Source organism: Panthera leo, chromosome B1, assembly GCF_018350215.1.
Source record: "Panthera leo isolate Ple1 chromosome B1, P.leo_Ple1_pat1.1, whole genome shotgun sequence".
Lineage (NCBI taxonomy): Eukaryota > Metazoa > Chordata > Mammalia > Carnivora > Felidae > Panthera > Panthera leo.
The window spans coordinates 57,760,184-57,904,362 of NC_056682.1; positions in this window are offsets into that span (position 1 = coordinate 57,760,184).

A 144,179-nucleotide genomic window follows, 5' to 3' on the forward strand; every position below is an offset into this window, starting at 1 on the left:
TTAACCACGACCAAGTGGGATTTATACCTGGCATGCAGGGCTGGTTCAATATCTGCAAAACAATTAACGTGATTTATCACATCAATAAAAGAAAGGACAAGAACCATATGATCCTCTCAATAGATGCAGAGAAATGATTTGACAAAATACAGCAACTTTTCTTGATAAAAACCCTCAAGAAAGTAGGGATAGAAGGATCATACCTTGACATCATAAAAGCCATATATGAACAACCCAACGCTAACATCATCCTCAATGGGGAAAAACTGAGAACTTTCCCCCTAAGGTCAGGAAAAAGACAGGGATATCCACTCTCGCCACTGTTATTCAACATAGTATTGGAAGTCTTAGCTTCTGCAATCAGACAACACAATGGAATAAAAGGCATCCAAATCAGCCAGGAGGAGGTCAAACTTTCACTCTTCGCAGATGACATGATACTCTACATGGAAAACCCAAAAGATACCACCAAAAAACTGCTAGAACTGATTCATGAATTCAGCAAAGTTGCAGGATATAAAATCAATGCACAGAATTTGGTTGCATTCCTATACATCAACAATGAAGCAACAGAGAAATCAAGGAATTGATCCCAAAAACCATAAAATAGCTAGGAATAACTCTAACCAAAGAGGTGAAAAATCTATACACTGAAAATTATAGAAAGCTTATGAAAGAAATTGAAGAAGACACCAAAAATGGAAAAGATCCCATGCTCCTGGATAGGAAGAACAAATACTGTTAAAATGTCGCTACTACCCAAAGCAATCTACATATTCAATGCAATCCCTATCAAAGTAACACCAGCATTCTTCACAGAGCTAGAACAAATAATCCTAAAATTTGTATGGAACCAGAAAAGACCCTGAACAGCCAAAGAAATCTTGAGAGAAAAACAAAACAAAACAAAACAAAGCTGGAGGCATCACACTCCTGGACTTCAAGATGTATTACAAAGCTGTAATCATCAAGACAGTATGGTACTGGCACAAGAACAGACACTCAGATCAAAGGAATAGAATAGAGAACCCATAAATGTACCCACAAACTTATGGCCAACTAATCTTTGACAAAGCAGGAGAGAATACCCAATGGAATAAAGACAGTCTCTTCAGCAAGTGGTCCTGGGAAAACTGGACAGCGACATGCAGAAGAATGAACCTGGACCACATTCTTACACCAAACACAAAAGTAAACTCAAAATGGATGAAATACCTCAATGTAAGACAGGAAGTCATCAAAATCCTCAAGGGGAAAGCAGGCAAAAACCTCTTTGATCTTGGCCGCAGCAACTTCTTACTCAACACGTCTCTGGAGGCAAGGGAAACAAAAGCAAAAATGAACTACTGGGACCTCATCAAAATAAAAACTTCTGCACAGTGAAGGGAACAATCAGCAAAACTAAAAGGCAACCATCAGAATGGGGAAGATATTTGCAAACGACATATCAGATAAAGGGTTAGTATCTAAAATCTATAAAGAACTTATCAAACTCAACACCCAAAAAACAAGTAATTCAATGAAGAAATGGACAAAAGACATGAATAGACACTTCTCCAAAGAAAACATCCAGATGGCCAACCAACACATGAAAAAATGCTCAACTTCACTCGTCATCAGGGAAGTACAAATCAAAACCACAATGAGATACCACCTTACCCCTGTCAGATTGGCTAACATTAACACCTCAGGCAACAACAGATGTTGGCCAGGATGTGGAGAAAGAGGATCTCTTTTGCACTGTTGGTGGGAATGCAAGCTGGTGCAGCCACTCTGGAAAACAGTATGGAGGTTCCTCAAAAAATGAAGAATAGAACTACCCAATGACCCAGCAATTGCAGTACTAGGTATTTATCCATGGGATACAGGTGTGCTGTTTTGAAGGGACACATGCACCCCCATGTTTATAGCAGCACTATCAACAATAGCCAAAGTATGGAAAGAGCCCAAATGTCCATCAATGGATGAATGTATAAAGAAGATGTGGTGTATATAGATACAATGGAGTATTACTCAGCAATCAAAAAGAATGAAATCTTACCATTTGCAATGACGTGGATCGAACTGGAGGGTATTATGCTAAGTGAAATTAGTCAGAGAAAGACAAAAATCATATGACTTCACTCATATGAGGACTTTAAGAGAGAAAACAGATGAACATAAGGGAAGGGAAACAAAAATAATATAAAATCAGGGAGGGGGACAAAACGGAAGAGACTCGTAAATATGGAGAACAAACTGAGGGTTACTGGAGGGGTTGTGGGAGGGGGGATGGGCTAAATGGGTAAGGGGCATTAAGGAATCTACTCCAAAAATCATTGTTGCACTATATGCTAACTAATTTGGATGTAAATTTTAAAAAATAAAAAATAAAGTTAAAAAAAAATGTCCAATGAAGCAGCAAAAATATAAGTAAAATAAAAATATTTTAAAATATTTTTAAATAGTAAAAATATAATTTTTAAAATATATATATATAATTTTTTATAAAAATATTTTATATTTGTGATTACTATACCATAAGAATAGTGATTGTATTTAGGAAAGAGAATGGGGTTTAGATTATGAATGGCTATTCAGGTTTGGAGACACACTTCCACAGTAGCGAAAATGATCTACTTCTTGACATAGGTAGTAGATTCATTTATGGTTTCTTTTCTGTTAAACAGTAAGCTGCATTCCATATTTTATGTTTATTTCTACATGTATGTTATTTGCAAAATAAATCATTAGATGGCACAGAACTCTGCTTTCATCCGTGACAAAGTTACTGAGACTGGACTTGACTTACTGCTCTAAACAGTTATAACACTGGAGAAAATAGAAGAGACAACTGAAAAAATAAATATCAGACCCTGGATAGAGAGTTGTAAAGTACTGTGATCCTTAAGAGAAGGGAAACACATGAGGTGAGTTCAACATTGCCCCAGTTTCCCTTCATAAAGGTGGAGTTCCAAAACAGTATGGCAATCTTGCTGAAACTGAGAAGGCCAAATGAGATAAAAGCAGTGAACAGCAGAACCAACGAACATAAAGCCAAGTCTGGCAGGTTCAAAAAACTCTACATGTAATTCAACTGTCATCCAGAACAAAAATCAATAACCTATAAACAAAGAGAAGATAATTCAGATTCCCTACAACATATCATTCACATTATCTAGCATGGAGCTATAACAACTTGGCACGCAAAAAGTACAGAAAATTGAACCCATACTCAAGGAGAAAAAGTCATACAATTAGATTCTGAGATGTCTTAGATGTTGAAATCAGTAGTTAAAGACTTTAAAAGAACTGTTATAAATAAATCCAAATATCTGAGAGAAAATATGGACATCAAGGATAAATAGATGAGGAATCTGCACAGAGTAATAGAAAATCTACAAATGAACCAAATGAAAATTTGAGAATAGAAAAGTGAAATTTTTTAAAAGAGCTCAATGATAGTTTGAAGAATACAGAAAAAAAAGTGTAAGTGAACTAGAAGACCAAACAATAGAAATTACCGTCTCAAAAACAGTTCTATTTATCTCTTGATTAAGGGTCATAGGTGCAAAATTAGGCCAGGAAGCATTATGGAACATTCTTCAACCCTTTACAGCTTCTGGGAATAGACAACTATGAAGGTGGTTTGACTTAACCAAGTTTGTATTTTAATCAGGAGAATATCAAGAAATGAGGGAAGTGTAAGGGAGTTAAGGAGAAAAGCAACATAGGGATTATAAAATTTGATTGGATAAGAAATAAAATTTCAAGCTAATTAAACAGATTGGTAAGAACATAAAGAGATCAAGGAGTATGAAAAAAAATTTCTAGGGTTGATTAATCATATACCCAGGAGGTGTCAAAGATTGACTCAGGTAACTAAAGGCAGTAAACTAGAAAAATAGAAATTAAGGGTCAGACACTGGGAAGTATAAAACTGATTATGAAGGAATTTCACTTATAGATAAAGAAAGAGTCTAGGGGGCAGCACTATTCACTAGAACTTTCTACAATAATGGAAATGTTCTGAGCTGTCAAGTATGGTTTGCCAACCAGTCACATGTACATATTAAGCACTGAAAATGTCACTAATGCAATTAAGGGACTAAATTACTAATTTAAAAAGCTTTATTAGTCACATGTGATTAATGGCTATTATATTAGGCTGTGCAGTCTAGGGGTATGACCACAGAAGTGAGTAGAAGAGGTCAGAGAGGAAACAAGATTTTCAGGAAACTAAATCCAGGGCATTGGAAAGGTCATCCTTATGGTTATTGAAATCACTAATTTTAATATGTGTGATGGCAGGAGAAAAAGGGACAAGGAGCCAGCAGTAGCAATGTCAAGGAATGAAGGAAAGTAATTGGTAAAACTGCAATAAGCCAGGTAATGGTTGCTCTAGTCTTTTGACATGAAATTCAAACCTGGAGGGTTGTAGGAAGAAAGATGTGAGAATGATCTCATAGTGGTAAATGTGTGTGAAGGATGCTTTCCCACCTACAGTGTATGGGTTGTGCTCAAGGAAACGGACTCTGCTTGAGAGGGATCTGGGGAACCAGAAGTATGCTCAGGGAAAGTTAGGTTCCATATAGAATAAGAGATTAAAGAAGATTTTCACTTCCTAGATGAGGCTCAGGGAGGTGAAGCAAATTGTTCAACACCACAGAGCTTAAATAAATGTTAGAGGACTTGAAGCTTGGTATTTTTATTCCAACGCCCATGAACCCAACTATTAGACTTTACTGTATGTCTAGCACCCACTGCAGTGTTTAGAATAGCTGGAGCACCTGGCACCTAGTAAATATTTTTAATTTAATATCCACTGAATAGCAGTGAAGAATGGCCATCACTGTGGCCTAGTAGTCAACTCCACTAGCCACATATAACTGCACATAAATGGTGTTTATTTCATGGCAGAATACAGATGACTTGAGGTACAGAGAAGTTTGTTTATGCGTATTTGTTTTATGTTGGTATCTACAAAAGTCCTATGGACATCATTTTAATTTTCCTCAAATTACTCCCCTATTACAAAATGCTAATGTACAGTGTAACTGCATTTTTGTCACTGTGGAGTAAATGTTCTTTTCTTCTCTAAATTTCACGTCCTCTATCTAATTTACCTTCCGGTTTCCCTGAGTTACACTTTTTAGAGACACTAGTACAGACAGCAGTAACTTGACAATTTTAAAGTCATATAATTTATCCTGAGTTTTCATAGATTATTATAATGCTAGACTGTATTTAATCACATAGAAAAAATTAAAGTTGACCACAGGAATGCTAATTCACTTTTTTCCTAGAAATGAAAAACAGAATGTGAAATGATGAATCATTCCTTTCAAAAGTTACTGAAGCTTGGTTACTTTTAGGGTTTTTACCTTTTGTCCAGTTGACTTGTTCTATTTGCTAAGTTCTTGGAACTTAGGTTTAAAAATCTACTCGCTACACATTTTTCCTAAATAAATAAAAGAAACTTCAATCACTTATCTTTTATTATTTTCATTTGTCCTCGAAGTCTATGTATGTTAGTCATACTTTTTAAGCAGGGAAGTAAGCAAGTGAAGAGATGTGGAGTGGAGGCATGGCTAAGAGAAAGGCGAGGTCAAGAAAGAATACAACACGGAAGAAAACATCACAGCAAGTGGACTTGGAAAGACGTCTTAGAGCATGAGAAAAAGAATCTGAGAGCAAGCAGCTTGAGGGGATTGTACATTGACAGGACATCATCAAGAGACATAGCAAATGGTAGCATTGAGGATCTTGGGATGTGACCAAGGTAAAGCAGGGTAAAAGTGGTGGTAGCAAATAGCTAGAAACAAATGAACCCTAAAAGGCCAGGATTAATCACTTCCAAGGAATTGCTGCTATCAGCATCAATGACTAACGACTTGTTCTCTGATAGCAGATCTGACAGTGAGTATGAAAGCATAAACAAGAAACAAGTGGCCCGGTGCTGATGAGTAAGAAACATGCTAGGAAACAAAGTATAAGGCAGAACTGTCTCTCTGAACCAGAGATGTGGAAAAGCAAGGGTGTCGGGAGGTTGTATTTATTATGTGTCGAGCACCTGGAGCTAAATAGGACTGCTCCTCTAAAGATTTAAGATCCAGTCGTCAAGACATCAGCAAATACATATTTATGAACTGCAAGGTGTTCACAGAACTGGACTACATGCCATAGGGGATAGAGTAAATATGAGACATGGTCACTTTTCTAAAACTGACTGGAAAAACAGAAAGACTGAAAGAAAGGGAAAAAATAAGTACATATTTATTTCTGGATGGTTGCAGTTTATATGCAGAATACACACACACACACACACACACACACACACACACACACATACTTTCTCTGCATTGGAAAACTTCTGTTTTTACTTAAGTAATTTAATATATGATATATCAATATGCATAAAATAGATAACTGCTTTTATGCACATACTATGTGCCTACAGGTCATTGTGTAGATATATAGTTTGTTCTTGGTCTGTGAGAGACCACAGGATGGAGAACTTAAGAACCTACTCTTTGAAGCCACACTGCTTTGGTGCAAAGCCAAGGCTTCATACCCCCTTTAATGATCCACATTATGTTGCATAACTCCTTTTTCCCTAGGTTTCCTGAAGAGTAAATACTTTAGTAACTGCCAGGTCCCCATCACCTGTACCAGGAACTAGTACATGCTCATAAGTGCTGGCTCTTATTGTTATAATATCATTATATTATGTATTTTGTATATCATTATATTATCTAGGGACAGGAGAAGCCATATCTTTAACAGAGAAAAATACAAACATTTACCTGGGTTCTATGATGATAATAAACATAGATGATTTACTAGTGCTATCAGACATTTTTTGCACAGGAAGTAAAACACAAGATAAATGTCTATACTCAAAGTATAATGCAAATCATGGAAAAACTGGTCGATTTGAGTGATGAGATTTCATTATCTGGATGTGCCAGGCTCATTGAGGTTGCTAAGTTAGGAGTATTTCCAATTCTCCATGGACCGAATTTGAGGGTGACACTGAAATTCTTGACTTGGAGGAATTGACACCGGGATAAACCACTGGCCCAGCATTGACTGAATTGAGCCCCAATATACTGTGTTCTTCCATGACTCAATTTCCAAAGCTGGACATTGATGAAATCCCAATAAAAAATCCCAGATGTCCACTTAATTTTTTCATTTAAAAATTTTCTCACTTTTTTTTTTTTTTTTTTTACTTACACAAGAATCTTTGATGCCTCTTATTGCTAAGAACTGTTTTAGAGGTACAGGTTTTAATGCACCAAATATATTATCATCCACATGATTTTTGTTTCCTGCCTAAGAAAGAAAGAACACTGTTCCGCTGCCTTTTAAAAAAATTTATTTTATTTAAAGTTTGTGTAATTTACAATATATTTTTCAAAAAGCTGGCATTGGTTGATTGATTGATTGATTGATTGAATTATAGTTGACACACAATGTTACATGAATTTCAGGCACACAGCATAGTGTTTCTATAACTCTCTACCTTACGCTAAACTCACCACAAGTGAAACTACCACCTGTTCCCATACACCGCCATTGCAATACCACAGACTACATTCTCTCCACTATATCCTTCATCTCTAGGACTTATTCATTCCATAACTGGATGCCGGTATCTCCGACTCCCATTCATTCCTTTTTGCCCATCTCATCTGCCCCCTCCCCTCTGGAAATCATCAGTTTGTTCTTTGCATTCATGCATCTGTTTCTGTTTGTTTAGTTCTTGCTCACTGAATCTTGCCTGAGACATTTTTCAAGGTCTATTTAACATAATCTTAGCAAATCCCTATAGAAATGCCAATCATGTTTTCTGACATTGCTCTTTTCATTTTTGTTGAAGGCAATATTTTCTTTTATTCTTAATGTTTATTATTCACTGGATACTTTTCAGCACATTTCAGAAAATTCAACACAACACAAAATATTATATATGTATGCATACATGTGTGTAATGAAAGAATTAAAATTGAATGGGGCACCTGGGTGGCTCAGGCAGTTAAGTGTCCGACTTCAGCTCAGGTCATGATCTCATGGTTCATGAGTTGGAGCCCTGTATCAGGATTTGTGCTGACAGCACGGAGCCAGGATCGTGTTTCGGATTCTGTGTATCCCTCTCTCTCTGCCGCTCCCCTCACTCATGGTCTGTCTCTCTCTGTCTCAAAAATAAACATTAAAAATTTAAAAAAAAATTAAAGCTTGTTACATACAATGATAAAATAGAAATCTGAAACTGTGCTTCATCATTGCAATTTGCCATTTTTTAAAAACATTTTATTTTTTTAAGTAATCTCTACACCCATGTGGGGCTCCAAACCCACGACCCTGAGATCAAGAGCTGCACACTCCCCTGACTGAGCCATCCAGTCACCCCTATAATTTGTTATTTTTTAAATAAAAGAAACATATGTCTAACTAGCTCTGCTCCTATTAACTCATAATTTGACATTAATTAATAAAGAAATTTTGGAATAATTTAGGAGGTTTAGGAAAAAAGTATGATATTCACAATCAAGACTGGAAAATTGATGAACATAAGCAAGTCAACAAATAACTTTCACAACTGAAATTATCTTAAGCAAGTTTTGCAGACTTTCTTTAAGCCTTTAAATAGACTACCATAGGGGTGCCTGGGTGGCTAAGTCGGTTAAGCGTCAGACTTCAACTCAGGTCATGCTGTCACGGTTTGTGAGTTCAAGACCTGTGTTGGGCTCTGGGCTGACAGCTCAGAGCCTGGAGCCTGCTTCAGATCTATGTCTCCCCCTCTCTCTGCCCCTCCCCTGCTCTCACTCTGTATCTCTCTCTCTCAGTAATAAACAAATATTAAATAAATAAATAGGCTGCCATAACCCTTCCCCATCTTTCATATTCCAGTTGTCATACATTTTCCTAACTAAATTTTAAAGATTAAAATATTCCACAGATGGATCAGTTTGAAAAATATCATTTTATCTTTACCAACAACATTGTGCCAAAGTATCTAAGACTGAGACTTAATGAATTTATCAGAGTCTTAAGGTTTTAGGTTTGTTACTAAACAAAATCACTCTAGTTCGCTAGTATTTAGGCGTGAAATTAGATTGCCACAAACAAAATATCTTAATTATTCGCTCTGTGTCTCCCAACCGCTAAAGCAGGATACAAAGTTTCCAAACCTTCCTGGTAATTTCAGAAGGTGACTCACCTGCCCCCACCATGTCTCTGTCTTCTTTGTTCCAGCATCCACCCAGACCACTGATCTCCCTGAGGCTTGATTTTGACACCTGCCCAACCCCTAAGGCTTGCAAAATACTGAGTGACATGACAGCTCAGCCAAGTGAGGAGTAAATCTCTCTCCATGTTCTGCTCAGTTAAGGGAAGATGCCACAGTAGGGTAGCGTGACCCCTAAAATGTAACAGAGCTTAATGTTTGTATCTTGAAATTATGCCAAATTTTCTTGGACCACACATCCACACTATACCCTCCCCAAACCAATTCATATTTCCTAATGTACTATGTTGTATGCTTAAGTGGCAGGCCACTACGTCAAACACAGAGACACCACTGCCCTAAAATTATTCTGTCTTATTCTGAACCCAGTTTAATGAATGGAATTCCTTATTTTCTTTGCTGCAGTCAGCCCATGAATATTGGTGTTGTTTTTGGTTTTGTTTTTTTTTTTTTCTGCTTCCCTTTGTGGCCCCCTCCACTGACTGCAAACCTCTTTTATCTAAACTGCATTGTGGATAGAACACATGACTTTTTTTCTGATAGAAGCTTGTGGCCAATGGTAACAATCAGCTGATCCAGATAGATACTGTAAACATAGATGAAGAGAAATCTCAGCACTTATACAGCAGGAAAACCTGCTTCGACTATTTGAACAATTTTATTATAAAAGATTGTACCATATGCCATCCAGTCTTCTAAAACTATCTGCACAAGTTAATAAATAAATATGCCCACGGTAATTTGAAAATTAATGTTAAACTGGAATCTTGGCTGCATGTTGAAAATTTCATTACAGGCCATATAAGTAATTGATCAAAAGTTTCTAAAATGCTACAAAAATACAGAAAACTAAGGTTCATGTAGCAGGTGATCATATGAATTCATTAGAGTTGATTTGATGGGGTTTTTCGAACTCTCATAATAATCTATCTCTGTGAAACGGACCAATTATGTACTATTCATGCTCTAGCAAGTGAACTGTAAAATTAACAATCCAATCACCTGTATAGACAGGCTCTAAAATTTACTGCATCTTTATGTGGCATTCTATTTAGTTAATGGAACTCCTGACTTTTCTGACATAACTCTACCTAATTATCAGATGTTACTTGTGGGATTATCAATAATAAAATGTTAATCATATTTTGCTAGTATCAAAATTAAAAACCAAAAAATCACCAAACTAAGGAATGATAGAAACATTTAATCTGTATGATAATGGACCAGATTTTATGTCCACATAGTAGCTTGATGAGTAACAGTGTAATGCTGATACTTTTGAGAAGGATGATAATAATAATGATGTACCACACATTACATGGAAATGAGAAGAAATCTCCGTACACTTTAAGTCATTGAGACTTGAAGGTCCTTTTCTTGTGTTTCACAGCTTACAACTACCGGTATGCGTATATGCATTTAATTTTGTCTGATCTCATATAGCACTGCCAAAGTGAAAATGGAATCCAAAGATATTTGGTGATGCATATTTGTGTGTTTTCCCTCTCCTACTGTATATCATCAAATATTCAAAAGGCAAATGCACATTATATCCTTTCAAAAAAATCCTACATGCTTAAGTAGTAGAAAACAGGTTCCGTAGCATAGAACTCGCAGAAATTGTTATTTTTTTAAGTTAAAAATAACTTATGAAATGGAAGATTTTACCTGTCACAGAGCAAGCCCTGACTCATTTCTACGAAGACTGGATCTCACACACTTAGGAGGCTTTGTAGGAGTCTTGCCACTGTCAGAGCAGCTCAGCAGGTATTAACTTCCTGCTGGGGATTTGATCATTTCTCCTCCCATATGTCTCTTTTTATAGAAAGGGGAAAAAAGCTCCACTAGATATAAAGGCTTTTAAAGAAAGCATTTTTTTCACATACTGAATGTATTTCATGTGCACAGATATAAAACAATTCTGTATATGTAAAACGAGGGCATATCTAAAAATAATATGAAATAAATTCAGAGAGAATTAGAGATTGCAACACATGCCTGTGTCCTTGAAATACAAACATTCTCACACATACACATACTACTTGAGCTCCAATGTCAGAAAATAAAGATTATTTTGCAGCCTCCCAAATTATCAGGATTATTTAGTTTTGGCAATGAAAGTCTTTTTTTTTTTTTTTTTTTTTTTTTAATACCTATACTACTGCACTGGTTTCTAAAAGAAAATGGATTCAGTACCTTCAATCTAGTCAGGGTTTAGAAGGAGATGAATCTATAGTTCAATAAAAATAAAGCATTGAATTTCTCCTTCGTGCTTAGCAGATCCCAAGACGGTAGGTCTGTAATTTCGGAGAACCTGCCATCATACACAGAAGAAAAACCAAAGTCGAGCTTTAGCCTCCAGAGAACAGTCAAGTCCTTACCTCTCCACTGCCTCATTGGCCTCCACTTACACCACTTCCTTCTGTGCTCCAGCCAGACTAGCCTTCCTTTTGCTTCTGGAACACTCAAGCACACTCTGAACTCGAGGTATGTACATTTACTGTTCCCTCTACTGGAGTGCTCATCCCTCATAGATGTGTTTCATCCACTTCCTCACAAAAGTTTTCCCTAATAACTAGTGCAAAACAACACTCCCAACTATCACTTTTTATATCATAGAATTCTACTTTTTTTGTAGCACTTAACACTTCTTGACTTTCAACATATTTACTTCTTTATTTCCTTACTTTTTCTGTCTTTTCCTCTATGATATAGACTCCACAGAGACATAGATTTTGTTTTTGTTTTTTCTTCTTGACCATTGTATCTCTCCTAATAGAACATAAGTTAAATAAATAAGTGAGTAAAGAATGAATGAAATAACATCAGAGTTTTCAAAAAGGGCAGGAAGATATGGAGGTGATATCTAACCACTTAGTCGTCTTATTTTGGGCTAGCCTTTTCTTCCTTTCATCATGAAAACCAATAGAGCAGTGTTGTGTAATAGCTAAAAACACAGACTTTGTGTTAAGCCACATTTCTGTTCAAATCTCCGCCTACTCTCCAGCCACTGAAGTATTTTTGAAAGGTACTTAGGAAGTTTGAGTCTAAATGGTCACAATTGTAAAATGGGGATATCTATTATTCTGAGAATTAATTGAGAATTTTATATAAACTTCTACATATAATGCCTAGCAATTTGATCAAAACAAGTTAATATTTCTTCCAGAACTGTGAATATGATAGAAAGGCTACCTACATTCATCTATATTACCTTAATCAAATGTAGAGAAACACACATAATGAAAAATAGACAATTCCAAAGTTTAAAACATTCTATTAGATTCAAATAAGAAATTGGGGAGAGACAAGTATAATTATAGAATTCATGACTCAGCTCATTGGTATTAATATTAATCACTATATTGATATGGAGTTATTCATTTTATACACATTTTTTTGAATACCAAGTTTCCAGGTACACTCTAAGCACTGAATTTTTCCATTTTTCTGATGGGATACAAAAACCAGATCCTTTGCGATTTGATGATCATCTAGATTTCTCCAAGATAGTAAGATCCATTCTTCAAATCCTTTACATTTTCAGCATACAATTTTTCTAAAATCATAGTTAAAATAAAAAGTGAAACTACCTCCATTTACAAAGCTTATCCTTTTGATTTAAATGAAAAGCAAATTGATCTGGCATGGCTTGTTTTTCTTAAAGCCATTAAAATTGACTTCTGAGTTGTGTCTAAACTGATAGTTTCCAAGTTTAGACAAGATAGAATCAGTTCAAGTGATTCTAATGTCTAATTACCCACTTTGAGAAGTGTAAGTATGTGTTTAAAGCAAGTAACAAAAATTTGCAATATTAATTCTAAATGAAAACTTTTAGGGGTGTCTGGGTGGCTCAGGTGGTTAAGCTTTGGACTCTTGATTTCAGCTCAGGTCATGATCTCAGGGTTGTGAGATCAAGACCCATGTTGGGTTCCATGCTGGACATGGAACCTGCTTAAGATTCTCTCTCTCTCCTTCTCCCACTGCTCCCTCCCCATCTTGTGTGCATTCATGCACTCAAGCTCTCTCTCTTGGGGAAAAACAAAAGAAAAAAAAACTTCTAAAGACATGAAATTCTTAACATTTTAATTACATGATTAAAATCTCTGACTAATGTAATTAAGTGTCCCTGCCATGATTAACCAAGAATATCATAGAAATTAAGGCCACACTATAACAGTAAGATGATAGTCTCTACAATCTGTAGAGTTCCTCTCCAATGATCATTCAGTGAACCAAACTACAGTGTTAGGTCTTTTTGTTTTTTTATTTTATATTTTTTTAAGAGACTAAGATTAACAGTTTTATTAAGAACGTAACATATCACAGTTAAGTTTAAAGAGCCTGGAAAACTATAAAGTGTGTTTTTATTTTTGCTTGTTGTTTTTAAGTCTAATTTTAAAATATACCTTGATTGATAAAATAGCATATAAGGAAACCCTCAGTCTTGTCTGCCCTAGATTTCTATCCTTTTGAGATGGTCCATAAGAAGTACAAAAGAAAAAGAAACCTAGAAGTTTTACAGAGCTTGGGAAAGCCCTCTGATATGAAATGGTTGTCACACTTCACTTTCACTACTTGAGAAATAATTATTTCTGCTTATGGTTGATGGGCTGGAATCAAATTTTACAGTCTAGATGTCTGGGTGCAAGGGGCAGGGAAAGACAACAAACAGTGCCTGTCAGCAAAGGTTTACTGAAATCTTGGGTGGGGGGCATCTATTTGTCATGATAAAAACATACAAGACTTCACAAATTACTTGCCTTGAAAACAATTTCCTTGATCTGAAAAGATGTGGAGGGCTTACATTTATTCTTAAATTGGTTTCTGTTTTTAGAATTTACTTTAAGAATTTTTCTCATAAAAAAAAAAACAAGGTAAAAGGGAGCTACATGTCATCAAGTTTTTGTTGTTAGGGATTTTCCCCATTCCTTCCATGAAGTCAGTATAACTAGGCAATACCTAGGAAAATTGTTGTCCACTTTTTACTTAACAGGAGATGAAATATTTTTCCAGAGGGGGTTTGAAGTGTTTTTAGTAAAATAAGACAATTTTAAATAAAAAAATACATTAACATTTTATGAGTGAGATAGGACAGACTTCTTTGAGGACAGTGTTCTTTTTGCCACGGCATTTTCTACATGAACACTGTGACTAGTTGACAGACAATTGAAACTTATGATCCTTACTATAGAGAATACTGTTCTTCTGCATTCAATTTAGGTTTCTAAATATATATATAAATTTATATATTTATAAATATATACTTATAAACAAATATATATATTTATATATATTATATATATATATATATATAATTTTTCCAATACTTATTTTCCAGCAAAAAAAATTTAAATAGAAAAATGAATTCATAGATTAGAAATTTGGTTTCTTTATCAATGGTAGCATATGTAAAACATGGGATCCCCATGTTCTCTATATGAGGCCTATGCCAATCATTTAATGATATATAGCATCTAATATAAAAATTTATATGTATTTTATTAAGAACACTATCAGGTGGAGGAATAATTTCATACTATCAAAAGATTACTGTGATTTATAAGAATTTTTAAGAAACTAGATTGAGTTTTAGTGACTTAAGTAGAATCAGAATTTTTTTTGGACTTTTAATTTCTATGTTTTTAGTGAGAAAGAAAGAGAGAATGTGAGTGGGGATGGGGGGCAGAGAGAAAAAGAGAGAGAGACTCTCAAGCAGGCTCCACGCTCGGTGTAGAGAGGGGCTCGGCCACCCAGATGCCCCTAGAATCAGAATGTTCTTAAACATTGTTTTTTATATATTCAGTGAATCACAGTAACAAGTCTAACTTCATTCAGAATAGAAATTATCACATGCAAGATTATGTTGATTAAGATCATATTGAATGACCACTGGAATAATCATTCTAGCTATGATTGAGGATAAAATCACCAAACAAGAACACTTTTTTTTTTCATTCTAATCATTAACTTGGTAAAGAATGTGGGCTTTGGATTCAAATGAGTTATACCTTTGCTCTGTAAAACAGTGCTTGCCATATATTATGAAGTTATTTTTTCCTCCTTTTCCTTAACTAATTTATAACAAAATCTGCTGAATAAGTATATTACAATATTTTTATTATCCTACTCTTATATTCATAGTAGGAATACTGTTAATACTAAGTATATACATGTATTATAATATATATGTAAATGTACATGTATTATACATAATACTATATATCACATATAGTACATATATAAAAACAATAATAGCACATAATGTAATGTAGTATATATAAAACCTGGGGTGAAATACCATGAGTGTTTTGTAAACTTGTAATTTAAATAACCTAAGCATTCTGTAGTGATCTTCAATTAATGGGACATAATATTTATTGATTTTAATTATATCTAATAGTAGTATATAATATTGTATCTGTGGCTACTAATTAAGGAACAATGAATTGAGGCATAATTTTTTACAAATTAAACATAGTGAATTAACATAACATTGTTTTGACTATTCTATTTTTAATTAAAAATTAACAAAAACATAAAATTCTGAAAAGATTTTGATAATGTGATGTGTTTTCATCATGGTAAATGAGATAGGACTTTGAAAAATAAAGCAATTGAATTCTTTCTCTAGAATACTTTAAGGTAAAAGTAATAATTGTATTCTATAAAATGAGATAAACAAACACAAAACTCTATAATGTTTATTCTTCCTTTTCTAAAAGTGTTGGGATTGTCTGATATTTAATTTTAAAATTAAGATCAAAATGTACTATATGAAAACATTATTGCTAAACATTAAAGGAACAGGCCATTCTCACCTTATTTATGAAGCAAGGTCTAAACTCCTTAGATAAAAACCATTTTTCCTGATACTTTATACAGTAAAGATGAGGAGAGTATAAAACTCAAATTTAGTTAAGCATTTTTTCCAAAGAAAAGGAAACTGATCAATAAAAGCCCCACTGTGGTTTTACAAAGAAATAATAATATTAGATTAATAATATCTCACAAATTAGCTTGAGATATTAAGGGCAACTACAAATAGCTTATTACAAGCCTCCCTTATTCACATATCAGAGAGTTTGTATTGGATACTGAAAACAACAGAGACCACTTGTTATTTACAGCATGAAAAGGGAGGTGTCTCAAGGCCTTCTCCAGAATGGCTATGCCTGGTGACTGAAATAACATTAAGTGACTCTTCTTGGACCATAGCTTGACAATGATGGGACTCATTCATCAGTTACTGGTTCATTTGTATGCCCTGTGATAAATCTTCTCTCAAAGTATTATACAACTCCCACAGCACAGCACTCAAGTCTTACATGGATCAGGCCCCTTTCTGATTAGTTCACCTGTCTTCATTTTGATTTCAGAGCTAGGGCTTGCTTCTCATTGACCCCTTTACTCCTAAGACCTAATCATTAGAAAATTTAGCCTAATTTCTATTGGTTCAATCACTTGATCTTCTTCAGTAAGAGAAACCATAATAACAGTTTTATGCTTATTACTTTCTTCTTTGTTTTACCTTAAGGAAATAGCAATCTAGATAATGTCTAGATTAGTTAGTGATAAATCTTGCAAAAGGAAAATACATTAGGCCTTGAGGTGGACAGAAGGGGAATGTTCATGGGGTTTTTTGAAAATTCACATGTTAAGGGGTTGCCTCTAATAAATACATGCACTGATACTAAATTTCTCTGCTGTCCACTTACATTGTCATCAAATATGTGCCATGGGCAAATGACTAGATGTTTATGAATAGACTTACAACATCCTAGATCGAAAAAAAATGGAGAAAAAGTATTCTTTCCTTCTCTATTAAATATTTCAGCCTTGGCATAGGGTACTGGGCTTCTCTGGTACTTATAATACACTTTGTCTTACCCGCCGCTCCCACCCCCATAACACTGGCTGCAGGAAGAGAATGTTCTTCAAACTCCTGAGCAGTTTCACTTGCAGGGCAGTGGCATAATGAGGCAGCCATATCAATGGATAGTTTTGAGGGGAGAAAAAAAACCACAAGAGCAGCAGGAAAGGTCACAGAGGTCTGCCATTGGGAGAACAGGCTTTCAGGGTTACAGTGGATTTATAAGGCCCTCCAATAGGTGATGGAAATGACTGACATTAAGTAAGAATGAGTCATGAGACCTCTGGGTATTCTCTGTGTTTTCGCATATTACCAGAGTAAGAAAATTTACAGAACGAACAGATTTCTGGTTCTAAAAATAATCTATTGACTCAGAATCACTTAATTTAATATTTTAAAATATATTATCTTCTTTGGTCCTGCAAAAGTGAAGTGGGACACGTTGGTTACATTATCAAATGATTGCGTTTTGTAAATATATCTGGCACATGTCTTGCCATTCTCTCTAGGCAAGACAATCATAAAGAGACTGAAGAATTCAATAATTACAATATATTTAAATCATGTTACATTTTTAGTAGAACTGGTTGACTAAGATACATGTAGATTTTGTAAAATTCTATATATTATAATTATATACACATACATACATACACATAGAAAGAGAGAAAAAAGAGAAATTCATACTATATCCTTAGAAGAATAATGTTTTGATAGATTAGTCAAAGTGTTTTATTTTTTTCCATTTAGGCAGGCTGTAAGGCATTCTCTATTCTGTTCACTCATGAAAATGTTTAAACATCAGAAACAAGGTAAAACAAAAATACACATTGTGACTTTTGAAATTCAAAAGCTTAGAAATCATGAGAATTGGAATCGCTTACAGTACAAATGATAGATTTACATTATGACAAGAAACACAACTTTCTGCTCAAAACCCCCAAAATCCAGATACGAGACAGTTTCCTTGGACTGGGAGGACAAAGAAGAAAGGAGCTTCAGGAAAGGAAAAAGGAGTGAGTGCACAGTGTGGGTCCTGGAGAAAGCAGAGTCCTGCCCTTGCAGCATCATCAGAGGAAATGAAGATAACAGGAAACCCTGGATATGCCCCCAGAGAGCAAGAGAAAAGATCGGCGGGGAGTCCTAACACGGAGGAAAACTATGTCTTCTTTCCAGGTAAAGCCGAGGAGGCAGCCACAGACAGAGAAGAATATTACTCCTACTCCTAACAGTTGTACAAAAGTAGTGTTTAAACAGTCTCATAGAGTTTTTCACAGCCATATTATGTCACATACAAGGAAGCAGGACGCATGGGTCCACCAGCAGCAATGGAATTAGCTGAAAGACAGTCGGGCTACATGAGATTCTCCGACGTGAAGCATGCAAGGAATTAACTGCTGACAACAACCTTAGAAGCACATCCTTCCCAAATGAGCCTCAAATGAGACTAGTAAAACAAGAGACCACTCAGAACTAGTCTTCATGGATAAAACACCAGCAGAAAACAAAGATAGCTTAGTTCATTCTAGAGTAGCCTGATGGTTATCAAGACAATATGCCACCTACCCATGAATTCATTGGAATTACAAAAGTACCCCCAAAATTTAGGAGCAACTCCAGGGAAAATGCAGTAGGATTCCGGATTGATGAGAACAGTTTCACTACCCTGTGAAATAAGTCATAATGGTAATTTATTTTTAATTATAAAAAATATTATATTTTTATAAACTTGAATTTTTATATTAAATGTCAAGCCTCCTAGAGATGGAGATCTGCCCAGAACATAAAAATAAAAATAAAACCTTAGTGCAGCCTGTTATCTGCATCATAATTAAGAGCCCAACCTTAGAGTTAGGACTCTGTTATCTTGAGGACAATTTATAATCTTGCGAAATATTTGATGTGCTGAAGTAGGATTAACTTTTGTCCATAAATTCTGATTTCAAATATAATTCCAATCAATTATGCTGATTTTAAAATTAGAATGCCTTAAATGTCTTTTATTTTAATATTTTCATTTCTTTTATTTTTGTATTTGAGAGAGAGCATGAATGTGAGTGTGGGGGTGGGGAGAGAGAGAGAGCGCGTGTGTGAATGTGAGTGGGGGGAAGAGAGAGAAAGAGAGATTGAGAATCCCAGGCAGGGTGGAGCCTGATGTGGGGCTTGATCCCTTGATGCCGGGATCATGACCCTGAGCCAAAACCAGGAGTTAGATGCTCAATGAACTGTGCCACTCAGATGCCCCTAGCATGCCTTAAATGTCTTAAAAGACAATGAGCACATCCCTTTACTGTTCATTAACAAGAATACTCAGAGTGGGGCATGGAAAAGGATGGCTAAAGGCCTTATATTGGATTCTGAATTCCTAAGAACACAACCACATCTTAAATTAAAAAGTGAATCCTGAGGTATAAGGATCAGAAAGATGACATTTACCATTCAAGCCTGCTCATCCCTCATTCTGCTCAAAAGTTGAGGCCTGGGACTCTAGCAAAAGTGTGACAAATGGAGCCAGCTGGCTCTGATTCAAGATCAGTGAGGTCACTGCCCAGCTCCTCTAAGCCACCAAGAATAACACAACATCTCCCTTTCAGTTTGCACTTAGAAAAAGTAAACACGTCCTTAGAGTTTCAGCCCAGCTAGACAACCTACAGTAAGTAATGGCAAAGCTAAGGTGGGTTTGAGGGGTGTCCTTCAAACCAGAAACAGACCAAGGAGTGGAGCTAAGCTGCTCAGAGAAGTTAGTTTCTCCATTCTTTTTCTGGCCAGATAAAGCTCTAATGAGCAAGAGTAAAAAGCTAGTTTCATTGAGAGACTCAACTTCCATCATCTCCTGTCTTAGCAAAGTCTGCCTACCTCACCATTCCCCGCACCAATGTGTACATTTATTTGTTAAGTGTTTATTTATTCATTTGGAGAGAGAGAGACAGACAGACAGACAGACAGACAGTGAGGGAGGGGAAGAGAGAAAGAGGAAAGAGAAAATCTCAAGCAGGCTCTGCACTCTCAGTGCAGAACCCCACCTACGACTCAATGCCCTGAACTGTGAGATCATGACCTGAGCAGGAAATCAAGAGTCAGATGCTTAGTCGACTGAGCCACCAGGTGCCCCCAACTTGTACAACTAAATAATAAATAAAACAAAGGTATGAATTAAAACAAGTCTGGAGAGATCAAATGATGAACTTAAGTAACAAAATAAAAAAAAATTAATAATAATTTTAAATCTTACACTGCACCAAAAGAAAAATTATAGCATGAAAGAAATATACCTTAATGGTAGAACATATCAAAAAATACCTAAACATTTTGTTCCTTTTAAGATCAGTAAGTCAAATGTGTCTTGCAGGTATCTTAAAAGCTAATGTGATTTTTTTTTTCATTTAATTTAATCCCAGTATAGTTAACATTATATTAGTCTCATGCTAATGTGATTTTAGAATGCACTGACATAAATGCAATATCTAATACCAACAATTAAAAACAGATGGTTGGGCCTTTGATTCTTTGGTAGAATATTATGTTGTGGACACTGGGCCAAATTTTGAGAAAAATTCTTGACAACTTAGAATGCCTATATGAGAGAGCAGAACTGAGCCAAAAGAATTGAGACAACTTTCTGAATAATTGGTGAATTGCAATCTGTATATAAACACTGGAGCATCAGAACTGGGTGCAAAACCACAAAACTTATTGGTTTGTGAATACCTGTCATAAAAAAAAAAAATACACAAGGTATGTTTTACTGAAGGCAGAGAATATGAAGAAAAAGTTAGGCCGTGTTTTTGTGGAAACCTAAGCAATAAAGGACATGCTGACAAAACAAATGTTTAGTGTTGGATGTGTTGATTGTATCCGTAACAATCAGTGTCAAGCGGAATATGAGTGTGTAGGTAATATAGTCACAAATGCAGAAAAGTTCCTATTCTGATTACATTGAGAAGGCTAAGAAGGCTACAGTTTGCAGATAAAAATGCCTCATCAGTACTGACTACTGTAATTTTTTAGGATATTTTATTACATCCACATATTTCATGACCAGGTTCTAATCCCACACGTGGCATAAAATACACTCTTTAAAATAGTGCTGCAAGTTACACCAAAGGGCATGTTGGGAACCAGTTTATACTTTCCGGTATACAGACAAATTTCAGGACTAGGAATGCAATAGGAAGTTAATAACATGATATTCAAAATACTTATTACTATTAAATAATATTTCTAATAAACACAACAACATCAACCACTGTTGTATACATACTCCTGCTACTCCCATTACACCTATGTTCATCCAATGTCAACAACATATTTCGATAAGACACTGAAACATTAAATGAATATTTAAAATTTTTAATTTTTTTAATGTTTATTTATTTTTGAGACGGAGAGAGACAGAGGGCGAACAAGAAAGAGGGCGAGCAAGAGGGAGACACAGAATCTGAAACAGGCTCCAGGCTCTGAGCTGTCAGCACAGAACCGGATGCGGGGCTGGAACCCATGAAATGAGAGATTATGACCTAAGCCGAAGTCGGACGCTCAACCAACTGAGCCACTCAGGTGTCCCTGAATATTTATAATTTTTATATCGAATATCACATGATTAAAGATATTGTCTTAACCACTGACACCTATCGTTTCAAATCATCTAACGTTAGAGCCCACTGAACGATATGGCATTGAACGAGCCCAGCACTGAAGCCAGTTACTATAAGGTGGGTTTTAGAATTAGGTTAAGAGAATTCAAGAGATGGTTGCCAGCATATGGAACAGACAGTGAGGTACTAGAATGGAAGACACATTTCCCTTTACACAGGAACTTACATATACTGTTAAGGAAAAAAGTACATATAAATAATTTAAAGCATACCTTGCTATACGAAATAATAGAAACATGTGTAAACTAGAAAGATAGCAAAAAGATGGTGAATAATTCTGTCTTGATGGACAAAAATGGACCTATTCAGGAGGAAAGAAAACATCATAGAAGAGACAATTCTTACTGCCATTTTAGTTTATTTTTATAATTCAAGTTGGATTTTATTTTTTTTTTAATTTTTTTAACGTTTATTTATTTTTGAGACAGAGAGAGACAGAGCATGAACAGGGGAGGGGCAGAGAGAGAGGGAGACACAGAACCGGAAGCAGGCTCCAGGCTCTGAGCCATCAGCCCAGAACCTGACGCAGGGCTCGAACTCACAGACCGTGAGATCGTGACCTGAGCTGAAGTGGGACGCTTAACCAACTGAGCCACCCAGGCGCCCCTCAAGTTGGATTTTAAGTAGTTTAGATTAATTCAACAATTAGGGAGAAGCAGTATTTTAAAGAGAAGAAAGTAAGTGCATATTATTGGTGTAAAGAAGGGGAAATTAGCATCATGTACTGTTGCTAGGATACAAAACATGTGGCAGAGTAAAAGGAACGAAGCAGAGAAGGATGAAGCAGAGAACAACTGGAGGCCAAAGTTGGGGTCATGTCACGAGGGGACTCATGTGCTCTACTGAGGAGCTTGATTTGATCCTGCGGACATGAAGAGGTCATTGAGAGGCTAAGAGCAAAGTTCTAATAGGTCAAAGTTGCAGTTTAAAAAGTGAAATGTCATATATATATGGATAACAGGTTGAGGAAAACAAATCACAGACAAGGGAAACACTTGACAGATTAGTGAAATTGTCTGAGTGAAAGATGAGGGTACAGGGTGGAAGAAGGCAGTAGTGCTAAAGGAAAGGGATGAATTTAAAAGCTGTTTGGAAGGTGAATTCTGTGTCATTTGATGATTTATTAGATGTACATAAAAAGGAAGACGGACTAATTAAAGATGATACATTGTTATCTGGAATGATAGATACTGTGCCACTAATTAAGTCAGAGAAGCAGATGTAATTATAGGTTTTAGGGGGAGAGATGATGAAATTGGCCTGGAATATGGTCAGTTTCAAGTATCTGGGAGATGTTTAGTGAAGGCGTCTACTAAGAAAGTACATATACGCTGATCTCTAAAATTGGTAAAGAGCTTTCCCTTCAGTAATATATGTTCCAATTTATCTTTAGGGAAAGTATACCTGAAATTTTGGGAGATATTTCCATGTTCATTTCAGATACAATTAGTTTCACTATATACTAAGCCAATTTTTCTCTTTTTTTTTAATGTGTATTTTTGAGAGAGAGACAGAGTGTGAGTGGGGGAGAGGAAGCAGGATAAATTATATTTGTCTCTAATTCTTATTTGGGAAAAGAGGGATAAAGTAAATTTGTTATTTAAGAACCTTTATTAAATTTTATGGAAGACATTTTATCAAGTAAATAATGTTGTTGACTTACATGATAACTCTTTCTGAAGTTTAAAAACAATATTATTCCCTCAATTTAATTTAACCAGAAAAAGCATAATGATTCAATTTTACTGGAGCATTAACATTGTTCCCTTCACCAGTTTGTAATTCAACTAGTGCCAATTCAACAAGTTGTCCTATTCCCTGCAAAAAAAATATTATTATGTTGACATATATCAGATAAAGCATATGTATAAGATCACAAAAGGCAGTGTTGATATTAGAAAATAGAATTTAGCAACCCAAACAATGAGTCAACACTATTTTACTCAAATAACAAAATCTCAGGTGAATATAAGAAAGTAGCAGCAACAACCTCAATCTGGATGTAATAAATTACCAACTATATCTTTTGCTGTAAATAATAACCAGCACCATGAGGCCTGTGACTTTTTTGTCAGAATTCTGTTTAATTTTTGTTTTTCCAGGGAAGGATCCAAAGTTTTTGTTACATTCTCAGTGAGTGTGTGGCCCTTTAAGGATCAAGAACTATTCCTAAGTGTTCCTGAAGAAATATGAATTCAAAGCTTAATTTATGAAGTTTGAGACAGAGTTTCATCTAATTTTCAAAAACGATACACAAGCATAAAACAGAGGTTGTGCTTTGTTTTATTCGTTTTAGCAATATAGTTTTAATCACAGTGTACAGAGACTTTTCACACTCTTGCCACATTGACTAGTCCCCCATGCTTTTGTCTGTCTCCCCACAATCCCTAAGCATAGCCCTAAATTGTGTAGTCTTTTCCCTGTGTGAGCTCATCTTTACTTCAAACATCAATGATTAATGTTATATACTGATGACCCCCAAATCAGTATTTGGAGTTCTGATCTGTCTCCCAAGTTCTAGTATGCCATTATTAAATAGCATTTCCTTTCTCTTTCTCTTACTCAACTGTGGGCTCCCTGAAAGTCAGCTTTGATCTTGATCCTTCTGTAACTACTCAGAGAAGTACAAACTTATGCCCAAGTGATGACTCCCAATAGCTCAGGTCTCCCTACATGCCTGCTATAGAAGGTTCCTGCACAGGATATTGGAGGACAGTGCTTTGGAATTACCAGAGCACTAAGCATTTTTTTGAATCCCGCTAGGAATCACTTTGTCAACTGGTTTATCATCCAAGCTAGGGCCCCTTCCTATTGTCCTATGACAGCTCTAAACTGAACTGTGTTAAAAAAAAAAAAAAAGTGAGAGGCAAGCAGTGAGTTTAACCCTGTGTTGAGTATATTCAGTTAGGTAGGGCCATGATGTTACCTGTTCTGACTTAGTCTTCTCTGAGCTCTTCCAATAGCTTAGATCATAAGAAATATTCATTGAAACAAACCAACAACCACAGTATCAAAGCAAAACATGTTTGGTTTGTTAATAGTCTAAAAACAGTGAACAGTTTCAATATATTTTAAGATAACATGTAATAAAAAATGAACTGCCAATTCCTCCACACCAATACTAAGTAATCTGAAAGATCCAAAGAAAATTGCAAGGAAGACAAAGACCAAACAGTGAAGTGGAGAAAAACCAGGGGAGAAAAAAGAGTGAATAAATTGTTGTAAAGAGGAGCATGCTATAAGTGGGGTCCAATGCTGCCAACAGGTTAACAGAGAAGTGGACTGAGGACAAACTACTGGATTTAACAGAGCGTAAGTCATTGCTTGCCTTAGCAACACAAACTTGCATGGAGTGGTCTAAAGGGAGAATGGAGGATAGAAAATAATTAGGGACAATACAGTCAAGTCTTTGGAAGATTTTTATTATAAAAGCAAGAAGAGAAGTAACATTGTGAATACTTTTTTAATGGAAGAAATAAGAGCATATTTGACTAGTTCAGTGGAGAAGAAAAATTTGGTGCATCAAGAGAGGAATATTCCTGAGGCATAGGCCTGAGGAGGCTAGAGGAGACTTTTAAGAGATGTGGGGGAGGAGAGCTTAGATGACATCACAGACAGTTCATCTCTACTAAAACAAAGGAGCCAGAGTATATGAGAACAGATGAGGTCACGTCTGTAAATATGATAGCAATAGCTTCTGGAAATGTTCTACTGATTGCTTCTATTTTCTTAGTGAAATAAGATGCGAGATCATCAGCTGAGACTGGGGATGTGGCAGAGGAGGTAGGAGTTGGAGGACAAACCAAATATAAAATAGTTCTTTATTTATTGTTGCTGGGTAGGTAATCTGAGCAATCCATGTAGAGCTTTGAAGGACAAAGCAAGGCATTTGCATTTTATTTAAAGGTGTAGGCCAGTGTCCCTGCTTTAGGAAGACCAGGCTCTGCTGTTTCTTGGGTGCTGCCCCTACTCTACTGAACTCCAGTGTCTCCTTTGTTCCTGTAGATCTTCTGGGTACTGACAACAAAGCACAAGACTGTTCACAATGCCAGAGCATCTGGATATTTGTTTTAAGATATATTAATGTGTTTGATGATGGGATGCTGCTCCTGGTGTCCTTGAGGTGCAATTTACAGAAGATGGTGGTGTAGGAGGATGCTGGGCTCACCTTGTCCTGCTGATTGCTTAGATTCCACCCACATCTGCCTAACTAACCCAGAAAACCACCAGAAGACTAGCAGAATGGACTCTCCAGAGCCAAGCATAGACAAGAGACCCATGGAAGAGGGTAGAAAGGGTAAAGAGGCAGTGAGTGCTACACAGACTGGCGGGAGGGAGCTGGGGCGATGGAGGGGCAGCCCGCCTGGCAAGGCAGAGCTCCTGAAGTGAAGTCTGGCTTGCAAAAGCAGAGGGGCCAGACTGCATGAGTTCTGACAGTCAGCAGGACTTAACATCTGGAATGTTAAAAGTCAACAGCTCTGCTCTCGGAGGGCAGGGGGGGGCAAGAGGACAATGGGAGGCAAGGTTGTTGAACCCCGGAAGACAGAGCTCAGCTCAGTGGGGAACAAAGGCGCTGGCAAGTGCCATCTCCCTCTCCCATCCCCCAGCCCTAATCCCAAAGGGAACCAGTTCCTGTCACTGAACTTGCTTGCACCACGCAAACACCCAAGGCTGTGCTTCTGTGGATCCATCCCTCAGATGGGTCTGCCTCCACCCCCCCCCCCCCCCCCCGGTGCTACAGTGCCCCTCCTGCAGGGGACCACCTGCAGCAAAGCGAGCTAAGCCTGCCCCTCCCACCCCTGTGCACCTTGCAGATCCACCCCAGCTAATATGCCAGATCCCATCCAAGCAGCACCAAAAGCCTGGCAGTATGCAAGTAGTCCAGACAGGGGCCACACCACTCCACAGTGAGTCCTGCCCCTGGGAGAGGGGAAGATAAGGTACACACCAGTCTGACTGTGGCCCCAGCGGTGGGCTGGGGACAGACATCAGGTCTGACTGTGGCCCCGCCTACCAACACAAGTTACTCCAGACAGCACAGGGAAGTGCCCTGCAGTTCAGCGCCACCCCAGGGACTATCCAAAATGACTAAATGGAAGAATTCTCCTCAAAAGAAACTCCAGGAAGTAGCGACAGCTAACGAATTGATCAAAAACGATTTAAGCAATATAACGGAAAAAGAATTTAGAATAATAGTCATAAAATTAATCGCTGGGCTTGAAAAAAACATAGAGGACAGCGGATAATCTATTGCTACAGAGATCAAGGGGCTAAGAAATAGTCATGAGGAACTCAAAAGTGCTATAAATGAGATGCAAAATAAAATGGAGGCAGCCATAGCACAGATTGAAGAGGCAGAGGAGAGCCCCATATTGGGCTCCATACTGACAATGCAGAGACTTCTTGGGATTCTCTCTCTCTCCTGCTCTCTCTGCCCTGCCCCAGCTTGTGTGCTATACCTCTCTCTAAATAAATAAACTTTAAAATAATATCTTAAGGGACCTTTGGGACAATGTCAAGTAAAACAGCATGTACATCACTGGGGTCCCAAAAGAAGAAGACAAAGGGCCATAAAACTCATTTGAAGAAATAATGGCTGAAAACTTCCCTAATCTGGGGATTCAGGTCCAGGAAGTCAAGAAATTTCCAAATAAAATAAATCCACAGAGATTCATACCAAGACATATAATAAAATGGTAAAAGTTAAACATCAAGAGTCTTAAAATCAGAGAAAAAACAACTTGTTATGTAAAAAGAAACCCCTTAATGCTATCAGTAGATTTTTCAGCTGAAATCCTACAGGCCAATGGAATGGCATGCATATTCAAAGTTCTGAAAGGAAAAATTGCCAACCAGAAATTTTCTATCTTGCAAGGTTATAACTCAGAAATAAGAGGGAGACAGATTCCCAGATAAGGAAAAACTAAAGAAATTCATCACCACTAAGTAAATCATAGAAGAAACGCTAAAGGGACTTTTTAAGCTGAAAAGAAATTGCATTAATTAATAAAAAGAAAACATATGAAAGTAAGAATCTCATGGGAATATGTTAAGATAGTACAGATAGAATATCGATCACTTATATAGCAAGTATGAAGGTTACAAGACAGAAATAGTAAAATTAACTAAAACTACAATAATTATCTAAGGAATACAAAAAGTAAAAAGATGCAAAATGTGACATCACAAGTATAAAACATGTATACTTTTGGAATGTGTTCAAATTTAAGTTTCTATCAACCTAAAACCAACCAAAATACACATTGAATATTATATGTAAATCATGGCAACCACAAAACATAAAATTATAGTAAATAAACAAAAGAAAATTAAAAAGGAATATAAACATAACATTAAAGAAAGCACTCATAAGACAAGGGAAGAGAAAGAAATGACAGAAACAGAGAAGAGTAACAAAAACAGAAAACAATTTACAAAATGGCAATAAGTACTCACCTATTAATAATCACTTTAAATGGAAACAGACTACATTCTCCAATCAAAAAACAAAGAAAAGCTAAATGGATAATATATATATATATACATATATATATATGTATATACATATATATATATATGTATATATATATGTATATATGTATGTGTATACACACACACACACATATATATATATATATATATATATATATATATATATATATCTCCATGTATATGCAGCAATCAAGAAACTCAGTTCAAAAGTAAGGACACACATGGACTGAGAGTAAAGGGATGGAAAAAGATACGTTATGCAAATGGCAACAAAAAGAAAGCTGTTGTAGTTATACTCATATTAGACAAAATGGACTTTAAAACAAATACAGTAATAAAAGACAAAGAAAGGGCATCACGAAGTATTAAAGAGTCAATTCAACAAAAAGGTATAATATATGTTAATATATATACACCCAATTGGGGGAACCAAATTATATAAAGCAAATATTAATGAATCTAAGAGGAGAAACTGACAACAATAACATAATGCTAGGGGACTTGAACCCTACTTACATCATTGCATAGATCATTTGGATGGAAAGCCAACAAAGAAGCATTGACTTTAAATGACACATTAGACCAGATGGACCTAATAGAAATATACAGAACATTTCTTCCAAAAGCAGCAGAGCACACATTCTTTTCTTCCCTTCCCTTCCCTTCCCTTCCCTTCCCTTCCCTTCCCTTCCCTTCCTTTCCCTTAATGTTTATTTATTTTTGAGAGAGTGAGAGACATAGTATGAGCAGGGGAGGAGCAGAGAGAGGAGACACAGAATCTGAAGCAGGCTCCAGGCCCTGAGCTGTCAGCACAGAGCCCGACATGGGGCTCGAACTCACAAACCGGGAGATCATGACCTGAGCTGAAGTCGGACACTCAACAGACTGAGCCACCCAGGTGCCAAGAGTACACATTCTTTTCAAGCACACATGGAATAGACTCTAGGATAGATTACATGTTAGGCCACAAAACAAGTCTTAATAAATTCAAGAAGATTGAAATCATATCCAGCATCTTTTCTGATCACAATGGCATGAAACTAGAATTCAATTACAGTAAGAATACTGGAAAACCACATATATGTAGAGATTAAACAGTAGGCTACTGAACAACTAACGAGAAATGAGGAAATCAAAATATAAATAAAAAATACCTAGAGAAATAAAAACAGAAATATGACATGCCAAAATCTATGGGATGCAGCAAAAACCGTTCTAAGAAGAAAGTTTATAACAATACAGGACTACATCAAGAAACCAGAAAAATCTCAAATAAACCATCTAACTTTACACCTAAAATAATTAGAAAAAGACCAACTGAAGCCAGTTTTAGAGAAAAGGAAATAATAAAGATCAGAGCATAAATAAGTGAAATAAAGATTAAAAAGACAAAAAGGTTAATGAAACCAAAAGATGGTTCTTTGAAACAAAGTTTTCAATTGACAAAAACTAACCAAGAAAAAAAGAGGGGTCAAATAAATAAAATCAGAAAGAAGGAAAAGTTACAACTAAGACCACATAAATGTAAACAAGGATTATAAAAAACTACTATGAGTAATTACACTCCAAAAAGTTGGATAATCTAGGAGAAATGGATAAATTTCAAGAAACATACAATCTTCCAAGTATGAATCATAAAGAAATAGAAAATCTGAATGGACTAATTTCTAGCAAGGGGATTAAATCATTAATCAAAAGCCTCCCAACAAAGAAAATTCCAGGATTAGACAGTTTTAAATTTTCAAAGAAAATTTAATACCTTTCCTTTTCAAGCCCTTGCAAAAAATTGAAGAGGAGGGAATGCTTACCAAATAATTTTATGAAGCCTAGCATTACCCTGATACCAAAACCAGACAAGGACACTACAAAAAAATAAGATTACCAGCAATATCCCTGATGAACATACATGAAAAATTCCTGAAAAAAAATCTTAGCTAACCAAAATCAATAATACATTAAAAGAATCCTACACCATTATCAAGTGGAACTTATTTCAGGAATGCAAGTATAGCTCAAAGACCACAAATCAATATTATTTATATACATGAACAAAATGAAGGGCAAAAAATCTTATGATTATCTCAATAGATGTAGAAAAAGCATTTGACAAAATTCAACAATATTTATTGTAAAAACTTTCAACAAAGTGGGCATAGAGAAACATACCTCAACATAATAAAGGTCATATATGACAAACCCTCAACTAATATTATACTCAATGATAAAACACTGAAAGCTTTTCTTTTACGATCAGGAAAAAGACAAAGATGCCCACTCTTGCCACTTTCATTCAACATAGTATTAGAAGTCCTAGTCACAGCAATAAGGCAAGAAAAAGACATAAAAGGCATCCAAATTGGAAAGGAAGAAGCAAAACTGTCACTATTTGTTGATGACATCATACTGTGTATAGAAAACCCTAGTCTCCAAAAATTTTAGAGTAAACGAATACAATAAAGTTGCAAGACAGAAAATCAATGTACAGAAATCTATGGTATTTCTATACACTAACAACAAACTATCAGAAAGAGAAATTAAGAAAGCAATCTAGGGTATCTAGGTGCTTAGTCAGTTAAGTGTCTGATTTGGCTCAGGTCATGATCTCACAGTTCGTGAGTTCACTGATGAAAGAAATGAAAGACATGGAAAATGAATTGATATTCTGTGCTTATGGATTGGAAAAATTAATATTGTTAAAATGTCTATACTATCCAAAGCAATCTACATATCCAATGCAATCCCTATAAAATTCTAATGGCATTTTTCACAAACTAGAATAATCCTAAAATTGATATGGAACTACAAAGGATCTCAAATAGTCAAGCTATTTTAATAAAGGTGAAAGTATCATGCTCCCTAGTTTCAAATTACACTACAAAGCTATAGTTATTTTGTTTTGGCTTGGGTTTTTATTTATTTATTTGAGAGAGAGAAAGAGTGTGAGTGAGCACACAGGAGAGGGGCAGAGGGAGAGAGAGAATCTCAAGCAGGGTCCAAGCTCAGCAGGGCTGAGTCTGATGCAGGACTCAATCCCACAACACTGGGATCATGACCTGAGCTGAAATCAAGCGTTGACTGCTCAACTGACTGAGTCACCCAGGCAACCCTATACTATAAAGCTATAGTAATCAAAAAAGTACGGTATTGGCATAAAAAAAGACATACATCAATGAAACCTAACTGATAGCCCAGGAATAAATCTATGCATATGTGGACAACTAAATTATGGCAAAGGAGCCAAGAACATACAACAGGAGAAGGATAGTCTCTTCAAAATGTGGTACTGAGAAAACTGGATATCCAAATGCAATAGAATGAAACTAGACCACTATTTTACACCATAAACAAAAAGTTTCTAAAAATAGATTAAATATTTGAATTAGAGACTTGAAACCATATAATTCCTAGAAGAAATCATAGGCAATAACTGCCTTGACATCAGTTTTATTGAAGTGCTGTGGCTGTGACTCCAAAAGCTAGGAAAGGAAAAGAAAAGCATACATTAACAAACGGGGCAACATTAAATTAAAACGCTTCTATATAGTAAAGGAAACCATTATCAAAAGTAAAAGGTAATCTATTGAATGGGCAAAGATATTTGCAAATCTTATACCTGATAAGCGGTTAGTATCCAAAATACGTGAAGAATGCTTACAACTGAACAATTAAAAAAAAAAACAAACATAAAAAGTGGGCAGAGGACTTTAAGAGACATTTGTCCATAGAAGAGATAAAAATGGCCAACAGGCACATCCAAAGGTGTTCGACATCACTAATTATCAGAGATATGCAAATCAAAATGAGATATCACCTCACACCTGTTAGAATGGCTATTATAAAATAGACAAGAAATAATAAATGTTGATGAGGATGGTGGAAAAAAGGGAATCCTTAGACACTGTTGGTGGGGCTGTAAATTGATGCAGCAAATGGAAAATAGTATGGAGATTTCTTTAAATATTAAGAGTAGATCTAGCATATGATCCTGCTATTTCACTTGTGGATATTTATCTGAAAAAAACAAAAACAGTAATTTGAAAAAGATATATGCACCTCTTTATTCATTGTAGCATTATTTACAATTGCCAATAAATGGAAGCAACCTAAATGTCCACTGGCAGATGAAAGAATAAAGAGGGTGTGGTACATATGTATACAAAGGAATACTAGTCAGCCATAAATGGGAATGAAATCTTGCCGTTTGTGACAACACAGATGGACTTTGTGGATAGTATGCTAAGTTAATAAATTAGGCAGAGAAATACAAATACTATATGATGTCACTCACATGTGGAATCTAAAACTAAACAAAATAATTGAACAAAACAAAACAAAGAAACAAACTCATAGATAAGCAGATTGATTGTTACCAGAGGGAAGCAGGGCTGGGAGTGGGCGGAATGAGTTAAAAAGGGGGTCAATTGTACTGTGATAAATGGTAACTAGACTTTTGGTGATTAGCACTTTGTAATATATACAGATGGTGAACTATAATGTAGTATATCTGAAACTTATATAATGTTATATGCAAATTTACTTCAATAAAAATATATGTGCCAAATTAATGAAATATAAAAGTAGCATATTAGTAGCACAAAAACATGGATTTAATTTTAAACAACATGAATCGGACATTCCTAGGTAACATTCAGGTATAACACTCAAGTCATAAAAGTTTGTTTGTTTGTTTATTTATTTATTTAGAGCACAAGTGCGTGAAGGGCAGAGATAGAATACCAAGCAGGCTCCACACCATCAGCACAGAACCTGATGTGGGGCTCAAATTTGCAAACAGAGATATCATGTCCTGAGCTGAACCCAAGAGTCAGATGCTTAACTAACTAAGCCACCCAGGCACCCCAGAAAAATTAATTTCTATCCCTAGAGAATTTGAAATGCAACAGAAAGATTAAATCTGTTACTTATTGGGGAATATTTTGTATGTACTCACATTAGCATGCCTCTACTATAGGATTTGTGGGATCCAGGGCAAAAATACAAATGGAACTTCATATACTATGAATTTAAACAAAAACAGATTTAAATACAGAATTTTTAGAACTTTTAAAATTTCTTGCAAGAACGTAGAGACACAGGGGTCTCTGCGTGGCTCAGTGGGTTAAGCATCTGACTTCAGCTCAGGTCATGATCTCACAGTTCGTGGATTTGAGTCCTGTGTTGCTGTCTGTGCTGACAGTTCAGTGCCTGGAGCCTGCTTCAGATTCTGTGTTTCCCTCTCTCCCTGCCCCTCCTCACTTGTGCTCTCTCTCTCTCAAAAATAAACAAATACTCCCCCCCCCCAAAAAAAAAAAAGAACGTAGAGACACAGGAAGAACTGGCCACTGGCCCTGGATCATAGCCTACCTCTCTTCTCTTTCTAGGGTCAGCCTTGTCCATAAAGCAAGGGTGTCACATAGCCAAGAGCAATCCAATTCCTGTGATCCTTGGTCTCATAGCCAACACTAGGGCCCAAGGAGGCACACACCTACTACATGGGCTCACACCTACTGCATTCTCAGAAAGATGCTCCTGAGAAGACAGTTTCCAAAGGTGCTGGTAGGGTGTTTGAGGCTAGTATATCAGAGAATTCTAGACCCCCAAGAACCCATAACTAGGTCAAAAAAGGGAGTGAAAATTGAGCAGAACCTAGAAAGAATTTCCTGTTGCCTTTGCCTAAGAGCAATACTGTATGTTGAAGCAATCTTGGTAGGCTATAAACAAATAGCTGTAAAAATTTAGACTGCAGAAGGAGAGGGAAATGAAGTAGCAAAACAGGAAGCTCTTGAAAGATACAGAATTGAAACCTAGTGACATTGCAGTTCTGATTTCCATGAGCTTCTTCTTTGCGTTTATAATATTTTCTAGATAGTTTGAATTGGGTTTTCTTCCTTGTTATACTATTCATGACTAGGGGAATATAATCATTAAAGCTACGAGAATGCCCAGGGACAAAACACAGAATGAAAAATGGGCTAAGAATATAACCTATTTCATGAATTTGACTGAAATGTTCTATTTTACATCAAATGTGTAGAAATGGTTCAGAAAAAGGAATCAAAGACCCGAACAAAGGTTACTAACTTTACAAGCTTTCTTTAAATTCCTTCCATTCTCTCTTCTGTTCTTTCTAGGGATTATAATAGAACCTATACAAATCAAAAAGGCTATCTTTCAAGTAGCCCTTCCTTAAGTTACAGTGAAAGGTGATATATAGGCTGGTTAGTGCACAACTAACATCCATTTTCTCAGCTCCACCATTTTAAAACAGTCCTATGGTATTTCTGTGTACTTTTAGAGAATAGATAATCTGACTGTTAACTAACATTCTCAGAGCAAATTTGCATATGAACCGATTTTAACAAGGGTCTATGCTAATGAATGCAAAAAAAGGGGAGAATGTCAAGGAGCAAACAAATAACCCACTGTTTCTCCATTCTACCAAGACTTCTTTCTTGAGAATTCAGCAGAAGATAAAAAATGAGAAACAGAATTACTGTGGCAAAGGCAAGTTGCCTTGTGTGTTGGGAGGAGAAAAGCAAAAACACAAAAGAAAGGATCACATCACTTGGGTAAATAAGTTTTCACATTTCCAAGAAACAGACACAAGTAATTCCACAGGACTCAGTGAGTGATTTTAGAAGTCCATCAGGCATAATGGGCCAAACCTCCATGAAAATCAACAGAAAATGCAAAGAGTATCATTTCGGTCCTTGCAGTAAGGGAGTAAATTGTACAAATGGAACGGGGAAAAAAAGTAAATTGTAAAAATGGATTGTCTGTCCTGAGACCTAAATAAGCCACTGACAGATGAAGAAATTCACTTCAACCTAATCATGAGGGACCTAAGTGCTAAACAGAAAAGAAGCAAAGAGGATAGCCATTCTGGAATTAGTGCATCAGAGAACAAAAGAAAATATTGCTGCGGTAACATGCGCACAGCACAGAATCTTCAAGTTTATAAATATCTAATGTACAGGGACAAAGAATATATAAATATAAAACGATTCCATTCTGAGAGAGGAGAATATGCAATGAAGGAATTATGTATGCATTAGGAGTAGCATGAACTCAATGTACATAGAATGGAAAATAGTTTAGAAAATGTCTTAGCTGTCATGTCATCAAATGTTCTCATTTTACACCTGAGGAAACTAAGAAACAGAGAAGGTAAATGCTATTTTATAAAATGAATTACTCACTCCCAGTCAAGGCAATATAAAACAATGGGGCGATGTCCACAATTAGCCTGAGCCTAATACTAAATGTTGACTATAAACCCACATAAACAATAAAACAACAAAGTGAAATGTATGGCTATTTTCCCATTAAAATTAGCTCATTAAAATTGTATCCTCGCAAGGAAGTAATAAAGTCTCAATATTTAATAAAAACAAGTATTTATTAAGCACGTATTTTACTTAGCACAGGGGAAATATAAGATTTTAAAAAGACATGTAAATTTAAAAAATGCTTGTAGTATGTTTTGGTTCATAATAAACACTAAACTCAAGATTGACATTGACTATAATACAAACAAAAATGTACTGTATTTTATTTTTATTATCTAATTTTATGATTCCTGCTTTATCAATCTACATAAAAACAAGGGGCAATAACCCAAATCGTGTCAGATATATCAGGGGGCCATCATTACTCCCAAGTAAACATACGGTTTTCCTTCTATTATCTTTTAACCAGAAGACACAATTGTAAAGGTCTTTGAAAATACTTGAAGAATACTCCAGAAAAATTTCTCTTTGGGCACAGTAATGTGGCTCTAGGATGCCAACGTAAGGAGCCCTCTGTTTCACAGAGGCCATTTCTTATCTTACCTCATCTCTACATGTCAACTCCTCCTTGGCAGTTACCAGCTTGTTATGTAACCTCACCACCTAACCTTATATCTCTTCAATTCACATGAATTTTTCTATTTGACTCACCCACATCTCATCTCCAGTGAGAAGCTTATTTCTACCTGACCTTCCCTTACTCCTGGTCCCTGTGTAGCTATCTTCTCAGTGTTTGCTTTCATTGTTGACTTTGTTCCATCCCAATTATATATGCCTTACTCTCTTCATAATAATCACTTTGGTAAAGAACACATCACAGTTGCATCATTTCCTGTCAATATGTTTACTCACTTCTCAATATCAGGTATCCTGGAACAGCCCACAATTTTGCCAGCCCACAATTTGTTCTCTCCATTGGTCTTGAGGCAGCTACTGGCAATTGGATGCATAAAGTCTTTGCCCTTGCTGAATTCTACCCTAGTTTCAACTAAGGCATTAAGAGAACAGGCTGATTGCATGGTAGGATTCAGGTAAGATTAGGATGAACTCACCAACAATCAAGCTGCTGAACTCTGGAAAACATTAATTTTGTGGGCAACAACAGTAACTCCTTGATATCATTTTTCAATTCTTCTTTTGAACACTGTGAAAATATTGCATTCACCAATAATTCCATTCTCTCTTTCACTTAAAATATATCTTTATTGAGCTCCACAAAGGAAATATTCTTGCAGAATGGAATAATTTATATTATTAGAAATTGTACAATATACTATGTGGAATTATATATGGAATTTTGGTGTTACAGGTCCTAGAGAATCTATTTCTAAAATATACAAGTAAGCCACTCCTAAAACCTATTTAGCAGCAATTCTGCAGTCATGTTGCTGATTCTCTGTAACTCTAATTCTTTTTTTTTTTAAATGTTTATTTATTTTTGAGACAGAGAGAGACAGAGCATGAATGGAGGAGGGGCAAAGAGAGAGGGAGACACAGAATCGGAAGCAGGCTCCAGGCTCTGAGCTGTCAGCACAGAGCCTGACGCGGGGCTCGAACTCACGGACCGCAAGATCATGACCTGAGCCGAAGTCAGACGCTTAACCGACTGAGCCACCCAGGCGCCCCTGTAACTCTAATTCTTACAAGAATACCCGTGGGCTTTATTTCTTTAAAAAAATTTTTTTTTGGCGGGGGGGCATCTTGGTGACTCAGTCGGTTGAGTATCTGACTTTGGCTCAGGTCATGATCTCACTGTTTGTGGGTTCAAGCCCCACATGGGGCTCTGTGCTGACAGCTCACAGCCTGGAGCCTGCTTCAGATTCTGTGTCTCCCTGCCTTTCTGCCCCTCCACTGCTCATGCTCTGTCTCTGTCTCAAAAATAAATATTTAATTTTTTTTAACATTTATTTATTTTTGAGACAGAGCATGAGCCAGGGAGGGGCAGAGAGAGGGAAACAGAGAATCCGAAGCAGGCTCTAGGCTCTGAGCTGTCAGCACAGAGCCCCATGTGGGGCTTGAACCCCACGAACGCGAGATCATGACCTGAACCCAAGTCACTGTTTAATGCACTGTAGGCTTTATTTCTAAGGGAGATAATCCTTTCTCTAAAAGATGTATATCTCATATGCTTAAGTTGTATTTCCTTTGACCTCCAACCACTGCTCAGTGATCCCTTCAACCACTGTCCAAACTGCTACCTTGTGAACAAGGGCTTTTCTCTTGAAAATGCTTATATAAGTTCCCTTAACCCAGAGAGGCTTGGAGGTAGCAGGGTATGAAGGGATGAAAAAAAATAAGATATAAAAAGAAATAATAGCACAAAACCAAGAATGAATATCACAGAGGTAGACGTGCACTCTTCAAAAAAAAAAAAAAAAAAGCCAAGAAAGCTAAAGTTCAGATTGTACTGAAACATGAATAGTAAAGTGCAATTTAGTTGCTAACAACAACTAACTAAAAGAAAGTACAGATTTAATGAATGACATAGAGAGGTGATTCTCTGCCAAGATAATAAGGCAACTTGGGAATAATGCAACCCTTATAGTAGTTACAAATATTCTTTTAAAATCATAAGACCTCAGAACAAAGCATATGAGGTGTCTGTGAGTGCAGAGCATATAAAAGAGAGCCAGAACTGTATAGTTAAAAGAATACAGGACTCAATTCACAGGATGTCAATTCTGCACTTTGGTCTGATGCTTAAATAGCTGTGGTATGCTTGGCAATTCACTCAAGTTACTCTACCTGTTACATATGAATAAAACCACCTGCTACCTGTTCTTGTAACTATAGTAAGAATAAAATTAGCGACTTGGGGTGCCTGGGTGGCTCAGTCCATTGACCATCCGACTTCAGCTCAGGTCATGATGTTGCGGCTTGTGAGTTTGAGCCCGTGTCGGGCTCTGTGCTGACAGCTCAGAGCCTGGAGCCTGCTTCATAGTCTGGGTCTCCCTCTCTCTGCCCCTCCCCTGCTAATGCTGTCTCTCTCTGTCTCTCAAAAATAAATAAACATTAAAAAAAAATTAAACAAAAGAATAAAATTAGCAACTGATGGGATAATATTGAGACACGTAAATTACCCTACAAAGCAATATTTTTTTTTTTTGCTTTATTGTTTTTTTTTATTTTTTTTTATTTTTTTTTATTTTTTAATATATGAAATTTACTGTCAAATTGGTTTCCATACAACACCCAGTGCTCATCCCAAAAGGTGCCCTCCTCAATACCCATCACCCACCCTGCCCTCCCTCCCACCCCCTATCAACCCTCAGTTTGTTCTCAGTTTTTAACAGTCTCTTATGCTACAAAGCAATATTTTAATTACTTGAGCAAATTAGCAACAAATTTCATTCATATCAGAATTTAATAATAATAATAATAATAATAATAATAATAATAATATTGATAATAATAATACAGGATCATTGTGATATGCCCTTGTCAGTACTCTGGCAGGAATTCTGTTTTTAGCGTCCAACCCAATCAAGATTTCTTTCAAGGGGAAGTATGCTTTCTCATAAAAATGGAACTTCTTTGGCTGTTATTCTCCAGAGAGGCAGAGTTTTCTTTTTGTTATAGGCATTGTTTACAGTGAAGATGCACTCCAGAAAATTTTATTCTGGGGAAAAAAAAAACCCTACAATCTTACTTATACAGGGACAAAAGAAAGTGAGAAGTACAAGCTCTACTTGTATATTACAGAATCTCATATGCTGGGAATTTGAGAATCCAAAGTCTCATCCCAGATCCACACAAAGAATGTTACTTCTGAGACTCAATAATAACCAGGATTTCATACAGATCAATGTACCTTCTTTATACAAACACAATCTAATACTGCAGGTTATAGCTATTTTCCCCATCAATTCAAATATTATTCTTGTTCATGAACTGTCTTTGCTAAAGAAAGGTAGGTTATCATGTTTATTTTACTGTATTATTGTTTTTTCCTTTTCTTGATAATCTGCAGATTTTCATAACACAATTAAAATATAACTACCAATTTATCTTTACAGTTTGTGTCAATATAGGTCAAATCAGCACATTAAAATTTATTTTATTAAAAACAGTATATTTTAACATTTTGATTGAATTTATGAGTGTATGTCCTAAAATCAACCATAATGAGAGTAATGGGGGGGGGGGATGTGGAATAAACCACAAAAGACAAAGAAAATTGTAAAAAAATGGCAGCAGATATGATCTCAAGGGAATTTTTATATCTGGAAAGCAGGACACATTACAACTTCTTACGAAGCAGACCAGGGAAAGTGAAACATTAAGCCAGCTGTCAGGAGGAAGGGGGAAAGGGGGGAAGACAAAATATTTTGTGTCATAGGACGTGGGAATGGTTCAGGTGTGGGGGAAACCAGTCACTCCTTAAGGCAGAGGTATAGATGAGGGACTAAAACCAGAGGCATATATTGAAAATCTATCTAAGAACAATTCGACTCCCAGAATTTCCACCCCTTTATTGCCTCTTTGTCTCCCTGAGAGAGGACTGGGCTTAAGATCACACACAGTGGCAGAAGACTGGAACAAGCATAAGACATACATGAAAGCCTATGTGCTACAAAATATGATGAAGCAGGCCATTGCCCCTTCTTGGCTCCAAGAATGCTGAAAATAAGTTATGCATGCATGCCTCAGACCAGAGGCTACTTTACTGTCTAGAGAACCAGGCCCTTTCAAGAGAAAAACCTATATATCCTTATATCTGGACACCCAGGAAAAATGTCCCCAAGGCAGGCGTGCGCACACACACACACACACACACACACACACACAGATTGAGAGAGAGAGAGAGAGAGAGAGAGAGAGAGAGAGAGAGAGAGAGAGAAGCAAAGGGAAAAAGCTCCAGGTTCCTTATACTGGATCTACTGTACCCTGCCTCAATCCACTTTATTGGGCCAGTGCACTCATTCTCCAGCTGATGGATGTTAAGCCCACCATCTATCCCTCCTCTGGGGAATTGTCCTTGGCAAAAAGGAAGTCACCATGCCATGAAAGTTATAAACTCTGCAGCTCCCTGCTTCTCAGTGCCAGAAACTGCTCAAAGGTAACTCTGCCTTAGCTTTCCCCTTAGGATCAGATGAAAGCTAGACCCCAATCGAAAGACTATTATCCTTGTTTATTTACTATTCCAGACATGTGTTTCTCCTGCTTCTCTTCTCCAGAGTGTGCTTAGTTAATAAACTAAATGTATCCAGATCCCTTTCTCAAGCTCTATTTCTAGGGGACTTGAACTAAGGCCTTAGCTGATCTCTTTAAATACATTGGGAGAAGTTTACACCTGACAGTTTGGGAGTAGGTTCTTATGAAAATGACAAAAGAAGGAATTATTAAACCACAAGGAAAGTGACTTGTACAAGGAAGAAATAAAAGTCCTATTACACTATATGTCCTCACTATGGATAAACACAAAATATTTATTTAACCTAAATATCTGAGATAAATGTAGTGGGAAGATAAAGGGAGAAAATATTTACATGGATGTTGGTGGCAGAGACAGGAGAAAAGTGAATCTGTTTCCCACATGAATAAGTCAATAAATAACCCCTTAAAAATAAATGGCAGTAATTTAGAAATAGGAGGTAAATTTTAGAAGAAACAGTTAAAAGGTTTGCAAGTGGCTGTCTTGGGAAAGCAAAAGAGGTGGAGAAAGGGGATGTTGTTTTTAATTATAACCCTTATAAAATGAGTTGATTTTAAAACTTTATATAAGTATTTATTTATAAAATATAGATTTAGAAGGAACATCTACCTGTATGTGAAAAGAACATAATTTTAGAAAATTCAGAAAAATGAAAAGAATATAGAAATAATAAATAGCCTCAATACCCAGAGATAATAATTTTTAACATTTTCCTATGGATCTCCTCAATCTTTTTTTTTAAATTTTAGCTCCTCCAATTTAACTCTATATATTCAATTCCCTTTTATTTAATATATCACATGTATTAATGACTTTTATAAGCATTATTGTATGAGCAAAATATTTCATCACATACATTTTATAAAGTATTTACCCCTTCTACTCTTCTTGTATTTTTACAGACTGTATACTTCTCTATCATAAATAATGTGTGAGGCAAATCTACGTGCAAAATGCATTATTTTCTGTAGTTTTTAATGTGCAGATGTCATTATTCCAAATCTCTCCATTTGTAGAGGATTCCACACCTGAAATCATTTCAACAAAATTTGGCCCCAATAAAACAATTAAAAGGTACTAGAGGTTTTATTATGAAACATTACCTATGTAAATGATTTTCCAGTTCTTTGGTTTTAGGACTTAGCCATCTCCCTATGGGAACCTTCACTTTCTCCTACAGCCTCAAACTCTTCCCAATTGTTTGCAACCTCCTTGGGAACTTCCTAAAGTGTAATCTAAAACAAGCCCCTACAGGGGTGCCTGGGTGGTTCAGTGGGTTAAGCGGCTGATTTCGACTCATGGTTTGTGAGTTCGAGCCCTGCATCCAGCTCTGTGCTGGCAACTCAGAACCTGGAGCCTGCTTTGGATTCTGTTTGTCTGTCTGTCTGTCTTTCTCTCTCTCAAGTAAATAAACATTTTAAAAAATCTAAAACAAGCCACTGTACATGGAATGCAGGGAGAAACTGAAGGAAGAAGCAGACTATTCCAGATTGGAAGGTGGTAAGTTTAATAAGCAAAGGAACTTACATTCAAGGCTTGTCTTGGGTGGCTGCCAAACAAGTGGATATCCACACCTCTCACCAAAACTTAAAAGTTTATATAAAGGGTTTTACTGGGTTCAGTCACATACACCACCCAGATGGTCTCAAAACCACATGCACTATCTCAAGGCTATGTTGTTGGGACAGCTTCTGGGAGCTGAGTTCAATGCAGAATGCATACTCCAAGGATAGGGGAGTGGAGGAAGGAGCCTCCCATAGCTCAGGTCTCGCTCATGGGTCAACGAGTGGTCACATCCTTTCAATGACCTCCTCCAACACCAATGAGCACTTAAACAGATAAGTCAGTCATTTTTCTTGCTGCATTTGCCCCTTTTGTTATTGAATTTATTTCAATCTCTCTCAAGGGGCTTATAATCTTCCTTTCCTGTCTTTTCAATTCACATATATTTATGAAACCACATTTTTCTTCACAAAACATGCATTCTTCTTGAAGGTTTTCTTTTGATTTATCTGATTCTATGTTCCTTTCTCTTACATTAGTAATTAGATTTCTTATGTTCTATGATTTTTCATTAGATAAAACCTTTATGTCTTTCCCTAGATATCCACCTTCACTTTCTTTAACTAATGTTTATTAATGATACCCAATTTTTGAACTCCCAATGAGTTAATAGTGACTAAGTTGAGAACCCAAGATGCTAGTCATCTATTAGATGTGTTGAATATGACTCACTTTTTTCTTCACTATGACCTTGTAAGTTAGGAATTAGTAATATTTCATTTTTACACTATAGGAAACAATCACCAATTATGTGAAACAACTAGATACACTTGTTATTTGAAATAAAAGAAGATCTTCTTATTCCAATCCTTGGAAAATGGAGATGGGAGAGTGGGTAATTGGTTTCTGTTTGTTGGTTAGTTTTAAATAACTAAGTCAAAACAATTAAAATCAAGTTGATATTTTTCTATTTTATGCTTAAGTGACTACTTTTTCATCTAATTTTCCCTTTGCTTGGGCTAAATCTTTGTAGAGGGGCACCAGGGTGAATAAGTTGGTTAAACGTCAGACTTCAGCTCAGGTTGTGATCTCATGGTTCAGGAATTCAAGCCCCACATCGGGCTCTGTGCTGTCAGTGCGGAGCCTGCTTCCGATCCTCTGTCCCCCTCTCTCTCTCTACCCGTCTGACACTCATGCTCTCACTACCCCTCCCCCACTCATGCTCTCTCTACCCCTCCCCTGCTCATGTTCTCTTCTCTCTCCCTCTTTCTCTCTCTCAATAAATAAATTAATTAAAAACAATCTTTGTAGAGGTCAACTAGAAACACTTTGAAAATCAAAAACTGACTACTTAATTCTGACTCTCTGGTATTTGAATAGGGCTCCCAAAGTGAACCCTAGGAAAATTTGTTAATAGATTGTATAAATCCATATCTACTACAGCGTGGGGGGTGGGGGGGCGACAATTAAAGCAAGATCCAGTTAAACATTATTACTTTAGTACTGGGTAATTAATCCACTTATACCTAAAAATATATGTTTGCTATTTCTAAGGGTATATGCCTAATTATTTTATTTTTCATATTGTTTGATACCAGCAAATATTTAATGATTTGAATGATTAAACTTCATGATGTGTCCATCTAATGTACTAATACCAATGGTAATTCCTTAACACTTTTCTTTCACTAATAGGAAGAACCGTAGTTCAGAGAAAGATGAATTAGGGATCACATGTAACAACAGCACTTCATTATTTCTATTTTCTTCATTATTTCATATTTTCTTCATATTGGATTCAATCCTGGCTTTTGTCTTGATTGACCCACATTCTTGGATTTCCTTAGACATCCTGCCTGAAGTGATTTATCATAAAATCCTTCAGTTTCATTGCCTATATTCATAAATGAACAAGCTGAAGATAGCTTTTAGACTTATACCGTATATACCCTACCAAGAATTTTTCCTTTATTTCAGCATTTTTTCTGGAATCTATATTTTTGCACATATGCACTGGATTTTTTTCTTCTTCATTTTCTTGCTATGCTACATCACATCTTGAACCTATTTTTCTGCACCTCTTTATTTTCTAACTCTCTGTATCTAACTCCTCTCTTAATGCCATCCCTTCTTGCCAGGCTTTTGGCAACTATATTTTTTCTCCCATCCCACTCCTTGTTTTTACCATAGGGTCGCCTCTCTTGTTCTACCAACACTTATGATTTCATTAACAACCAATAATTCTGATTTGAATTTCATTATGTGTGGGTTGGTTTTTTTCCCCATACCACCAGCTGGGTATCCTCAATTCTGATACTATTGATCGACCTAAAGATAGCGTCAGATCCCACATGTCTCAAGTTCTCTAAGACTGCCAACCCTTCCCCCCCTCAACTTCAGGAGACAATTGCAAAGCCAGGTTGTTACCTGTACTTCTGACTATGGATCAGAGATTCCAATGATCCTCTTCTTGGGTTTGATTAATTTACTAGAGTGCCTCACATAACTCAGGGAAACATTTTAGTTACTAGATTGCCAGTTTATTATAAAACAATATAACTCAAGAACAGCTAGATGGAAGAGATACATATGTATGGAGAATGGACATGGAGCTCCCAAGCCCTCCCTGAGCACTATACTCTCCTTGAATCTCCATGTGTTCACTAACCCAAAAGCTCAAAGAACCCAATCCTTTTGGGTTTTATGGAGGCTTTATTACCTAGGCATAACTGATTAAATCATTGCTCATTGTCCACCGATTTGACCTGCAACCCCTCCTTCCTCCTAGTAGATGGGGAAGTGGTGACTGGAATCTCCAACCCTTTAATCACATGGTTCATTCTCCTGGCAACCAGCCCCATCTTTAAGTGCCATCCAAAGTCATCTCATTAACATAATAAAAGACACCCTTATCATTCTTAGCACTTAAAAAATTGCAAAGGTTTTAGGAGCTCAGTGCCAGAAATGGGGATGAAAACCAAATATTCACCTTCCTATAAATCACAATAGCACACAACACCTTCCCAGATTCTTCCAGCTTGAAGTAGCTCAAGTTCTTTTTTAGGTGACTTTTCAATTTGATGTGCTTACCACACACTTGCATATATAACTAAAATGTCCAAGCTCAATTACATCACATTTATATGTACACCCAAATTACGATTGTTCTCAGCTTATATCTGCCATTTATGCTAAATTTCACAGTGTCTGTGTTAGTTCTGGTCCCATGAGAAGACCTTAGCAAGGAAATAGCACTCGTGAAGGTGAAAAGGAAGGGAGAAGTAGATAGGTAGAGCCTTCAGACCATGATGCTATTCTGACCTCTGTAAAAAGAGAGGGTGAAGGAAGGATTAGATGAGGAGTCTCAAGACTGCTGCTTCATTTTAGAAAACGTTTGACCAGACCGATGAGAAGTCGTGAAGCTATAGTAATCTATTAGAGGAGCTGTACATCACCGAAATAGTCTGGCAGACTAGTGTGCCAGAATAGTGCCAGATCAGTCTCTCTGTTGTGCTCAGACAATAGCTGACAACATCTTGGGAGAACCACAGCTTTGGCATGAACTCAACGGTGGACTTAGATGGGAGCAGCTGGGCTGACAGTCAACTGTACTTTGTAGCAGGCTATTTGAATAGGATACTTTTGTGGCAGCATTTTCATGGCCACCACAGACCCCTAGTGTTTCCTAATGAGTCATCAGACAAGGCAGCACAACTCATGGGTTTTTAGGCACCAGTCTGTGTTTTGATTCTGGCATTTTGGATCCTTACTGCTATTCTCTGTGTTCTTACCTCTCACAATAATCTCTGACAGTTCTTAAGCTACCTACCTAAGGCAATCTATTACTGGCACATGATCCTAGGACGAAGTAAAGGAGTGTTATCAGGGAAAGTGTTATTGTCTGTACTTTATCATTATTCCCAAGCAAGGCACTGACCCTTCACTTAGTTTTCCTAACACAGAAGAAAACAGTTTGTAGTTTTTGATGAGATGTTTTCTAAGCTTGAATTAATTTACATGAGAGAATTGCAACACAGCAATTTACAACTTACAGTGTACATGGCTACTCTCAGCGCTCAAAGGCTCTAGCTAATCCTCCTTGAGAAGGTGCCTTCATACTTGGATATTTAGAACACTATCTCCTATTTCAATATCAATCTTGCCTCTTTGTGAGAGGGACTAGCTAACCCAACCAATGAGAGTGCCTTTAAAGGAAAGCTATTGCTCAGAATCAGGTCTCCATAATTGAACCAAAGAGTGGTCCCAGACTTAGGTCCTGTATTTGCTGCAATAGGATAATAGACAGTGGGAATTTAGAGTCCACTCAAGGAAATTACGATGCATACATACACTCTTATTCAGTGACTTTAAAAGCACAGTCACATCAGAATGTAATATTCCACCGTCAGTACATCCCACATCTTGGTTATCGACCTATGTAGAATGAAATGTGCAGGTCATTCCTGGCACAGTACAGGTTGAACTTTAACTACCTCAATCTAGTACAATTTATTCCTGCAGTCTTCTAGAACACTATTTCGACTCCTTTGCCCATGAATCTTCAAACAAGAACAAACGCAGCAAGCAACTTTTTAGAGAAAAATAAAATCTAAATCTACATGGAGAAAAGAAACATTTTTCTCCCTTGTAAGCAGAAAGTCTGTGAAGATAGAGTTCTGTCTCAACAACACACAACTACGCACAATCCTAAAACGTAACACATCCCTTCTCAGTCCAAAACCTCTTTTTCAAAGCTAATAGTTTTTTCAAAATGTCCCCAAAGAAAAATAGGAGGCATGCTTTGCATTGATATAATATCCTTTTAAATAGTTACTATAAAGTAGTGAAACAAGAATGGCCAATGCAGATATTTAAATCCTTACCTCAGAGATTAAAATGTTTATGGATTTAAAATGTCATCTTTACCAAGATACTACCAGATCTATAAAAAATTTACAAAAAAATGTCTGAAGTTTCAGCCAAGGGACTCTTTACTATAAAATCATTAAATCTAACATCTTTAAAATACCAGACATCTAGTTTTCTTGTTTTTTTGTTTATCTGTAATCTGTACACTGTAATCTGTTCGGTCAAGCTACGTACTGAATCCTCTACTCTGTTGCCTCTTAAATCTTCAAAGAATTAGAAAAGTGCTCTTTGTAGAAAAGTCTCAAATCAATTCTATTCCAAATTCAATTATGCCAATTCTGAATAAATTATTTACACTCAAACCTTAGGTGTTAGGCAATCCCCACTTTTATCTAGCAATATACATTTTTCATTTGTCTTAATTCTGCTCCCTGGAAACACAAAAATTCTGATCCTCCAAATACCTGACATTTATAATTTTTTCTCCTCATGATAAATAACCTCTTTTCCTTCAACTATGTTTCATATTATATATGGTCTTTTAAACAGCTCTGGCTTATTTAGCAAGAGAACTTAGATGTTTTCCACAATTTAGTAATATATAGAATCTTGAGCACAACCCTAAGCCTAATTTTCACATTTTTAATATGTGGATATGGAGAGACAAGTACCTACTTCATACAGCAGTTATGAATTTTTTATTAATGAGTAACTGACATACAATATTATATTAGTTTCAGGTATACAATGTAGTGATTCAAAAGTATATACATTATGCAGTGCTCAGCACAAAAAATTTAGTTACCATCTGTCACCAATATTCTTGTAATATCATTGGCTACCCCATGCTGTACTTTTCTTCCCTATGATTTACTTACTTTATTACTAGAACTTTGTACCCTCTTAATCCTCGTCACCTAGTTTTTCCACTCACCTTCTCCTCTGGCAACCATCACTTTGTTTTCTGTATTTATGAGCCTATTTCTATATTTGTTTGGTTTTTTTTTTAGACTCCACAAATAAGTTAAATCATATGGTTTTTGTCTATATCTGTCTGACTTACATCACTTAGTATAATACCTTCTAGGTCCATCCATGTTGTCATGAATGGCAAGATTTCATTCTTTTTATGGCCAAGTAATACTCCATATATATAATATCCCATATATAGAATTTTCCACAAAATATATATGCCTTATCTTCTTTATCCATTTGTCTATTGATGGCACTTAGGCTGCTTCCATATACTTGCTATTTTAAATAATATTATAGTAAATATATAAGTATACACCTGTATCTCTTTTCAAATTAGTGTTTTGTTTTCTTCAGGTAGAGTACCCAGAGTGGACTTACTGGATTGTATGGTATTTCTATTTTTACTTTGTTGAGAAACCTCCCTATCATTTCCACAGTGGCTGTACCAGTCTGCATTCCCACCAACTGCGCGTGAGGATTGCCTTTTCTCCACATTATCACCAATGCTTGTTATTTCCTGTCTTTTTGATTTGATGTTAAACATTCTGGCAGGTGTGAAGTCATAGCTTATTGTGGTTTTGATTTGCATTTCCCCAATGATTAGTGACGTTGAGCATCTTTTTTATGTGCCTGTTGGTCATCTGTAGATCTTCTTTGGAAAAATGCCTATTAAATTTCCCTTTTCAACTGGTTTATTTGTCGTTTTTGGTTTTCTTTTTGTTTTGATGTTGACTTGTAAGAGTTTTTAATATAATTTTGATACTAACCCAGTATTTTTTTTATTTTTTTTAATTTTTTAACACTTACATCCAAATTACTTAGCATATAGTGAAACAATGATTTCAGGAGTAGATTCCTTAATGCCCCTTACCCATTTAGCCCATTCCCCCTCCAACACCCCCTCCAGTAACCCTCAGTTTGTTCTCCATACTTATAAGTGTATTCTGTTTTGTCCCCCTCCCTGTTTTTATATTATTTTTGGTTCCCTTCCCTTACATTCATCTGTTTTGTCTCTTAAAGTCCTCATATGAGTGAAGTCATATGATTTTTGTCTTTCTCTAATTTCACTTAGCATAATACCCTCCAGTTCCTTCCACATCATTGCAAACGGCAATACTTCATTCTTTTTTATTGCCAAGTAATACTCCATTGTATATATAGACTACCTCTTCTTTATCCATTCATCCATCTATGGACATTTGGGCTCTTTCCATACTTTGGCTATTGTTGATAGTGCTGCTATAAACATGGGTGGTGCATGGGTCCCTTCAAAACAGCACACCTGTATCCCGTGGATAAGTGTGTAGTATTGTAATTTCTGGGCTGTAGGGTAGTTCTATTTTTAGTTTTTTGAGGAACCTCCATATTGTTTTCCAGAATGGCTGAACCATCTTGCATTGCCACCAACAATGCAAAAGAGATCCTCTTTCTCCGCATCCTCGTCAACATCCGTTGTTGCCTGAGGTGTTCATGTTAGCCATTCTGACAGGTGTGAGGTGGTATCTCATTGTGGTTTTGATTTGTATTTCCCTGATGATGAGTGAAGTTGAGCATTTTTTCATGTGTCGGTTGGCCATCTGGATGTCTTCTTTGGAGAAGTGTCTATTCATGTCTTTTGCCCATTTCTTCATTGAATTATTTGTTTTTTGGGTGTGAATTTGATAAGGTCTTGGTAGATTTTGGATACTAACCCTTTATCTGATATGTCATTTGCAAATATCTTCTCCTATTCTGTAAGTTGCCTTTTAGTCTTGCTGATTGTTTCCTTTGCTGTGCAGAAGCTTTTTATTTTGATGAGGTGCCGGTAGTTCATTTTTGCTTTTGTTTCCCTTACCTCCAGAGACGTATTGAGTAAGAAGTTGATGTGGCCAACTCAAAGAGGTTTTTGCCTGCTTTCTCCTTGAGGATTTTGATGGCTTCCTGTCTTACATTTAGGTCCTTCATCCATTTTGAGTTTATTTTTGTGAATGGTGTAAGAAAGTGGTCCAGGTTCATTCTTCTCCATGTCACTGTCCGGTTTTCCCAGCACCACTTGCTGAAGAGACTGTCTTTATTCCATTGGATATTCTTTCCTGCTTTGTCAAAGATTAGTTGGCCATAAGTTTGTGGGCCCATTTCTGGGTTCTCTATTCTGTTCCATTGATCTGAGTGTCTGTTCTTGTGCCAGTACCATATTGTCTTGATGATTACAGCTTTGTAGTATAGCTTGAAGTCTGGGATTGTCATGCTTCCTGCTTTGGTTTTCTTTTTCAAGATTGTTTTGGTATTCAGGGTCTTTTCTGGTTCCATAAAAATTTTAAGATTATTTGTTCTAGCTCTGTGAAGAATGCTGGTGTTACTTTGATAGGGATTGCATTGAATATGTAGATTGTTTTGGGTAGTAGCGACATTTTAACAATATTTGTTCTTCCTATCCAGGAGCATGGGATCTTTTTCCATTTTTTTTTTGTGTGTCTTCTTCAATTTCTTTCGTAAGCTTTCTATAGTTTTCAGTGTATAGATTTTTCACCTCTTTGGTTAGATTTATTCCTAGGTATTTTATGGGTTTTGGTGCAACTTTAAATGGGATCAATTCCTTGATTTCTCTTTCTGTCACTTCATTGTTGATGTATAGGAATGCAACCAAATTCTGTGCATTGATTTTATATCCTGCAACTTTGCTGAATTCATGAATCAGTTCTAGCAGTTTTTTGGTGGGATCTTTTGGGTTTTCCATATAGAGTAACATGTCATCTGCAGAGTGAAAGTTTGACCTCCTCCTGGCTGATTTAGATGCCTTTTATTTCTTTGTGTTGTCTGATTGCAGACGCTAAGACTTCAAATACTATGTTGAATAACAGTGGCGAGAGTGGACATCCCTGTCTTGTTCCTGACCTTAGGGGAAAAGCTCTCAGTTTTTACCCCATTGTGGATGATATTAGCGTTAGGTCGTTCATATATGGCTTTTATGATCTCGAGGTATGATCCTTCTATCCCTACTTTCTTGAGGGTTTTTATCAAGAAAGGATACTGTATTTTGTCAAATGCTTTGTCTCCATCTATTGAGAGGATCATATAACCCAGTATTTGATATATCAATTGCAAATACCTTCTATTCGGTAGGTTGCCTTTTTATTTTGCTGGTGGTTCCCATCACTGTGAAAATACTTATTTTGGGATAGTCCCAGTAGATTATTTTGTTTCCCTTGCCTGAGGAGCTAGATCCAGAAAAACATTACTGATGCTAATGTTCAAGAAATTATCATATGCTTTAAGATTTTTATGGTTTTAGGTCTTACATTTAGGTCTTTAATCCATTTTGAGTTTATTTTTGTGTGTGGTGTAAGAAAGTGGTCCAGTTTTATTCTTTTGCATGTAGCTGTCCAGTTTTCCCAGCATCACTTATTTAAAGAGACTGTTTTTTTCCCCATTGTAGATCCTTGGTTTCTTTGTTATAGATTAACTCACTATACAAACACGGGTTTCTTTCTGGGTTCTCTCTTCTGTTTTATTGCTCTCTGTGTCTATTTTGTGCCAGTACCATACTGTTTTGATTACTATAACCTTGTAGGATAGTTTGAAATCTGGGATTGTGATATCTCCAACTTTGTTCTTCCTTATTAACTTTCCTTTGTCTATCAGGGCTCTTTTGTGGTTCCAAACAAATTTTAGTATTGTGTGTTCTAGTTTTGTGAAGAATAGTTAGTATTTTGATAGGAATTGCATTAAATCTGTAGGTTGATTTGGACATTTTAACAATATTAATTCTTCCAATCCAGGGGTATGGTATATCTTTCCATTTATTTGTGCTTCCAGTTTCTTTCATCAATGTCTTATAGTTTTCAGAGTACAGGTCTTTCATCTCCTTGGTTAAATTTATTCCTAGAATTTTGTTCTTTTTGATTCAATTATGAATGAGACTGTTTTCTTAATTTCTCTTTCAGATAGTTTTGTTGCTAGTGTACAGAAACATAACCAATTTCTGGATGTAAACTTTATATCCTGAGACTGTACTGGATTCATTTTTTCTAATAGTATTTTGGTGGCATCTTTGGGGTTTTTTACATTTGGTATAATTTCATCTACACATAGCGACTATTTTACTTCCTTCTTACCAATTTGGATGCCTTTTCTTTTTTTTTAATCTGATTGATGTGGCTAGGACTTCCACTACTATGTTGAAGAAAAGTAGTGACAATTTACATCCTTGTCTTGTGTCTAGTCTCAGTGGTGACAACTGGAGTATGAGGTTAGCTGTGGGTTTGTCATATATATCTTTTATTATTTTTATGTGTTTCCTTTAAATCTATTTTGCAGAGAGTTTTTACCATGAATGAATGTTGAATTTTATCAAATGCTTTTTCAAGGCAGTTATGAAACTTAATCAAAATTATTTATTTAAATCACATAGCACACTACTTGGAACATAATACTAGTTATTGTTATTGCCTTGGACTCTTCTCTGAATAATCTCTATTTTACATCTTTCTTAAAATAAGTTATTCAAATTTGAGCAAATTAACCAAGAGATGATTTGGCAGGCGCCATTTTCCTATTAACATCATTGAAAAGCATATTCTTTGTCAATAATAACATACAATGTTCATATGCAGCTAAATATTTTCTTCCCAAATAGTGTATTGCATGTTATTTATTTTTTAATTTTTTAATGTTTATTTATTTTTGACACAGAGAAAGAAAGAAACAGAGCATGAGTGGGGGAAGGGGAGAGAGAGAGGGAGACACAGAATCCAAGGCAAGCTCCAGGCTCCAAGCTGTCAGCACAGGACCTGAGGTGGGGCTTGAACTCACGGACCACGAGATCATGACCTGAGCTGAAGTCGGACACTTAACTGACTGAGCCACCCAAGCACCCCCTGCATGTTTCTTCTTTAAATCACAGTCCTTGGGGCGCCTGGGTGGCTCAGTCGGTTAAGCGGCCGACTTCGGCTCAGGTCACGATCTCGCGGTCCATGAGTTTGAGCCCCGCGTCGGGCTCTGGGCTGATGGCTCAGAGCCTGGAGCCTGCTTCTGATTCTGTGTCTCCCTCTCTCTCTGCCCCTCCCCCATTCATACTCTGTCTCTCTCTGTCTCAAGAATAAATAAAACGTTAAAAAAAATTTAAATCACAGTCCTTGAATGGCATCTACCAGTGATTAGCAAGTCAATGTAAAAGGTAGAAAATACAACCATGAAATTATGAGGCCACAATCATGGATACCAAGTAAGAAGTTTTATAAACATATAAGTAAATAGTTTTAGGTATTATGAATGGAAAATGTGTGATAAGAGTTATAAAAGGAAGATACAAAGAGTATCATCAAAACACAGAGATGATTACCAAATACTTTTGCTTAGGAGGTTTGCAGGGAAGATTCTATTGGACAGGTATTCTACGGTTTTTGTGTTTTTTTCTTTTTATTCTCATTCATTTATTTGTCAATACATCTATTCATTCATTCAGGAAATTTTTGTTCAATGACTTTATGCTCCAGGTACTATGCTCCCCAGTAATGACTGCAGAGAATACAATGTTAAAGATATGGTTCTTGTCTCCAAAGAGAAAACTATCTAGTAGAATAGAAAAACAGATGAACAGCAGTTTCAACACATGGTAATTAGATCCATGAAGTCCAGGATGTTAAGAGGAATACCTGATTTTGTTCTAACAGAAGGTTTAGTTGTAATCTGAGTAGAATTGCTAGATTTAACAAATAAAAACACAGGAGTCCCATTTCAATTTCAATTTCAGAAACAACAAATCTTCTTTAGTAGAAGTATATCCCATGCGATATTTGGGATATACTTCTACAGCAATTGTTTTGCTATTTAGATGGAATTCAAATTTCAAATGGTGTCCTATATTTTATCTGACAGCCCTAAATCTGAAGGATGAATCAAACAGTTTTTCCTTACCAAGTATGTGTGGGTGAAACTGGGAGACCATCTGAAAAGGAGAAAACAACATCTAAAAAGGCTAGAGTGAGTCTATACACCATGAAGCAAGCCAAACAAAGATAAGTCCAGAAAGATGAAGAACACATGATAAACTCTATTAAGGAGACTGAATTCTATTCCTTAGAGCAACTAGCAACTATTCAAGGGATTTGAGCAGGGGACTGACATAATCAATTTGCATTTTCCAAAGATCAATCCAGTTACAGTGTAATGAATGTATTCAAGGAAGGAAGTCTGGAGGCAGGGAGGAGGAATCAATCTAGAAAAGAAAGAAGATAGAGCAGGACATTCTTTTCAGAGGGAATAGTTGGAACAAAGCCTTAAAGACAAAGATGTGAAAATTATGTGCATTCAGAGAAGAGTGAACAGCTTAGATTGCAAGGGACATTAGGAGAAAATTAAACTAGAAAGTAAGGTTGAGGTCAATTTTTAAGGGAGCAAATGGAAAAGCCTCAGACTTAATCCCTAGAAAGTGGTTTAAAGATTGTAAAGGGATTATCATTATTATTTTATTTCTCACTTGGAGAAAATGGACACGTTAGACTGACCTCTCAAAAAATGCCATATGCAATAAAATCAGTGATGATTCTCTGGTGAGGTTGGAAATACGATCAAGTTAGGGAAGAAATAATTAAAGAACTTTACTTTAATTCTAATCAAATTCTTTTTAAAAAAATACACATGGGTTAAAACTGACCCTCTAACTCATTCTGTAGAAACTGAGATCTTAAAGCAGCAAATTAGCATTCTAAGTGCAAATAAAAACCAGGGCAAAGAATCATAAGGAGAAGGTTAGGCTAAGACTTGTAAATGTTTTCTTCTTTCCTAGATCCATCTTAGTCATCAGGTTTATCATCATCATCATCATAAGGTAGATGTTGTTTTTAGCCCCATTTTACCAAAAAGGAATTGGAGGCACATAGAACTCTGTAAATTGTACAAGGACACATAGCTAGTAAGTGGCAATGTGACTCCAAAGATAGGAGCTATACTGCCACAATTAAATATTCAAAATATGTAAGAGTACTATCATAAATCATCCAAACTCTTCAGTAATAAATAGATCTCCCCCACAGTAAAATGGTTAACAATATAAAATAACCACTGGAAGAAAAATAAGAAGATAAAAATAAATATCCTCAAGACTTATTAGTATCATTAATTTGGATTGGTTGTTAAAAACAAAATTTCATATACTCCATAGCTAGGCTACAATTCAACCATCATGTTGATAAAAGCAATATCTGTTTCATCTATCATATATTTCATCTATTATGTATAGATCTTATCAACATTTCAAAAGAAAGAAACAAGCACATCTAACTCTGAATTTATCAGTACCCCAAGAGTAGATCCACATTCGAGAGGCAGATCTATAACCAACTTCACAGAAATGATGCACCTATCAGAATTCCAGCAAACAAAGAATCACTGTTACTGCTTCTTTTCTCAGCACTATGACTGATCAAGTACCCCAATTAAATTTGTAGATAAATGCAAATAGGTCTTTATAAATGTATCCAGAAGTTGTTATGAAAGAAATATTCTGGGGGCGCCTGGGTGGTGCAGTCGGTTAAGCATCTGACTCTTGATCTCAGCTCAGGTCATGATCTCTGTTCATGAGTTCAAGCCCCACATCGGGCTCTGCATTGTTGGCATGGAATCTGCTTGGGATTCTGTCTCTCTTTCTCTCTGCCCCTCACCCACCTGTGCGTGCTCTCTCTCTCTCTCTCCAAATAAATAAATAAACTTTAAAAAAAAGAGAAAGAAATATTCTGGCTAAGATTTAAGCAAAGGTAGGGTTGCAGATACATTGTAAAAAGTGCTAAAGTGGACTGAATTTAAAGCTTCAGAGTGTTGTAGAAATAGAACAGAATGACCAAAGGTCTCTCCAAATGGAGAGGCTAGTAGTTTGGTTTCCAGTATGAAGCAAGAACCCAAAAAGCTTCACCTTTTGTATGAGAATACAAATACAAGTTCTCTGCATTTACTACTCTTGATAAATAAGCTAGCAAGCAAATAAAATGTCTCAAATCTTTACACTGAGTGGAGGAAGGAGGGATGTTTGAGGCATCTTTACTAAAAATGAATAAAAGAACTCGTGTGATTTTTCTGGCCTAATTCACATTGCTTGCTTAACAAGAAAAATTTTAAGCCAAGAACATGGCTTAAATTTTAAAGTCCTGAGACTCACAGGTACTTAAGATAAGCCAAGAGAAAATCCTGTCTGGTTAAACCTACCTTAGCTCAAGCCTAAAAAAAAAATTCACAAATATAAAGTTCTAAGAAAGATAAAAGCAACTAATAGTAAAAATCACAAAATGCACAAGGAAAATTCATATGTAAGCAAGAGTAAACAGAAAAAAACACAGAAAGGACCCACAGAGCCTTTAGATGCTGAATTTTCAATCAAGGAATATATTTCTAAAAGTATCCTTGATAGCATTCAAAAAATAAAAGAGGCTTAAAACAATGAATTTTGCGAAAAGAACAAATTACACTTTTAGAAATGAAATCTAGTAATTAAAAGCTCAGTGGATAGGTTTAGACACAGTTAAAAAGAAAATTAATAAACAGTATCATGGTCACAGATCAGGGACACAGGCCTACTAGCAGAGTGATATTTAAGAGTAAATTTAGGGTTGCCTGGGTGGCTCAGTTAGTTGAGCATCCAACTTCAGCTCAGGTCATGTTCTCACGGTTCGTGGTTTGAGCCCCATGTTGGGCTCTGTGCTGACAGCTCAGAGCCTGGAGCTTGCTTTGGATTCTATGTCTCCCTCTCTTTCTGCCCCTCCCCTGCTCATGCTCTGTTTTACTTTCTCTCTCAAAAATAAACAAGCATTAAAAAAAATGTAAATTTAGAAGTGGAGGCTAAGGGTATGTTTATCTTGATGAGCACCAATATATGGAATTGGAGTTGCAGTATACCTGAAACTAATGTAACACTGCATGTTAACTACTTTGGAATAAAATTTGAAATTAAAATTAAATAAAACTGAAAATTAAAATTAAAAAACGTTTTCAAGGGGTAAGGTTTATAGAATATCTCCCCCATCCTTCTCCCTCCTTTCCATCACATTAGTGAGGCTCCAGTGTTAGAAGAATAGACTCAATTTAAAGATACAAACACAGGAACACTAGATGAATTTGAAGCCACTGGCATTTATGGATACAATAAACTCTAGACACAGCCTTAGTGATGGTCATATTAACAAATTCATACTAAAGGCTTTTTCCTTAGCTCCTATTACCTAATATATCATGTCCAGCTTTCTATAAAAGATTACAAGACCAGAACAGAAAAAGTCAGAATAAGAATCAGACTCAGCTAGGACCCAGATGTTGGAATCATGGGATAGGAAATTTAAATAACTATAACTAATATGGTAAGTTCTAATAGAAAAAAGAAACCACATAAAACCATATGGATAACGTAAGCAGCAACAAGCAAATTCTAAGAAAAATGTAAAACCAATTCTAGAAATCAACAATACTCTAACAGAAATGAAGAATGCAATTTTTTTTGATAGGCTCATTAGTAGACTGAACAGAGCCAAGGAAAGAATAAATAAGTTTGAAGATATGTCAGTAGAAACTCTCAAACTGAAATGCAAAGAAAAACAGGAGTGAAAAACAAAAAAAAAAAAAAAAAGAAGAAGAAGAGCCAAGAACTGAGGGGCAATTTCCAAAATTTAACACACACATAAATGGAATACTAGAAAGAGAAAAAAGAGAATGGAGCAAAAAGAATATCTGAAGGCATAACAGTTAACAATTTTACACAATTAATGACAAGTACCAAATTACTAATCCAGGAAGCTAAGAACATGGAGCAGAATGAATTCCATAAAAACATATGCCTAAGCATTTCACATTTAAACTACAGAAAACCAAATACAAGGATGAGATTTTGAAAGAAGCCAGATGAAAAGAAAAAACCCTAACCTATAGAGCAACACTGATAGGAGAGTAATAAACAGAACTTCTCATCATCAGAAACCAGCAAGGAAGAGAGAATGGAGTATTTACTTAAAATATTGGGGAAATAAGTCACTAACCTAGAATTCTGTATCCAATAAAACTGCCCTACAAAGTGAAGGAAAACTAAAGACTTTCACAGAAAAACAAAAACTATAGAAATCAATTGCCAAACAACCTGTCAGGCAAGCCATGTAAAAAGAATATCTTTAGGAAGAAGAAAAATGATATAGATTAGAAATTAGAATCTACACAAAGAAAAAGTGTAAAAGCAATAAATGAATGTAAACCAAAATCTTTTATTTTTTGTATTCTTAATTGATCTGAAAGATAATTTTTGTTTAAAGTAATAAAACTATAAGTAATCATAGCATGTAGATAAGTGAAATTAAACACAGTAATGCCATAAGTGACTGGAGGAAAGAACTGAGAAATATCTGATATAAGGTACCTGCACTCCCCATGAGGCATCAACGGTTATTTGAAGTTGGATTTAGAACAGTTGTAATTGTGTATTGCAAACTGCAGGGAAACCGACAAAAAAAGTTAAAAAGATAACATAATTGATATGCTAACAGACAAGATAAAATGAAATCATATACAATGTTCAGTTAAAAACAGAGATAGAGGGGAAAGCAGTGGGGGAGAAAAAAGTGCAACAAATAGAACAGTAACAAATATGAGAAATATTAACCCAATGCTATCAATAATCGATTTAATTTTTTTAAATTTTAGACACAGAGAGGGCACATGAGCAGGGAAGAGGGGCAGAGGGAGAGAGAGAATCTAAGCAGGCTCCATGCTCAGCATGGTTCTTGACACCTGGCTCCATCCCACGACCCTGGGATCATGACCTGAGTGGAAATCAAGAGTCAGAGGCTCAACCTAGGTGCCTGATATCAATAATCAATTTAAATGTGAATGGTGTAAATGTACTGACTAAAAGGCAGATTATGAAAGTTGATAAAAAACAAGAACTGTATGTTGTCCAAAGAAACCCACTCTAAATATAAAGGATCAGATAGGTTAAAAGTAAAAGGATGCACAAAGACATTCCATGCTAGCACTAATCAGAATAGAGTGGATGTAGCTGTATTAGTTTTAAGCAAAGCCGGTTACAGAACAAGAACATTATCAGAGATAAAGAGGTGCATTGCATAATGATAACTGAGTCAATTCTCCAGGAAGTCATAACAATTTAACATGTATACACCAAACAGAGCATCAAAATAAGGGATGTTAAAATCATTCTCACATGGGAGGCAGAGATATCCTCTGATGGATCCGGTTTCCTAGAAGTGCGGCACACTCAAGACACAGGGTTAGAACAACTTTGTTTTTCCCCTATTGCTCCTACAAACCTGCTCAGTGGAACTTGATCTCTTCATACTGTCCCCTATCACTTTAGACAATCCTAAAGAGATAGTAATGAATGTGTCCGTCCCAGGGAAATAATAAACGCTCTGAAATATAGAGATGTTTCTTCTCTTCCAGCCCTGACCTCCTGTTTGTGGGAGGCCTGCAGTAGAAAAGAACTCTGCTGGCCCTTCTCCCTGCTAGTTGTGTGACTACTGATGTCTCCATGGTTGGAGTAGATGAAAGGACAGGAAGTAAGGAGACAGAAAAGCTCTCTCTTGACTGTCACTGAATGTACATTGACAACCACCTGTGAATGTGATGGTTAATTTATGTGTCAAATTGGCTAGGTCACAGCACAAGATATTTGGTCAAACACTAATCTGGATGTTGCTGTGAAGACATTTTTTAGATAAGCTCAACATTTGAGTTTGTAGACTTGTTGAAGACCTCAAGAGGAAAAAAAAAGACTAATATCCCCTGAAGGAAAGAGAATTCTTCCCCCAGACTGTCTTCAGACTGTAGCTGCAACATCATCTATTCCTTGGGTCTCTAGCCTGTCAGGTTAAAGATTTTGGAGTTTCCAGTTTCCACAACCACATAAATCAACTCCTTAAAATGCATCCATACATACTTACACACACACGTGCGCGCGTGCGCGCGCACACACACACACACACACACACACACACACACACACACACACTATTGGTTCTTTCTCCAGAGATCCATGGCTCATACAGTGGTGTTTGCTGAAATGGGGAATTCTCTTGGAGGGCTTATGTCTATGGGTGATACATATTTCTGGCATCGGTGATACACTGTCTGCAAGGCCACTTGAATTTGCCCCCTCAAGTCCCTGCTTCTCAGTCATCACTGTCTGCATATCACACTGGATAAATTTATTCTAAGAAAAATAACTACAAGTTTCCTTCATTGTTTGATCTTCAGCTCGCTCTTCACCACGCCCTCCCCCCCAACAAAACACATCAGATTAATAGAAACTATACACATAGACCCGTGACCACCCAAACCGCTCCACAACTTATACTTGGTTGTTACAGGCTATTGCATCCAGGATTTCATCCTTCAGCTTTCTCAGGCCTATATCCTTCAGACTATGGGGGACAAATATTAACTTATCTGAAATATCCCTCTTGGCATCCTACCTCTCTCTCAAAGGGAGAAGTGATACATCTCATAGCATTCTGATTCCACATAAATCATCTATCCGTCTAATCTCACACTTCTGTATCTCAGGGTCTCCACCCGTTTTTAGAGTCTGGAGGTTGATGGTCACAAAATCTCTCATCGGAGAGCCCCCGCCCCCTTTGCAAACCCTCCTCAGGTGGTCTACTCTTCACAATATTCAGCACTTAGTGTCTTACAGCAAAAACAAAAATGGAAAATTATCATTTTAATAACTCCATTTACGAAATGCAATTATGATCACTTTAGTCCCCTGCTTTGAATCTTTTAATAGCTTCCTTTCGGCCTTAGCATGAAGTCTCATTTCTCAGAATGGCATACCAGGCTCTTCACCACCTACTTCTGTCTCATTTTGTCTCTCTTGTCCTCACACCAGGGCTCTAGAGACTGATTTTTTTTTTTCAGTTGTTGAATTAGTCTTTGCTGTTCTCTTCTGCAAATCTCAATCATGTTGTTGCCTTTGTCATGCCATTTCCTTCACTGCACTGGATAGCTCCTACTTATCCTTCAGGTATAAGTTTATGTATTATTTCCACCAGAAAGCTATCTCTGGACCTTCTCCTGGCTTCCACATGCATACTAATGTCAGTGTTCTTGCTAAGTACTCATAAATACCCTTCCCTGACTATAGGTAGTTATTTATGTTTGTCATCTCAACTAATGTATGTACAACGTAAGGACAGGCATCATACGTTTTTTAGCTCATGACTGGACACCCAGAGCGTAGCACAGTGACTAACAGTGCATAGGCATCCAACAAATAGGTCTTAAATGAATCAATTAACCAGTTGGCTTATGCTTGGCACTCATTATTGGGAAAATTAAATCATGTGAAATTTGGTCACACAAAAAAAGGTAATAAATGGGATTTTGCTTGTTGTCCAATTTGATATTTTGAGAGGATTTCAAAGGTACAGTTACAAAGTTATTAAGAGATCCCTGGCAGTTCTGTTACAAAATACAGTAGCCAGATTATTGAAATAGAAGACTATTTCAAACATCTTTTAGATTTCAAAGAAGAAGTAAAAGGAAATGTTCTTTGGGGGACACAGATATAATTGTTATATTGTGAAGCTAGAGTACTGAAAGTTTTTATAAGAGCTTGAACAAAGTAGGTCAAAATCTAATAATTTCTTTTTAACATTTTCTGTCTTTTAAGGGTCTTAAAACTTTAATAACTGGTAGAAATTACTCTTTGCATCCCCTACTAATGTGAATTGGGAATTAAGTAAGGGTGCCTATTTCTAGTCTAGTTAAAGATGATAGAAGTTATATGTCAACTCCTAGGATTTTGACATTTAAATAGTAACTGAGTTGACATATCACTGTAAAATATTGGCTTAAAGAAAATCATATTGTTCCTCCTCTAAAAGTAAAATTATTATTAAGTCAAAATATTTTAAACTATTTTTCATTGATTTTATCTATCATTCTATCATAAAATCAAATTAAATTAGTTAAACTTGACTAGGTTTTCACAAAACCATGTTGGTCACTACCTTGGCTATTTGTGAGCATTTAATGTAGTCTTTAATGACTTGTTTCAATCTCTCTCAAAGGAAGGAAGTTAACAGGTCACTCCTGTGTTTTCCAGGGTAATAGAGTTTAAAAGTCGACACTACTGTGACCCAGTTTGAAACGTACTGATTGTCACAAGTCACGGATACCTCCAGACCTCAGGATAATTTATGCCTTGTTTCTCTGTGTTCATATTAGTTGCTTAATCATCCAGACTATTTTGTAACTTCCACTGATCTTTAGTAGCAACTGAATTTGCTTCTATAGACGAAAGTTAAAGAGAAAGGAAATCATTAACTCTGCATAACTTTAGTGCCATTAATTTTACTTCAGTAATTTCAACTTTCTATTCCTAGCTAATAAATGGATAGATTTTGTCATAATAGCGCTTTATTCATAATGTATTTAAATATATACATTTTAATTTCTTTTTATTGCTTTTTCTAGCTACATAGGATTCTAGGAAGAGCCAATCCTGTTGCTAAAGCAAAGAGAAATTTTAAGTGTATTTTAAGTAAAGGAGAAAGAATTTCAATTTACAAAAAAAAAAAAATTGCAAAATTGGAAACAAATTTCTAATAATGATGCCCAATTTTTAAACTTTCATTGACAAATATTTGACTAAAGTGTAGTAATAGAAAAACTTCATAGTTAGGTTTTTTATTTTGTCTCTGTAATGAATAGTAAGACAAAAATTGTAATGAAAATAAACTTTTTAAAAATTTTTATCCTACAGCTTGTGATGGTACCACAGACCAAAAAAAAAAAAGATAGAACCAAGGTACTTTGTTTTGTTTCGTGACTTAAATAATTGGTCAAATGCATTGCCTTTGGCAATGTCTAAACTGTGTCTTTCCTGGGCCTTTGCCTTTTAATCTTTAAACCCATAGGCATTTCAGGGTAAAACTTCATCAGTGTGCTTCAGATTTATTGTCACTTAAGTCACAGAAAAGTTGTTTCTAAAAAGTTAGGTCATGACAAATGAGTTTTTTGAGCCATTTTAAAATACTTTCAAGACGTTGTCTTTAGAGACAAGAGAAGTCAGATTTCTCCAGATGTCACTGGATCAAAATCCCAGTGAAGAGAGGTTTAACTTTAGAATATTAAAAGAATAGGTTTCCAACTTGAAAAAGTACATATTCTTCCACCATTTTCTGATGTTGTCTAATCTTCTTTCTCTTTCCATGAAATTGATATTTAAGAAATGGACCTTTGGCTTCAATTTAAAGGCTTTCTTAGTACTTCTCTTTGATTATTTGACTTTTTCACTATTTACCTCTTAAGATGATATCCAATGATTCTCTTTAACTCTTTCATTAGATTCATCTTTTTTACACTTGTGCACTTCACTACTATTTGCAATTATACTTATATTAATAGTAATGAAAGTATGTTAATTACTTTAAATTAAATATTTTCAACTATTCTTATATCAATAGTAATAAAATTATGGTAATAAAAATAATAATTTAGCAAGTCTTTATAGTATGTGTTAAGGACATAATATACATTATCTAATTTAACATTCTCCACAGTCATTTGAATTCAATGTTATTAGTCCTATTTTAAAGATAGAGAAACTAAAATTCTTAGAATTTAAGCTATTTGACTAATTTTTCATAACTAGAAAATTTCAGAAATCAGATTGTGAACGCAGGTCTATCTGAACCCAAAACATGCACACACCAACTATACTTTAAAAATTTCTTAAATGAGAGATACCTGGGTGGCTCAGTCACTTGGGTGTCTGACTCTTGATTTCGGCTCAAGTGATGACCGCCCAGGTTCAGGAGATCAACCCCTGAGTTGGAGGATGACAGCTGACAGAGGGGTGCTTGCCTGGGATTCTCCTCTCCCTCTCTCTCTCTCTCCCCCTCCCCAACTCATGTTCACTTGCTCTCTCAAAATAAATAAATAAACTTTGAAAAAAAAATGTCTTAAATTTTTCTTAATGTTTATTTTTGAGAGTGAGACAGAGCACTAGCTGGGAAGGGGCAGGGAGAGAGACGGAGACACAGAATCCAAAGTAGGCTCCAGGCTTTGAGATATCAGCACAAAGACCGCCATGGGGCTCGAAATCACAAACCGTGAGATCACAAACCATGAGATCATGACCTGAGCTGAAGTTGGACGCTTAACTGACTGAACCACCCAGGCATCCCGGAAAAAAGAAATGTCTTAGATGAAACTATGTCTGTGTTTGAGCAGACTCAATTAAAAGTGATTTTGAGCTTCTATAGAAGGGGCGCATTAACTTCTGTTTCTTTTAATCTTTAGGAAAAGGAGCTCAGGAATGGGGAGATGTTAAGAAGAATTAGGCGCTGAAGCCAAGAGGGAGCAATGAGAGACAAAGGATGACAGGGAGGTTGAGGAAAGTGCATAATAAAGTCAACATGCCCTGTCAGGATCTCACTTTCCCTCTCACTTCCTATTCTCTTTCAGACACACACACATACATACATTTCACCTTTGTGCTTTTAACTTTGTTCCTTTGGTCTCTTTATCATAATGTAAACTTAAATATTTAAAAATAATTTCTTGCTATAAAATCTGGTTTTATGCCATTATTGTAAAATCACTGACCTTATCACTTTCTTAGAAAAAAATATTTTTAAAAACTTGGAGCTGCCTATTTCTTTCCCATGTCTTTATTAGTGTTTCCTACAGTACAGGGGAACCCCGCATTGACACTCTAGGGCATCTTTATGGGAGTGCACCTATAGAGAGCAAAAAACTGAAAACAGTTAGAAGGGCCTCACAGTGCCTCCAGGTTCTCAGTTTTTCTAGCAAATATGGCCACAGCTCCAGGAAACCCCACCACGAGATTTCTCCACTTAGGAGAAGCCACTGTTTCCAGAGGCTTCTGTTTAAAGATATATCATACTTAGGATTTCATCATTTCATTATTACTACTACTAATACTAACCTAATCGATTAACTGTAATTTGGAAATCAGGTCTATGGGCTGACATGACAAAACTGACATTTGAGTTTTGATGCGGAGCTGGGGAAAAGATTATTTTAACAACAATAATACTAATAATGCCCTAGGTTAAGAATTCTGGGAGGCTGACCTGAGTGGAGCCCTTCAGAAAATTCTCAGTAGTGAGAGAGGAGAGAATCAGTTAATAACAGAGAAAAGATAAAAACAAAAGGATACTAAAGCAAACTTCAACAGTTTACACTGTAATCAAGCCAAAATGAACAAATCGGGAGACTATAGATGCTGGAGAGGATGTGGAGAAACGGGAACCCTCTTGCACTGTTGGTGGGAATGCAAACTGGTACAGCCACTCTGGAAAACAGTGTGGAGGTTCCTCAAAAAATTAAAAATAGAACTACCCTATGACCCAGGAGTAGCACTGCTAGGAGTTTACCAAGGGACACAGGAGTATTGATGTATAGGGGCACTTGTACCCCAATGTTTATAGCAGCACTCTCAACAATAGCCAAATTATGGAAAGAGCCGAAATGTCCATCAACTGATGAATGGATAAAGAAATTGTGGTTTATTTACAAAATGGAGTACTACGTGGCAATGAGAAAGAATGAAATATGGCCTTTTGTAGCAACGTGGATGGAACTGGAGAGTGTGATGCTAAGTGAAATAAGCCATACAGAGAAAGGCAGATACCATATGGTTTCACTCTTATGTGGATCCTGAGAAACTTAACAGAAACCCATGGGGGAGGGGAAGGAAAAAAAAAGAAAAGAGGTTAGAGTGGGAGAGAGTCAAAGCACAAGAGACTTAAAAACTAAGAACAGGGGCGCCTGGGTGGCGCAGTCGGTTAAGCGTCCGACTTCAGCCAGGTCACGATCTCGCGGTCCGTGAGTTCGAGCCCCGCGTCAGGCTCTGGGCTGATGGCTCGGAGCCTGGAGCCTGTTTCCGATTCTGTGTCTCCCTCTCTCTCTGCCCCTCCCCCGTTCATGCTCTGTCTCTCTCTGTCCCAAAAATAAATAAAAAAAATGTTGAAAAAAAAAATTTAAAAAAAACTAAGAACAAACTGAGGGTTGATGGGGAATGGGAGGGAGGGGAGGATGGGTGATGGGTATTGAGGAGGGCACCTTTTGGGATGAGCACTGGGTGTGGTATGGAAACCAATTTGACAATAAATTTCATATATTGAAAAAATAAATAAATAAACTTAGTATTACCATAAAAAAAAGACTACAAACAAGACCTGAATACATCAGTCCATTAAGCACAGAAAGTATTTAGTATGAAAGTGATGGGGTTTGTTCTATGATTAATTAATTATTCTTCCAGAACTCAAGTGTCATAGATGGAACATTCTGTTATAAATTTCACTAAGCTTAAAACATGTCAAAGAAAATAAGTTCAATTATTCATTAAGCCTTTTGGGTAGAGAAGGCAACACTGCTTACAAGAGTCACCACGGACTAAAAGTAATATTGGTGTACCACGCTGGGTAAGATTATAAACATATTCTCTGATCACCTCCTATGTGCTAGGTGCCAATATAACAAGATGGAGAAGGGAGAGCCAATCCTCATTAGTTTACAAGAACCAATTGTTATATTTTCATGAATTTTTTGAGAGCCGATTGTTAGTCATTGTTAAAAATTAAATTGTTTAAACTCACAGTGTATTTTATCTAAAAAATATTCAAAGCATATAATTTCTTAGTCATTCTACTATTATTTATGTACATGAGACTATTTACATCTATTGTATCTGTACAATGGAAATACAATATAATGCTGTGCTGTTCTGCATCTCTCCCAACTCTGCTCTCAGTGATGACATATTGGTAACTCGGAATAGGTCAGGGTGGAAATACTTATTCCAAGCAATCAGCAAATGCCACTAATCAGAGTTTAGTTTTTGTTGTTAATGGTCCAGACCTAAGAAAATAATGGAGAACCTGTTAATAATGGTTTTAACTTAAAAAGTACTTGATACACTCTCAATAAACAAAGTTTTGAAGAAATATGCTTTCAGTGTTTACAGCTATTATGTAATTAATCAAGTCACTCACATCAGTGACTAACAAGTCCCAACACAGGTCTTTGTTATTTTGCTTTCATCTTATGAACATAAAAGAGAATATCCACCAACATTCATGTCAGAACTATGCTCACACATTCATTGCAGTGAAAGGTTGACTATGGATAAGAAGTTCAGTATAAATCAGCCAAAGTGTTTTTGGAGAATCAGTTGGCTATATGGATTATTAATAAAGAGCATTGTACGTGTAATTACTACTTATATATCACATGCTACACAATCTTTAGATCAGGAAAATCCAGGAAATACTCATGTACATGTATATGCATACTCTTGTTTTTGGAGAAGTGGCTGTTAAATATTTATGAACACATGTCTAGAATTGCTGTAATGGTGCATTTGTTTTCAAGACCTTTATATCTAATGTGATGGATTTGGGCACTGTAGTAATAGAGACATGCAAAAGGTATTTGAGAATACATAAGAGGAAACCTAACCTACACTGTGCCCAAAGAGGACGCGGGACAGTTTTCCTTGATTATCTAGTAGTATTTGAACTAAGTAGGACCTGGGATGTGTGTTAAGACAACAGAATTCTTGGGACACCTGAGTGGTTCAGTCGGTTAAGTGCCCCATCAGCTCAGGTCATGATCTCACGGTTTGTGAGTCTGAGCCCCACTTGGGGCTCTCTACTGTCAGAACAAACCCACTTTGGATCACCTGTCCCCCTCTCTCTCTCTGCCTCTCCTCCACTTATGCACACATTCTCTGTCTCTCTCAAAAATAAACATTAAAAAACCAGACAATAGAATTCTTTAATGTAATGATTGCTGATATAATAAAGATTTTATTATATGTAACGACTGCATAAAGAATTTTGGCAAGCATAACTATGATGATTCTGTATATGTGCGCAAAAGATGTTAATTTAGAAAGCGAACAGAAAATATTGTTGTTTAAAGAATAGTTTTAACTGCAATGCTTTTCTAAGGCTATCCCTGCACAGTGAAGGATGTACAAAATTATACTGGAACTAGATGCTGCTAGGAAGACTAAGACATTCATTTATAAGATATATTTATAGCCACAAAATATTAACCAACAAGATATCAAGTGATATTCTGCCTACGAGACATGCCAAGACTGTAGAGTACTGTAGTGGACAGCAAGTCTTCAAAACTATAAGAGAGAGAAAATATTGAGAAAATGCAGAGATGTTATGTGTCCTGTTGCAGGGGTCAGGAGTGGAGGGCAAGGGGAATGGATGTTCTCAACACTTTCAGACAAACTCCTTGATAATAGCCTTGTAAAGAAAAATTCCGTACAGCATTTCAGGGGAACCACAGAGAAAGGTGCCTCTTTTTCCCAGTGTACTTCCAGGGAGGGGGACTCTGAATAATTGTTCCCAGATACCTGGGAAATGATCATATATGCACATGTAGGCATGTATATACATAGGCTTGTGTGTGCATGTGTGTGCACACATGATTGTATGTGTCAGGTATGCAGATAAAACAAAGAGAAAAGGAACAAAAAATAGATGAAGACACCACCAGATAAAAAATAGAATTCATGCCCTTCTAGTAAGTTTCCTTATTATTTATCCCTATATTCTTATATTATCAAATACAGAAGTCATTTTATTTGATTCTAGGTCTAAGTGCTATTATTTCAGAAGTGAATCCTTCTCTCACATTCGACTCTGGGTTTGAGTTACACAAAGAGAAAGTCTTGAATCTCAGAATATGATGTTTTCCTTTTGTTTTCCTTTTCATATTTCTAGCTCCTGCATCAACTTAGTCACTTCTGGACTCCATACAGAAGTTCATATAAGAATCACATTCTGAAAGCACTTCTTCATCTTCCTCACTTCATGATAGCTCAGCTTCTAATCCCTTTTCATGTGTGACACTCTATAGCTGAGTTCTTCAGTGAAATTTCACTTTGATTTCAACATTACAATTTCCTTGACAGTTTACCACTTTTATCTTCTTGAAGAAAGAATATATGTCACCAAATAAAATTGTTAGTAAAGTCACTGTGTTAGTTTATCTCCTGCATAGCATCTATGGGTTATCTTTTCATCTTCTTCAGAGGCATGAAAGTTTATTCTATGTTTTATAAACAAATGAAGAGTGAGAACAAAGCTGGAATTCTAAAATAACTACATCTGACAATTTTAAAGATGGAACTATACTGCTTTTTAGGGTGAAGTCCTACATATTATGGGAACTATGTAGCCAATAATAATCTAAAATTTTATCTATACTCTGATTCACCCCCCTTCCAAAAAATAGAAGGAGGGCAACCAGAGAAAGATTATAAATATAGATGGTTATGGTAAAAATACACCCACTTGAATTTTAAGTTTATTTTCTTAATGTCAGTGTTGACCATTTGAAAAGATAAGAGAATTGTATCAATCAAGACAGACTGGGTTATGCTGATATAATTAACAACCTCAAACTTCAAATGGCTTATGATAGTCTATTAGTTTCCTATTACTACTTTTATAACCAGTATACACTTAGTGGCTTAAAACAATACAAATGTATTATCTTAGGTTTCTCAGAAGCCTGAAATGAGTTTCAGTGGGCTCAAATTCTTTTGGAGGCTTTAGAAAAAAAATCCATTTCCTTGCTAATTCCAACTTTTAGAGGCTACCTGAATTCCTTGGCCCCTTCCTACATCTCCAAAGCCAGCAATCACAACGTACAACCTCTGCTTCCCTGGACATATGAAGGACCCTTGTCACTACAAGGAGCCCATCCAGATAATTCAAGATAATATTCCTAAATCAAGATCTTTCACTTGACCATATTTGCATAATGTCTTTGGCAAATAAGGTAACATATGCACAGGTTGCAGATTAGGACATAGACATCTTTGGGAAGATATTACTCTAACACAAATCGCTAAGATTTGTTTGTTGCTCATGGTACATGCGCACTGACAATCTACAGGACTCACCTCTAAACCTAGCTTTAGACTAGCTACTATCTTGAGCAATGCTAGCCACAACATAGGGGAGAGAACTCTTGGGAGCAATTAAATGCTTGGTCTCATAGAGATAGAAATGAAAGTGATTTATAATTCACTGGTCAGAACCAAACATATGGTCTCACCCAATTTCCAAGTGTTATTCCACCATGTGAAAGAATGACAGAATATGACATATTTAATGAGGGCTATTCCTATCATAGCTCTGTGTGCTGCTCCCTAATATTACTCTCATCTCTCCTCGCAATTATGATTTCCTCATCAAGAGAATCTGTGCATGTCATTAAGGTTCTTTACCACATACTGCCAATTCTTCATCATCCAAATATCATTTAAGTGCCTCTTATGATTGGACTGAGTCTGAACCACATGGAGAAAGAACTTTTAGAAAAGGCACTTTAGGTTTCTCTTAGGCAATAAAGAGGAAACCTTAGAAGAAGCGGGCAGTAGTGAACTAACAAAATAAGATTAAAGTGTTCCCATAAAATGCTCTTGCTGCATGTTTACTGTAAACTGTCTTCTCTTATGATTATGCTATTTAATCTCAAAATGATTTTGTAGTAGTTTGGTGTTATCACTCTGACATAGAGTTGAGTAGTCTGCCTAAGTAATCAGTAAATGTTGGCGTCAGAAGTCAACATTAAGTCTTCTTGTATTCCAAAGTCCATAGACTTTTACTATTTTTCTCCCACTCTATTTATAAGCTAGTGAGAGATTCAATCACCGATACCAGTTGCACAGTCAGAATTCATGATGAAGAGATGGTATCATGGTTATAATCCTATGAGGGATGGCCATCATTTCCTACTGGCAGATCACACTATATGGCCACAAAACTTTAAACATGGAGGCATAAAACTTGGATTGCATTCCCAGCTCTGCCGATAAATCACTTTTAAGTAAAATACTTTGTGTCTCCAAATCTTCTTTCCCTTATATACAAAAGTGGGTAATATTGTCAGCCTATGTTGCAATATTGTAAAGATCACTTGCAATAACATAAAGGAAACCATAAATTATTTAGGCATAAACTTATGAGTTCATGTAGTCATTTCACAAATAACTATTCCTTAACTGTTCCCTAATGAGCATTCAAAATTCATGTTCACAAATCCTTGTGAAATAGGAAGAGAAATTTGTTCATTGATAAGTCGATTACTCATTACAAACATTTAAAATTTTTTTTTAATATTTATTTTTTGAGAGACAGAGAGAGACAGAGCATGAGCAGGGGAGACACAGAGAGAAACGCAGAATTGGAAACAGGCTCCAGGCTCTGAGCTGTCAGCACAGAGCCCCTTGTGGGGCTTGAACTCATGAACTGTGAGATCACAACCTGAGCCAAAGTTAGAGGCTTAACCGACTGAGCCACCCAGACACCCAACTCGTTATAAACATTTTATTAAGAGCATACTCCCTTCCAAAATTATGTTAGATTCTCTCAATATTAGAAGCAGTAAATATATAATTCCTACCCCCAGAAAAGTTTTAGGTTCTATTTCACAGATGAGCCAAATGATGACTTGTACAAAGGTAAACTTTTAGTACAGCTCTAAACAGGTGTTCATGTCTCCAGTTCTATTATCTTTACCAAGTATAGTAATGTGTACCTTGTTTCTACAGAATATTAATTTATGCACATTAAGTTGTTTTCTTTCTAAATATAAACGTATAAATTGAATAACACATGCATAGCAATCTCTATCGTCCCAAATTCTATGTTGATACTAAATGTTGATTTAGACAATGTATTTTAAACAAAAAGAAGTCCATCCATGCATGTAGCAGTATAGATTCTAATCAAGAAGAAAATTAATGCAATAATGGCTTGAATGACAATTCTAAATGCTTCTATTGTGATACCTAACTTTTGAAATACAAACATATGTTTTGTTCACTGTATTTTCCCCTTTTCCTCATTCCAAGAAGATTGGTCAGACCTGCTATTTTCTTACCTTGTGCCTTTTTGTTCATGGAAAACTAAAGCTGATTCTATCTTTTGAGAATTCTGAAATCATGGAAGACATACTGGCAAGTATCCCAGAGCAAGGAAGGTTAGAAATAAGAGATATTCCATAATACAGAAAAGGGGACTGAGGATTGGGAATCTACGTACTGTCTAGAGTTTATTAACTGGAAGTGTGGCCAGAACTCAGAGAGAATAACTGGTTGGTGCCTTTAGGGTGAGACAGAGCCAACTCACAACACTGTCGGATGGTGATTAGAATGTCAGGCATATGTACTGAAATTTTAATGCAATTTTGTTATTTCTATGTTTGAAAGAACATGATATTTAAATCATTTATATCTTGATAATGAAATCAATAACATATCTGGTCAATCTGTGCAGAAAAGACAAAACAAAGCCCAGGAGAATTTACTCCTGCACACATTACAATAAACAACCATATCCTATTATTTTAAAAAATTATATTTTAAGCATAATTATTGCCATATTTCAGAGACCTTTTGAACAAGAGAAATAGCATTATGATATTAAATTGATAGTTTGTATTTAATACTGTATTGTAGGATGGTGCTGAAAAAATATCTTCAGTGTTATCAATAGATGATTATTTAAAAGTAAGGGACTCCAGGGAAAATACTTAGAGTTAATTTATAAAGGTTTACTAAAAATTCTCCTGCTAGTGAGGATTTGAATGCCTTTCCAACAGATGGAAATATTTTGACACATACACACACAAAAAAGTACTCGGCTCAATAATAATCATATTAATGTAATTTTTAGAGGATCTGAGTTTTACAAAGGAATTGAATTCCATTCTATTATTTTAACAAGTTATGACAACTAAATTTTGTTCACTTTTATGTAGTACTGGTTTTTTGATGATATTAATTATATTAATTTTATCAGCATGTTTTATATTTTTGTTAAATTTATATTTAATTTTAATTTCTAGTTGCTTTTAAATTTAATGAATTATGTATTCCATTTTACTGATTTCTTTTTTTATGTAGTCCTAACACTTTAATATCATGCTAATGTTATTGTCCCTGTTAGCAAACAAGCAATAAAAATACTAGTACAGTAAAATCTTTGATTGAGAGTAACTTGTTTGTAAGTGTTCTACAAGACAAGAAAATATGTTTCTTCTTTAATATTCATGTTTGAGAGAGAGAGACAGAAAGAATGAGTGGGGGAAGAGCAGAGAGAGGGAGACACACAATATGAAGCAGGCTCCAGGCACTGAGCTGTCAGCAAAGAGCCTGATGCGGGGTTCGAACCTGTGAAACATGAGATCATGACCTGTGCAGAAGCCAGACACTTAACCAACTGAACCACCCAGATACCCTGTGGGCAAACATCTCTAATAATTTTTAACTTGGTAACCGAGTGATGTCTTGCAACATGAGTAGTGCGTGACACTGAATGTCATATGATCACAACTGAGTCAATTGTTCTTTTTCTCTCTTTTTCTCTCTCTCCCTCCCTTGCTGCGGAATTGTGGGTGATCATCTCCCATGCTTGGTCTCAGACCATGGCGTTTGGCAGAAATCAGTGATTTTTCAGAACATTGGAAGGCACCCACGACTGGCACTGGTGCATTTTTTGTCACTTCAAAGCACCTATGGACAGTCCTTTGCTTTTCCATACAAGAGTAAGCTTTGGAATACTTCGCTTCATTCTAGGTCATTAGATAGGTTCCTTGTTAAAGTTGCAAAACAAAAAAAAAACATTTCTTTGAGCCAATAGATAGCTGTGATTCCATTAGTGACAGCAAAAGTCATCACACACAATAACCCTCCTCTCTCTCGTCTCCTCATACCAACCACAAAGGTTTTCAAAGGTAAGTGCAGGTTAATTTGTTTATTTTTCTTTATATTTTGTATTTTATTTATTGTTTTTCATAATATTACAGTATTGTAATCATTTTTATATGAATATTTTTGAGTTGTGGAACAAATCATCTGAGTTTCCATTATTTCTTATGGGGACATTCGCTTTGATATACAAGTGCTTTGGATTACAAGCACATTTCTGGAATGAATCATGCTCACAAACCAAGGTTTTACTGTATTAGTATTTTGCTCTCCTATTGCAATTGCTTCTCCCAGTCTTGTCAAACTCACCTGTGACCCATGAACAGCAGAAAATCATCCAAACCAACTAATGGACCTGAAAGATTGGTAACTATTAAAACAATGGGCATCTCAGAAGCAGTGACCCCAGGAATTCTTCCTCTGGTTTTAATGTGAAGACACAAATAAAGGGAAAAAGTTCACTAATGTCTAAGATTAAGTTCTTGGTCAGCCCAAGAGATAAAAGGTTATTACAAATGATTTTTTTAGCAATACAATTCTTGCACCCCAGCAATCGAGATTGAAAATTCACATCTTTTACACCTTGATATTTCTCCTATCCATAATTAAGACTGCATTATTTCTTGATTGCCCTCTGCTGTACACTGCCAAACAGCTTAGAGTTTGAGTCTACGTAAAACAATACTTTTTTTCTGTTCATTGCCCCCCTACATTGAACAAAATATTCCCTCCAAATCTCTCATAGGTTTAATTGAAAGTCTCCTAAGATATAGCAGTTCTCATACTGTATTTAAATTATTTGTACTTCCATTTTATCTAATACATTTCTGTGTCCTTAAATGAAGAGAGCTTATTTATCTTGCCATCATATTCTTATTGGTGTCTACCATGGACTTTGGGTCCAGCATTTTCCATTGTAAATATTCCAAGATTTGGCCATAACCCTTAAGTTTATGATCTTACCTAAAACAGCATTCAACGCTTTTCTTTTGATTTGCCTTACTTGTAATTTTTCCCCTTGAATCTTGGGTACTTATTCATTGAGGGTTCTTCTTACACCTTTTTCAATCCTCATTTTTTGCTCCTTTCAATAGTTATTATTTGTAACCTATAAATGTTTCCTCATTATTATAACATTGGTCCATTTATTTTCTTATTCCATAAACTTTATCTGAGCATAACATAGACTTCCACAATTTCATTCACCATAGACAATTCCAAATACTGTTGGTTTAAAATATTGAATTTAACCTTTGTATCTTTGCTTTTACTTCTTTAGTATGCACACTCATGATCATTTCTCTGGTTTATTAAAGCCACACTCCATTAGGTCTCCTGGTCTCCTCTCCCTTCTACCTTCTCTCTGGGGGAAGTGTGGGGGCCAAGGGGTCAATGTAAATGTTAGATGGAAATAATGAAACATGTGTAAGTAATAAAATTCCAGATATTTTTTGAAAGCAGACTTATAGGATGTATTTTGTGGTATATGAAAATTAAAAAAAACAATAACAAAATAAAAAACAAAGTCTGTAACCTGTGAATAATGGTGACTCTCACAAAAGAAGGGTAAGATTTATGTTGATGATACAGTCAATTTATGGACAATAAAGACAATCTTATTATAAAGGTTCATTCATGGATAGTGTATACAAGTGGAACTATCAAATAAAAGATTTATACTTTTGTAGTGTGTGTGTGTGCGTGCACACACGCGCACGTGTGTGTGTGTAAGGAAAGATTGGTATGGTCTGAAAACCTAATAAATTAATAGTTTAGATAGCATTTAAAGCCACTGAACTAAAGAAGATTATTTAAGAAGTGAGTAAAGTTGGAGGGCGGGGGGAAGACATCCAACAAAGAAGCACTGGGCATCCCAAAATTTACAGGCAAGAAATGAAATATTGTGGGTTGTGGAAATATAATTTAAAACAAAATATCCTGCCAACCCAGAAAACTTCTCCACAAAGGTAGAAGACAAAGAAAATGGTTTTATTATTGAATAAACATTAAACCAGAATGTGATGTGTGCCCCAGGTAATCCACCAAAAGAGCACAAAGACAGAAAGAAATCTCACTGTATTATATAACCAAGGAGCTACGGTCCATTATATACATGTAAGATAAACAATAGCTAGCCTTAAGTAAGAGTACCTGACAGTACCATTTTTCATACAAAGTTCCTTCTAGATTTATTTGGTAACTGAAATGACCATCTGTGTTACCTAACCGGCTTTATCCAAAGGAAAAAGAAACTTCTCAAATCTTTATTTTAGGATGTAGCTTTGCAACTTGGAGCAAAGCATCCACTGAAGTTGGGCTATTATCCTGCCATAGAAACTGAGAGATAGGGGCCCTACCTTCCCTGATGATTACATCTCAAAGAGATGCTTCTCTGCTTATTAAGATATTCCTGATTCTTACAACAGGCAAGATCCATTGAAAAATTTACATGACTTTCAAAGAAACAGAGGAAGATCTTATAATTATTCATTTGGTTATTTTTTGTTTTTTATAAATAATGTACTTAGAAAAGCATGGGGTAGGGAAGTCTCTTTCCTCTTTTCACTAATGAAAGTTATCTTCTTTTTTCTTTTCAACTTGTTTTTCTGCATGAGAAAAGAGAAAAATTAGAAGTACATGGTGCCTTAGAAGGACAGAGGGGGAAAAAAGCAAAACAAAAAAACTTTTGAAAAGGATGGTATGACAAGCCATGTCAAATTTTGCTTAGAGTCTGGTCAAGGAAGAATGGAGGAATGATGGTCAAATCTGGCAACACGGTAGACATTGATCTTGATATTAAAAAAAGAAAGTGTCAATGGGATGGTAGGAGTAAAAGGCTTGACTAGAAGATATTCAGGAAAGGAGGGAAAGGAGAGGGAAATGTGAATTAGACTTCTCTTTTGAGAGTTTGCTATAAATGGAAGAAGAACAAATAATTATTAAAGGGTAAGGCCACTGTATTTGATGTGTATTGAAATATTCCAATAGAAGGTGAAATATTGATATTTCATGAGAAAGCAAGGGTAATTGCAATAGTAAGACTCTTGAGTAAGTGAAAATGTAGAGGAGATGTGGATCTTCAGCCTTAATTAAACGGAATGGCAGATTTGGTGGTGGCTAACAAAATTTTCTTCTGATTATTTGGTTTAGGAAGTAAAAAGCAGGGTCATTGAGACTGAGGAGAAGGAGAGCATGTTAGGTATTGGAGGACAGAGAGATGTGAACTAAGTAGGTGAGAGTATTGGAGAGTAAGAGAAAATGGACTAAAGCACTATGGGCATCAGCAGAGATCCTGCTAGAGATGGGTGTGTGGTCACAAATTCAGAGTGACAGGAGTCAGCACGGACATGTTTTTCCACTTAATCTGCTATGGCACTAGTAATCTTTGGAGTGTTAGATTTAACCAGCATTGGTTTTGGGGGGGGGAGACAATTATAAGTAAAGAGAAAGGATATGAGAGTTGGGATGTCTGCTTCAATAATGGCTATATTTATTATGGGCATTCAGTTTTAAGCGTTTTTATTCCATAGTGAAATGGTAAATAAGATTGTTAATTAAAAGTGAGTATGGAGCAGAAAGTGGAGGTTTGAAAAGAAGTATGAAAAAGTTGTCCAGGAGAGCGTAATAGAGATAAATGTAAGGGTCCTTAGCAATTAAAAAAAGCCCAGAAGAGGTTAGTGATCATGGATTTAAAGGGAGACCAGTCACCATAGTTTTGTTATTTTTCACCAATAGTACTTAGGTGATTGCATTCAGGCATGGAATAGAAAGAGGCTTGTATTTAACTTAGGTTCTACTTATCCAAGCAATTAAGATAAAGGAAGAAAAGGACAAGGGAATGTAGCACAAGTAGCAAGTTATGAATAGAATGATTTAACATGAATATAAGTTATGTAAAAAGAGGAATGAAGATCTAAGGGGTTTGAGGAAAAGTGAAATTGGAGGATGGGAGGACAAGGCAAGAGATTGTTGGCATAAGGATATTAGAAGAAGTCACCTAGAAAGATGGGGTGGGCCAAGAAAAGAGTTTTTGCTTTTGATATTGTGGAGGATTTATTCCCAATGATTAAGACAAGTGTGTTCTCTGAGGAAAGGTGGAAGATAAGACCACAAGAAAGAGGGTGCCAAGAATGGTGAAGATATTGGAAGAAAATCTACATGGATACTGAGATCACTGAAAAATATAAAAATAATATTGGGAATGATAGGGAATAGGAGGTAAATTTTTAAGAAATGAAAAGGTTTTATCAAGAGGGATGGTAGGTGACTGCAACATGGAAGAGTGATACAAAAAATGTAGTAATAACATATCATTAAGATGCACAAAGAAAAAATTATTAGAGCATAAGTAGCTATATAAAAAATATACAAAGTAAGATATTACAAAGACTACCTCAACAATTGACAAAACAAAAAGGTTAAAAAAAGCCAAGAAAATATAGAATATTAAACATGATTAAATTTTTGTGTAATTGACTTTTATACAGAACAGCATAACAAACTACTGTAGAGCATATATTATTCTCAAACACTCAGGGAACATTTACAAAGATTCATCATATAGGACCCATAAATAATTTTTTAAAGCTTAAATCATATAGAGCATGTTTTCTGACATTGTAATTAAATAGGAAGCCATTTACAGACTGGCAAATGAATTTTTGTGTGTTTGGAAATTATAAATGTGTGTAAAAGAGTCATGAATCAAAGAAAGTTATAATCAAAACTAAATATATAATAAAATATAAGATATAATAGCGGTTGGCGGCAGATAAAGCCAGCATTACCCTGATACCAAAGCCAGATAAGGACACTATAAGAAAACTACAAGCCAATATCCATGATGAACACAGATATAAAAATTCTCAACAAAACTAATAGCAAACCAGAGTCAAGAACAGTTTAAGAAAATTATACACTATGACCAGATGGGACTTATCCCTGGGATGCCAGGATGGTTCAACATATGCAAATCAATAAATATAATACATCACATAAATAGAATGAAAACACACAATTGTCTCAATTAGACACACAAAAAAAATTATTTGACAAAATACAGTATCCTTTGGTGGTTAAAAAAAAAAACAAAACTCTCCACAGAATGAGAATAGAAGGAAAATACTTCAACATAATAAAGGCTATGTGTGACAAACCCAAAGTTGAATACTCAGTGGAAGAAAAACAGGTAACTTTTTTTCTAAGATCAGGAACAATACAAGGATTTTCACTCCCACCACTCTTATTCAATATAATAATGGAAATCCTACTTAGGGTAACTTTGCAAAACAAAGAAATAAAAGACATCCAAATAGGAAAGAAAGAAATAAAATTGTTTCTATTTGCAGATAATATGGTTCTGCATATAAAAAGTCCTAAAGATTCAACTAAAAAATTGTTGAAACTAATCAACAGTTCAGTAAAATTGCAGGATATAAAATCAACATACAGAAATCCGTTGCATTTCTATACACTAATAATAAAACCTCTGAAAAAGAAATAAAGAGAATTATCCCATTCAGAATAGCATCAAAAGCAAAACACCTAGGAATAACTGTAACCAATACAGTGAAAGATGTGTACAACAAAAACTATAAAACCTCATCAAAAGAAATCACAAAAGACAAAAACAAATGGAAAAACATCCCACGTTCATGGATGAAAAGAATATTGTTAAATTGTTCCTATCACCCAAAGCTACATATAGATGCAATGGAATCTCTATCTAAATACCAATGGTATTCCTCACAGAAATAGAAAAAACAATCCTAAAATTTGTGTGGAACCACAAAAGACTCCAAATAGCCAAAGCAATCTGGAGGAAAAAGAACAAAACTGAGAGATATCATACTTCCTATTTTCAAACTATATCACAATGCTTTAGTAATAAAAATAGTATGGTATTGTTTACATAGACACATAGGCCAATGAAAGAGAATAAAAAGCTCAGAATTAAACCCCTGCATATACGGCCAACTAATATCCAGTGGGAAAACCAAGAACTCCCAATGGGGGAAAAATGGGCTCTTCAACAAATGTTGTAGGGAAAATTGAATCAACACATGTAGAACAATGAAATTGGATCCACATTTTACATCATTTACAAAAAGTAACTCAAAATGGATCAAAGATTAAACATAAGATCTGATGCCATAAAACTCCTAGAATAAAACATAGGGCAGTAGCTCCTCAACACTAATCTAGACAATAATTTTTGGGTGTTACACCAAAACCACAAATAACAAAAGCAAAAATCAACAAGTTGGACTATATCAAACTTAAAAATTTCTATACAGCAAAAGAAGCAGTCAACCAAATAAAAAGGCAACCTGCAGAATAGGAGAAAAATTTGGGAAATCATATTGTGGTTAATTGCCAAAATACATAGAACTCATACAACTCAGTAACAAGAAACAATAAAAACAATTAAAAAATGGGCAGAAGAACTAAAATAGACTTTTTTTTCAAAGAAGACATCCAATGACCAACAGGTTTATAGAAAGATGCTCAACATCAGTAATCATGGAAGAATTATAAATCAAAACCACAATGAGATTCCACCTCACACATGTTAGAATGGCCATCATCAAGAAGACAAGAGATAACACATGTTATCTGTAGATGTAGAGAAAAGGAAACCCTTGTTCACTATTGGTGGGACTATTAATTGGTTCAACCACTGTGGAAAACAAAATGGAGACTCCTCAGGAAATTCCAAATAGATCTACCATATGATCCAGCAATTCCACTTCTAGATATATACACGAAGAATATGAAAACAAGATATCAAAGAGATATGTGTACTCCCATGTTCATTCACAATAGCCAAGATATGGAAACAACCTAAGTGCCCATCAACACATGTATGGGTAAAAAAAATGTGATTCCACACATACATACACTTATACATGTACACACTTTTATACACACATACACACACATATATATACACAATGAAATATTCAGCCACGAGAAAGAATGACATCCTGCCATTTGCAACAACTTTGATAGCATTACTCTATGTGAAATAAGTCAGAGAAAGATATAGGCTGTATAATACCACTTACACGTAGAATCAAAAAAAAAAAAAAGTCGAAGTCATAAAAACAGAGAATAGAATGGTGGTCACCAAGGGATGGGGGTAGGGGGTTAGGACAGATGTTATTTATTGATACCAACTTGCAACAAGTAGTAAATAAGCCCTAGAGATCTAACATACAATACAGTAAATAGAGACAACAATATAGTATTATAATAAAACTTGCTGAGACCAGAACTTAATTATTCAGCCACTAAAAAGGATAATTATGAAATGTCATAGAGACGTTAATTATTGCTGCAAGGGCAATTATCATATATGAATGTATCAAATTAACATGTTGCACACTTTAAATTTATCCAATGTTATATGTCAAATATATTCTAATTTAAAAAACAACTTGGAGAAAAATGTATACTCTCTGTACCAGTCAGAAATCAACCACCAAAACAGAATCACAAGCTTCCATATATTAAGAGAATTATTACAAAGATTTGACTTCACAGAATTGGTTCAAAGACTTGAATTTCCAGAATTGGTTCAAAGATTTGATTTTACAGAAGCTGTGTAAGCTGTGTCTGAAAGACTGTGTCTTTGTATTCAATGTCAGAGCTTGATGTCCATAGCACAGGCAGTTGGGAAGGAAAGATGAGCAGAAGCTGGAAGACAGCAAAAACAAGCTGGAACTCACAAGCCCTACTGACAATACTGAAACCCCTATCAGCTCTTGCTTTCTCTGCCCATGGTTGCATGGATGGCCTTGAAGAAATCAAGATTCTTTACAACAAAATGCATACACCTGATTCAGGAGTGCAAGAAGGTAGAGGAGAACCAGCGGAAAGTGGAGCAATTTCAGGCCCGGCCACTATCCCACATCAGAAAAGCGAGTCAGCATATCAGTGGTCAAAACATGAACATATGAGAGATGGCTGGGTGGCTCAGTCAGTTAAGCATTAACTCTTGATTTGGGCTCAGGGCATGATCTCACGGTTCGTGAGTTCAAACCCCACATCAGGCTCTGCACTGATGTCATGAAGACTGTTTGTGATTCTGTCTCCCTCGCTCTCTGCCCCTCCCCCACTTGCTCACTATCTCTCTCTCAAAATAAATGAAGGTAAACTTAAAAAAAAAATGAACAGATGAGCTCCCAAACGAGCTGCTGCTTCACTGCTGCCCTCCGCATCTTTTTATTGTTGCTTTTGTTGTTTTGTTTGTGTTGAAAATTTTTCCAGTCTTATTGAGATATAACTGACATAAAACTTTGTATTAATTTAAGATGTACAACATAATGATATGTATATATTGCAAAATGTTTACTGCAGCAGACTTAGTTAACCTTTGTCACCACAGTTATATTTTTTTCTTGCAGTGAGAACTTTGAAAATCCCCTTCCTTAGCAACTTTGAAATATACAATGCAGTATTGTCAACTATAGTCCGCAGGCTATACATTACCTCCCCAGGATCTGTTTATCTTATAACCGGAAAGTTTGTATTCTTTGACTTCCTTCGCCCATTTCCCTCTCCCTCTGCACCCTCCAACTTTTGAGAACCACCGCTCTTTTGTGAAATTTAAATTCCACATATAAATGAAATTGCTTTCTGAATCTCGTACAAGTATCTCTGTGGCCCACTGTTAGCTGAAAATATACAGGGGAATAATGGACAGTGTCATTTAGTTTAGCCAAGTCGTTACATTATAAAGCCACCACAGCCTCAAATGCATGTATTAATAATAAATGTTATGGTATACTAAATATCTCTGTCAGTACATTAAAAAGAAAAGCCATCGCAACACCAAAAGAAGTTTAAAGGAAAAAGAAATAAGTTATAAGAAGAAAAAATAATGAAATGGAAAACTATAAATTTGAAAGGAATAATAAAGCCAGTAGTTTATCTTTCTTTGGAGAGATTTTTTTTAACTGACAAAGCACTGGAGAGATGCATCAAAAGAGGGGGAAAAAGCAAAATACAAGACTCAAAATGAGTATCATAAACGAAAAAGAGAAGCAGTACTGGAGATGCTACATAAAAGGATGTGTTAGAGCAAGTTTATACTAGCACATTTGAAAACTTAAAGGACAAATTCTAATGACAAATACAATGTTCTAAACATGCATAAAAAGACCTAGAAAAGCTAAATAGTCCTTTAATAATTAAAGCAATTGGATTAGTAGTTAAACTCTTCCCAAAAAGAAAATTCCAGTCCCAAATGACTTCATTAGCTGGATCTCCCAAGATCTGTCTGCAATCCCTTTTCCAGTAATTCCATTCCTAAGATTCTGATGCAGACAAATACAAGGATACATGTACAACCTGCATAATGTACAACATGGACAACAGTGTTCATAGCAGCATTACTTACAATAGCCTGAAGCTAGAACATATATGTTATCTATAATAGAATGCATTCAAACTACTCCATCAACTGAGTGTTGCCTACCAAAAAACAACCAAACAAAAAACAAACCATGGCATCATGTAACAACTTGAATGAAATGCATTAAAGAACGTTGAGGGGGAAAAAAGCAGAAAATAAATAATGCAATTCTATTAATGGGTCTATTCATACAAAGTTTATTTTAGGAATGCAAACATGGAAGGAAAATACTAAGAAAAGTAAAAGCGTGTTCATCACAACAGGGCTAACAGTGAGAGAGGTAGGGCTGTGATTAGGGAGGAGCACATCAGAGGGGCAGGCTTCTGGGGTGCTGGCAAAGTCTTATTTCTGGTTCTAAATATTCCTTTCTTGGGTTTTCACTTTAGAGTTATTAAACTGGCATGTATTTTATTCACTTGTCTGTATGTAATAGCTTAAAATAACTGTAAAGTTATTAAGCTTAAAGAAAGCCTACTCTATGCAAAACGTACTATTTCAACTAAGGGAATCAAATTACAGCCTTTTCAAGATAAAGCCATTTTTCAGAAAAGCCATTCTTCTACACACTCAATTGAAAAGAGAAGTTAGTAGTATTCTGATGAATTTGTACTGTTGACAACCAAGTCAGATGAGAAATTATTGATTTCATTTATTTTCAGTAGATCTAGCCAAGAATCAAGTTATTTGATGGTTGTGCTCTAAAGAAGCAGTGACAGATCATCCAGCAGTAGTTATTACTAATCCTAGTCACTCGAGTTCTCTTCATAAGAAGAGATTTGTTATCATCACTCTTTCCAAATTGGGTGATTAGTTCTAAAAGAGGGTAAATATATGGAGTTTTCCTCTGCTGTTTAGCAAATCTGCTGCGTAAAGGTGCCGGCGTGAATTCCAAACTTAATCCACCTGGGTACTGTGTTTCAACTGAACAAATAACAAATAACAAAACTTGACATATAATCCCTCAAGGTATAGGAGCAAATTGTATAGAAGAATAAATTGAGTTTTGAGCTGATAAATTCAATCTAATTACTAAACTTTTAGTGTTGTAAATGGAGATTCAAAAAGGTTTGCTAGGTTGGCTAAGATCACAAACACAGTGAAGAGAGGAGTCTGGATTCTAGTCACCCAATATCGGACTAGTGTTTTTTTTTTTTTTTTCTTTCATACTGTCCACACTCCCCTGGACCAAAATTTACATTGTGATGCTTGTAAATGTTTACATATTTTTTTCTTTCTGCTTTCAAACTATATTCTTTAGAGTTAATCGCTTGTTTCTCCGTGTGAATTACTTACACAGATTTAGTTCTTCCAAGGGTCAGATTCCTTCATGGAGGTAAAGAGAATCCATTTCATATCCATTTCCTTTTGAAAATGTTAAGTGTTATGGTAAACTACTAGCTAAGAAAATCCAGCTTAGTTGCTTAGCATTGGGTTATCACTTTCTAAATTCTCTGACAGTTAAATATCCTGAAGATTCAAAACAACAAGCCTTATTACAACTCCTGGACAGGTAATTTGAAAACATTATAAAAATGTGATGGAACCTTTTTAATGGCGTTTGGGTTATGTATGCATGCACACACATTGTCATTCTTATATTTGGCTGCCAGTTTTATAGAAAAATAATAATTTTAGTGATTGCAGTATTTCAAAACATCAACCAGTACAGCCTACATCTTCCTTCTCTACCAAGTGGCAGAGTATGCATTATGCACAGTTGGACAAACCACCTAGGTCCCCAAATGCAGAGAACAATGCTCTTATCTCCCTGTGAATCATGCATTGAGAATGAGAACAGCAATGTTATTCACAGTATGCCTTTAGAAATTATGTCTGGGTATAATCAGTTAAATATTGAGTGGAAATGTGAATACAGGAGATGGAAATGTGAGATGCATTTGAAATGACTCTAAAAACCCCCACACAGAGATACTTGCTTCCAGGAGTCACCCCACTCTTGGAATGTGGCCCTCATGAATCAAATGAAAATTTTTTACTATGTTTTCTCTATCATCACTCCTTTCTCTATTCCATAAAACCATTTTATCCATAAAATCTTACATTAATTATCTGCAAAGGTCTTACACTTTAAGCTCCCTTGTGGTGAATTAAAAAACCATCTGTGATTCTCTTTTCCAGTGTAATTTTAGAGAATTTTGGAATATACATGGTGCTCATTTTATTCAACAAAAGTTAGCACACCTGCATGAGATAAGGAGAGAATGGAAATCTACACTGCATGTTAAATTGAAATCGGTTTTAATAGCAGCATGCCTTAAATATATTTTTATGGTTATAAAATAATATAATACATTTTCAATTTAAAAAATTATTAAAAATGGACAGGCATTTTTTAAAGTCCTAACTTCATTCTCTAGAAGCAACAACTTTTAGTATTTAGATATATTTCATCTCACTCATATAATAGTAAAAGGAAAGAGCAATAAAATAACCTCAGCACATGAATTGCAACTCCATTTCAGGTTCCATGTATTCATTTCACATATGGGGGTGGGGAAGAAGAGGGAAGGTAAAGGAGGAGAAAAGATAAGAGAACAGGTCAAGTGCCTGCGTGTATCAGGTTTACAGTAAGGAAGAAGAAATCTGAAAAGATTAATATAGAATATCATGTCAAGTAGTAAGGTGTATTAAAAAAAAAAAAGCAAGATATTAGAGTATAAAGTAAGGCACTGGAAAGAGACCAGGGATAGTATGTCTTGGTAAACTCTCTAGGTCAAGGTAAACTCTCCTCAAAAGTAAACAGTAGAGGAGAATCCTGAATTCCTGAATGATTGTGGCATGGACTCCTCTGTCCTTCTTGTTAGCATTTGCAAATTCCTGGGATCTTTCTCCAGGGATGAGGATTCAGAAGTTTTTTATGTGGGTTCCAGTAATCTACATTTTTAAAATGCCTCACTTGACTTCAAGTAATTACTGACTCCTGGACAGTGCTAATGTAGTAGGATCAGTTTTCCTTTTTTTTTTTTTTTTTTTTTTTTACTAGACATTTAACTGGGCTGGAGACAATAGTGTCAAGAAAAGAAACCAGAATTCTTACAAAGCCACAGTTTCTCTTTAATGCTTCCAACAGATAAAATCACCCCCCCCCCAAAAAAAAAGTCTCGTTGGAAGATTTCCAGAAATTTCCAAGCATCAGATATAATTGACTTTAACCTGACCAAACCAATTTTTTTTTTAATTTTTTTTTTAGAGAGTGCAGGAGGGGCAGAGAAAGAGACAGAGAATCTCAAACAGGATCCATACTCAGCACAGAGCCCAAAACAGGGCTCAACCCCACCACCTTGGGCTCATGATCTGAGCCGAAACTAAGAGTCAACACTTAACTGACTGAGCCACCCAGGTGTCCCCCAAAATATTTTTCTTATTGGTCTGTTCACAACTTACTTATCAATTTTTAGCACCCAACAATAAAAAGGGAGAGAAAAAATAGGAATGGTTTATTTTTCTTTCAATTCTTTAAGTACTGCCTAAAAGTAGCATGTTTAAAAATCTATCCCAATAAACATTTTCACACTTAGAGTGCTCAAGTCCCAACACTCCTATAATAAAGTCAGTTGTCATGCCTGAAGCCAATTATATAGCGCCAAATGAAATCACTGGGAATTACAACTTTGATAGTCAAACTAATTTATAAAAATCTTAAAGTTTAGGGTCAGTATGACCTGGATTAAACTATACAGTTCATCTTTACCGGATTCTAGGTATGTGCGTTCTTAATCTGATCCAATACAGATCTTAAAAGCTATGGAGGGCAAGGGTTCTCAACGATAAGAACAGTTGACTTATTTCTAGCTCCAACAATGCTGCCATGTAGTGAAGCAAATACCTATTCATGAATTTACCACTTTCTTAAAGCATGAAATCTTTAAGAACAATTGGAAGGTGAAAGGGAAAGTTACCCAGTTTAGGTAATGATAAGGGGGGGCTGGAAAGACGACTCTTCATTTTTTATCATTTGCTTCTCAACTCTTCATAGTTATGGAAAACCAAAGCCAATAAAGATAAGTAAAATTAACAACATGTGGGTTTGGTAGGAAAAGAAAAATGAACCGTGACCTATCTCCACTACCAAAAAATACAATTTTAATTAACTCACTTTTAAAATCTCCTTTGCAGTAATGCAGTCTTGACTTCTTTTTTTTCCCTTTTTTTAAATTTATTTATTTAAAAAATTTTTTTTCAATATATGAAGTTTATTGTCAAATTGGTTTCCATACAACACCCAGTGCTCATCCCAAAAGGTGCCCTCCTCAATACCCATCACCCACCCTCCCCTCCCTCCCACCCCCCATCAACCCTCAGTTTGTTCTCAGTTTTTAACAGTCTCTTATGCTTTGGCTCTCTCCCACTCTAACCTCTTTTTTTTTCCTTCCCCGCACCCATGGGTTTCTGTTAAGTTTCTCAGGATCCACATAAGAGTGAAAACATATGGTATCTGTCTTTCTCTGTATGGCTTATTTCACTTAGCATAGCACTCTCCAGTTCCATCCATGTTGCTACAAAGGGCCATATTTCATTCTTTCTCATTGCCACCTACTACTCCATTGTGTATATAAACCACAATTTTTTTATCCATTCATCAGCTGATGGACATTTAGGCTCTTTCCATAATTTGGCTATTGTTGAGAGTGCTGCTATAAACTTTGGGGTACAAGTGCCCCTATGCATCAGTACTCCTGTATCCTTTGGGTAAATTCCTAGCAGTGCTATTGCTGGGTCATAGGGTAGGTCTATGTTTAATTTTTTGAGGAACCTCCACACTGTTTTCCAGAGCGGCTGCACCAGTTTGCATTCCCACCAACAGTGCAAGAGGGTTCCCGTTTCTCCACATCCTCTCCAGCATCTATAGTCTCCTGATTTGTTCATTTTGGCCACTCTGACTGGCGTGAGGTGATATCTGAGTGTGGTTTTGATTTGTATTTCCCTGATGAGGAGTGACGTTGAGCATCTTTTCATGTGCCTGTTGGCCATCCAGATGTCTTCTTTAGAGAAGTGTCTATTCATGTTTTCTGCCCATTTCTGCACTGGGTTGTTTGTTTTTCAGGTGTGGAGTTTGAAGAGCTCTTTATAGATTTTGGATATTAGCCCTTTGTCCGAAATGTCATTTGCAAATATCTTTTCCCATTCCGTTGGTTGCCTTTTAGTTTTGTTGGTTGTTTCCTTTGCTGTGCAGAAGCTTTTTATCTTCATAAGGTCCCAGTAATTCATTTTTGCTTTTAATTCCCTTGCCTTAGGGGATGTGTCAAGTAAGAAATTGCTACCTCTGAGGTCAGAGGTCTTTTCCTGATTTCTCCTCTAGGGTTTTGATGGTTTCCTGTCTCACATTCAGGTCCTTTATCCATTTGAGTTTATTTTTGTGAATGGTGTAAGAAAGTGGTCTAGTTTGATTCTTCTGCATGTTGCTGTCCAGCTCTCCCAACACCATTTGTTAAAGAGACTGTCTTTTTTCCATTGGATATTCTTTCCTGCTTTGTCAAAGATGAGTTGGCCATACGTTTGTGGGTCTAGTTCTGGGTTCCTATTCTATTCCATTTGTGCCAATACCATGCTGTCTTGATGATGACAGCTTTGTAGTAGACGCTAAAGTCTGGGATTGTAATGCCTCCTGCTTTGGTCTTCTTCAAAATTACTTTGGCTATTGGGGGTCTTTTGTGGTTCCATATGAATTTTAGGATTGCTTGTTCTAGTTTCGAGAAGAATGCTAGTGCAATTTTGATTGGGATTGCATTGAATGTGTAGATAGCTTTGGGTAGTATTGACATTTTGACAATATTTATTCTTCCAATCCATGAGCACAGAATGTTTTTCCATTTCTTTATATCTTTTCAATTTCCTTCATAAGCTTTCTATAGTTTTCAGCATACAGATCTTTTACATCTTTGGTTAGATTTATCCCTAGGTGTTTTATGCTTCTTGGTGCAATTGTGAATGGGATCAGTTTCTTTATTTGTCTTTCTGTTGCTTCATTATTAGTGTATAAGAATGCAACTGATATCTGTACATTGATTTTTTTATCCTGCAACTTTGCTAAATCCATGTATAAGTTCTAGCAGACTTCTGGTGGAGTCTATCGGATTTTCCATGTATAATATCATGCCATCTGCAAAAAGTGAAACCTTAACTTCATCTTTGCCAATTTTGATGCCTTTGATTTCCTTTTGTTGTCTGATTGCTGATGCTAGAACTTCCAACACTACGTTAAACAACAGCGGTAAGAGTGGACATCCCTGTCGTGTTCCTGATCTCAGGGAAAAAGCTCTCAGTTTTTCCCCGTTGAGGATGATGTTAGGCTGTGGGTTTTTCATAAATGGCTTTTATGATCTTTAAGTATGTTCCTTCTATCCCGACTTTCTTGAGGGTTTTTATTAAGAAAGGGTGCTGAATTTTGTCAAAGGCCTTTTCTGCATCGATTGACAGGATCATATGGTTATCTTTTCTTTCAGTAATGTGATGTATCACGTTGATTGATTTGCGAATGTTGAACCAGCCTTGCATCCCAGGAATGAATCCCACTTGATCATGGTGAATAATTCTTTTTATACGCTGTTGAATTCGATTTGCTAGTATCTTGTTGAGAATTTTTGCATCCATATTCATCAGGGATATTGGCCTGTAGTTCTCTTTTTTACTGGGTCTCTTGTTTAGGAATCAAAGTAATACTGGCTTCATAGAATGAGTCTGGAAGTTTTCCTTCCCTTTCTATTTCTTGGAATAGCTTGAGAAGGATAGGTATTATCTCTGCTTTAAACATCTGGTAGAATTCCCCTGGGAAGCCATCTGGTCCTGGACTCATTTGTTGGGAGATTTTTGATGACTGGTTCAATTTCTTCGCTGGATATGGGGTCTGTTCAAGCTTTCTATTTCCTCCTGATTGAGTTTTGGAAGCGTGTGGGTGTTTAGGAATTTGTCCATTTCTTCCAGGTTGTCCAGTTTGTTGGCATATAATTTTTCATAGTTTTCCCTGATAATTGTTTGTATCTCTGAGGGATTGGTTGTAATCATTCCATTTTCATTCATGATTTTATCTATTTGGGTCATCTCCCTTTTGTTTTTGAGCAGCCTGGCTAGAGGTTTGTCAATTTTGTTTATTTTTTCAAAAAACCAACTCTTGGTTTTGTTGATCTGCTCTACAGTTTTTTTAGAATCTATATTGTTTATTTCTGCTCTGATCTTTATTATTTCTCTTCTTCTGCTGGGTTTAGGCTGTCTTTGCTGTTCTGCTTCTATTTCCTTTAGGTGTCCTGTTAGATTTTGTATTTGGGATTTTTCTTGTTTCTTGAGATAGGCCTGGATTGCAATGTATTTTCCTCTCAGGACTGCCTTTGCTGCATCCCAAAGCATTTGGATTGTCGTATTTTCATTTTCGTTTGTTTCCATAAATTTTTTAATTTCTTCTCTAATTGCCTGGTTGACCCATTCATTCTTTAGTAGGGTGTTCTTTAACCTCCATGCTTTTGGAGGTTTTCCAGACTTTTTCCTGTGGTTGATGTCAAGCTTCATAGCATTGTGGTGTGAAAGTATGCATGGTATGATTTCAATTCTTGTATACGTATGAAGGGCTATTTTGTGACCCAGTATGTGATCTTTCTTGGAGAATGTTCCATGTGCACTCGAGAAGAAAGTATGTTCTGTTGCTTTGGGATGCAGAGTTCTAAATGTATCTGTCAAGTCCATCTGATCCAATGTATCATTCAGGGCCCTTGTTTCTTTATTGACCATGTGTCTAGATGATCTATCCATTTCTGTAAGTGGAGTGTTAAAGTCCTCTGCAATTACCACATTCTTATCAATAAGGTTGCTTATGTTTGTGAGTAATTGTTTTATATATTTGGGGGCTCCTGTATTCAGCGCATAGACGTTTATAATTATTAGCTCTTCCTGATGGATAGACAGTGTGATTATTATATAATGCCCTTCTTCATCTCTTGTTACAGCCTTTAAAGTCTAGTTTGTCTGATATAAGTATGGCTACTCCAGCTTTCTTTTGGCTTCCAGTAGCATGATAAATAGTCCTCCATCCCCTCACTCTCAATCTGAAGGTGTCCTCAGGTCTAAAATGAGTCTCTTGTAGACAGCAAATAGATGGGTCTTGTTTTTTTATCCATTCTGGTACCCTATGTCTTTTGGTTGGTGCATTTAGTCCATTTACATTCAGTGTATGATAGAAAGATATGGGTTTAGAGTCATTGTGATGTCTGTAGGTTTCATGCTTGTAGTGATGTCTCTGGTACTTTGTCTCACAGGATCCCCCTTAGGATCTCTTTTAGGGCTGGTTTAGTGGTGATGAATTCCTTCAGTTTTTGTTTGTTTGGGAAGACCTTTATCTCTCCTTCTATTCTAAATGACAGACTTGCTGGATAAAGGATTCTTGACTGCATATTTTTTTCTGTTCATCACATTGAAGATCTCCTGCCATTCCTTTCTGGCCTGCCAAGTTTCAGCAGAGAGATCGGTCACGAGTCTTATAGGTCTCCCTTTATATGTTAGAGCACGTTTATCTCTAGCTGCCTTTAGAATTTTCGCTTTATCCTTGTATTTTGCTGGTTTCACTATGATATGTCGTGCAGAAGATCGATTCAAGTTAGGTCTGAAGGGTAGTTCCGGGAAGTTCTCAGCTATTATTTCTTCAAGTACACCTTCAGCACCTTTCCCTCTCTCTTCCTCCTCTGGAATACCAATTATGCGTAGATTATTTCTCTTTAGTGTATCACTTAGGTCTCTAATTTTCCCCTCATACTCCTGGATTTTTTTATCTCTTTTTCTCAGCTTCCTCTTTTTCCATAATTTTATCTTCTAGTTCACCTATTCTCTCCTCTGCCTCTTCAATTCGAGCCGTAGTTGTCTCCATTTTATTTTGCAACTCATTGATAGCATTTTTTAGCTCCTCCTGGCTGTTCCTTAGTCCTTTGATCTATGTAGCAAGAGATTCTTTACTGTCCTTTATACTGTTTTCAAGCCCAGTGATTAATTTTATGACTATTATTCTAAATTCACTTTCTGTTATATTATTTAAATCCTTTTTGATCAGTTCATTGGCTGTTGTTATTTCCTGGAGATTCTTTTGAGGGGAATTCTTCCGTTTGGTCATTTTGGATAGTCCCTGGAGTGGTGTGGGACTGCGGGACACTTCCCCTGTGCTGTCTTGAATAACTTGTGTTGGTGGGCGGGGCCGCAGTCAGACCTGATGTCTGCCCCCAGCCCACCGCTGGGGCCACAGTCAGACTGGTGTGTGCCTTCTCTTTCCGTCTCCTAGGGGCGGGATTCACTGTGGGGTGGCGTGGCCCCTCTTGGCTACTTGCACACTGCCAGGCTTGTGGTGCTGGGGATCTGGCGTATTAGCTGGGGTGGATCCGCAAGTTGCACAGGGGCAGGAGGGGCAGGCTCAGCTTGCTTTTCCTTTGGAGATCTGCTTCGGGAGGGGCCCTGCGGCACCGGGAGGGAGTCAGACCCGCTGGAGGGATGGATCCACAGAAGCACAGCATTGGGTGTTTTCATGGTGCAAGTAACTCCCTGGCAGGAACTGGTTCCCTTTGGGATTTTGGCTGGGGGATGGGTGAGGGAGATGGCACTGGCGAGCGCCTTTGTTCCCTGTCAAGCTGAGCTCTGTAGGCAGGGCTCAACAACTCTCCCTCCCAGTCTTGACTTCTTTACTCAACTCCCCAAGTTACATTACAGTTAATAGGATATAGTGACATGGTTATGCAAATAGATACATATTCAAACATCAAGGTCATTTATTTGTAAGTAGCAGTTTAAAGAGTAGGTAAGACAATACAATTCAGTTGCATTTCTATACACTAACAATGAAGCATCTGAAAAAAGAAATAAATTGAACTATCTCATTCACAATAGCATCAAAAACAATAAAATATCTAGGTATAAATTTAACCAAGGAAGTGAGAGATTGGGACAGTGAAAACTACAAGACTTTACTTGAAAGAATTAGAAGATACAAAACAAATGGAAGAAATCCTGCATTCATGGATTAGAAGAGTTCATATTGTTTAAATGTCCATGCTACCTAAAGCTATTTAAAGATTCAACACAATCCCTAATAAAAACCCAATGGCATTTTTCACAGAAATAGAAAAAATAATAAAAAAAAAAAACCACCTAAAATTTGTGTGGAACCACAGAAGACTCCAAAATAGAGAAAGCAATTATGAGAACACACACACACACACAAACACATCACCCTTCCTGATTTCAAGATATATTACAAAGGCATAGTGATTAAAACAGTATGGTACTGGCATTAAAAATAGAATAGACTTATAGAACAGGATAGAGAACCCAGAATAAAACTCCATATATATAATCAACTAATATTTGATAAAGGATCCTAAAATATCCAATGGGAAAAATCTCCTTAACAAATGGTGCTGAGAAACCTGGATAACCACATGTAGAACAATGAAACTGGACCCTTATATTACATCACTCACAAAAATTAACGTAAAATAGATCCAAGACTTAAACATAAGACTGAAACTTATGAAATCTAAGACTGAAACTGAAACTGAAAAATAAACTCCTGGAAAAAATATATGCTGAGAAGCTTCTTCCCTTGGTGTTGGCAATGATTTTTTTAAATTTTTTAATGTTTATTTATTTTTAAGAGATGCAGAGACAGAATGTGAGTGGGGAAGGGGCAGAGAGAGAGAAGGAGATACAGAATCCAAAGCAGGCTCCAGGCTCTGAGCTGTCAGCACAGAGCCTGATGCGGGGCTCAAACCCACCAGCCATGAGATCGTGACCTGAGCCGAAGTCTGACGCTTAACCTATTGAGCCACCCCATTGCCCTGGCAATGATTTTTTTTTTTTTTAATATGACACCAGAAGCACAAGTGACAGAAGAAGAAAAAAAATCAACAAGTGTACATCATACTTAAAGACATTGGCACTGAAATTAGCAACAATATGGATAGAACTAAACTGTATTATGTTTTGCTAAGTAAGTCAGAGAAAGACAAATATCCTATTATTTCACTCATATGTGGAATTTAAGAAAAAAACCAGATGAACATAGGGGAAGGGAAGCAAAAATAAGATAAAAACAGAGAGGGAAACAAACCACACAAGACTTAAATACAGAGAACTGAGGGTTGCTGGTGGGCTGTTGGGTGGGGAAATGAGCTAAATAGGTGATGGACATTAAGGAGGGTGTTTGTTGGGACGAGCACTGGGTGGTATATGTAAGTGATAAATCACTAAATTCAATTCTCAAAATCATTGTTACACGATACGTTGACTGACTAGGATTTAAAAAAAAAAAAAAAGACACTGGCAAAGCAAAATAAACAACAAAATGAAAAGACAACCTATGGAATGAGAGAAAATATTGGCAAAACAATCAGATAAGGACTGAATACCCAGAATATATAAACAACTCATACAACTCAATAACAAACAATCATATTTTAAAAATGGGCAGAGGAACTACACTGACACTTTCCCAAAGAAGATATGCAAATGGTAAATAGGTACATTGAAACGTTACTCAATATCACTAATCATCAGGGAAATGTCAATGAAACCTGCAACAAAATGCCAGCTCACCTGTGTCACAATGGCTATCATCCAGACAACAAGAGATAACAAGTGTTGTAAAAGGATTTGGACAAAAGGGAACTTTGTATACTCTTAGTGTAATTGTAAACTGGTTCAGCCATTATGGAAAACAGTATGGAGGTTCTTAAATTAAATAATAAATAAATAAAACTAGTACTACCATACAATCCAGCAATCCCATTTCTGGGTATACATCCAAAGGAAATGAAAACAGGTTATCAAAGAGATATATGCACTCGTATGTTTATCATGGCATTATTCACAATACCCAAGACATAAAAACAACCTGTGCCCATCAATGGATGAATGAATAAAGAAGATATAGAATAAACACACACACGCATTATACATATACACACACAAACATATACATATAAATGTATAAGTATATGTATAAAATATAAACATACACATACATGCATATGTGTATAAATATATACCATATCTCATTTATTCATTCATAAATATATACACACATGCATGTACACACACAAAATGGAATACAACTTAGCCATGAGAAAAAAAGTATAACCTGCTATTTGAAAAAACATGGATTGAACTTGAGAACATTATGCTAAGTGACATAAATCAGAGAAAAACAAATACTGTACGATATTCTTATATGGGTAATCTAAAAAGAAACAAACTCAAAAAAACAAAGTGGAGTGGTGCTTACCAGGGACTAGGGAGTGAGGGGTAGGAGAGATGATTTTAAGTGTACATAATTGCAATTAAGTAGATAAATAAGTTTTGGAGATCTGACACACCGTACAGTGACTATAGACAAAAAAACACGTATCAACATTAAATTCGTTGAGAGTAGATCTTAATTGTTCCCACCACTAGAAGAAATTATAACTATGCAATATGACTGATAGATTAGTTAACATTACAATGGCAATCATACTTCAATATACCAAATCAATATGTAATGCCCCTTAAACTTACATAATGTTACATGTCAATTTAATTTAAATAAGTGGACATTTTCCACTTTTTAGCAGAGTACTCTTATAAAAATTAGAAGTGTTTATAAACACTTTTCTAAATGTATTACAGAAGTGCAACCTAATATAATAATAAAAAAAAGAGTAAATAAGAATAAGCAATTGGTTAGTTCATTTCTGGAATAACAATTGGGAAAAAAGTTTTCATAGGCAGACCTATTCAGAGGCAACTGTGCTTCAGTTGAAAATTACTGTTGTAGAGGTGCCTGGGTGACTCAGTTGGTTGAGCATCCAGCTCTTAATTTTGGCTCAGGTCATGATCCCAGTGTCGTGGGATCAAGCCCTGTGTCAGGCTCTACACTCAGCATGGAGCCTGCTTAAGGTTTGTTCTCCCCCTGTCCCCCCCCTCTGCCCCTCTCCTCCTGTGCCTCTCCCTCTCCTCTTCCTCCCCTGCCAATGCTCTTGCTCTAAAATAAAAGATAAAGTAAAATAAAGTAACTATTATGTTAATACTTTTAAATGCCAGTAGAAACCAACCTGAAGGAAAGACTACCTGCTGGTAAAATGTTATTGTTCAGAATAGATTTCTGTTTTAGTTGGAAGAGTAGTTAGTTTTTTAGATAAATTATGGTTCAGTTGATTGCTCTGTGGCAAATACTGATTTAAACAATTTTTAGAAATAAATTTTCACATGAACTGAATCACTTTTAATGCCAGCTTCCATCTTCAAACAAATTAACATCACAGGATATAAATCCACAGGGGACAAAAAAAGGATTTATAATGAAAAATGCAATGGCACGGTCACTCTAGCAAAAGTGACAAATTTTGTTATAATTGAGGTCACAGTGCTTCGTTTAAAAGTAGCTGATAAGCAGCCAACATGAGATAAACTATATACACCCAAATCCATCATTGAATCTATTTGTTGAATGAGTTTTCCACAATGATAATAATTTAACCATAATGCATCTCTTCTTGAACTCTCATTAATCCAAACATGTATTTTATATTTTGGTGTATTTTATCTCAAGTTTCCCTCTAATGGTACACATGTTAAAGTTATATCTTCTTGATAAAACTCCATCTTGGGGCACCTGGGTGGCTCAGTCGGTTAAGCATCCGACTTCTGCTCAGGGCATGATCTCGTGGTTCGTGAGTTCGAGCCCCAGGTCAGGCTTTGTGCCAACAGCTCAGAGCCTGGAGCCTGCTTTGGATTCTGTGTGTCTCTGTCTCTACGCCTCTCCTGCTCATCCTTTCTCTTTCTCTCTCTCTCAAAAGTAAACATAAAATTAAAAAAACTGAAAAACAAACAAACAAACAAAACCCTCCATCTTCCTTAAGGGCAGGACTTTGGGAGGTATTTCCTGGCAAGAAAAACAGAGTTGCAAGGTCAGCCTTATAAAACTGAATATTCTATGGAGGGGAGAGCAGAAGCAACAGCCCAATCACAGCTGTGTGTGTGGTGTAAACATGACAAGGGTCCTGAAAAATTTCTGTTTTTCTCAAGGCTTCCTACCAATCTGAGAGCAATTCACAACCCTTATGATAATTGCATTTCCTGCTTACCTAGTAAGAGTTTCTGTTATTGGCAGCAAAGAACTCTGGTAAGGTAGAAATGATAAAAGAACAGAAGTGCAGGCTTTTGAGTGAGCCACTTAACAGGATTTAGGAGGTAAACTCAGAGTGGTTGTTCCTAAGCTTTGGGCCATGAAGAGCTGGGATGATTATAGGTTTATTCGATTCATGGCATTCTGAATCCAAACACCCATCAAACATTCTCAGTAGACCAGGAAAAAAAACAACAACAACAACGTTTTCACATTATAAGCCCCTATTTTTCTGGTGGAGATGCTGAATTGCTTTAAAAAATATCAATTTACTGGGGCGCGTGGGTGGCTCAGTCAGTTGAGCATCCAACTTCAGCTCAGGGCATGATCTCACAGTTCATGGGTTCAAGCCCCACATAGGGCTCTGTGCTGGCAGCTTAGAGCCTGGAGCCTGCTTCAAGTTGTTTCTCCCCCTCTCTCTCTCTGCCCCTCACCCACTGAGGCTCTCTATCTCGCTCAAAAATGAATAAACATGAAAAAAAATTTTAAATTTTAATTTATTTACATTTACTGAATAACTCATCAGGGAAATGCAAATCAAACTATAATGAGATATCACCTTACACCTATCAGAATGGCTAATATCAATCAAAAACTCATGAAACAAGTGTTGGCGAGAATATGGAGGAAAAGAAACACTAGTGCACTATAGGTAGGAATGCAAACTGGTGTAGCCACTGTGGAAAACAGTATGGAGGTTTCTGAAAAATTGAAACTAGAACTACCCTATGATTCAGTAATTGCACTACTGGCTATTTACCCAAAGAATGCATAAACACTCTTCAAAGGTTTGTCTGTATTTATAGCAGCATTATTTACAACAGCCAAATTATGGAAGCAACTTAAGTGTCCATTGACTGATAAATGGATAGACCAGTGTGTGTGTGTGTGTGTGTGTGTGTGTGTGTGTGTGTGATAGAATATTATTTAGCTCTAAAAAAGAATTAAACCTTGGGGTGCCTGGGTGCCTCAGTTAGTTAAGTGTCTGACTTTGGCTCAGGTAATGATCTTGCAGTCCCTGAGTATGAGCCCAGAGTGGGGCTCTGTGCTGACAGCTCATAGCATGGAGCCTACTTCTGATTCTGCATCTCCCTCTCTCTCTGCCCCTCTCCTGTTCATGCTCTGACTGTCTCTCTCAAAAATAAATTAAAAAAAAAAAAATGAAAACCTGCCATTGCAACAACATGGATAGAATTAGAGTATAATGCTAAGCAAAATAAGCCAGTCAGAGAAAGACAAATGCTATGTAATTTCACTTATAGGTGGAATTTAAGAAACAAATGAACAAAGGGAAAAAGAGAGAGAGAGAAACCAAGAAAAAAAAAGTACTGTTAACTATAGAGAACAAACTGATGATTACCAGAGGTAGGTTGGTGGGGAGAAGGGGAAAATAGGTGAAAGGTATGAAGAGACACTTATCTTGATGAGCCCTGAGTAATGTATGGAATTGTTGAATCCCTATATAGTACACCTAAAACTAATACAACACTGTATGTTAACTACACTGTAATTAAAATGAAATTAAAGGAAATAAAGAGTTGCTGAACAGAAAGTTTCAATCATTCTGTATTTTCTCAGGCAAGGCATAGAAGAATGATTTTCACCTGGAAGTTTAATAAACTAATTTATCTTTTCAAAAATGGCATACACCAAAAAAGAATAGAACACTTTCAAAGCTCCCCCCACCCAATATGGAAGGAATCATTATAAGGTTATTTTCAACCTAAAAGTGAAAAGTTCTGAAAAAGCAAGAAACCAATGAAAACCTCCTGAATCAGCACAGGAAAATGCATTTCTCAATATTAGCATGCAATTATAGAAGCCTTAGTGACAAAAGGGAGAGTGAACCATATGAGATCTATCATAGGGATCCATGGATAAATGATCAGAACAGAAGAGGTAAACTTACAAAAATCAGTTCATCATCATTGACATTACAAAACCTTAGCTTGAAGCAACTATAGAGAGTCACCAGGTTCTTAAATAATATAACAGTCTTAATGGGAAAAAAAATGAGATTGCAATAAGGCCCACATCGTCCATGATCAATAAAGATAAATAGAGAATGGCACATAATTAGCCAGAAAAAGAAGATGAATGCAGGGTAACACATTTTATTTGATTAAAATGCTTATTTAGGATTTGCACAATACACTTTTTAAAGGGATGAGAATTAAAGAACCAAACCACATTGTAGCCATACATATATGTTATTATATCCATTGTGTTGTGTTGGTGTATACATTATTTAACAGATCAGTATCTATTTACTTTTCATCTACACCTGGTTTCAGAGTCCAAATAGTAGCTTTTAACTAAGGAAGTCCCTTCGGATATTGATAAAGAGAAGTAACTAAACAGAACAAGTGAAAAGATTGTGTGCCCTACCCTGAGTGGACTAATTTGGTAAATATTCACCTAGTGCTTTGAACAAGGCCTTTCCTGTTTGGGCATGGCACTGTTGCATTTTCTAAATCCATTCTTTGTCTAAAAATGTTTACTTATATGTATTAGACAAATCTCATGGCTCTATTCTTTAACAATCCATGATATGCAATTACTTCTGCTTTCGCTTATTAGAAAAACTACAGAAACTTCAAAAGTAGGTACAAATTTTCTGATTCCTAATTTCATGGAGCTTTCTTTTCTCTTTCCTTTACTTTTAATATTAATATCACTAAAGGATGAATTCAGAACTTCAGACTCTCTAATTTGTGTTTGTAGGGTAAGCTTTTAAAATATGCTGGCTATATTAGGGCAACCTAAGTAATGAACAGACTAAAGGTAAATAGAATTATTTACTATTAGTTACCGAGGAATGCCTGGGTGGCTCAGTTGGTTAAGCATCCAAATCTTGATTTGGGCTCAGGTCATGATCTCATGGTTCCTGAGTTCGAGCCCCACATTGGGCTCTGTCTGTGCTGACAGTGTGGAGACTGCTTGGGATTCTCTGCCGCACTCTCTCTCTCTCTCTCGCCCTATCAAAAATAAACAAAAAAAAAATTAGTAACCAAACTGTTTAATTCCTAGTCATGTAAGCTTTTTTAACTTTTATCATTTAAGTATAGTTGACAAACAATATTTAGTAGTTTCAGCTGTACAACACCTGATTTAACAATTCTATACATTCCACAGTGCTCACCATAAGAGTAGTTACGATCTGTCACCATATGATGTTATTACAATATTACAGACTGTATTCCCTATGCTGTACTTTTCATCTACATGACTTATTTATTTTATAACTGGAAGTTTGTACCTCAGTGCTCTTACATGTAGCAACACAAGATTTAATTTGCCCATGAAAATAACAAAAAGTGTGAGATCAAACGATAAAAAGCATGAACACTGTCAAGAGATGGCAGTGCCGTGAGGAAGTCAGGACAGGGAATGAGTAAAGACAGACCCAGAGAGGGAAACAGAATACCTGAGGTTGCCCTTGCACTTCTGAGCATTTTCCCAATCCCAGTGAATTTTACCACAATTATCTTACCATCAGTACTCAAAGGACCGAAAAATAAACACATCTTCTCCACCCACCTCAAAGAGAGAGGTTACTTTCTTAACATTCTTGGTAAAATGGTGAACCATTATTAAATCCTTACCTCCCAAAATGTCTACGGGTAAACTGTCAGTCTGGGAGCTTTGTGATCAATGTAAGAAAGAAAATTTCTTGAGAAACCATACCCATTTAACACATGTGTTTTCAAACTAATACATATTGTCTGAGTTACCTAAAAATGTTTAAGAACTATGCTCCAGGTGTTTCTGGATTGGTAAATATTTTCTAGATAATCCACCTTCACCCCATATTTCAAGGAATTTCTACAGATCAAGCTCCAAGGAAACTATGTCCCTTATTGCCAAAAATAATTAAATACAAGGATGTGATGGTATATTTTATGCCTCAACTTGACTAGGCCACAGGATAACCAGATATTTGGTTAAACATTATTCTGGGTAGGTCTGTGACATGAGGGCATTTTGGGATGAGATTAACAGTTGACTTGGTATACTAAATAAAGCAGATTGCCCTTTTTAATGTGGGTGGCATTCAACCAATTGGTTGAAGGCCTAGATAGAAAAAAAATGTCTGACCCTTCCACCACCAAGGGACATTTCCCCTGCCTATTTGATCTGAGACACTGGTCTTTTCCTGCTTCTGTAAACATCAGTCTCCTTTTGGTCTCCAGTTTGTGAGCTTTCAGCCTCAAGTTTCCACCAGTGGCTCTTCTGGTTCTCAGGCTTTTAGGCTCAAACCGGAACTATACCATCAGCTTTCCTGAGTCCCCAGCTTGCCAACTGAAGCTTGTTAAAATCAAACACAATCGGACACCAGATTTGAAATTCCCTGAGTATACAAAGCAGTTTTGCCATACGAGCAAAAATTAATTTCGCTTATTGTACAAAACAAGTGAAACAACTTGGGCCACTTGTTAAGGTCTCTGAAAATCATGAAAAAAATTTAAACCAATCTCCAAAATGAATATGAGGTAACCAGTTGCAACCAATTCCCTGTCACTAGGAAAACTCCAATGTTATAGCCAATCACTGTGAAGAATAAACGGCCACTGCCTCCTCACTATATAAGCTGCTATAACAACTTATCTCTGAGCCTCCTTCAATGTTCATTTTGAGTGCTAGTGGTTCACGGGCTGTTTTGTGTATACATGTGTGTATGTACAATAAACTTTTATTATTTCAATGATACAGTGGTTTTATATCTACTATTGATGAAATTTTGACAAGATCTTGGAACTTTTCAGCCTCCATAATTACATGAGCCAATTCTTTAAAGTTTCTCTGCACACACACACACACACCCTGTTTGTTGTGTGTCTAATACCAGAGGGAAACACCACAGTATCCGTGAAAGCCAACAAAAACCATAAAGAGAAAACTTAGACCCACAGAAACTTCATATCTCAAGACCAAAAGACACATAAGAATTTTACGGTATTTTAAAACATAAAAGAGCTTTGAGAAATGAATAGCAATTTCTTTTAAATAACAAAACTATACTTCTAGAAATGAAAATTTGTAATTGAAATACTGACTTCAATGTATGCTTAGAATTTTGATATATGTGTTAAAGAGTAGACTAGACATGAAGAAAAGTATTAAAATATAAAACTGTAGAAACTGTCATGAATGCAGATAGAAAGCAAAGAGGTAATGATATGAAAATGAATTTAAAAGTCAGGAAAATTAGAGTGAAAATGTTTACCACATCTCCATTCAAAATCTCAGAATGGAAGGGTAGGGAAAATATGCAGAGACAACATTTAAAACAGGAACAGCTGAGAATATTTTAGACTTGGTGAAGGACTCTAGTAAGTATATGTAATAAGCCCAAGAAAAATGAACCAGAGTAAATAAACTCTTCATGTAGACATATCACAGTGAAATCATAAGACAATTATGATCATCAAAAGATCTAAGAAGCTATAGAGAAAACATTGCTTTTGAAATACTGACAATGAACTGACAGCTGACTTCTCTAAAATATCAACAGTTGACTTTTCCTGGCCATGCTGAGAAAAAACAACTATTAATCAAGAATTCAATATCCAGCAGAAACAGGTTTACAGAATATAAACAAAGTATAAAACATATTCAGAATACAATGAGGAAAAGCAAGCCACCAGCTCCAAACAATGAAGGAAATGAACAAAAAGGACCTTGGTAAAGATGGGATGAATATGAAGTACATATACAGGGATGCATTAAAATATCTTGGTAATTAAAGTAAAAACAAATGGAATGACTTCCAGTTTTCAGTTCCACATGTAAGGAGCTTCCAAACCATTACACTGTTCTATCAACAAGTAAGAAAGCCAAACAGATTGAAAAGCCAAGAATTCCTCTTGAATCTGTGAGAAGGGCAGGACACAGGGGGAAACACTGTCCCCAGGATGATAAGAGACATGTAGATAAGTAGAGGGAATCCTGGTTTACCTGAGCGGAGGCTCACGAGCAGAAACTGCTGCAGGAAGCAGTACTAGTGTGGGACAACCTGAACTTTAATTGATAAATTGCTGGAGACCCCGTATGAACAACCCTGAGAGATAAAAACTCCAGGGAATCCCAGTCACAATATTTTGAGATTTACTTCCAGGAGCTTGACCAGGTTCTCACAGCAAATATTAGCAAAAATGCCTTCTTGCTTCTGACAGGGAAAAGAAGAAAGGGACCATTTTTGAAAAACAGCGTAGTTCTCTTCTCCTTAAAAAGGCCAGAACTCAGGTGAAACTAGGTAACCAGAGCCTAGCCTACTGGGGCTATTATCAGAGCCAAACTGACTTGAAGAAAGGGAAATAGCCAACGCCAATCAGCTCTAGCATCTTCCACATGAGACAAGGGAAATACCCAACTCCAGCCCACTTGAGCTATTCTGTCCCAATTAAGAGGGAAGCTAAAAATGAGAAACACTTGTGAAGCTCACAGTTCAGAGGCATAAGCTCATGAAAAGACTGAGACCTAATTCTAGGGCTATAGAATACTTCACCTCTCCCCACATTTCACCACTACATCACTACGGGCCTATTTTCCAACAGTTCCCTTTACTCTGTACATCATGGCTGGTTGTCAGAAAGAAAAAAAAAAAATTACAAGATGTACCAAAAGGCAAACAAACACAATCTGAAGAGACAGAGTAAACATCAGTACCGGACATGGCAGTGAAGACAGAATTATCAGACTGGGAATTTAAAACAACCATGATATATATGCTAAGGGCTCTAATGGATAAAGTAGACAACATGCAAGAACAGATGGGCAGTGTAAGTAAGAAAGATGGAAAGCCTAAGATGGAAAGAAATGTTGGACTGGACCCGGCTGAATAAAAACATCTGAGATTGAGGATCTATAAATAGAAACGCTAAGAAACAAAAAGCAGGGGCACCTGGGTGAGTCAGTTGGTTAAGCATCCGGCTTTGACTCAGGTCATGATCTCACAGTTTGTGGGGTCAAGCCCTGCTTTGGGCTGTGTGCTGACAGCCCAGAGACTGGGGCTCACTTCAGATTCTGTGTCTCCCTCTCTCTCTGCTCCTCCCCTGTTCACACTCTGTCTCTCTCTGTCTCTCAAAAATAAATAAACATTAACAAAAAAAAATAAAAAATAAAAAAAAAAACGAAGACTGAAAATAAATGGAACAGAATATTCAAGAACTGTGGAACAACTACAAAAGGTATAGTATATACATAATAGGAACATCAAAAAGACAAGAGAAAAAGGAACAGAAGAAATATTTGAAACAATAACTGAGAACTTCCCAAATTATTGTCAGACACCAAACCATAATTCAGGAAGTTCAGAGCAATCAGGATAAATGGCCCCCAAAAAAGTATACCTGAGCATACCATTTTCAATTATAGAAAACTCAAAGATGAAGAAAAAAGTCTTGAAAAAAGCCAGAGGAACACAAACACTTTACCTATATAGGAACAGAGATAAGAATTACATCCAACTTCTCAGAAATCATGCAAGTGAGGAGAGTGGAGTGAAATACTTTAAGTGCTGAGAGAAGGAAAAACAAACAACCAGATTATTGTATCCTGCAAAATAATCTTTCAAAAGTTAAAGAGAAATAAAATCTCTTTCAGACAAGCAAAAATTAAGGGAATTTATTGCTAGTAGATTTGTGTTGCAAGAAAACCTTAAAAGAAGTTTTTAGAGAGAAGGAAAAGAAAACATAAAGTGAACCCTTGAACAATGTGGAGGTCGGGGTACCAACCCCAGACATACTTTAAAATCCATGTATAATTTTGACTTCCAAAAACTTAAGCACTAACAGCCCACTGTTGACAAGAAGCCTTATTATTAACATAAATAGTCAATTAACACTAACTTTGTATGTTTTACATATTATATATTATATTCTTATAATAAAGTAAGCTATAGAAAAGAAAATGTTATTAAGAAAGTCACAAGGAATGGCAAGATTTAATTCTTTTTTGTAGTTGAGTAATATTCCATTGCATGGATAGACCTAGAAGGTATAATGCTAAGTGAAATAAGTCAGTGAAAGACAAACACCAGATGATTTCACTCATATGTGGAACTTAAGATACAAACAAATGAAAAAAAAGAAAAGAAAAGAAAAGAAAAGAAAAGAAAAGAAAAGAAAAAGGAGATGAACAAAAAACAGACTCTTTAATACAGAGAAAAAACTGGTGTTTGCCAAAAAGGAGGTGGGGGCGGCGGGAATGAATGAAATAGGTAAAGGGCATTAAAAATAAACTGATCATGATGAGCACTGAGTAATGCATAGAATTGTTAAATCACTATATTGTAACCCTGAAAGTAATATAACATTGTATGTTAATTATACTGGAATTTAAAGAGTACTTTAAAAAAATTTAAAGAAAGAAAATTATAAGGAAAAGAAAGTACATTTATATTACTGTCCTATATTTATCAAAACAAAAAATTCTATATGTAAGTGAACCTACATAGTTCAAACCTGTGTCATTCAAGGGCCAACTATATATAAGATCAGAATAATATAGGTCAAAAATTCCAGATTTGGGGCGCCTGGGTGGCGCAGTCGGTTAAGCCTCCGACTTCAGCCAGGTCACGATCTCGTGGTCCGTGAGTTCGAGCCCCGCGTCAGGCTCTGGGCTGATGGCTCGGAGCCTGGAGCCTGTTTCCGATTCTGTGTCTCCCTCTCTCTCTGCCCCTCCCCCGTTCATGCTCTGTCTCTCTCTGTCCCAAAAATAAAAAAAAAAAATAAAAAATAAAAAATTCCAGATTTACATATAGAAAAGAAGCACACTGAAGAAAGAATAAATGAAGGTAAAATAAAAACTTTTATTTTTCCTATTCTTAATTGATATAACACAACAATGTGTTCAAAATAATAATAGCAAAAATGTATTTGACTATGTATGTATCTTTTGCATATATATGCTATGCATCCTTACATGTAAGTGAAACAAATAACAATAATACAAAGAGCAGGAGGAAACAAGGTTATTTGGTTATTATAAGGTACTTATCCTACCTATGAAGTAGTACATTATTATTTTAAAATGGACTTGTATTACTAGTAACTGTACATTGCTAGCCCTAAGGGAACAACTATAAAAAAGATTAAAAAAAAATAAAGGTGTAACTGATATGAAATGAGAGAAAATAGGATCATTTGTAATGTTCAATTAAAACCACAAGTGTCAGGGAGTGCCTGGGTGGCTCAGTTGGTTAAGTATCCAGTTCTTGAGTTCAGCTCAGGTCATCCTCTCACTGTACATGAATTAGAGACTTTCATCCAGCTCCACACTGATAGTGCTGAGCCCACTTGAGATTCCCTCCCCCACTTGCTCTCTCTCCCTCTCTCAAAATAAATAAATAAACTTAAAAAAAATTTAGAAATACAAATGATAGAAAAATAGTATAAGACAAAAAAATAGGAACAAAGAACAACAGCAACAAATAGAAACCAATAAGAAATATGGTAGATATTAATCCAACTATATAATAGATAAAATATATTAAAAATGTATATAAAATAAAGATATATATAAAAATATATAAAATCAATAGCCCAAGTTTCCACCTTAGGAAACTAGAAAAAGAAGAGAAAATTAAAACCCAAGTAAGCCTAACAAAAGGACTAATAAGAATTAAAGCAACATTCAATGAAATTGAAAATAGGAAATAAATAGACAAAAATCAATAAAACCAAGCCAAATTCTTTGAAAAGATCAATAAGATCGAAAACTTCTGGCCAGGCTAACTATAAGAGAGAGACATAATGTTATCAGAAAAGAAAGAGGAGATATCACTACAGATCCTATGGATAATGAAAGGATAATAAAAGTGTACTATGAACAACTCTATGCCCACAAATTTGATAACCTAGATAAAATGGACCAATTGCTTGAAAGATAATTTGCCAACACTCACACAAAAATAAACAGAATATATATATATGTATATATATATATATACATATATATATATATCATGTGAGTATTTATTGTGTCAGTGTCTTTAATATATATGTATATATATATTATGTATATATATGTATATATATTATGTAATATATATATATGTATACATAATATATATTAAAGACACTGACACAATAAATCATAACCCTCCAAAGCAGAAATCACCCAGACCAGATGGGTACCCTGGTGAATTGTAACAAACAGTTAAGGAAAAAATTATACTAATTTTCTATAATCTCTTTTAGAAGATAGAAGCAGAGAGAATACTTGCTAACTCATTCTATGAGGCCAGTATCACCCTACTACCAAAAAACCAGATGTAATGTGTAAACACATTACAAGAAAAGAAAAATGCAAATGAATATCTCTCATGAACAAGGATGAAACAATCCTAAAAAGATATTAGCAAATCAAATCTGACAATGTATAAAAGGAATTACATACCATGATCCAGGGGGATTTATCTGAGGTATGCAAGGCTGGTTCAACAATTGAAAACAAATTTATGTAACCCATTATATCATCAGACTAAAACAAAAACAAAAACAAAAACAAAAAACAAATCACACAATAATATCAATAGATTCAGAGGAAACATTTGACAAAATCCAAAACCCATTCTGAAAAAATTCTTGGTAAACTAGGAACAGAAGGAAACTTCCTCAACTTAACAGAGAACAACTACTTTAAAAAACTACAGTTAACGTTACACTTAATGGTGAGAAACTAAAATTTTCCAGTTAGATCTGAAACAAGGTAAAGAGGTTTCCCCACCAATCTTTTTCATCATCATACTAAAAGTGCATGGTAGTGCCATAAGACAAGAAAAAGAAATAAAAGGTGTACATATTGGGAAGAAAGAACCAACAGTCTTTATTTGCAAATAACATCATCATTAATGTAGAAAATCCAAAAGAATTGACCAAAAAAAACCCCAAACAAACAAAAAACAAACAAACAAACTGGAAAAAAGGAATTATACAAAGTTTGCAGGATACAAGGTTAATATATAAAAGTCAATCACTTTCCTATATACCAGAAATAAACAAAGGGAATAAGAAATTAAAAATACAATACTATTTACATTAGCACTCCCAAAATTGTAATACTTAGGTATAAATCTAATTATATGTATAATCTGCAAGAGAAAAACTACAAAATTCTGGCTAATAAAGTCGAAGAACTAAATAGATGGGAAGATATTCCATATCATGGATAGGAAGACCCAATATTGTCAAGATGTGCATTCTTTCCAATTTTGTCTGTAGATGCAATGCAATTGAATAAAAATTCTGACAAATTATTTTGTGGATACTAACAAACTGATTTTTAAATTTATATGGGGAGTCAAAAGACCCAGAATAGCCAACACAATCCAGAAGAAGAACAAGAGTGGAGGAATGACACTACCAGACTTCAAGATTTACTATGAAGCTTTACTTCAAGCTTCATTTACTATGAAGCTTTACTACTCAAGACAATGTGATATAATTAAAAAAAAAAAAGACAAATCAATAGAACAGAATAGAGATCCCAGAAAAAGACCCATATAAATGAGTTCAAGTTATCTTTGACAAATAAGCAGAGACAATAGAGCAAAAATTGTTTTTCAACAAATGATTCTGGAAAACTGGACATCAACATACAAAAAGAAAAAGAAGAAAAGAAAAAGAATCTAGATGCAGACTTTATACCTTTCACAGAAAATAATTTAATATGGATCACAGACCTAAATGGGAAATGTGAAACCATGAAACTCCTAGAAGATAACATACAAGCAAATCTAGATGGTCTTGGGTATGGCAATGAATATTTACATGCAACAACCAAGGCATGATCCATGAAAGAAGTAATTGATAAGCTGGGCTTCATTAAAATTAAAAGTTTCTGCTCTGTGAAAGAGAATGTCAAGAGAATGAGAAGACAACCACCGACTGGGAAAAAAATATTTATATAAGATACACCTGATAAAGGACTGTTTTCTTAAATATGCAAAAAAATGCTTAAAACTCAATAAGAAAATAAACAACTAATTAAAAAATGCTCTAAGACCCAAACAGGCAATTTACCAAAGATACACAGATGGAAAATAAGCATATGAAAAGATGCTCCAGATCACAAATCATCAGGGAAATGCAAATTAGGCAATAATGAGATACCACTACATACCTATTAGAATGGCTAAAGTCCCAAACACTGAAAACATGAAATGTTGGCAAGTATGCAGAGCAATAGGAACTCTTATTCATTGTTAGTTGGAATACCAAAAAGTGCCAACTTTGGAAGACAGTTTGGTGATTTCTTATAAAACTAAACATACCTTTAGCATATGATACAGCAATCAACTCCTGGTTATTTATCTAAAGTAGTTGAAAACTTATGTCAAAAAAAAGCCTGCACACTAATGTTTATAGCAGTTTCTTTCTAATTTCCATAACCTGGAAGCAACCAAGACTTCCTTCAGTAGGTAAATGGATAAACAAACTGTGGCAATTCAAACAATAAAATATTATTCAGAGCTAAAAAGATTAGTTATCAAGCCAAGCAAAGACATGGAGGAACCCTAAATGCATATTACTAAGTGAAAGGAGCCAATCCAAAAAGGCTACATACTATATGATTTGAACTGTATGACATTCTAGAAAAAACAAAACTATGGAGACAGTAAAAAGACCAATGGTTGCCAGAGATGGTAGGGAGAAACATATGAAATAGGCAGAGAAAAGAAGATGTTTAGGGCAGTAAAAATACTCTGAATGATACTATAATAATGGATACATGCCATTATCCACTTGTTCAAATCCATAGAATATACAACACCAAGAATGAACCCTAATGTAAACTATGGACTTTGTGTGATTATGATGTGTCAATATAGGTTCATCAATTATACCAAATGTACCACTCTGGTGGAGATGTGGTTAATGGGACAGGCTATGCATTTGTGGGAGCAGGGTATATATGAGAAATTTCTGTATCTTCTGCTCAAATTTTTCCTAAAAGAAAACTGTTAAAAATGTAAATTTTTTTAAAAAGGTAGATGTCCTGAAAGCTAAAATGTTTTTTCAGGTAAGATTTAAAAACATAAATCCAGCTATACTTTGCTTTAGGAACACAGAAAGTTATACATGGATAAAGGTTGAAAGTAAAGCGTATACAGATATGTATATAGACATATATATACATACATATATAGTATACACACACACATATATGTATATGTGTGTGTGTATGTATCTATATATCGATAGAGATATAGAGATATAGATATATAGATATAGATTTATAGATATAGGTGGTGAATATGTAGGTATACTTATCTTAACTATAATATATGTTTTCATATACTCCTGTGAACTTATACTATATTTCACATATTGGAAAAACAATAAAATAAACCACTGAAGTAATTGCAATTGAAGATATTTTACAGATCAGACAACACTGAAGATCATTTTTATTCTTTAGAAAACATATCAAAATATGTTTAATAGCCTCTACTAGGAATTCATGAAGCATAGGAAAGCATGGAATCAAGAAAAAATTGTTATTTGCTCTTCACAGCCAATAAATCTAAACTAGAATATTTCAACCATGAGTCAGCTGAATGAACAGACAACTAGCTTGGGGAAAAAAGAATATTTTCACCCTCAGCAAGGATTCCTCACTGTTGGTTAAACGTTAACGTTTTCCCCTGCAGGGAACAAGGAAAGAGGTCAAACACTTTAGGAATAATCGAATAGTTTAACCTGTACTAAAGGGGCTTGTTAAACAGAACTTGTCTGTGGTGAGAATGTGACAGGTTTTCTGGCCCTCTTCCAAAGCTGTCAGCTTATCAACCATCGCTGGCCGTATAATGAACTTCTTACTTTCATCAAATGCTTGAGCAAGAGATTTTTCTTTGTCTCTTAAAAAGCAATTAAACCTGTGGCAAAATAGGTAAATAAAGTTATAATAATTAAGTTACAAATAGAATGTTGTTTTTAAATTAATATTTAAATTCACCTTTCTCATAACCAGTGGAGATGAGGATTTACAAAGATTAGCTTGTTTTACAGAGTAAACTATCATTAGAGAATAAGTCAATTATAACTTGAAGGTAAGAAACATTTTCCTGAGAGGATGAAATGTGTAACATATTGAGCTACTCTGATCCTTTGGGAAGGTAATAATGCAGTCATTTAGGAAGTGCTGCAAGGCAATAGTCTGTTCCTTAGTTTGCATATATATCCAAAGCTTGTAAAGAGAGTCAAAGAATTAAAAACAATAATTTCAGTGTTATTCAAATGCTTATTTTCAAAATAATTTAACCTTAACCTTAATTGGTACAGAATTTAATTATCCTTAATTAATTTTATAACCAGGGAATAATTTATTTCACACCAAAATTAATACGGTTTTTAGTTAATACATTGAGTTTAGGACTATACTACAGTATACTATACTGTACTATACTATACTATACTACAGTATTTGTGCTCAAATCTGGGCTTTAGATTTTGAATCTACTGCAATTATAATCATCTTTTGAAACTTCGCAAGATAACTTCACATTTAAGGTCAATAACCAAAGCTGGGAACTGAGAAGTAAATGGATAAAACCATGCAAGACTCATATTTGCATTTTATTATTTATAACCTCAAAGGTATGATTCTTGACCTGTAATAAGACCACTATAAGGAAAAAGGACATGAAGTATATCAGAAGTCTTAATTCAGGGGCACCTGGATGGCTCAGTCAGTTAAGTGTCCAAGTCTTTGTTTCAGCTCAGGTCATGATCTCACAGTTCGTGAGTTTGAGCCCCTCATCAGGCTCTGTGCTGCCAACTTGGAGCCTGCTTGGGATCCACTCTCTCCCACTCTCTCTGCCCCTCTCCTGCTCTCTCTCTGTCAAAATAAACAAACAAACAAAAACAAACAAATACGTATACTTTTTTAGAAAAGACGCCTTCATTGAGAGAAAAGATTATAACTGGATAAAAATCCTCTCATTGAAGCTAAATTGGTTATACTGTCAGCTTTCTAATAATTTATTTTTCCACACTCTTCATCTCACCAAGAATTTTTTTCTATTATTTCACTAAATTGAAAGCGGATCCATTTGTTTATTCAACAAACACTGGAGGAACACCTACCATGTACCAGGCACTCTCCTACTTACTAGGATATCACTAGCAAAACAAAATTCCCTGACTTTATAGAGATTATATTTTAGACAGAGAAGACCGACCTAGTGGAGAAAAGACAGATGCTCAACAAATAAAAATGTAAAAAAATGTATGAGTAAAATAATTTTAAATGCTATGGACAAATATATAGCTGCTGAGTTAATGTGGCATGCTCTTTTATATACGGTGTTCAGGGAATGTCTCACTCATTGGTGATATTTAGGCAAAGGCCTGAAGGGTAGGAGACAGTGATTGAATATGGGAGAAAAGTGGTCTATGCAAAGATAAAAGCAAGAGCAAAGGTGTTTATGGAGGAATATGTGGGCCTATTTTAAGGAACTGCAAAAAGAGGCCAGAGCAATGGAGAGAAGTAAGGAGGGAGGCAAGATGGGGGAAATGGAAGAATATGGTTAATATAGTACTGAAAGCCCTTAGAAGGCTATGGTAATAAATTTGTTTGTGTCCTGTGTAAGATGAGAAATCATGTGAGGCAGAGAAGTGACATGATTTCAGTATTAAAGGCATCACACTAGCTCTTCTGTTCAGAAGAACCTGGGTTAACTGATGGATTGTGTAAGGGTGAGAAAAAGAAAGGCAATAAGGATAATCCAGGATTAATTTAAGGAGCTAGCCTTGGGACATATTACTTTGAATTATATTTTAGACTACAAAGTGGAGATGTTGATCTGGGAATTAGATATACAACCACGAAGCTCCAAAGAGGGGTCTGGTCTAGAGATATAAATTTATCAGTTCAGAGATAAAATCCAAAGTCTTGAATCTGTGAACACCAAGTAGGAAGCTTGGGTGGAGAAAATAAGCTCTAAGTGCTAAAAATGTCAAATTTTTAACTTTCAAAATTTGGAGGTCAAGGTGATCAGTAAGACCCAGCAAAGGAGACTCAGGCAAGTGTCCTGGAGGAAGATAAAGAGGGTAATACGTGACCAGAAGCCACATTTTGAAAGTGGCTCTTGAAGAAACACTGCTGATATATGAGAAGTAAAAATTTTTCTGTTGGAAACCTTAGCAAGTTGATGTGTAGTTACACTTTCATTTTTTTTTTTTTTTTGGTAAATATGTGTGAAAGCCTGATTTGATTATATATGAGATTTAATTTATAGAGGTGACTAAGTGATGACACAGAGAATGTCAATGCCCTTAAAAGAAGTTTTATTAGTTGTAGCTCCCTTGAGAAAGGGGCACACCACACCATACAGGGGCTCATGGGGAACACCAGAGTCAGTTGGAGGGACAGAAAGAGTGAGGGGAAAGCATAGGCCAGAGCCTACATTGGGATTTTCACAGTAAAGAATGAATGAGGCAGGGTGGGTATTATTGAGAAAACTTAGGGTTGAATAGTTTGAATAATTTTGTTGGGCTCTAGGTTATCAGGGTGGTCTTTAGTTGCCCGGTACCTGGTCCTAAGGTGATTTAAGGTAGCAGGAATATTGACTTTGTGTGTGAGAGTTTGTTAAAAACAAAACAACAACAATAAAAACGGTGGTTGGAAATATTGGCTTTAGAATGCTCGGTTTATATACAGACAAGTAGTTTGTTATCTCTAGGAATTAACTAACACTGCAAAAGACAGCTCCTTCCTGGGTCTCTGAATGCCCCCAAATGTCAAACCATCATAAAACACTGAAAACTTTAAAAAATGCAATTAATACAAAGCCTTAATGGAGTGAGTCTATGAGAGGAGTCATAGGAGGAGGATAGCTGGAATCAAAGCGCAGAAACACTTTCAGTAATAATTTTTCAGAAGGGGGGAGAGAAATGCGGCAATAGCAAGAGGAAAAAGGGAAGTCAAGCATGTGTTTTCCTTACCATGAGAGAATTTACATTCTATTTCTATGCTGATGGAAGTAATCAAGTAAAAAAGGAAGAACTTGATGATGCACGACATCCCAGGAGCAGAACTACTGACTTTGAATCATGGATAACTTACCTATGATTACAGAAGAAGAGGCAGAAAACATATACACAGGTGCAGGTAGGTGGGTCAGTGTAAGGTGGGTAAGTATGGGAATTAGAGAGAGTTCTATTCTGATTGATTCTGTGTTCTCAGTAAAATTGGAGGCAATATCATGAGCTGATAATGCACGTTGTAAAAGAAGCAGTAGAGGTTTGAGAAAAGGTATGAAATAATTGCCTAACAGAGTAGGATAACAACTGAATCTGGGAAATGTAGTAAATTTGCCAGAATATACTATGAACCTGCTCAATGTTAGTATTTACAAAATTAAGGTGGATCATGCATATAATCTTTCTTTAGCTACATTCATTCTCATAGTCCAGGTACCAAGTTTGTGAACTAGTTGAAATTAACCAGTTTCAGGGTTTTCCAGGTGAATAGAACAAAAGAAGAGCATTATTAAGAATGTATGCAAGGAAAAGATTATGCTAATGAGCCATGAAATCTATCTGTGTAAAGAGAGTGGTAAAAACATGAGTGGCAAGAGGAACAACAAAAAATTGTATCAATAGGTAGTCATGTTCTCAGGGGCTCAAAGAGTAAATATCTATAAAACACTTATCCACTATTTGTAACAGTGTTAGTACTCTTGGAGATTAAATAATCAAAGAAAACACTCCTACAATTTATGGTCTTACAATTTAGTAGGGGAAAGCAGTATCATGATGTTTCATTCATGATAAATTCATCGAATTGCTTTTATACCACATAGTTCTGATTATAGCTAACTATGAGATATAGGGAAACATACAAGTTTATTCACTTAAAAAAATAAGACATAAAGCAACTACAAAAAAGAGGTGATAAAATAATTTGCCTAATTTAGTTATATAAATCCATTAGACCTCTTATAGAAAGGCAGTTGCCTGTCACAGATTGAATAATTTTTATGCTCCTCTTCAGAGTATCACCGTGAGTGAGTTGGATATACATCTTCAGAATCTTGTTCTGCTGCCTTATTTTGTATTGGAATCTCTCATACAACCACATTTATGAAGATCAAATGAGAGTTTAGACTGTGTCTTAATCTAGTTTGAAAATCCAGCACCTAAGGTAGTGCCTAGTAAATAATAAAAAATATAAGTAGGACATTGCACAAAGAGAGATAGATTTACATGTGGGACGTATCAACGTACTCACTTCCACCTCAATATCAACATCAATTTGAGAGGAATAGGTTAGCAGCAAGCTTCCAATCCATTTTCTCCCTTTACTAGAACATGCCCCTGGGAAAGAAAGAAGGAGTTTACCTAGCAAATCTTTTTGTAAACAAGTTTGCAGTAACACTTCTGACAAATACATTAATTTGCTACTAAGAGGGTACCTATCTACAGAAAGTTTGATCAGGATATATCTGCTCTATCTAGAATTGCTTAGGGCAAACATAACTGTAATTTGTGGGTTTATGGGGAATGGCTTTCTGGGGAATACTTTTTAATTTATATAAACATCTACATATAAAATGGAGATGTTTCATGACCAAAACATCTTCTTCTTATAATCATAATATATGTACATATACCACTCAAATATCTCATACGGCAAATCTGAGCCAGAGCATTTCCTATGGCTGCCCTGTAGAGCTGTCTTGTCAGTCCCTGACCTCTTCCTGCTTTTCCTATGCCTCATATTTACACATACCCTTGAAATTATGAGTACATTTTGATAGTAAGATATTTGATTATTTTAAACCCGATTTTACAATCTGATCCTTTGTGTTACTTTAATTATTCTTAACGGCATGAGACTAGACAGAATAAACAATTAGATTATATATAGGCTATGAAACCTTGAGGGTGGCCAAAATGTAGAAAACAGGAGTAGAAGGAAAACAACACTGAAAATAAATCGTGATGTAGGAGGAAAACTGAAAGTTAAGATATCCAAAAAAACAAAAGAAAAAAGAAATAAAGAACAAATGTTTCAAGAAGGAGGGAGTATTCATTTGTATGGGATGTTACTAATAGTTCAAATAAGTAAGTACAGAAGACATTGCGTGGATTTGGAAATATGGAAGTTAGTTATATAAGTAGTTTCAATGAAGTGGCAGAGATGGAGGCCACAGGGAAATTACTTGAAGAGTGGATGGGAGCTGTGGATATAGTACTAGGGATTTTAGGTGATTCAAGAACTGTTGCTGTGAAAGCAAGTAAAGACGGATGGTAGCTGTAAGGGAAAGTAATATAATGATTTGTTCAGATTTTACTTGTTTCTTTTTTTTTATCATGAAAGATATAATAAAATATTTGAAAGTTTACTGGAGTTTCAAGTAAAGATGGTGTTAATGACAAAAATGTGAAAAGGGATAACTCCAGGTGTATGTCTCTGAGAAGATAGGTGGGAATGGGATCCAGATCAAGAATGGAGAAATCAGCTACCAATAGGAACAGCAGCACTGGTTCCACTGAAACTGTTCTTGTAGCAGAAAACGTAGGTTAAGGAGATGTTAATAGATTTCTCCTGTGGGATTGGTAAAACTGAAATAAGACATTGTCCTTGTTCTCAAAGTATTTTCATCTTAATCATCTTGGGCTGCTATAACACAATACCCTCGACTGGATGGCTAAAATGACAGACATTTATTTCTCACAGCTCTGGAGGCCGGAGTCCAAGATCAAAGTACCAGCAGTTTAACTTCCTAATGAGAACCCTCTTCTTAGCTTGCAGATGGCCATGTTCTCACCACTATTGTCATGTGGCATGGTGGAGAGAGAGCTCTGGCCTCTCTTCCTCTATTCATAAGGGCAATAATCCTATCATAGGGGCCTCACCTTCAAGACTTTATTAAAACTTAATTATGTCCCAAAGGCCCCAGCTCTGAATACTATAACATTGGGGGTCAGGGCTTTCATGTAAGAATGGGGAGGGTGGGGAGGGACACAAGTATTCACTCCATTTTTATGATTTGGCCAGAAGCTATAAATACTGAACTAGCTATATAAGTGGTTATAACACCAGGGACACAGAGTAAGATTATTCCATTATATAGATTAAGTTTAAGTTAAACTAAAAAGTTTGATTTAATTTTTTTATTTAGTTATTTATATTGTTTCTTAGATTGTACAAAAAAGTTTTATGTATTTTGAAATTTCATTCAATTGCATTACATATATTTACAAAAATAAAACTATTCACAATTTTAGTGTTTGTTGCTAATTAATATCAAAAAAAAAATTGTTATGCTCCATACATTATGGCTAGGTCTACAGATACTCAAATTTAAGTGTATTATGAACTGTTTAATATTATAAAATGTAAATGCACAACTTCTGTAAATATTAACTAATTAATGATTGCTTCTGGAATCACAAATAGGAGCATGAAAAGGAGCGAGAAAATAGAAATTCATCACTATTCTAAAGCAATACTTTATTATGGAAGAATCATGTTCATTCATATGAGAGGTAGGATTTAACAAATTAGTATTTCTTTTTACTTAGCTAAGCCCTCCTGCTGCTCAAATCCTCCCTGATTTCAAAGATAAACCCATCTCAAAGTTAGTAGTAGCATAATACACAATATATCCTAGCATTTGGGTATACTTGACTTTTGTTTTGTGTACAAAGGATAAGAGATGTGAAGTATGCCCCATTTCCTGGGCCTGAAGAGTGTCACTCATGACAGCAGTTGTTTAGGGTGCATCCATGCTCAATGACAGATCTTGAGTAACAGAGGCATTTGTGTTCCTTGATAACTTCTTTTTGTGTGTGTTTTTGGTATGTGGAATTCGTTGACATGTAGATCCCAAGGCAGATGCCCTTATGCCTGGATCTGAGATCACTACTGTTGACTAGTCCACAAGCCTACCCCTAGCTAAAAGGGAGACGAGGAGATCAGTATTTCAACAGAGCACATCACTGTGCCCCACCTCCCAAAACATCGTAGTCCTGTATGAAAGAGGAAGAGGAGAAATGAACACTAGGTAAAAAACTGTAAAGGTATAAGCTGCAAAGAGTGTAATCAAGGCAAAAGAATATCAGAGAATCTCTAGCTGCCCAAATCAATGTAACCAAAATACAAAACCTATGCTTTAAAAACTTAGCTTCAATTTGAACCTATGCCTGTTCTATAGGTAGAATTTCTTACAAGGGAAGAACTTCTTGTATGTTTAGAAAAAAGAGCTTAGTATATTTGGTTAGAAGAAGGAACACGAAGGGGCACCTGGGTGGCTCAGTTGGTTAAGCATCTGACTTCGGCTCAGGTCATGATCTCACAGGTCATGAGTTCGAGCCCCATAGTATATGGGTTCAACCCATTCAATTTAGTTATTAAAGCAAAGTATAGCTTCAGAATTCAGGAAGAACTTAGAGACATCCAAGTGAGTAATACCTGATTTATGTTAAAATCATCTTTTAGCTTGAACTATGTCACTAGCCAATGAATCCAGGTAGTCATTTAATTGTCTTGTGCCTCATTCTTTCTCATGTGAAAATTGTAATAGTTAAAACTGCCTTTGAGGTTTGTTTTAGAAAAAATGAGATCATTGGCTATACTGAAAGTTATCAAGTTAGATTGTCACCAAGTAAAAATGTAGCTCAGACACAAATATGCAATTTCCCCAAAATAGACAAATCAACATTCTTAGCCTAACCTCAGCTGTGGCATAGGATTATAAATGTTCCATTAATGATCAACAATTGTAAATGTTTATTTCTAAATATAAAAACTAAATATTTTGACAAAATGTTATAAATCCAAAATTAAATAAGTAAAAATAGAGTATTCACCCAGCTATGAACTAACATTAAAGTATATTTTGATTCTTTTGCCCCACTAAAATTCAAGTTTGAGATGAAAATTCAATGAAGCATTTTTGCAAATTCTGATAATTCTCCCATATGTTTCTGGTACAAGGGAAAGACCACTGCATAGTTTTCAGAAGAGCTGGGTTAGAATCCCATGTCCAGTGCATCCCAGGTGCCGCTTGACCTCTACTTGCTTCCTGGTCCTTATCTGTAAAATGGCAATATTGGTCCTTCACCAACAGGGTTTTATTGTCAGGAGGAGTGAAAGAGAAGATGTATGCCAAAGGGGCCAGCATAATGCAGTAATATAGTCAAGTCTCAATAAATGTATTTTCTAATATACTTTGTGTTGGACTCATGTTATTTTGGTTTAGCAGTTTAGTTTTTACTTTGATACATCTGGGAATTCAATCAGGACTCCATCATCTTTTTTTTTAAGTTTATTTATTTATTTATTTTGAGAGAGTGAGTGAGTAGAGGAGGGGCAGAGAGAGATGAATACCGAGGGAATCTCAAGCAGGCTCCACACTGCCAGCATAGAGCCCAAGGCACGGTCAAACCCACAAACTGTGAGATCATGACCTGAGCCAAAATCAAGAGTCAGATGCTTACTCAACTGAGCCACCCAGGTGCCCCAGTACTCTATCATCTTTTTGATTTAGGAAAATCAAGAAAAAAAAATTCATGGGGGCGCTTGGGTGGCTCATTAGGTTAAGTGTCCGACTTCAGCTCAGGTCATGATCTCATGGTTTGTGAGTTCGAGCCCTGCCTCAGGCTCTGTGCTAACAGCTCAGCCTGGAGCCTGCTTCAGATTCTGTGTCTCCTCCTATCTCTGCCCCTCCCATGCTCATGCTCTGTCTTTCTCTGTCTCTCAATAATAAATGAACATTAAAACATTTTTTTTAAAAAGAAAAAAATATTCATAGAGCCTTTAGATCTTTTACAATATCTAATAAGAGTGAACATTTTATTTATTTTTTATTTTTTAAAATATAATTTTTTGTCAAATTGGTTTCCATACAACATCCAGTGCTCATCCCAACAAGTGCCCTCCTCAATGCCCATCACCCACTTTCCCCTCTCCCCCACCCCCCATCAACCCTCAGTTTGTTCTCAGTCCTTATGAGTCTCTTATGGTTTGCCTCCCTACCTCTCTGTAACTTTTTTTTCCCCCTTACCCTCCCCCATGGTCTTCTGTTAAGTTTCTCAAGATCCACATATGAACGAAAACATATGGTATCTGTCTTTCTCTGCTTGACTTATTTCACTTAGCGTAATACCCTCCAGTTCCATCCACGTTGCTACAAATGGCCAGATTTCATTCTTTCTCATTGCCAAGTAGTATTAAGAAAATGTGGCTTATATATACAATGGGATAGTGAACATTTAAATGTTGTGCTCCATATTGTCTGAATCATTTCTTGCTAAGTGTATCATCCCATTAAGCAATCATGTGTCTTGTCAACATGTGATTCCAGAAATAAATAAAAGAGGGTGTTGGAGTCCCTTATCCTCCTCCCAATATTTATTGTCTCCAAGTCCCAGAAACACAGGCAACCACTTGATTTCTTCAGAGATTAGGATGTTCACTCATTACTAGACCAGAGAAGGTAAATGAGACATTAAAAGCCCCTTAACTTTCTCAGTAGAGCAAGTCTGAAGCAATGGGCTCCACACTTTTTGTACTGGTGAAAAAGTTGTCCCTTAACAAAGCTCTTCCACACTACCCCAAAGCCAAGGGAGCCCCCAAACATCCAAAAACTCACAAGAAAACCCTTTGCCAAAGCTAAGATCATGGTTCCTTTAGTGTTCTTGGTTTTAGACTTTGGATTTTCCTATTCTGAGTCATTCCTGCCTCCAAATTTTGAAATTCTCTTTCACTTTAAGATGAAGAAAAATGTACACTTTCTCCAAGTTTTTCCTGGAGAATAATGGGTTTACTTCTTTTACCACTGTTCGGCTTGTTCTCCTTTCTCAGGTCAGTATCATAACTCCCTTAATGGGATGTCTTTGATGATTTACAAGCAGCTTCCCAGAGGGGATTGGAATGTCAGGAATATGCATAGGCAATCAAGGTCTTGCCAAGGACACCAGGAATAGCAGCACCCCAGAGAATGCTCTTTCCTAGATGAGAAGGCTAACGAAGGGCTGTTGGAACACTAAAATGTCTAAGACCTCCGACTTTAGGGCTGCACACAGAAAAAATAAAGTGGGACAGTAGGTTATAAAGCCTGTTCTCCATGCTCCACTTATTCTTGGGTCAAAAATTAAAAATCAAGATCAGAAACCAAAGGCTATTTGTGGTTATTTCAAATTTATACCATTTTTATAAGAAAAGATAATTCTTTTGTAATAGGTTAATCACAGAAATTAGAGAAGGAAAAACACCAAAAGCCCAGCTGCTTGTTCCAATTACTCTTCATACTATATTATTAGCAGGGTATATGACCCATCTCATTTTAAATTATTTCAGTACCTCACCTCACCACACTTTTTAAAAAATGTTTCTCATTTTTACACCCTCGCCTTGCAGCAAAATTTCTGGTACTCCTCATTATATCTCATCTATTTCCGCACCAAGAAAATACAAACGTAAAGGAGAACTTTAAGAGAAAAGAGCAGGTCACCACATGATGATGGGAGACACGGGACAGAGTGATGAGCCAGTTTCACACTATTTCCATTTATAAAATAAATAATAACACTTAAAACACTGCATTTTTCTCTGTCCATTTCAACTCAAAATTTCTAATTGTTCTCTACTGCCTCCAGGATAAAGTTCAATTTGCTCTTCTTGGGATTCAAAGCATATTGCAAACTTGATCTTAGCTAATATTTCTAACTTCCATTCTTTAATTATAAAGAAAGTTTCCAGAAAGAGCAAACCAATCTCTTGCCTTTCCTTCAAGTAGTTTTGTGGGATTCTTTTTTTTCAAGACTGCTTTTTCTGAGTATAAAATTTTCTCAGTGTAAAAGAAGTTTTAAATACATAAAGTGAATAATAAAACAGAAAGAGAGAAAGAAAGAAAGAAAGAAAGAAAGAAAGAAAGAAAAAGAAAAAAGAGAGAAAGAAAGAAAGAAAGAAAAAGAAAAAAGAGAGAAAGAAAGAAAGAAAGAAAGAAAGAAAGAAAATACTCCAAGGACACAAACTAGAGAAGTACAAACTGCCAATTAATATTGACAGAGAAATGTTTAATATGGCTAGTAGTGGAAAAAATGAAAATTATAACTCTAATAACACACTACTTTTAACATATCATATTAGTTAAAATTTGTAAAGAAACTTTATTTTGTAAATGTATACAATTTCTTAACCAACATCTTATTGATAATTTGCTTATATAAAAATTTTCCCTATGTACTTTTCCCATCATCTCCCTGGGATACATTTCAAGAGCTGGAAATTCTGAAAGAAAAAATAGGTATATGCGATATGTCAGATTGCCTTCCAGCATGTCTGCGTGAATACTAAGCTCTCCTTAAGTCTGTCAGGCAGAGTATGTGCACTACACAAGGTTTCCTAGCCCAAAGTCCTGGGGGATAAAAGAGTAGAGAAGCTAAAACGTGGGCCATGTTTGCTTGCCGAGCTCCATGTCCTGTTAGAAGTCTGGGTCTTCTTTCAGCTTTGTTATTTTTGTTAATAGCAACACACTGAGATGATCCATCTTCTACAAGTTCACTATATTGCTCCATCAAAGATGGAAACTTCATTTTCATTAACACAACTTTTTTTTTTTAATTTAAACTTAAGTTAACATACAGTGCAATTTGGCTTCAGGAGTAGAATTCAGTGATATATCACTTACATACAATACCCAGCGTTCATCACAAGTACCCTCCTTAGTACCCATCACCAATCTAGCCCATCTCTCACCCACTCTTCTGCATCAACCCAGGTTTTTTTTTTTCTATCATTAAGATTCTCTTGTGATTTGTTTCCCTCTTGTCTTCCCCCGCTTCCCATATGTTCATCTGTTGTTTCTTAATTTCCACATTTGAGTGAAATCATATGGTACTTGTCTATGACTGACTTATTTTGCTTAACATAATACACTCTAACTCCATCCATGTCATTGCAAATGACACAGTTTTATTATTTTTGATGGATGAGTAATATTCCCTTGTGTATATGTACCACTTCATCAGTTGATGAACTTTTGGGCTCTCTCCATAGTTTGACTACTGTTGATAATGCTGCTATAAACATTGGGGTGCATGTACCCCTTTGAATCTGTATTTTTGTATCCTTTGGGTAAATACCTAATAGTGCAATTACTGGGTCATAGGGTAGTTCTATTTTTAGTTTTTTGAGGAACTCCATATTTCACCAGTGCTTTGCTACCAACACTGCAAGAGGTTTCCCCTTTCTCCGCATCCTTGCCAACACCTGTTGTTTCCTGTCTTGTTAATTTTAGCCATTCTGACAGGTTGATGCAACTCCTGTCAGAGACTAGTCTATATCAGAGACCAGTATGCAGTTATTTTTGCATTCCAGTTCAATTTTATATTTTTCTTACATACAACCAGTAATCCCAACAACATGTATATATTGAATAGTTTATTATTATTAGAAAACTGCCTTTTACTGAATTTTACCAATGGTTTGATTGAATATCATCATAACATTATCTACTAATGCAAGCCCCACATATTTTTTTCCTCTTTTAAAAAAATGTTTTAGACATTTTTACACTTACTTTTACCAATAAATTTTGGAATAGTTCAGTTGGAATTTTGTTTGCAATTGTATTGTATTTATATTTATAATTTTAGAGAAAATAAAATCTTTCTACATTGTTTGCCTTCTGGGAAAAAAGATTTCCACTCATTAAATTCCTTTTTTTATGACCCTCAGTGATATCTCAGAGTTTTCTTTATATAAGTCCTGTACATTTCTTGTTAAGGTTATTTATAGATCTTTTAAAATATTTTCTGTGTTTATTACTATGATCTGTTTTTTATTACATTTTCTAAGAGGTTATTGCTGGCATATAGAAAAGTTATTGATTTTTAAATAATGTTCAACAGGGCTATTCACATATTTTTTAACTATGTTAATTTTCCAGGTACTCACCTTGGAGTTTCCCAGACATACAGTTATATATCCTACAAATACTGGTCACAGAGGTCAAGTGCCTAAATGCATTGAGTTAGGCACAGCCATAATACACCCAGAGGTCTAAACGTTCACCTTTCCTTATAAACATTTCACTTTTAACTTTTATTTCCAAAGGTTAAATAACATAGCAGTTTCACTGCAACAACAAAACAAAATCCATGTATGATTGTGCTCCTGTAATTTCGATTTATGGTAAGAACAGGTCTGGTGTAATGTAACTGCTGATAAAAGTCATTGACAAATAACTGGAGCTTGCATGGGGTATTATTTTTCAGTCTGCTCAGAGCCACTTTCATTTTTCTGAGCTCCATGTAAACAAAGGAGCAAGCTTAAGAATGGTAGGTCAAAGAGGTTTGCATACACTCAGCAACCATATTCTGAAAGCACCTTCCGACATTCAACCGTCTTGAATACCTGTATAAAACATACAGTTATAAGCATTGTTACCACAATTCTGCCAATAACTCATCACTTCATGTTTACCAAACATCAGTTCTGTGGTGCCCGTGTTGGGAAGAACACATGAACGGATTATTACATTAGAAGTGGGCAGCTGTGGGCTTGCTCAGAGAGCTACTTAGCCATATTCTTCATCACACCAAGATCTTCAGAGGTCACCCGAGAACACGGGTCAGTTAACAGGGAGCCATGATGATGAACTGCTCATCAATTCTTCAGTATCAGCTCTCCAGCTGATGTTCTAAGTGATTCTATGTACCTTGGCCCGATTTTCATCACATATAAATTATGGATTATGGTGATGATTTTTCTGTATTTATTTTTCAAATAAAAATTTGTACCTTAGTATAGTAGAAATTCTCACTCCAATTCTGTAAATTCCCACAAATCATTGCCCATACCTTTATTTTAAAACAAGAACACATACTCATTTGTTCTCTAGGTAGCCATTAGTTTGAGCTTCTCAAGGTCAGACATGGGTGTCTATATTTTTTTTTTGTATAATATTGAACACATAATAGGTGCTTAGTCTATGATTTTTGAAGGGAACATCAAGGCAAGACAACTCAAGGCAGAAGAAAAGGAGAGATAGTCTAAAAACAGGTATACAGATTCAATAGAGGAGAAAAAGAATATTAGGTATAATTTCTTTTCTATCTTAACCATATTTGCTTTGGGATATAAGAAATGAAAGAAAAGCATAGTTTCATGTCATGGCATTAAGCAGAAAATGTGGCTAAAACCTTTGGACAATTTCCCCTGCAGATCAGCTTGTGTATTTTCAGTGAGCAGCACAAAAGGCACATAAACATTTGAAAGAGGCCAATGACAGGTTGAGGTCCCAAAAATGTGTCCTAACAAAGAATATTTCAGTGATCTTGAAAATGAGCACACTTGCTTTTGAGCTTTTGAAAAGGGCCATTTTTTTGTCAGATAAATTACTCATTAAGGTACTAGATCCTTCTGGGAATTTTAGGCTCTTGATCCGTCTTACAATAATTCATATCACAGACATCCAAATTTTAGCTATAGAGCTAAGAAAAAAACTGAAGAAACAAATTTGAGAGATCTGGAAATCATATCACTTGAGCTAATAAACAACCTCACTCACAGATTCATTTCATAGAAATTGCCACAAATGTGTCACATTCAAGATCAGCCTTTTTAACCGTGCTTACTTTCCCTGACATAACTAACAGTAAATATCTGAAGATGCAGATTGTGATTTAAATTTAAAAAGACACATAGACTCGATTACTAATCATGATAACTTAATAAATCTTCTGAGATAATATTTTAAGTCCTTTCTTCTTGTATAATCATCCTGGTGCTATTGTGACTGCTCATGAGTTTTCCAGGCTCCACCAGCATTTATTTTAGTTGTCTGAACACAGTATGCTCAAAGGACAGAACAGTAATTTAAAAAACACACAGAGAGATTTAACTTAATCCAAATTTCTTCAGAGAATTACATTTGGTCTCCTTTCACTAGAGTCTATGTGCCCTTCTCCAGGATTCATCAGCGTGTTTAAATGTCATCAGGTTTCCCACTGATCACTGTGGCTTTATGAAATTTCAATATCTATCAATGGAAAGACAATATGTTCACATTATCTGTAAAAAGGCCCTAATAAAGAGATTTGGGATCTTAAATTAGCTTCACTTACTTTTCTGCCTACACTCTTGCGTGACTATGTTCCTTCAAGCAAAAAGCAGATGTTGCTTTACAGAAATATTTTGCATAAATATATTATTTTCATCGAACAGTCAATAATTCACTTCCTCATAGCAACATTCCACCTCCGAATGATAGAACCCATCAACTTTCTGCCGATATGAATATTTTTCATAATAAGTACAGGAATAGAAACTGTCATAGATTAAATTTAAGTCTCAGGCGATTGCCACATCACTCTCAAAGACTTGTGATGTATGAATGAAGCAAAAGAATTTCCAGCATCCAAAGAGAGCAATTTTAACAAGGTCAACATGCTTTATTGAGGAGTAAATCTGTATATATTTGAGGCATAAATCTCAAAACACAAGGTAGGCACTTTAAGAACATTTCATATCAGTCTCATGTTCCCACTAAAGTAAACTGTCTTTACATTTTTTATTTCTCTTGTATTTAGATAATAACAAACTAATCCTAGAAATACCTACATGAGGTCATATCCTGTAATGCTGGGCTATGAAATTGGGATTAACTCGGGCTAGAAACAAACTGAAATTGCTAGATAAAATATGAAAACATCTTAAAAGTATCAATGAGCTAACAAGATGGTTAAGGAATTACTAGCTAGATCTGAGGGGCATGTTTGAATCCAGAGAAAAGCAGCAACGATGTTCCTTTTATCTTGAAGACTTTGGCATCTGGGAACTTTAAATTTTGGTTGGAGGGGGCATATAGAAAGGGGAATAGAAATCAAAATTCGGGGTCTTGTCAAGGTGGAGGGTCTAAAGGAGATTGGATATACCCTCAAGGTAAATTTGCTATGCGAGTCAATGAAATTAGCTATGCAAGTCAATGAAATTAGCTACTCAAAAACCTCAAGATATGAAATTAACTGGATTTCAGATAGAATAAATGCTGAACATAAGCACTGAAAATCTTCCTTAAAACAGGCATTCTCAAACATAAGCAGGCAGCAGAATCACATGAGGGCTATTTAAACAGATTGCTGGAGGTGCCTGGGTGGCTTAGTCAGTTAAGCATCCAACTTTGGCTCAGGTCATGATCTCACAGCTCATAAGTTTGAGCCCTGCATCAGGCTCTGTGCTGACAGTCTAGAGCCTGGAGCCTGCTTTGGGTTCTGTGTCTCCCTCTATCTCTGTCCCTCCCCTGCTCATGCTCGCTCGCTTTCTCTTTCTTTCTCTTCTCTTAAAAAATAAATAAACATTTAAAAAAAACTTTTTAAAAAACAGATTGCTGGGCCTCAACTCCAGACTTTCTGATTCAGTAGGTCTGGGATGAGACCCAATAATTTACATTTCTAACGAAATCTCAAGTGATGCTGATGTGGCTGGTCCAGGGACCACATTTTGAAATGAATATACCTTTATCCTAGGCCTCAAATGATTATTTACACACACACACACACACACACACACACACACACAAGGATATTGAGGAGCATATGATAAAAGGAAAAAAAAGCACTCAAGGAAACAGATATGATGAGTAAAAATCAAAAGCAGAGCTGAAAGATTGTAAATACTGGAATTATCATTCATAGATCATAAAACAACTATGTTTAATTTAATATCCATAGTTAAAAAAAATAAAAGCCAATCTTAAAATATCCTTAGGAAATAGGAAATTGTAAATAGTGATATCACAGATATCACACACACACACACACACAAACCCAAGTAGATATTCTGGAAATGAAAAAAAAAAAAAAACCCAGCAAATAGGATTAACAACAGATTAGATGGAGCTGAAGGAAGAATTAGTGAGCTGGTCTACATGTCAGAAGGAATAATTTATACAAGAAGTCAGGAAATTATAGCCCACAGGTAAATCCTGGTCCACTGTTTGTTTTGTAAATAAAGTTTTAATTGGAAAAAAGCTATGGTCATTTATATATTGTCTATGCCTGCCAGGGTCTGAACTGGAGTAAGGAATGCAAGAAACCAATGAGGCAAAATTTAAGGAGGCACTCACTGTTAGGTTCATGCAGGTATCAATTCTGTATCTGCCCAACCCTGAGAATAAGTTCCTTGTTAAATTCATTTTCTAGACTCCCTCATGCTACACACTCATTTTGGCCTTGATAGGAGGAATGAGAGGGCCTTCTGAATGGTAAATATATGGAGTTTTTTTCTATAATACCTATAATTTGTGCAATTTTCTGTATTTAAAGTTCAAAAAAATTTTTTCAAAATATTTTTAAGAAATGCCCTTCTAAATCAGGTCAAAGAAGAAATCATAAAAATTAGAAACATTTTTAAGTTAACAATAATTAAAATACTACATAGCAAATCAAGTAGGATGAAGTTAAACCATTACCTTAATGGATGTAGTAGAAAAGAGGAAAAGACAAATATAAGTGATCTGAGCATCAATGTTAAGGAGCAGCACACTGAGGTAGCCATTTTACTATTGAGTATACAGTTTTCAGGAAACTGTGCCCATGTGCCCAAATATACATGTACAAGAATGCATATGGCAGCATTGTTATACTATACAGATATTAAAATGATTGAACAATAGCAACAAACAAAAACACGACCAAATCTCACAAACATCATGTTGTACAAAAGAAGCAAAGGGCAAATGATATATACCATATCACTCCATTTATATAAATTTCAAAAACAGGCAAAACTAAGGCAGAATTAAGAACTGTCTCAAGGTAAGGAGTAGGGGCCATTGTCAAGAAGGTACATGAAGTAAATTTAAGGAGTAGGGGTCATTATCAAGAAGGGACATGAAGTAAATTTCTATTGTTCTTGTAATAGTATATTTCTTAATATGGGTGAAGGTAACATAGAATTTACTTTTTAATTATTCATTAAACTATCCATTTATTTTTATGTACTTTTCTGCATGTAATTTCACATTAAAAAATTTTTTTAATGTTTATTTCTTTTTGAGGAAGAGAGACAGAGCGTGAGCAGAGGAGGGGCATAGAGGGAGACATAGAATCCCAAGCAGGCTCCAGGCTCTGAGCTGTCAGCACAGAGCCCTACATGGAGCTCAAACTCATAAGCCATGAGATCATGACCTGAGCCAAAGTCAGTGGCTTAACCGACTGAGCCACCCAGGTGACCTCATGTATTTCACATTTTAAAAAAAAATGTTTAAAAAAGTAAAAGGAAAAAAATCACATATGGGAATAGACTGAATAAAATAGAATTAAGATAATAATTCCATTTTACTACAGACTTTCAAATATATCTGAAGTTGCATTTTATTATGTCATCAAATTGTCTAATAATACGTTGTTTACTAAGGTTCTTGAGACACCTGTTTCTCTGAACCAAAAGAATGTATTTAGTAGTCTGATTGAATAGGTCATTTTAATAAATGTGGAAAAAATCACCTATGATTATGGAAACACAAAATGTACACAAAAGTAGAGAAAGTAGCATAATGAAAATATAAGTGCCTTTCACCCAGCTTCAACATTTATTGATATTTTACATGTCCAATTTTACTCACTTTGTTCTCTTTTTCTGAAGATGTGAAAGGAAAACCCAGATATCTTGTCATTTCATGTGTAAATATACCAGTATTCCATTATAGCAAATAAAAACAGATTATTATATCACCACCATGCCACATTATCATACCAATATGATATCATCAATTCATGTTTAATTGTTCTTGATTATCTCAACAATAATTTTTATGGTTGTTTTCTTTGAATAAGGATCTAAATAAGGTCTGCACATTTCATTTCACCATTAGGCCCTTAAATCTTCTCTATTCTTTAGCAGCCCATCGCCATTTTTTTTTAATGTCATTGATCTATTAAAGAAACCTGATCATTTGCATTGTAGAATGCCCACATTCTGGTTTTGACTGAATGTTTCCTTGCACTGTTGATGTTTTTCTTTAGCTGCCTTTTTTTTCCTTTTTGGAAATATAAAAACTTACTTTTCAATCTTCATATGATAGTGTTCATGTGCAGAAATCAATGTTTCTCTGTGGAGGTGTCATTCTTCTAGAGTACACGTGAAAACTCAGTTAACACCTTAAAGGAAATTAAAGATCACTTTCAAAAACATTCATTCAGTTGACAATGGTAAAGTCCAAACCATCTATTTGATGCAATAATAATTGCATTAGTATATATCTAAATCTAATTACAGAAAAGACTTAAAAATTAATGGACTTTTGAACTCATTATTTTTAAGATAATGAACACTTTCCAATTAACTATCATTCCTAAACCCCAAATCCATCTTCTCTGTGCACTCAGGAAAGTCTCATTTGCAGCACAAATCCCTTATTTTATAGAGCAGTGCTTCTCATTTGTGGACCACTTAATGTGCTTTCATTGCATTCATGGGATACCACTTCTAGATAAATTGAGAAACAGGATTATCTCAAGCTTTTAAATAATAAAGTTAATAACCAGATTTTAAATTAACAATATTAAGAATATTTTGTGTCAGTGAGATGGATGATATTATTTGAAATTTTCACCAACTTATTTCTATTAGGCCTAATAATGAATATCGTGAGTTATGGGTCCTGCATCCAGTTGGTTATTCATTTATTCTTTATTTCTACCAAACCAGAAGTTCTTAACTCACAAATGTATGTCACTCAAAATGACTTTGAATGTTTTTGTGTCTCTGCCTTATATTTCTAGATATTTGAATCAAACACGAAATTGCATTCAAATTTTTGGGAGACCTCACATTGAATACCATGTCCCGTGTACTACAAGATGGTTAATTGATTCCTACAACACATTCAAAAGCTTTTGAATGATTGGGAAAGGACAGAATGGTAAATATACTTAAAATATGTGTCTATTTTTGTATTTATTTATGGAAAATAGTTCTTCATGTTCTGTGGCAACATTTAAGCCTGTTTTTAAAAATATACCACAGTGTGTCATTCGTTTTTTATCTGACAAGGGAAGAAGAATTCAAGAGCTGAAAAAGAATCACATTCTTGACAACTGAGCTATATACACCAACTTAGATTTCTTAAGAAATCCTGTTGTCTTATCATCAATATTAACTTCATGGTGTCACTAAAGTAATAAATTTAGACTATTCAAGTTACTGAACATATTTTTGAGAGATGTCACAAAGCAAAAGTACCTGGAATCAGAGAAACAGACCTTAATCCTTTATTGGTGCTGTGAATCTTTAAAGAAATCGTATCCCTCATTTGAAAAGCTCCCAGGAGCAACGTTCACCTAGACAACTAGCATATTTCAGAGGGAAAAATTGAGTCTTGTTTCACTTTTAGCCTGTAGCTTTGAAGAGCAACCTGAAAAGTCAGACATTCAATGGTCATGATTACCCACATTCAGAATGTTTTCTACTTACCTTACCATTAAATCCAGATTGAACATATTGCAATTATTGGCTGAATAGAAATATTTGACATTTAAATGCATACTTTTTATTTGCATATTAAAACCATACTTGTGAGAAATGTAGTGATTCCTGCTTGTTTTTGAAAACAAAATCCTTTACCCAGTCATGGTTTTTTATTATTTATTTATTTTGAGAGAGAGAGAGAGCAGGGGAGTGACAGAGAATCCCAAGTAGGCTCCACACCGTAAGAGCAGAGCACAATACAGGGCTCAATCTCATGAACCATGAGATCGTGACCTGAACCGAAATCAATACTTGGTTACTTAACCCACTGAGTCACCCAGACACCCCTATCCAGTCATGGTTTAAAAGATTGTTGTGTATTTCACCATATACTAACTTGGAATGGATTTACATCGGGGCTTTCTCTACCCATTAAGCAAAATACTTACCAAAGCACAGATAATCACTCTTCCACAATGTATGCCATTGATACCTTTCTGATTTTATCTCTTTCTACTGTCTCCTTTACACGTTATATTTCAGTCATACAGTTCTCTCTCTCTTGCATGGGAAGTGCTAGCTTTTGCTTGCCACAGTCTCTTTGCATGAGCTTGTCCCTCTATCCCCACATGGATTGAGGCTGCTATCCTCTGTTTCACATGGCTCGTTCATTCTTGCCATCTAGATCTCAGTTAAAAGTGTCTCCTCAGTTGGGGCATCTGGGTTTCAGCTCGGGTTATAATCTCACAGTTCATGAGTTCAAGCCCCGGGTCAGGCTCAATGCTAACAGTACAGGGCCTGCTTAGGATTCTCTCTCTCCCTATTTCTCTGGCTCTCTCTTTCAAAATAAATAAAATAAACTTTAAAAATAAAAGTGTCTCCTCAGTAAAATCTAACCTAACATCTCCATGTATATTACCACAGTTCCAGTCACTTACCATCATATCCATCAGGAATATCAAAAATTATTTAATGATCTGTAAGTATGGGCACCAATCAGAAGGGACATAGTCTTATCAAGGATAGCTGTATTGATGCATAATTGTTGGACATATAGCCTGACATTACTAAGCTCTTCTTTTTCTTCAGAGCATTTGTCACTATCTGAAATTATTCTTGACTTGGCTGTTATTTGCCTCCTCCCAACAAGAATCTAAGCTCCATGAGAGCAAAGCTGTCTTCACCACTAATAAAGTTTGGTGTACAACCACTATTAAATATGGGCTAATATGTGCCTGGTTTCTCTCTGGAGAGTACTACTTTGAATGATACCTCTACAGTTTCAGGTCAAGTGCCATTAGCAACAGCCTTACATTACCACACACAGGAAAACATTATTTTGTTACCATTTCAATGAAAACCCACTAAATTAGCCAGACAGGTTACTGACTTGCCTAGAAATCGATGGTACAAAAGTATCGATATCTTCCTGCCCTTGTTGACAGAATCTGACAGAGTCAACAGGCTCTGACCAGTCCATAGACACTGTCCACTCCCACTAAGGGCCACCAGTGGGCATGAGCCACATATTGATAAAAACTTCTGTGGAGCAAAGTTTGACTTCATGTCAATAAATGTCCAAGTTTCCACTGGGGTGAAATTAGGGATTTTCAGAACAAGTTTTATATTTGTCGTATATGCAAGATAAAACCTTAGAAAATGCTAAGATTAATTGTTTTTAATGACATAGAAAATACAATAAATAAGGGTGCCTGGGTGGCTCAGTCAGTTCAGCATCTGACTTTGGCTCAGGTTATGCTCTCATGGATTGTGGGTTTGAGCCCCGTGTCGGGCTCCGTGCTGACATCTCAGAGCCTGGAGCCTACTTCAGATTCTGGGTCTCCCCCTCTCTCTGCCCCTCCCCCTCTCGTTCTCTCTCTCTCTCTCTCTTTCTTATTCTGTCTCTCCCTCTTTCTCAAAAATAAATAAACGTTCAAAAAAACTTTTTAAAGACAATAAATACAGTCAGAAGGCTCAGCAAAATTTCTAGAAGTTTTAATAATGATTATGAGAGTTTAGATTCAAACTACACATAAGGACAGTAATCACAGACTTTACTAAATACTTATAAAGTACCAGTCTCCTGAATTTTCTTCATATGTGAAATAAGGATAAACATACATACTCTATGTGTTGCTGTGAGGAATGATAAACTTGAAAGCTTTAGCACAATGCCTGGCAATTTAATAACTGCTCAATAAATGTTGTTATCAATAACCATTTCAGAATTTAATATATATGAAGTAAAGCTCTAACAGCTCTAGAAGTTTGTGCTCTTAGTATTCCAGGAATGTTCTAGAAGTCTTCCTACTCAAAACCTGGGTAAGAGATGTAGATCTAGTTCTGCGTAATAAAGCAACAGCCCTCTTCATCTTTCAGTCTCCTCTAAGGTAATAATTTTAGGAGAAGTCAGTTAAAAAGTTTATAGTGACTGTGAAAACTCTTCTTCCACACTCAGATCATCAAACTCCAAAAAATTATGAATCTAATTATTAATATATGTTATTAGTTACAAATATAATTATAGAATTATGAAGCTAAATGGGGATTCATAGTACAATCACCTAGTTTCACTGATGAGGAAAGTGTATCTCAGAGTTTACGCCACTGACCAAGAATCCTCTAGCTACATTCATTCACTCCAATAATATCTATTGAGTATTTATTATGCCCAAGTTAATCTGTCTGCTATTACAAGAAATAAAACATAAGGCATACACTGTGCTTCCAAGTAGTTCACAGTAATGAGAGGAGAAAACACACGTATCAAAATATGTTAATAGAATATATGCTATAGACTGCCATAGAAAAGAGCAAAGAAAGTGCCTTAGCAGATCAAAAAAGAGATTGCTTCTGCTTGGATGCAAGATAGGAATTTTTTTTAATGAACTTGTCAATGAACCTTGAATGCTATCTTAGCTTTCACCATGTGTGGATGAAAACCATGACGATCCTTCTAGGTAGAAAGAGCAACAGAAGCAAAGGTAGCAGGAGAACATTAAGGGCGAACTCAGAGGTCGTAGGGCTTCCAATGTGATTCATGCACTGGATATAGGAAGAGTAAAAATCGGATAGGAGTCAGTAAATAAAGGTGACAGGCCTTGAACACCAACTAAGGGAGTTTCAATTTAATTCAGAAAGCTGAGGAGACACTGCAGGTTCTTCATAAGGAGAACAGCTTTTTATAAATTGTGGTTTAGGAAGATAGATCTGTGAATGCTATGAGGAATGGTTTATACCAGGGAGAAAATAGAACTGGGCAGATGGGTTTGTTTCACTGTAATATAGGTCAGAAATACACATTTAATGTAGCATACTGACAGGGGTCATGGAAAGAAGAGGAAAGGAACAAGAAATATAGTAGCAGTAGAGTTGATTCTGTGTGGCAACATATTGAATTTAGGATTAAGAGAATAGGGTGAGTCAAAGATAAAAGGGAAGAGCCTTGTACAGAAGCGGATAACTATCTCTTTTTAAAATTTTTTTTATGTTCATTTATTTTTGAGAGAGAGAACGGAGAATGAGTAGGGGAGGGACAGAGAGAGGGAGACACAGAATCCGAAGCAGGCTCTAGTCTCTAGGCTGTCAGCACAGAGTCTGACACGGGGCTTGAAGCAGTGAGATCATGACCTGAACCAAAGTCAGACACTTAACTGACAGACATCCAGGTGCCCCAGAACAGAAGCAGATAAAACCAACAGCAGAAAGTACATTTCGGGAGAAAAGATGAATGGTTAGGATCTTGACCTTAAGGCTGTTGTATTGGCAATGCATTCCACTCAGGTGAGTGAAGATAAGGTTACCCAATGAAAGGGGGCAAAAGCAGATCCAGAACTTGTGAAAGAGAATGAAATTAGAAGGTCAGGTTTTGGAGTCAATGCATGGAAGTGGTAACATTTCTGGAGCAGGTTTAACATCAAGAGAGACAGCCAGAGGAAAAGGATAATGGAAGACAGTGCTGGGGCTTATTTTCTTTAATCACTTTTTAGAGTAGAAAGAAATACTGTCAGTCAAGCATATAAACACGATGTGTTTGGGGAAGTGGAAAAGGAGAACATCGGGATCACGGGGAGGAAGCCCTTCAGGGTGAGTGGTGATGTTTGCTTCTGCTTCCCTCTCCCTACAGGTGTCCCTCTTTCTCCAAAATGCTGTCTACCCTCCTTGGACTCACACCTTTTGTTGAGGCAGCGTTAGAAGAACAGAGAGAGAGCCAGAGAATGAGGAGGAAAAAAAAAATCAATGAGATACCATACAACTGGGATTGAGTTTTCAGCTTTGAAAAGTGAAATCCTCCAGAGAAGTAGAGGTGGGGCATCTTGAGAGAGGAGACTGCACTTGGTATTAGATGGGGTTATATAGGAGTCGCCTTTCATGTTCTTTGAGAAACATAATTAGAGTTCAGAATTTCTTTTTTTTTTTAAGATTTTATTTTTAGGAAATCTCTACATCCAACGTGTGGTTCCAACTCACAACCCGGAGATCAAGAGTTGCATGCTCTACCGGCTGAGCCAACCAGGCACCCCCAGAATTTCTTTTCAATTACTCTGTTGCTTATCTGTGCTTATTCTATGCAACTTTGTGCTAAGGGCCATTCAAGGCCCAATTCTCATTATTCTTTCATGAAAATAAGTCTGGGTACCATGCATGGTTAGGTACTTTGCACATATATCTTATTTAATTCTGAAAACCACCCTGTAACATAAGCATTATGATACCCACTCTACACATAAGCAGACTGTATCAAGATCAGAGGTGAGGAAAGAGGAAAGCTAATTGAATTTGCTGAGGCAACCGTTCCTGTCCAGCTTTGCTGAAGGAATTTGCAAACAATGATGAGAGAAGAAGTCAAACTGTGAAGCGCTCTGCTTCTGAGGGTGGTAAGCAAAAGGAAGCAATAAAAGGAGTCAATGTTACGCACTGCTTGATAGGCAAAGCAGGGGCATATAATGTATTAAAGACCACTGGCTGAGACAGGAAAGACATGATCAGATCATGATGTTGTTATTTCCTAATGACTGTCTCTATTTCTAGTATCTTTCAGCATCAGTTTTGGCGTACATATAATGGGGTAAACAAGAGCACCTATCTTATTGGGTGAATGCATGGTTCAAATGAGTTAGTGTATGTAGAACTCTTAGAATCTGGCATAAAGTAGCTCAATAAATTTTGGCTATTACTAATAATATAAGCATTAAGAGCTCAACATTTACCACAGAATTTGGTAAGTCCTCAATATTGCTGAAGTTTTAATACTACTACATACTACACACTAACTTCACAGCATCTTTGTGAGTTAATATTGAACAGGAAAAGCACTTTGAACCCACTTACTCACACACACTTAGTAAATGTTAAATTAAAAGTTTTACAAACTATGGTAAGTCACAAGCATGGTCAAAAAAAATTTTTATAGTATTACATAAATTTGAAAATGTAAAAGTAGAAAATATTTCTTAAAAGTCTGCTTGGGAGGCTTCGACTTTTGAAGATTAGGAAAGGAAGCGGGGCTTTGAGTATTAGAGATATTTCTTTACAGAATAATTCTATATTATTATTCATAATAATATTATTGGGGCTCCTGGGCGGCTCAGTCGGTTAAGCATCTGACTCTTGATTTCAGCTCAGGTCAGAATTTCCACGGTGGTGAGATCGAGTCCTGTGTCAGGCTCTTCACTGGGTGTGAAGCCTGCTTGAGATTCTCTCTCTCCTCCTGCCCCTGCCTCACTTGTACATGTGCATGCACGCTCTCTAAATAATTAATTAATTAATAAGTTATTATTATTATAGAATAATAATAATCATATAGAATAGAATAATCAATATTCTGCTCTAGCCCTTCCACCCTGCTTTGACCAGGAAAGATACAAGCCTTATACAATATTTATACTATAAATATATTGGGAATAAACTTTTGATAAATCAGAGATAATTAGATTTTTGCCCGAACAAAGAAACTCAAAAATATTTTGATTGCTGTTATGGAGAAATCTTGACCACAGGTAATACAAGGCACTTGAATAACTAGGCTACAAGGATAAATCAGTAAAGCTCAATTTCTAGTCCCTACTTCTCCTTAACAGAGAAGTATCAGTGAAAATCTAGCCTTGCTCTAATATGCAGTAATTTCTGGGTGGAGAGAGAGTGAAGCAAATTTATATACATGCATATATTATATACATGTAAATATATATGTAATAAATCTCCCATGCACAAGTCAGAAGAACAAAAGAAGACCATATCTATTATTACTATTTATAAATCCAAAGACAGAATTCTTGCACTCTTATGCTATTTTTATGTTTCTCCCCTTTTTTTCATACTCGCTAAAAGCATCTACTTCCTGAGGAAAACAAAACCAGGTAGAGAAGGAAAATATGCAAGCATAATAAAGGATATTATATGAACACAACACGTTTTAGAGGTGTTTTTCGTTCGTTTTTGTTTGTTTGTTTTAGAAAAGGAGGCACCATGCTTCCATTTTTCCTTCAGACACAGATGAGAAGTACAATATTTCAATTCCAGTTAACATTTATTGAGTGCCTATTACCATGTTCCATGCTCTGTACCCTGGAATTAGAGATACAAATGAGGAAGGATGTGCGTCCTCCAAGGAACTCATACTTGACTGGGAGGAGCAGCCCTTTAAATTAAGCAAAGGTGGGGCGCCTGAGTGGCTCAGTTGGTTAAGCAACCGACTTTGGCTTGGGTCATGATCTCGCAGTTTGTGAGTTTGAGCCCCGTGTCAGGCTCTGTGCTGACAGCTCAGAGCCTGGAGCCTACTTCAGATTCTGTGTTTCCCCCTCTCTCTACCCCTCCCCTGCTCACGCTCTGTGTCTCTCTATCTCTCAATAATAAATAAACGTTAAAAAAAAAATTTAAAAATAAATAAATAAATAAATAAATAAATAATTTAAGCAAAGGAAAATAATCGCTTTATGAAACTCCACTACGCTAGCTCTAGGAGCCAAGCACCACAGGAAGAGAGAGGACACTGCTTCTGCCTCTGCGGGAATAGGGGGGAATGTCCTGGAACAACTGACATTTCCTTGTGACTAGAGTAAAAAGTAGGATTCTGCCAGGTAGGTAAGTTGTGGAAGGAAATTCAAGAAGAAAAAATTGTGAGCAAAGTCACAGATAGGTGAAACAAAAATGAAAGGAAAATGATACAGAGACAGTGATAAATACACACGAGGATAGTTGGAAGAGGTTGTGTTCTAGATCCTTGTGTTCTCAGTAAAGAGGGAAGTAGATAGTGGAGAGGGTCCAGGTAAAGAGGGGATGTGGAATGGGAGACTTCTGGGAAATGACAGAGGGTTGAAATGAAATAAACAAGAGGCATGACCTGTAGATATGAGTTTAGGCCTCACGAATTTTAAGTGAGCTAGGAAGCACGGTTCTGTGAATTTCTCTCCGTGATGGTGCCTAGTGAAGAATGAAAATTTGCCTTTCCTGACTCCTGGCGAATGTTTTCTCCACTAAAATGCAACATTGGCTAATGAAATGGTTCTGCAAGAGAAGCCAGACTCTTGTTTTCTCTGCTGGATGATACAGCATAGAGATAGTGTTACCAGGCACATGACTTATGAATGTACAGCAATATTGTTCTGCAAAAAGCTACCCTCTTCAGGCTCTTATCAGAATGGAATAACCACTTAGAGAATACAAATATTGAAACCAGGGGACTTTGGGCAATATGTCGTGCCTGAGTAAATTTAGTTACTTTAATAAAATAAAATTACTTTTACTAACATCACCCAGAATCACTGAAGAACAGAGCTATAGGAGCTCAAAGAAACAGTCAGTAATCCCGAATCTAAAAGTTGAAGGGCCAGCTGAGGTACACACACAAACACACACGTGTGCACAGACACACATTCACACACACACATGCATGCATGCAAACATGCATATACACACATACATGCTTTGGCCCTTTGCTAACAGGATCTTGATATATTTTTTAAATTTTTACTACAGAAAATTTTAAACATATACAGAAGTAAAAACGGTAAAATGAACATCCTTGTACATATTATCTAGCTTCAATAATTATAACCTCATGACCAGTCCAGGCTGATGAACTTTTAACATTTTTATATTTTAAGAGGGCTCTATAGAAATTTAAATGGTTGTGAGTTGACAATAGAATTCAAAAGAATGGAAGCTATTTCACTCCTACAAATAGTGCACATTGGCTTAGCTAGGCTGTAAAATATAAAAGTAAAGTTTGCAAAAGCCTCTTTTAAATATACATAGAATTAATCATAAAGGGAGCACTGAACAATTGTATTCCATCCTCACAAAAGACCAATAAAACTGTAGGAGCTTAAAATGTCCCCAAGAGAGAATTTACATAAGCTCAAAACAATTTTTGACTACAGTATAATTTAACACTGAAATGGGATTCTATGAAAAGCTATTAATTACCATCTGTGAAGATCATTAAAAATATTAGCGACATCCCTTTATCTTTGGGGTGTGGAGATGTCACTTAAGTATCTTTCCATCCTGTCCATTTATTGTTGTATTAAGTCAAATGATACTACATAGAATTCAAGTAGTTATACTGAATTCTAAATTATTTAATCAATTTTCAAATGCAAAAGTGTGGTAATATTTCTAATTTGGTATAAGTGCAGTTAATTTGCTAAGGATTTACATGCACTGTGGTATTATGTTTTTACTGGAAAAAACAGCAATCAATAATTTCACCTGTCATCATTAATTTAACAGTTTATTAATATCTGTAGTTTTCACCTAATTATCAAAATAACTTTTGGCCCTCATTGCTTTCCCTTAGTTCTGTACAAATGAAGGTCAGATTATCCATTGCTTCCCATCTGACTCTTCAGTAGGCACTTTCTTGCTCAGGGAGAATTGAGTTGTTAGTTGTTAACTGGCTCAGAGACTCATCTGCTTTCTATCACTTCTCCCTTCAAGCAACTTTCTTTGACCTCCAACCATTCTCAGATTACTACTTTATACAAATTCTTCTGATGTACAAATACATATCCTGCCAAATCAACTCTTAGCACTTCCCGTTATTATCCAACTAATACAGCTACTTGAAAATGTTTTCTTTCTCTCTTCTTCAGACATTTGGTGGATTAAAAAACTTTTCCTCACGATGTTAGTGGGGTGCTAAGTATCTACCTGCATCACGAAAAAGGGAAACCACGGGTTTTGAAGCAACATGTAAGAAAATAGTAAGGAAAAAACAGTAGAGCCTCTAACACCTTAGAACTTCCCTTTCAAGTTATTTTCACCTTTCTTGCCATCCTCTTAATAGTTAAGCTGCTTTTCTTCAAACGGAGCATGTAAAGCAAAATCGTGTTTATCCAGGTCTGGTGCTTACTCATAGCGAGACATAACGCTCGCCTAGGAGAATACAATGGTGAGCAAAACCAGATGTGGCCCCTGATTCAATGAGCCTATGGACTAGTGCAGAAGAAAGATGGTAATCACGTATTTTCATTTTCATCCTAATCTTTAAAGCAGTGAGAATCCAATCAAGAGTTTTAACTGTGAATACGTGTGTGTATGTGCACGTGTGACATGCGTATGTAGAGAAGCGACATATTCAAATTTGCACTGCCAAAAGATTATACTGGTTGAGAGGTGGAGAAATATTAAAAATAATTTTTATTAATTTGTTCTTTTTTATTTTGTCACTAGCATTACGGAATATGTTCTCTTTGTTGTTTTTGTATAAAGTTTTTGTCTATATATGTGCAGAATGGATTTTTATTGTCTAGCCTGGAAGTCTTATCAAAGCTTTACAATCGTTTGCAAGACCCAGTGACATCCAAGTACCGAAGTTTATAAAAAGACTCGGAAAATAACCCATCACATAACCGCACCTACTCTTACGTTAAGCTATTCCTTAGATATTTGTATATTCCTTATATTACATTATTTGTCTTCAATAATGTGGTGTTCCTGACTCCAGCATACAAAAATACATGTATTTGTTACTTTTTTGAAAATTGGTATTTAATTGATCCAAATAACTGTTGCTTCCAAAAGAATAAGCCTATCTTAAGACAAAGAGGGCCAAAACTTAGCCTATGTTTGTGTATTATACTTATGACAAAACAAATCATTCTTTGGTAGCTATAACTAGTTATGGACATTATGAACACATATGATTATCTACTAATAAAATTGCAAAGTTGTCTCCATAGAAACTTGGAGCTGTAAGCTTCTAGGAAAAGCAGATTATATTTTATTTATTTTATTATTTTAGGGCCCAGCAAACAGTTTAAAACAAGAATATTAATTAATGTTTGTTATTTTACTACATAAAGTACCTTTCAAAAGTCTATTTTGGTTAAAACCTCAGATTTAGTTGTATTATGCCAAACTATAAAATTTTTGTTGAAAAATTTCTACTTAAAAATAGATAATTTGAAATAAATTTGATGACTGTTTAGTCAAATGCTTGTAAAACAATGCATTTCATTTTCTTAAACCATAATTAATTTATTCAAATGCATTGAGTGAAAACAAACGAAGAGTATTGATTAAATGTACTGACCCCATGATAGTGATACCAACATCCCAGTTTGCCTAGGACTGAGGAGTTTCCAGATATGGACTTTCAGTGCTGAAATGCGGAAAGTCTAGGCAAACTAGGATGTTGGTCACATTGTTCTACATAACAAATAAATGTCACCTGCCCTTAATGTTTAAGTGAGACTCTGTGACTGTCAATGTTTTGACTGTCTGTTATTTAATTTTGAACTTTCTGAGTGAAAATTTCACACTAAAATTATGGCCCGTGGGATCCCAAATTGCATTCTTTGAGGCTGCAATCTACCAGGCTTCAATTTGATACCAAGTTACTCATTTGTTTCTCGGATGGACTCATTGCCATCCAACAGGCTTACCGGAATGCAAGTGATACATCTATCTCTTAATTCACCAAACTTTCAGTTTGGTCTGGATTTGCGGCTGAGTAGCTGTCAGCATGAAGATATCTTATCATGGAACAAGCTAAGAAGACAAAATTTTCATACCTTCTCATACCACTCGGAAACACTAATTAAATGGAAAGAGTTACTGATGCACTTGGTTCTTAGGATCCACAGTGATAGCTGAAATGAAAAAAAAAGTAATGAAAGAAATGTACTGACGGGCGCCTGGGTGGCTCGGTCAGTTAAGCATCCGACTTCGGCTCAGGTCATGATCTCACGGTCGGTGAGTTCGAGCCCCACGTCGGGCTCTGTGCTGACAGCTCAGAGCCTGGAGCCTGTTTTAGATTCTGTGTCTCCCTCTCTCTCTGCCCCTCCCCGTTCATGCTCTGTCTCTCTCTGTCTCAAAAATAAATAAACGTTAAAAAAAAAAAAAAGGAAATGTACTGAAACAAGATAGGACAAAAAACACAAAAGTATTTTCTAATCAATATAATAAAAGAGAAAATATCCAGCTTGATTCAACATAAGGTTTGAGCTATGTGTAGGCAGAGGAAAACATGCAATTAGGGGGAGAGAATTTGGCTATATTTGGTGTATTTAGCACAGTTTTTTTTTATATAAAGCAAGTTTATGGCTTTATAATGAAATGGGGAGTCACAATACACTGAGACAGCATCTAGTAAAGACTACTCAGACTTGAGCCATTGAAATGTTTTATTTTTCTTTTCCTTTTTTTTTAAAGCTGCATTTGGAATGAACTCCAGTCTTCTATAGACTTACTGATTATAATAAAACAAATAATAATTTATCTACAATGTTTTCTAGAGGCAACAAACATTTAAAATGAGATTGTTCATCTTTTCCTTTTTAAAATGTGAAAATTAACTAGAACAAAGCACGTGCTGTCAGTGTAATAGACTGAATGCTCAGCCTTGGAACCTTTGATCTATGAGAGCCATAGACAGAGATGACAAGGGACATGACATAGACCATCTTCTGGAATGTCACTTTGTATATGTTATTTAAAGAAAGAGTATGGTGTCTACATTTGTTGCATTTAAATGCCAGATTGGTGTTGTCAAATGTGACTGAACTTTTCAAAGAGGCAGAAGGATATTGAGGGATTTGGAAAGCTGCAAATACACAACTAGGGAACTTAATTATAAATAATACAATCTGTGTATGCAAATACCAAGGAAACTTGTGTTAAATTAAGTCACTGGAAACTTTAAAAGTTTATTTGTGTTTCTTCAATGTACTGTCCCACTGGTGTTCTTCATAGGAATATATTAAGTAAATTAAACGAGGAAATAGACTATTATTCATAATGCCCCTTCAGAGTCTTTAAACTATAAAAATGCATTATGTCACTCTAAATGGGGCCTTGTCAATATGTAAAAGGTTACATTCTGCCACAATTTAAATTCTGAAGCTCATATTCCACGTATCAAAAACAACAGAATCAGCTC